Below are 121896 nucleotides of genomic sequence, written 5' to 3'. Positions count from 1 at the left end.
GCTGGGATTACAGGCGTGAGCCACCGCACCTGGCCAATTTTTTGTATTTTTCAGTAGAGATGGGGTTTCACCATATTACCCAGACTGGTCTCGAACTCCTGACGTTGTGATCCACTCGCTTCAGCCCCCCAAAGTGCTGGGATTACAGGCGTGAGCCACCGCGCCTAGCCAGTTTTTGGTTTTTTAGTAGATATGGGGATTTCACCATGTTGGCCAGGCCTATTTTGAAGTCCTGACCACAGGTGACACACCAGCCTCCTCATTCCAGAGTGCTGGGATTACAGGCGTGAACCACCGCGCCCTGTCCATTTTCTTAATCTTACTCCAAAAAGAGTTCAGCTTCCCTTCCTATGTCCTCTCTTCTCACCCTCCAGCCTATAGCTAACTGGCCGGCTCCTGAGCTCCATCTGTGCCTTCCATGGGATTCTTTTGCTGCAGCGGTCACTACTGAGGTTTCTTGCTTGCCTTCCCCAGCCTTGGTCTTAGGCTTCTCCAATTCTTTGAGCTCAGAGCTAGGGACGGGTAAGTCGGTCCTTAACAGTCTAAGGCCAGTGGTCATTCTTGTATGCTTCACGGCCTCATCTTGCGACTTAATTGTTTTCTCGTCTCTTCTCTTTTTCTGTCCACTGAGCCCGATGCCCCGGAAATCAGAATCTTCAACTCTGAAAGGGCGGGAGGGGTGCAGCAAGCGACATAGCAAGTGGAGGGTCAGCGAGGAAGCGGAATCCGGCGGCCTCCGGGAGCGGCCGGCAGAGGGCGCGCCGGGACCGGGAGAGGCGACTGCAGCTGCTGTGGGCCGCTGGCCCCGAAGGGGACGCGGAGGACGCCAGCCCTTGGGAAGCGCACTCGGGGCTGGCCCAGCAGCGCCTGGGGGCACGTGTGCTGCTCCGGGGCGCGCTGCCCTGGCTAAAAATACATCGCGCATCCGCGTCCTCCCTGGTGGGGGAGGCGGCCCTAGGGAGGAGATACTGCTGGAGCCTCGTTTTTCTGGGATTACAGGCGTGAGCCACCGCGCCCGGCCCATTTTCTTAATCTTCCCAGGCTCCCGAGAAACCTGGTACAAGCCTCTCACTGCCCCTCAGTCCTCTCATCTGTGGAATGGGGGCTGTTCATGTATTCGATAAATATTGAACGTGTACGTTGTACCAGGCACTGCTGCAGGCGTCCGGCTTAACTACAAGGCTCTTACTGCTGTGGAGTTTACAGCCCACCGTGTGCAGGGAAATAAAATAAGCAAATGGTCAGGATCGTGTCATATTTTCAAAAATGCCATCAGAAAAAGAAGGAATGGTGCGATCGCGAAGAGTCGTATGTAAGCTGCTACTTGAAGAGAGCCACCCTGGGACACGAAGGCGTGTTCTCGGCAGAGGAAACTGCATGTGCAAAAGGCCTCGAGTCCGCTGGAGCTTGACGCCTGACCGGAGACCACAGCCCCCGGCAGGCAGATGTGAGAGACCCCAAAGCCAGTCTAGGGCGGTAGACATCAGAGCTGCAGCAGTCGGCATGGGCCACATAGGTAGACACATTGATCAAAACTCAGGAAGTCTGGGCACAGTGACTCACGCCTGTCATCCCAACACTTTGGGAGGCTGAGGCGGGTGGGTCACCGGTCAGGAATTCGAGACCAGCTTGACCAATATGGTGAAACCCCATCTCTACTAAAAATACAAAAATTAGACGGGCTGTGGTGGCGCATGCCTGTCATTCCAGGTACTCAGGAGGCTGAGGAGGGAGAATCGCTTGAATCCGGGAGGCGGAGGCTGCAGTGAGCCCAGATCACGCACTGCGCTCCAGCCTGGGCGACAGAGGGAGACTTTGTGTCAAAACAAACAAACAAACACACCCAACTCAGCGAAGTGTTGCACATTGTGCTACTTGTAAACTTTGTTTCCAATACAGACATAGGTAGAGGCAGGCCAGGAGCCACTTTGAGGTGGCTCAAGGCAGGAGAATCGCTTGAATCCGGGGGACGGAGGTTGTAGAGAGCTGAGATCGCGCCACTGCACTCTAGTCTGGGCGACAGAGCGAGACCCTGTCTCAAAAAAAAAAAAAGAAAGAAAGAAAGAAAGAAAAGAGTGGGGGGTCCTGGCTTATGGGAGCAAGTGTGAGCCGGGAAATCCATTCTGCTGCGCTTTCCAGCCTATCCGGCGGCGGACCCCGCAGCCCCAGGGTGTGCAGGGCCGTCTTGTGGGGAGAGGGTGCCAAGGGCAGCGGTGGCCGGAAGGCGTCTGCACCTGGCAGCATACGGGCAAGGTCGGTCTCGAGGGTGGAGGCGAGCAGTGCTACTCACTGCCAGAACCGAGGCTGCAGACTCCCGCCCCTCGCTCAGGTTGTCACGGGCAACCTTGGCGCCGCGGCCACGGCCCCGCCCTTCGCGCAGAGGCCAGGTGGCAGTTGGGGCGCGACCGGCCCGTTTGATTTCCCGCGGCCGGTGGAAAGGGGCGGAGGGGGGAGGGGAAAGGGGCCGCCGGCCAATGGGTCGGGCCGGGGGTGGTCACGTGGCGGCCAGGGGGCGGGGCCCAGGTGTACTTACTGGGCAGCCGGCGGGGGCCGGGGCCGCGGTGCGAAGTCCGGGAGGCGGGGTCGGCGTGCGGGCTGGGGGCTGCTGGGCTGGGATTGGCCCGTGGTCGGGAGGCGGGGTCTGCGCGAGCGGCGGCAGCGGGCTGCGATTGGCCTCGGCTCTGTGCCCGCTGCCGGCGTGCGGGCGAGGCTCGGGGCGCGAGGACCGAGCAGGGCGGCGGGTTCGCGAGCCGGGGGGAGGGGCCGGGGCGGTGGCGGCGGCGGCGGCGGAGGAGGCGGTGGCGGCGGGGGCCGGTACTGGACCCGGCGGGATGAGCGAGGTGGAGGCGGCAGCGGTGGCTACAGCGGTCCCCGCGGCGACGGTGCCCGCGACGGCGGCAGGGGTGGTAGCGGTGGTGGTACCGGTGCCCGCAGGGGAGCCGCAGAAAGCAGGCGGCGGGGCGGGCGGCGGGGGCGGAGCCGCCTCGGGCCCCGCTGCTGGGACCCCCTTGGCGCCGGGCCCCCGCACCCCTGGCAACCCGGCGACGGCGGCCTCGGGAACCCCCGCCCCCCCGGCCCGGAGTCAGGCGGACAAGCCGGTGCTGGGTGAGGGGGGGGCGCGCACAGGGAGGCTCTGAGGGGTCGGCGGGCTGGGGGAGGGGCAGTGTGGAGCCCGGCAGGATCCGGAAAACCAAAGGCGGCCTGGCCCGGAGGCCCAGAGCGCTAACTGGGCTGGGAGCTGCGCACCAAACAAAGTGGATTCCCCTGGTGGGAAATCCTGCCGTGCCTTCCTGGGCGGGAGGGCGGGGCCGGCAGGTTCAGCTAAGGTCTTGGGGTGGAGAATAAAGCCCCAGGGTCCGGCCACGCCCCCGGGCGGGACACAGTGCCTAGTTGACTGGGTTAGAACTAGGCAAACCTCTGAGCCCGGCAAGCAGGTGCACTGGGGACCCTTGCATTGGGAGGGCTAGAAAAACCCTCAGTTATGACCTGGGGGCGGCACTTTGCAGACCAGGTGAGTACCCAGTTCTAGGTGAAGGGTCTGGATTTGTAGGATGTGGGGAACATGCCTTAGAGTTGGAAGGCTTTTTGAAAGCCTGAATCCCCTGTGTGGGTGATTTCATTTGATGGAATAGGGTAAGAATACCTTGAAGCTACTAGTGAAACCTGATTGGCTTGAAGGCAAGCTTAATAGGTTATAAGGCAGTAGGCTAGATTTTTTTTTTTTTTTTGGAGTGTCTCAAAACTGAGTTCAACTCCATCTCTTCCCCCCGTCTCACTGTCCCCACTGCATCTCTGCCTGGCAGCAATCCGAGTCCTGGGCACTGTCAAATGGTTCAACGTCCGGAATGGTTACGGATTCATCAACAGGTATCCAAGGAACCCAGGGCGGGGGTGGAATGGGTGTCTTCCGAACTGGCCTGTGGGACTGGACACCCGCCCAACCTCATCTCGACCCCTGCGGAGGCACGTGGTTGCAATGTCCAGCTGATGCTGGTTGAAAGCCTTTAACCGCAGCACAAATGTGTGCTTAGTGACAAGAGGAAGGCTCCTCCACATCTTCAAGGGCAGCGGAGGATTAATGATTCAGGAACTTGGCAAACCTGGCTCTGACCCTGCCAGCTTCTCATCTCACCTTCTGGAATTGCTTCATTACTTTTACTCTGACATGCCTTTGGGGCAGAATGTATTATAGGGTTCTCTGTGCCTCAGGGCCCCCGGCGGGAATCCTCACTGATTTGCTGTTATGGCAGCACTCACAACTCAACTCCCTTAAAGAGCTCTGGCTCATTCGAGCCCCCCACCTGTTGGGACTGAGGCTGACAGTGGGGGGCAGGAGGAAGGAGCCAGAGGCTGCTGCTTTCCTTCAGTAGGCAGCCCCACCCCTCAGCACTGGGAGAGGCTGTGGCGGTGGATTCTGAGCAGAGCCGGGTCTCCGCCAGTGGGCCCTTCCCCAGCCCAGGCATCCTGCCCGGCCTGGCCCTCCTGGGAGGCCCTAGTTCACTCTTAGCATGCTGACCTTTGTGCAGATCCATGTGCTTTAAAGCTAAAACGTTTGTTCTGGGGAATGGTCTCTGTCTGATTCTGGAAATGGCAGACTGGGTGGGGGGCAGAGCACCTCCAGGAAAACTTTTCCTTTCTCCCCTCCCCCCACCCACTGGGGTTCTTGTGATAGAGAATGGGTGAATGTTTTCTTGTCTCTCACCCTTGCACCCACGCTTGTTGAGAGTGGGCCTGACCCTGGGATTCACGTCCAGGCTGAGGATGAGAATAAAGTTTGGTGGCTGTTTGGAGCAAGTTCCTGACACGTTGTTCCCTTCTCAAACTTGTTCTGCACCTCTGGCCCCCTCTGCACTTTCTGCCTCCTTGACTATAGAAGGAAGAAGACTGGAATTTTCCAAGCCTGATGGGGGTTGGGGGAGGGGTGTTGGCCAGGGACAGTTGCACCCAGCGCTGGCAGGTTGTAAGGCTAGCCTGGGGTGGAAGGTGGAGCCCAGGCAAGGGCAGAGCCATCTCAGGTCCCTCAAGGTGCCTTTGCCTCCCCAGCCTGCCCTTTCCTTGTGAAGTCCAGGTTTGGCACTGAGGTTTTAAGTATACCTCTCTCTACACCAGCTTCTGGAGGTCCTGCTGGCTCTCCCTCCTACTCCCTGGGCCCTGTCTACCCCTAACTGTGGAATGCTGGAGAGGACGGGCCTACTGAGCTTAGACTGGGCAGCTAGGGGGGCCTCAGTGAGGAGCTGAGGGCTTTGTTAAAGTCCCCTCCTTAACGACCCATCCTGTTCTGCAGGAATGACACCAAGGAAGATGTCTTTGTTCACCAGGTAAGAGCTAGGTTGGCTTTCTGAGGGGAAGAACCGGCCCTCTTTGAAGGCCTTTGCCGTAATCCTTAGCAGTGCGCTCCACCATGTTTCTCCGGCTCTTCTTCACAACGGCCCGTCTGCCAGGGAATAGCTCCCCCCCATCTGCCTCGGGTGCCTGTGTCAACCACCATTAGCCGCACTTGTGTTGGGTTACTAAACGCCTGTCAGAATTGAGCATGTCGCCCCTGGGCATGGCACGCTTACTACCTCCTGGGACCTGTTAACACTCCAGGAAGCACTGAGGCAATTTTCAGAGGGAGAAGGTACTTGGGTGCAGTGGTTCTCAAAGCGTGGCCTCTGCACCAGCGGCAGCAGCATCACCTGACATCCAAATTCTCAGGCCCCAGCCCAGACCTGGTGAATCAGAGCTGGGGCTGGGGCTCCGCAATCGGTTTAACGAGCTCTCCAGGTGATTCTGATGCACGCTACAGCTTGAGAACCACTGCTTGGTGGAAAGAGCTCTCATTGGGACTGAGGTAAGAAGCACAGTGCATTTTACCCACTTTGCAACTGAAGACTGTCCCTGCCTTTTGCTTTGGAGTTCATATTTCTTGCCTCCCTTTTTGAAATCCCGAGGGGTAAAGCGGGGGCGGGGGAGGGGGAAGAGTGTGTCCTGGGGATGGTGGTAACTGCACAGTCATTGCTGAGGCCCTGAGTTCAGGACTTTTCCCCTGCTAAACTTTGACCACCTCCTTGCTCCACCCTCCAGCTCTAGACCCCAAGTCAAATGTTGAATGAAATTGGGTGGTGGCCCCAGCAGGGGTGGCAGAGACTCCTATCTTGCTGTCTCACTTTTCACATGGCCTTTTCCCCAATCAGACAGCTATTAAAAGAAACAACCCCAGGAAGTTTCTGCGCAGCGTTGGAGATGGGGAGACTGTGGAATTTGATGTCGTGGAAGGAGAGAAGGTTTGGGGACTGCTATGGGGTGTAGAGTTGACTAGGCGTATGGGAGGGTGGCCTGGAGGTCATCGCAGGCTAAGACTGTCCTGGGGCCAGCTCTGACCCATTCTGCAGGAATGGGACTGTGTTCTCTCACCCTGATGTCCTCTTCCTTAACGCTCAGGCTAAGGGATGTCCTAAATATGTCCCTGTTACCGGTTGGCAGTGTCTGGGTTTCTTCTCTGTGGTTCACCAAGCACTTCGACGTCCGTTCTCCACGTGGGGCCCTGTTCTAGACTTTCCAAGTCCGCCTCTGTAGTAAAAAGGTGGATGCTGGCTGCCAGGCCTTTCTCCACCCAGTCGTATACTCAGGAGGGTGCAGTAGCAATTATTTCAAAAGGACACGTTGCTCCTTCCCAGATGGGTGCAGATGCACTCCACTGCCACTCCAGGGTGGGTAGAAAGAAGTTAGAGGAGCTAAAGGAAAGCTGGAGAGGGGTCTTCCCCTGGAAGAAGGGGAAGCAAGTTGGGAAATGCACGTTGGCTGTTGGAGCGGATTCTGACTATTCCCTCACCACCTTCCCAGGGCGCAGAAGCTGCTAATGTAACTGGGCCCGGGGGGGTGCCCGTGAAGGGCAGCCGTTATGCCCCCAACCGACGTAGGTTCCGCCGATTCATCCCCCGGCCTCCCTCAGTTGTCCCACCACCCATGGTGGCAGAGATCCCCTCCGGGGGGACAGGACCTGGCAGCGAAGGGGAGCGGGCTGAAGACTCTGGGCAGCGGCCCAGACGACGGCGCCCCCCACCCTTCTTCTACCGACGGCGGTTTGTGCGAGGCCCCCGGCCCCCCAACCAGCAGCAGCCTATAGAGGTGAGGGGAAGCTGGAATATGGGAGCCACTTCCCCAAGTTCAGGAGAAGAGTGGGAATTAGGATAGAGACCATGGGTCCCCAAAGGAGGAGGAACTGAGGGTTGGGCAGAGCTATGGATAACCTGACTCCGGAGCAGCTGCTGTCCCCACAGCTCACCGGGGCCTTTGCATGTTCCCAGAGCACTGACGGGGTAGAACCCAAAGAGACAGCCCCATTGGAGGGGCACCAACAGCAGGGAGATGAGCGGGTCCCCCCGCCCAGATTCCGGCCCAGGTACCGAAGGTAAGACTCCCCTGCTAGGGCTTGGTCTTCCCCTTCCAGTGTTGGCTCCTTGGGGAAAGGGACAGGAGGATGGAAGGGCGAAGCTCTAGGCAGAGCCTGGGCTTCTGGTGAGAGGTGCCTTGCGGGGAGGCGGTGCTCATGGGCTGGAAGCCTGGCTCCTGGAGGTGGGGTGGGGCAGCTGGGTGAGCCCTGGGGAGGCAGTGGTCTGTCCAGGGTGTTCCCTGGTCCCCTCAGAGCCCTGCTCCTTTCCCTAGGCCTTTCCGCCCCAGGCCACCCCAGCAGCCTACCACAGAAGGTGGGGACGGTGAGACCAAACCCAGCCAAGGTCCCACTGATGGTTCCCGGCCTGAGCCCCAGCGCCCACGAAACCGCCCCTACTTCCAGCGGAGACGGCAGCAGGCCCCTGGCCCCCGGCAGCCCGCAGCCCCTGAGGTGAGGACTTCAGATGTGGGATGAAAGAGAAGGCTGAGACCAGCTCCACCCCACCCCCTCCTTTTTTCTTTTTCTTTCCTACTCCATCCCTTGGTTCCTTCCCTCGCCTGCCCTGGCCCTCCCACCACCCTCTTCCATGCAGCCTGCTGGGTCCACCCCTGGCAGGTGTCCCCTCCCACCAGGAAGCCCCAGCAGAGGCAATCAAGCCCATGTCATGCCCCCACCCCCTCCACCCGCCCCCAGTGCTTCCTGGAGCCATCGCACCAGCTTGTGGATGTGAACTGAGGGGTGTGATTGAGGGTATTAATGGGAAGGGAAAAAGTGAAAGAGGGTTGAAGTTCGGGGCTCTGAAGAACAAGTCTCAGCCCGGCGCGATAGCTGACGCCTGTAATCCCAGCACTTTGGGAGGCAGAGACAGGCGATCACTGGAGGTCGGAAGTTCGAAACCAGCCTGACCAACATGGAGAAACCCCGGCTCTACTAAAGATACAAAAATTAGCCCGGCATGGTAGCGCGTGCCTGTAATCCCAGCTACTTGGGAGGCTGAGGCAGGAGAATCGCTTGAACCGGGAGGGGGAGGTTGCAGTGAGCCAAGCTCGCGCCACTGCACTCCATCCAACCTGGAGTGAGACTCTGTCTCAAAAAAAAAAAAAAAAAAAGAACAAGTCTCAATTGGCCACCGCTGTTCTTTAGACCTCAGCCCCTGTCAACAGTGGGGACCCCAGCACCACCATCCTGGAGTGATTCCAACTCAAAGGACACCCAGAGCTGCCATCTGGTGAGTGGCTGGTGCAGTTGGGCAGGTGGCCAGGAAGGCGGAGGACTGGGTGGCAATAAGTCGCTGTTGTTCACAATCTGTCCATTTCCTTTTCTCTCTCAGGTATCTGCCAGTTTTTCCAACTGACCTGTACCCTACCCAGTACCCTGCTCCCCCTTTCCCATAATTCATGGCATCAAAACACCAACTTTTCACCTTTTCCTTGAGACTCAGGAGGGCCAAAGCAACAGCCTTTTTCTTTTTCTTTTTTCTTCCCTCCCTTTATCAAGGGTTGAAGGAAGGGAGCCATCCTTACTGTTCAGAGATACCAACTCCCTCCTGTAACTCAGGCTGAGAAGGGACCAGCCAGCTCTTACCGCCTCCTGGTTATTTTTCTTCCCGCCTCACCCCCCAAGTTTATTTTTGTTTTCCCCCGGCCCCCTACCTCTGAAGCCATTTTATGACCTGTCATTTGCCACCTGAGCCTCCAGTAAAAACAAAAACAGGCTTTCCTGTGGTCTTGGTCTCTGTCTCTTCTGTTTTGGAGAATCGCTAGTAACTCACTGTTGAAGGTGGGGAGGAGGGGATGTGGGGCCGTGGGCAGGGCCTGGCATCCTTGCTCCCGTGTCTCCAGCTGTGCCCCTAGTGAAGAGTGCCCTCATCAGGGGGATTCACTGCCCCTGTGACATGGGCTGACACCTCCTCGCAGAGTGAGTATTCTGCAGATGCCAAGAGCAGTGCCCGGCACTGGCAGCTACAATTTATTGAGCATTTACTATTAATAAAGCAATGAGTAGAAATGTGAGTAGGGGCATGAGCAATGGCATCCAGAAGATTCTGAGGCCTTGAGCTGAGGCAGGATAGAGGGAGGAAGAGGGGTGAAGAGTTATGGTCCCTGTCTCAGCCCGTCCTCAAGTGCCTCCACGACAGGATGCTTGTCTTCAGCAGTCACTTTATAGAAGTATCTATATATATACATTTAGTACAACCGACCTTTGGTTTCTTCTCTCAACCCCCTTTTCAAACGTATATAAAAATATCCAAAGGCTCCTCCCAGCCCAGTGTTTCCAGGCAGCTTTTCAAATCCCCTCTTTGCCTTAGTTGGTCAAAAGCCTGTTGGTGCAGCACCCTTCCAGGAAGGGAGAGGAGGAAAGCTAGCTAGGGCTCCTTCTTGGCAGCCTTGGGGAACAATCGGGGCAGAGCCCCAAGCCTAGAGGCGGGAGCCCGCTGTCCTTCCGTCCTGCCACACATGGGCACACACTCCTGTTCCCTCTCGCCCTGGAAGGCTGAGCCTGCAGTGAGGGAGGCGAGTCCTTTTCCCCGGAGGGGTCAAGAGAGAACCCCCTTCGCCCAGAGTCTGTGTGGGAAGAAGTCAGTGAAAGTCCCAGGTTATGGGAGGAGTCCAAGGTGGTGGGAAACTGGATTTCTTGTCCCCCGTCCTGCTCTCTGCTCTGGTTTGTCCCACTGAGAAAGTCTAGACCTGTCCTCCCTCCAATCCCCCTTCTCTAGCAGGGAAGAAGGGATTCTGGAGCTGAGCCTGCGGGGGTGGGGAGGAAAGGGGAAGGGGGAAAGAAGAGGGAGGGGAGAGTGGCCCACCCTGATGGCCACGGCCTAACCACAACACATAAGTAATCCAAAAGAGTCACACGAGGGGAATGAGGGGGTGCTCAGACCACCCTTCCCCCAGCTTCCCAATTCTCCCAGGCTGCAGGGCTGCTTTTCCACCGGGAAGTAATAGGGAAGAGAGGGTTGAAGTGCTGCAGAGGAAAGGAAGGGGCCTCTGGGGTGGGTGGAGAGAGCTGGCTCTCCCCACCCTGCCTGGCCCCTCAGTCGTTCTCATCTGGCCCTAAGTACTCAAGTTCTGTGCTGGGTTTCACCTCCTGCTCTAAAAGAGAGGGTGTCCGGTGGAAGGCAGCTGAGATCTGGTCAAACGTCCGGCCTCGAGTTTCAGGTACTCTTAAGAAGGTGAAGATGAAGAAGCCCAGCAGGAGGACCGCAAATAGAAGGAAGACGTAGGGCCCCATAGCCTCCTGGGACAGGTGGAGAAAGAGGTGTTGACAGAGTGAGGTGGGGAGGGAAGGGGTGGTTTCAGGCAACCAGGAGCTAAAGGCCTTCATAGGGAGCTGGGGAGACGACAGACAGCAGCTGCCTCCTCCAGGGACAAGGAAAATGATCAGGAATAAGAATTTACACGGAAAAGAGGATTCTCTGAACCCCAAACACTCTTTTAGTTTTCGCCCCCTTCACCATCCTCAGTTACTGCACTCAGAGGAGAGTCCCAGCTGTTTGTAGCATTCATGCAAAGCATATCATTTTATTCTTGGACTAAGGTAAGTTATGTCACTGGTGCGTTTCGGACATCTCAGTTGCTATCCAGTCTGGGTCAGCTCCCTTCCTTGCTTTATTCTGTGTAGCAGGTGGTCCACCAAAGTGACCCAAAGACCCATGGTCTGTGGCTGGAGGAGTCCCTGACTGGGAAGCAGGTGGGCTAGCTGTGTGATGCCCACCTCTGGCCTACAGTGTGGGAGGCTGGGGTGGGAGGACCTACCGCAACATACTGGAAACCCATGCCAATGATGAAGTTGCTCGTCCAGTTGGAGAAACCAGCCACAGCCATGGCTGCCGGGCGGGGTCCCTGGCTGAAGAGCTCGGCCACGATGAACCAAGGAATCGGGCCAGGACCAATCTCAAAAAATGCCACAAAGCCAAAGATGGCCACAATGGAGACGTAGCTCATGGCTGGAACTCGCTCCTAGGAGCCAGAGAGGGAGGGTGGAGAATCCAGTTGAGGCCTTTCTGGATCCTCCCTTGCCCTCAACCCAGAGAAGTGAAATCTATCCCCCTCCCCAGCAGCTTGGGGGGGCTGCCGTCCCGGGTTAGAGCAGGCCCTTGAGCCTTTCTGAGCACTGGCGTTCTGCTGGCTATCCCAAGTGTGTTCAAGGCAGAGGAAATGTTACGGCCTCTCAGTTCTTATGACTGTCAGCTCTCCCTGGGCTCTAAAGCTGGGTCTTTAGGAATGATGGTTCCTGAGGCTTGACAGGGGCTCTCCCTCCTGGCTGCCAGAGTTGTGCCACAGCTGCCTCCCAGTGCAGCCTAAATCCCTCAGGAGCAGACCACAGTCCCAGCAGATTCTGGAGCCAGTCACCCACAGTCCTGGTCCAGAGCTGGTGCCAGGATTGAAAGTGTGTGTGTTAAGAAGGGGACCTGGCTGGTCACAGAGACTCTCAGGACCATTCCCGTGGGCTGGGCTGCTAGCCCCTCCTAGCCTCCAGGCCTTACCAGCAGGAGCAGAGCCACAGTCATCAGGATGGCACAGCCACACATGCCCGCCAGGCCCAGAAGATGGAGCGTCCGGCGCCCTGCCCGCTCCACCAGCAACACCTGTGGGGAGAGTCAGAGCTTGACCGGAGCCTTTCAGGCACGGGACGTAGGAGGGGCTGCATGGGTGAGGGCAACCAAGAGCAGGACCTCCGGGACACCCAGGGATGTGAAGCCAGTGACTCGGGCCATTCCAGAGGTGAGCAGTTACCGAGACCAAGGTGAAGACTGTGTTGACCACACCCGCTCCTATGGTGGCATAGGCAGGCTGGCCTACCCCTGCTGTCTCGAAGATGCTGGTCGAATAATAGAAAACCTAGAGGTGGGGGAGGAGAAGAAGTGATGGCAGGGATGTCATCTACTCCAGCCACGACAGGCTGAGTGTTGGTGGAGGGGGTTTGCTCCCAACTCCTGTCTCCCCTCCCTGGGCTGTGCCCTGCCTGGAGGCTGCTCCACACATACAGCATTGATGCCAGAGAGCTGCTGGCTCAGCTGCAGCACGACCGCAATGATCAGGGGCTGCCGGTGGGTATGACTGCCCAGGAGCTGGAGCAGGGACAATGGCCGCTCACGCTCCAGCTTCCGCTTCTCATCCTTCAGCTCAGCCAGCACTCCAGAAACATCAGCCCAGCCCGTCAGGCGCTTCAGACCTGGAGGAGGGAGGGTCAGGCCTGAAGGGACCTGAGAGGAAGCCAGGTGCTAGCAAGACAAAGTGGAGGCATGGGCCTGGGTCAGGCTGCAGCAGGAGAGCTTACTCTTTCTGGCAGGTCCCTCGAGATTCCGGATGATATAGAGGTAGCGGGGGCTCTCGGGACAGAAGGGGAGCAGGACCAGCTGCAGGAGGGCAGGTAGCACTGTGAGGCCCAAGAGCAGTGGCCACAGGCTGGCAGTGCCCAGCAGGGACTCCAACCCCAGCACCTGTGGGAGAAGGTTGGGAAAGAAGGCAGGTCACTCAGCCCTCCCGCCTTACCTCAGAAGCACACCGTATTCTCCACAGCTCCACCCCAACCACTGCCCAGGCGCCCATGAGGCCCGTCCCGGTTACCTGGGCGATCAGAATGCCAGTGACGATGGCCAGTTGGTTGAGCGTCCCCAGGGCACCCCGCAGGTGAGTGGGAGCAATCTCCCCTACGTACATGGGCACCAGTCCTGATGTCAGCCCTAGGCGAGGGAAGAAGAGAGGGCTGAGGGCAGGTGTCCACTCCCATCTGAAAGCCCAGGTGTGGTGAAAGACAGCAGGGCGCTAGGCAGGGCTGTGGTGCCCGTGAGTACCTGAGTAGGCACCAATGAGGAACCGTCCAAGGATGAGCATTTCATAGGAGGCAGCAGCATTGGCCAGGCCCATGAGGCTGCCCCCCAGCACCGCCAGGACATTGTTGACCAGCATGGCCCTTTTCCTGGCAGGCAGACAGAGTGAGGCTGTGAGGGTGAGGGCACCCAGCGGTGGCTCCCTTCCGGTTTCCCCCACCCCTGCCCTCCAGCTCCGAACCTTCCAAGCCACTGAGAGATGATACCAATGAGGAAGGAGGAAATCATGCCGCCCACGGAAAAGATGGCCACAGAGAGGGCCCAAAGGGTGGTGAGCGTGCCTGGCGGGATGGAGCTGGGTCCCTCAGGCCCCTGCCTCCCCAGCCACGTCTCATTGTAGCTCTGTTCAATCACCTGGGAGACAGCAGAGGACAGATTTACTGCAGACCCTCACCTTTCCACCACCCCTGAGACACCTGTCCTCCTCGTTTGGGTACCCCCACCCTGCCAGCAGCAGGCCCTCACCTTCTGAGGGGCATTGATGACTCCAATGTTGTAGCCAAACTGCAGGGAGCCAAGCACAGCAGAGAACACAGCAAGGACCAGGGTCCCAGTCACTCGCTGTTGCGGGGGTTCCCCATCCTGGACAGGCAGACACAAAGACACAGCATGTCACATGGAACCATGATTTTTTTTCCTTCGCTAGCAGCCCGGGCCCAGCTGGAGCCTGAAGATACTGGGCTCCATCCAACATGTTGGGTGAGGGAAACTGGGCCATATTAGGAATTGCACAAAGATCTCAATGTAAACAGGAGCTCAACTTCAACCTGGGCATAAAGGAGAAACTGGATGTTTGAGTCCATAAGGCAGAGAAATGTTTGAGAATTTGTCTCAAAATTCTTCTGTGACCTTGGGACAGGCTTGGCCTTAAGAGCTCAGATTTGTGTGACCTTGGCCAAGTCACTTCCCTGCCCGGAACCTGAGTGTCCTCTGTGAGATGTGGGTGATGTTTCCTGCCTTGCCTACCTATCTGTGAGAGTGTTGTGAAAATCAACATCACATGTTAACAGTATCCGTGACAGTGCTGGTTTCATAAATTGACAAGTGCATTATTTGCATTATTATCATCAGCCACTGTCCTCTTCCCTCCCCTCTGGGGGTTCTGTCAGCCAGCTCCAGGAGGACCCCAACAGGACCAAGAAGTGCTGCTCCAGAAAGGACATCCCGGTCATCTAGGGGTGGCCTTCTCTATCTGTGTCGCAGCCTGCCCTCCCCCTGTAAACTACGTGCAGGGAGGGCCGTCCAGGAGTTCTGCCTGGGAGAGCCATGCCCAGGGGAGGAGGGCAGGAAGGTGGTGTGAGGGGCGGTGGCAGTGGTGGCCGCTCGCTGGCGGCACAGACTGTCTCCAAGCGGAAACCTGAGCTGGGGGAGGGGGGGCTGACAGTCCCCTCTGCCCCTCCACCAACCGTGGGGCCAAGGGAAAGTTCAGCGTCTTGGAGGGCGGCCAGGAGTGGGGGTGGGGGCCCACGGAGAGCCTCCAGTCCTCGAAACACTGCCCGCGAGCGGAGACGGACGGACAGCTCCCGGAGGGCAAGACCCGCCTGGATCTGCTTTCCCGAGTCGGAACGAGGGCAGAGTGTCCCCAATTCCGGAGCGCCGCGCCGCCTATTAGGCAAGGGGGTGAACCCTGGCTCGCAGAATCCACTTGCTGCCTGTGCCCCGAAAGGCCCTCCAGACCCACTCTGCCTCTTGGTAGGATTGGAATCTCACAGTCACGGGTTGTCCAGGCCGGGTATAAATAGCCAGCCCCCCACCTTCACCCCCTGCGCCTGCGCATGAACCACCCCCAGCTGACCCCAACCGCGACCCCCAGCCCAAGAAAAGCGCTACCCCTGCCCCCCGCCCCGCCCCTCATGATGAATCCTACTTCAGAGCCTATCTGTTGGAAGCCCGACGGCATCTCGTCTTAGAAGAGCTGGACGCGTAGGGGCGGCGAAGATGAAAGAACAGATCCGGGAGTCTCTGGCCCCGGCCTGGCGCGCAGAAGCTGCGGGGGCCGTGGGGGTCCCGGAGTGACGAGCGCGGGCGGGCCCAATGGGACCCACAGCCACAAGCCAAGGTGTCAGAGAGCAGTGGGGCTCCCGCGGATCTGACCGAGCCGGGCTGGGAAAAAAGACGCGAGGAGCCCCCTCCACCTCGCTTCTGCCCCCGCGGGCCACGCCCTTCACAGCACCCATTGGCCAGGAGCCCGCACACCCCAGAAGGCCACGCCCCCTCCGCCTGGGGTTTAAAGTTTGGCTGGAGTTGGTGGGGCCGGCCAGTAAGGCCACGCCCCTCCGCGTGGCTGGAGAGTCACGCCTCTCGGGTTCCCGCCAACATCCGACTGAGAAGTTTTGAGAAGAGTCCCCGGAACAAAAGGCCCCGCCCACCCACGTGTTAGGACTCCGCCCACCAGCTAGGATGCCGGGCTGCAGAAGCTTCTTAAACTCTGCGGGTCTGGACTGTGGGGTCGGAGAGGAGAGGACAGGCCAGGTGTACTTGCCCCGGGGAAACTCCAGCGGCCTGAGACGGCTCGCGAGCCGGCTTGCGGGTTGAGAGAGGAGCAATGCCCCAAAGTAACCCGGGGCGGCTATTTTTAGCTCCCACATTGGGAGCCTCCAAATGTCAGGTCCCGGGCGTCCCAGCCTGTCCCAGGCGGGGGCGGAGAGACAGGGAGATGGAGCCTTAAAGGGTCCGCGACATGCTTCCCACGCGAGTGTGGCCCTGGGGGCCAGAAAATTCCGTTCCCAGAGCGGGTCTGGTGGTCGGGCTGCTTGGTCCTGTCTTTCAGTGCCTCCCTGCCCCGGGCGCTGCCTATCCCGTCCTTCCCCTACACACATTCCCCAGGTTGGTTCCTGGAGCCGTTCCGAGGGACAAATGGTCACACCGACCACACCACCAGCCCTAAGGTCTCTGAGCCTCTGAGGTCTCTGAGCATATGCTGGCCGCGTGGACGACACGCTCTCTGGAGGCTGCTCCGGGTTTGGATCCTCGGCCAAATTCTGCCAGGCAGGAAGTGCGCGACCTAGGGTCGGCGCGTGGGGAGAGATAACCGAGATACCCAGAGCGTGGAGTGTCTGGCTCAGAAAACCGGCTTCGGAAGCGCAGGGCTGTGGTGCCACCTGGAGGGCGAGCGAGGAGCCGTAGTGGATTGCACTTGGAATCTCAACCCACTCTCTCTTGCCTTTCCGTCACCCTAAGGCTTCAGGGACATGTAACCCAGGCCCTTCTCTGGAGCTGCAAATCCAGGTGTTCGTTACCGCCTGGATGTGGCAGCTCTAGTGATCAGCATGTCCAAACCTGTTCCTCCTCCTAACTTCCTTATTTCAATGAACTACCCGCCCAGTCACCCCTATGGTAGAAGTCATGCGCGATTCCTCCTGTCCTGCGCCGCTCTGCCCGTTTATCCAGTTAGTTTCCAACGTTGCTGCTTTGACCTCCAAAATTCTCTCATATTCATCCGATATTCCCTGTGGCGGCTGCCACTTCAGTCCAGATCACCATCACCCTCACTGGTCTTCCTGCTCTTCTTTCCTTTATGACGAGGGCAGAGAACAATTTTCTTTTTTTTTTTTTGAGACGGAGTCTCGCTCTGTCGCCGGATCTCAGCTCACTGCAAGCTCCGCCTCCCGGGTTTACGCCATTCTCCTGCCTCAGCCTCCTGCGTAGCTGGGACTACAGGCGCCCGCCACCTCGCCCGGCTAGTTTTTTGTATTTTTTTAGTAGAGACGGGGTTTCACCGTGTTCGCCAGGATGGTCTCGATCTCCTGACCTCGTGATCCGCCCGTCTCGGCCTCCCAAAGTGCTGGGATTACAGGCTTGAGCCACCGCGCCCGGCCTGAGAACAATTTTCAAAGGTCCAATCTCATCTCTCATGCAAGAAGTCACTGTCTCTATTGCCCCAACTGTCAAGTTCAAATCCCTTTTCAGAGTGAACTCCTGTCTCTCTTCTCCGATCTCTGGCTTGACCTATCTCTCCTGCCTCTCCTTCTATCTCCTTGGCCTCCTGTTCTGGGCAATGCCTAAGTCCTTATTGTACCCAGAACACGCTGTGCCGTTACACCCCTTCTTGATCCCTTTGCTGCACTAATCCCCTGCAAAATATGGAATGCCGGCTGGGCGCGGTGGCTCACACCTGTAATCCCAGCACTTTGGGAGGCGGAGGAAGGCGGATCACCTGAGGTCAGGAGTTTGAAACCAGCCCGGCCAACATGGAGAAACCCCATCTCTGCTAAAGATACAAAAATTAGCCAGGCGTGGTTATGCACACCTGTAATCCCAGCTACTCGGGAGGCTGAGGCAGGAGAATGGCTTGAACCCGGGAGGTGGAGGTTGCAGTGAGCCGAGATCGTGCCCCTGCACTCCAGCCTGGCGACAGAGTGAGACTCCGTCTCAAGAAAAAAAAAAACAAAAAAAATCCGGAATGCCAAAGGACTCCTCTTCTTCCTTCAGAGAAAGCTTCCCCACCCAGCTCCTGCTCCACAGGTTCACTTCATTTCCGGCTTCTGGGGACCTTGATCCCTGAGTTCCAGCACAGAAGACTGAACAAATGACACAGTTCTTATCACACTGTCTTCATTGATCTATTTCTCATTTTTATTTTTGTTTTTGTTTGTTTTGAGACGGAGTTTCGCTCTTGTTACCCAGGCTGGAGTGCAATCAAGCGACCCTTGGCTCACTGCAACCTCCGCCTCCTTGGTTCAAGCCATTCTCCTGCCTCAGCCTCCGGAATAGCTGAGATTATAGGCATGCGCCACTAGGCCTGGCTAATTTTGTATTTTTAGTAGAGATGGGGGATTTCACCATGTTGGTCAGGCTTGTTTCCAACTCCCGACCTCAGGTGATCCACTTGCCTCGGGCTCCCAAAGTGCTGGGATTACTGGCGTGAGCTACCACGCCCAGCAATTTTATTGGTTTTGAGTTGAGGTCTCTGTTGCTCAGGCTCGAGTGAGAGGCACAGTCATGGATCACTGCAGCCTACACTTCCTGGGCTCAAGCAGCCCTCTCACCTCAGCCTCCCAGGTAGCTGAGACTACAGGCTTGAGTCACCACACCCAAATGCTTATTTTTTTTTTTAATTATCTATTTCCATATCCATTTCTCATTTTTCCTCCTTCAAAAGTCAATTATTCCAGGCTGGGTGTGGTGACTCACACCTGTAATCCCACTGTTATCCTAGCAGATTAGGAGGCTGAGACAGGAGGATCACTTGAGTGAGACCGTCTCACAAGAAAAAAAAAAAAAGTAGATTATTGCAATGCATTAAATGTTCATTTGTTTTTCTTTGTGCTCTTACAAAATATACATCATTTTGTGTGCAAAGCTTTTTTTTCCTTCTTTTTATGAGACACAGTCTCACTCTGTCACCCAGGCTGGAGTGCAGTGGGGTGATCTCCATTCACTGCAGCCTCTGCTTCGCAGGTTCAAGTGATTCTCCTGCCTCAGCCTCCCGAGTAGCTGGGATTACAGGCTCGCACCACTGTGCCTGGCTAATTTTTGTATTTTAAGTAGAGATGGGGTTTCACCATGTTGGCCAGGCTGGTCTTCAACACCTGACCTCAAGTGATCTGCCCACCTCAGCCTCCCAAAGTGCTGGGATTACAGGTGTGAGTCATCACGCCCAGCCCAAACATTTTAAATTTCTGTAAATAGCATCTTGTTATATATTTCACTCTGATCTTATTTTCAGTAACCATGATGTTTTTAAAATCCACTTGTGTTGTATGATGATCAAAGCTATGGCTGCACGATACTTTACAGCATGAGTTGCATCACACTTTACCTGCTCACAGTCCCACTGAGGAGCACCCATTGGGCCTCCAGTTCTCAACCACAACAAATAATATGGCACTGGCTGGGTGCGGTGGCTCATGCCTGTAATCCCAGCACTTTGGGAGGCTGAGGCTGGCAGATCACCTGAGGTCAGGGGTTCAAGATCAGCCTGGCCAACATAGTGAAACCCTGCCTCTACTAAAAATACAAAAATCAGCCAGGCGTCACCAGGCGCGGTGACAGGTGCCTGTAATTCCAGCTACTAGGGAGGCTAAGGCAAGGGAACCATCTGAACCCGGGTGGTGGAGGTTGCAGTGAGACGAGATCATGCCACTGCACTCCAGTCTGGGTGACAGAGCGAGGATCCCTCTCAAACAAACAAACAAAAAATGAGATCAGGCTGGGCACAGTGGCTCATGCCTGTAATCCCAGCACTTTGGGAGGCTAAGGTGGGCTGATCACCTGAGGTCAGGAGTTTGAGACTAGCTGACCAACATGGAGAAACCCTGTCTCTACTAAAAATACAAATTTAGCCTGGCGTGGTGGTGCACGCCTGTAATCCCAGCTACTCAGGAGGCTGAGGCAAGAGAATCACTTGAACCAGGGAGGCAGAAGTTGCAGTGAGCCGAGATCGCACCATTGCACTCCAGCCTGGGCAACAAGAGCGAAACTTCGTCTCAAAAAAAAAAAAAAAAAAAAAAGAGAGAGAGAGAGATCAGTTACTTGTCAGATTTAGGCATTGCAAATACCTTCTCCTTTTCTATTATCTCTATATTAATTTTTCCTTTGTGAACTTCATGAAATAGATTTATTTTTTTTTCTTTTTTTCAGATGGAATCTGGCTCTGTCACCCAGGCTGGAGTGCAGTGGCGCAATCTTGTCTCACCGCAACCTCTGCCCACTGGGTTCAAGTGATTTTCTTGCCTTAGCCTCCTGAGTAGCTGGGATTACAGGTGTGAGCTAGCACATGCAGCTAATTTTTGTATTTTTAGTAGAGACGGTGTTTCGCCATGTTGGTGAGGTGGGTCTGGAGCTCCTGACCTCAGGTGACCCACCCACCTCGGCCTCCTAGAGTGCTAGGATTATAGGTGTGAGCCATCGCTCCTGGCCAGAATAGAAATTCTTAATTTAAGTGTAATGAAAATGACCATTTTTTTCTCCTTATGGTTTGTGATTGCTGATCATTTGTATATATTCTTTCCCAACTCTGCACCACAGATGTATTCTTTTACATTTTCTTCCAGTAACTTTACAGTTTTACTTTTCACATTTAGGTGTCTTCTTGATTCTTCTGGAATTCATCCTTGTTTTAGGTGTTAGGGATCCAATTTATTTTTCTCTTTAGTGAACCACTTTTATCATATATGAAATTCTGATGTATGATGTAAGGGTCTGTCTCTGAATTTGTATTCTGTTCCATTGATGTATTTGTCTGTTCTTGCACAAGTTGATTTTTATGATACTTTGTAGCAAGTTTAAATTTCCGGGAAAGGCAAGAGATTTCTTGTTACTCTTTCTTTCTTTCTTTTTTTTGAGACAGAGTTTTCTCTTGTTGCCCAGGCTGGATTGCAATAGCCTGATCTCGACTCACTGCAACCTCTGTCTCCTGGGTTCAAGGTGTTCCTCTGCCTCAGCCTCCTGAGTAGCTGGGGTTACAGGTGCCCACCACCATGCCTGGCTAATTGTTTTGTATTTTTAGTAGAGACCGGGTTTCACCATCTTGGCCAGGCTGGTCTTGAACTCCTGTCCTCAAGTGATCCACCCGCCTCAGCCTCCCAAAGTGCTGGATTACAAGTGTGAGCCACCGTGCCCGGCTGTTACTCTTTCTTTTCACTATAGACTTAATATTTGTTGTTTTTTATTGCTCTATACAAATTTGGGGATACACTTAACAAGATCCTTTAAAAAAAAACTTGCTTACATAAATTTAATGTTTTTTTTCTAAAAAAAAAACTAAAACAACAGTTGGATTTTTTTTTTTTTTTTTTTTTTTTTTTGAGATGGAGTTTCGCTCTTTTTGCCCAGGCTGGAGTGCAATGGCGCCATCTCGGCTCACTGCAACCTCCGTCTCCTGAGTTCGAGCGATTCTCCTGCCTCAGCCTCCCAAGTAGCTGGGATTACAGGCGCCTGCCACCACACCAGGCTAATTTTGTGCATTTTTAGTAGAGATAGGGTTTCACCATGTTGGCCAGGATGGTCTCGATCTCTTGACCTCATGATCTGCCCGCCTCGGCCTCCCAAAGTGCTGGGATTCCAGGCATAAGCCACTGCGCCCAGCCTATCTTTTCTTTTTTGAGATGGAATGTCGATCTTGTCACCCAGGCTGGAGTGCAATGGCACGATCTCAGCTCACTGCAACATCTGCCTCCTGGGTTCAAGATATTCTCCTGCCTTGGCCTCCCAAGTAGCTGGGATTATGGCATAAGCCACCACTATGGGCTAATTTTTGTATTTTTAGTAAAGATGGAGTTTCACCATGTTGGTCAGGCTGGTCTTGAACTCCTGACCTCAGGTGATCCACCTGCTTCGGCCTCCCAAAGTGCTGGAATTACCGGCATGAGCCACCACACCTGGCTGCCAGTTGGGTTTTTATTGGTAGCATTTAATTATAAGTTATTCTAAGGACAGTCGATATCTTTATAATATTAAGTCATCCCATTCGAAAGCATGGACTATTGATTTATATATTCAGGCTGTCATCTATGTATTTTATGAGAACTAAAAAACATTTTTCCACTAAAGTTTTAGGAATTCTTGGTTAGTTCCTAGATGCCTTATAATTTTGTCACTGATGCAAATTGAATGTTATTTATTTATTTATTTATTTATTTATTTATTTATTTTTGAGACATAGTCTCACCCTGTTGCCCAGGTTGGAGTGCGATGGTGAGATCTTGGCTCACTGCAACCTCCACCTCCCTGGTTCAAGCAATTCTCCTGCCTCACCTTCCCGAGTATCTGGGACTACAGGCGTGTGCCACTACGCCTGGCTAATTTTTTGTATTTTTAGCAGAAACGGGCTTTCGCCATGTTGGACGGACAGGCTGGTCTCCAACTCCTGACCTTGTGATCCACCCGCCTCGGCCTCCCAAAGTGCTGGGATTACAAGTGTGAGCCACCGGGCCTGGCCATTGAATGTTATTTATTTTTATTTTTATTTTTATTTTTTTTGAGACAGAGTCTCGCTGTGTCTCCCAGGCTGGAGTGCAGTGGCGCCATCTCGGCTCACTGCAAGCTCCGCCTCCCGGGTTTACGCCATTCTCCTGCCTCAGCCTCCCAAGTAGCTGGGACTACAGGCGCCTGCCACCACGCCCGGCTAGTTTTTTGTATTTTTAGTAGAGACGGGGTTTCACCATGTTAGCCAGGATAGTCTCGATCTCCTGACCTCGTGATCCACCCGCCTCGGCCTCCCAAAGTGCTGGGATTACAGGCTTGAGCCACCGCGCCTGGCCAAATGTTATTTTTATTATTCTTTTTCTTTCTTCTTTTTTTTTTTTTGAAACAGAGTGCCACTCTGTTGTCCTGGCTGGAGTAGAGTGGTGCAATCACAGCTCACTGCAGTCTTGACCTCCTGGGCTCAAGAAATCCTCCCACTTCAGCCTCCCAAGTACCTGGGACTACAGTTGTGCACATACCACCACGCCCAGCAAATTTTTGTATTTTTTTTTTTTTGTAGAGATAGGGTTTCCCTGTGTTGCCCAGGCCGGCCTAAAACTCTTGGGCTCAAGTATCCACCCACCTTGGCCTCCCAGAGTGCTGAGATTACAGGCATGAGCCACTGTGCCTGGCCTTGTTTTTTCTTTTTTTTTTTCTTAACATTTTCTGGTTGGTTATTTCTGGTGCAGTAAAATACTGGTGGTTTTTTTGTTTATTTGTTTTATAGGTTAATTTTGTACACAACAACCTTTATGAATACCCTTGTTGGTTCTACAGTCTTTCTGTTGATTTTATTGTATTTATTTATTTTAAGACGGAGTTTCAATCATTACGCAGGCTAGGGTGCAATGGCGCTATCTCAGCTCACTGCAACCTCTGCCTCTGGGGTTCAAGCAATTCTCCTGTCTCAATCTCCTGAGTAACTGGGATTACAGGCATGCACCACCATTCCTGGCTAATTTTGTATTTTTAGTAGAGGTGGGGTTTCTTCAAGTTGGTTAGGCTGGTCTCGAACTCCAGACATCAGGTGATCCACCTGCCTTAGCCTCCCAAAGTGCTGGGATTACAGGCGTGAGCTACTGCGACTGGTGATTTTATTGGTTTTTCTAAGTAGATGATTATACTACCTGCAAATAATCAGGGTTTTTGTTTTGTTTTGTTTTGTTGTTTTTTTGAGACGGAGTCTTGCTCTGTTGCCCAGGCTGGAGTGCAGTGGCGTGATCTTGGCTCACTGTGACCTCTATCTTCCAGGTTCAAGTGATTCTTCTGCCTCAGCCTCGCAAGCAGCTGGGATTACAGGTGTGAGCTACCACCTGCAGCTAATTTTTGTATTTTTAGTAGAGATGGGTTCACCACGTTGGCCAGGCTGGTCTCGAACTCCTCACCTGTTGATCCACCCACCTCGGCCTCCCAAAGTGCTGGGATTAGCCATGAGCTACTGCGTCCGGCAAATAATCAGTTTTATGTTTTCCTTTCCTATCTTTGCACTACTTGTTTCTTTTATTTTCTTGTAGTACTGCTCAAGACCTCCAGGATTTTGTAAAATAAGGGTGGTAACAGTGGACATCTTTGTTTTTTTCCTCAATAATAAAAGAGATCAGTCTAACATTATTCCTTAAGTATAAGAATTTCCTACCTAAACTTTGTGTGCTAAGGGTTTTTATGATAAGCAGATATTGAACCTCATCAAATCCCCTTTAAAATTCTCATTTGAAATAGCCATATGATTTTTTTTCTTTTTTTCTTTTTTCTGCTTTTTTGGTTTTTTTTTTTTTGAGATGAAGTCTCACTCTGTCACCCAGGCTGGAGTGCAGTGGCGTGATCTCGGCTCACTGCAAGCTCCGTCTCCTGGGTTCAAGTGTTTCTCCTGCCTCAGCCTCCCAAGTAGCTGGGACTACAGGTGTGTGCCACCACCCCTGGCTAATTTTTTGTATTTTTAGTAGAGATGGGGTTTCGCCATGTTAGCCAGGATGGTCTCAATCTCCTGACCTCGTGATTCACCCACCTTGGCCTCCCAAAGTGCTGGGATTACAGGCAAGAGCCACTGTGTCCTGCTGATTTTTTTCCTTTAGTCTATTATTTGATAAACTACAATGATGGATTTTGTAATTTTTTTGTTTTGTTTTTTTTAGACAAAATCTTGCTGTGTCACCCAGGCTGGGGTGCAGTGGCACCATCTCGCCTCACTGCAACCTCTGCCTCTCAGGTTCAAGCGATTCTCCCGTCTCAGCCTCCTGAATAGCTGGGACTACAGGTGTGTGTCACCACGCCTGGCTAATTTTTTTTTTTTTTTTTTTTTTTTTGAGACGGAGTCTCGCTATGTCGCCCAGGGTGGAGTGCAGTGGCCGGATCTCAGCTCACTGCAAGCTCCGCCTCCCGGGTTTTTACGCCATTCTCCTGCCTCAGCCTCCCGAGTAGCCGGGACTACAGGCGCCCACCACCTCGCCCGGCTAGTTTTTTTTTTGTATTTTTTAGTAGAGACGGGGTTTCACCGTGTTAGCCAGGATGGTCTCGAACTCCTGACCTCGTGATCCGCCCGTCTCGGCCTCCCAAAGTGCTGGGATTACAGGCTTGAGCCACCGCGCCCGGCTGCTAATTTTTTTTTTTGTGAGACAGAGTCTCGCTCTTTCGCCCAGGGTGGAGTGCAGTGGTGCTATCTCGGCTCACTGCAAGCTCTGCCTCCCAGGTTCATGCCATTCTCCTGCCTCAGCCTCCCGAGTAGCTGGGACTACAGGCGCCCGCCACCACACCTAGCTAATTTTTTGTATTTTTAGTAGAGACAGGGTTTCATCGTGTTAGCCAGGATGGTCTCGATCTCCTGACCTCGTGATCCACCTGCCTTGGCCTCCCAAAGTGCTGGGATTACAGGCGTGAGCCACCGTGCCCGGCTGAATTATTTGATATTTTTAGTAGAGGCGGGGTTTCACCATGTTGGTCAGGCTGGTTTTGACCTCCTGGCCTCATGTGTTCTGCCCATCTCAGCCTCCCAAAGTGCTGGGATTGCAGGTGTGAGCCACTGCTCCCAGCCTAGTTAAGTAATATTTTATTAAAGACTTTTGGGTCTATATTCATAGATTAAACGGGCCTAAAATTCATTTCTTATATTATTCCTAACTGATTTCAGGGGCAAGATTACCCTAGCCTCATAAATGAGTTGGTCACTTTTTCACTTCTTTCCCAAATCTGTATCTCAAATATTTACTCCAGAATGAACCGTAGTGGAACACTTAGCCCAGCCTCTTGTTTCCCAAGTAGGCAAAAACATTATCACTCCTATTCGATAGATGAGATGGTCAAAGCCCAAGGATGAAGTCCTGAAGGAAGCAGAATTAGAACCTGGAATATTCCATCTGCCTTAAATCTAATCAGTGACCAATTACTTTATAAATAATGCTGCAAGTTTCCAAAGTTAATTTATGTATCAGTTTTCAGAACTCAGAACATTTTCCTGTAGAAACAAACAAGTTGGTTGGGTTTTCATACGAGGTTGTTTAACTCATAATGTCATCATCTACCATCCCATACTGTTGTGTATATCCCCTAATATCACCCAATCTTCCAACCAGACTTGACTTTTCAAACTTTTCCATTGTTACCTCTGGACTCAATGTCTGTCATCATCCTTGTAAGTCCATCCTCTTCTCTGAACCTCCCTTTCCTAGACCTTACTGGAACCTGGCGTCTGGAGGGCACACTTCCCTGGCAACCCTCTTTACAGAGACTTGTTCATTGGTCTTTGCATATTGCAGAGTCAAGTATGAGTATTGCTCCCTAGTGCTGCGTCTAGACCCTTTTTTTTTGTTTGATTTTTGAGATGGAGTCTCGCTCTGTCACCCCGGCTGGAGTACAGTAGTGCAATCTTGGCTCACTGCAACCTCCGCCTCCCGGGTTCAAATGATTCTCCTGCCTCAGCCTCCTGAGTAGCTGGGATTACAAACGTGCACGACTATGCCCAGCTAATTTTTGTATTTTTAGTAGAGACGGGGTTTCACCATGTTGATCAGGCTGGTCTCGAACTCCTGACCTCGTGATCTGCCTGCCTCGGCCTCCCAAAGTGCTGGGATTATAGGCGTGAGCCACTGCGCCCGGCCTTAGACCCTTATTCTTTCTTCATCTTTCAAAATCCTCTGCTCTTTGAAATTAATGTCTCAAACTATATGATCTGCTGCCTCTACTTGTTGCGAGGGTCTTCAAACCTGGTTGTTCCGCCACATTCACTGATAATGTTAGCACCTGTGGCTCATCCTCTTCCTCTTTTCACCTATTTTCCTCACATCATCGTTGATAACTTCAGAATCCATCAGGGCAATCCATCGTGGCCTCTCCGCTCCTCAGTCTCTTCTCCAGTGATCTTCCTCTTCAGCCCATCCTCAGACCTCTACCCTAGGCTTTGTTATCTCTAAAAACAAACTCTCCCAATTTTTTTTTTTTTTGAGATGGAGTCTCACTCTGTTGCCCAGGCTGGAGTGCAATGGCACCATCTCGGCTCACTGCAACCTCTGCCTCCTGGGTTCAAGCGAATCTCCTGCCTCAACCTCCTGAGTAGCTGGGATTACAGGTGTGCACCACCATGCCCGGCTAATTTTTGTGTTTTTAGTAGAGACAGGGTTTCACCATGTTGGCCAGTTTGGTCACGAACCCTGGAACTCAAGTGATCCGCCAACCTTGGCCTTCTAAAGTGCTGGGAATTTCTCTCTTGTTGCTCAGGTTAGAGTGCGGTGGCATGATCTCGGCTCACTGCAACCTCTGCCTCTGGGGTTCAAGCGATTCTCAGTCGCCCGAGTAGCGGAGATTATAGGCACCCACCACCATGCCTGGCTAATTTTTTTATTTTTAGCAGAGATAGGTTTCACCATGTTGCCCAGGCTGGTCTCGAATTCCTGACCTCAAGCTATCTGTCGGCCTTGGCCTCCCAAAATGCTGGGATTACGGACATGAGCTGCCATGCCTAGCAACAATTTTTTTCTTTTGTTTTGAGACAGAGTCTTGCTGTGTTGCCCAGGCAGGAGTGCAGTGGTGTGATCTCAGTTCACTGCAATTTCTGCTTCCTGGATTCAAGCAGTTCTCATGGCTCAACCTCCCAAGAAGCTGGGATTACGCCTGGCTTTTTTTTTGAGACCGAGTCTTGCTCTGTCACCCAAGCTGGAGTGCAGTAGCATGATCTCGGCTCTCTGCAGGCCTCCGACACCTGGCCAATTTTTGTATTTTTAGTAGAGATGGGGTTTTGCCATGTTAACAAGTCAGGCTGGTCTCAAGCCTCAAGCAATCTGCTTGGCCTCAAGTGATCTGCTTGCTTCGGCCTCCCAAAGTGCTAAGATTATAGGCATGAGCCACTGTGCCTGGCCTTCTTCCAATTTTTTAGATTCAAGCCAGGAATGTTTCATAATCATTTCTGGCCTTCTAGTTCATTTACTCACATATTCTCACTTCTTTTTTTTTTTTTTTTTTGCTTTTTAAAAAATTTTATTTATTTATTTATTGAGACAGAGTTTCACTCTGTTGCCCAGTGGCGCAATCTCTGCTCACTGCAAGCTCCGCCTCCCGGGTTCATGCCATTCTCCTGCCTCAGCCTCCCGAGTAGCTGGGACTACAGGAACCTGCCACCATGCCCGGCTAATTTTCTTTGTATTTTTAGTAGAGACAGGGTTTCACCATGTTAGCCAGGATGGTCTTGATCTCCTGACCTCGTGATCTGTCCGCCTCAACCTCTCAAAGTGCTGGGATTACAGGCATGAGCCACCACGCCCAGCCCTTTCTCTCTCTCTCTCTATTTTTTCTTTCTTTTTTTTTTTTTTTTTGAGACGCAGTCTTGCTCTGTCGCCCGGGCTGGAGTGCAGTGGCGCCATCTTGGCTCACTGCAAGCTCTGTCTCCCGGGTTCATGCCATTCTCCTGCCTCAGCCTCCTGAGTAGCTGGGATTACAGGTGCCCACCACCATGCCCAGCTAATTTTTTTGTATTTTTAGTATAGATGGGGTTTCACCGTGTTAGCCAGGATGGTCTTGATCTCCTGACCTTGTGATCTGCCCGCCTCGGCCTCTCAAAGTGCTGGATTACAGGCTTGAGCCACCGCACCCGGCCCTTTCTTTTCTGTTTTTGAGACAGGGTCTCCCTCTGTTGCCCAGGCTGGAGTGCAGTGGTATGATCATGGCTCACAGTAGCCTCGACCTCCTAGACTTAAGTGATCCTCCCACTGCAGCCTCTCAAGTGAGTAGCTAGGACTACAGGTGCCAGCCACCATGCCTGGGTAACTTTTTGCTATTGTATTTTTTTGGTAGAGATGAGTTTTGCCATGTTGCCCAGGCTGGTCTCCAACTCCTGAGCTCATGTGATCCACCTACCTCAGCCTCCCTAAGTGTTGGGATTACAGACATGAGCCACCATGTCCAGCCTCATGTATCCTCACTTCCTTCACCTCAGGGGACCTCTAAACCATTGACCCTACCAGTTTTTCACTATCCATCAACTCTTTTGTGTTTGCTCTCCCTCTTACCCAATTTATATATATAATCTAACACAATCACTCTCATGAAAATATTATAAAACTCCTTCTTCCTCTTTTTAGTAACACCCAACTCTAGTTAATTTCAACTATTCATCTACTTGGATCCTTTTTTTTTACTTTTTTTTTTTTTGACGGAGTTTCAGTCTTGTTGCCCAGGCTGGAGTGCAATGGTGAGACCTCGGCTCACTGTAACCTCTGCCTCCCAGCTTCAAGCGATTCTCCTGCTTCAGCCTCCCAAGTAGCTGGGATTGCAGGAATGCGTCAACACGCCCGGTTAATTTTGTATTCCTAGTAGAGACAGGGTTTCTCCATGTTGGTCAGGCTGGTCTCAAATTCCTGACCTCAGGTGATCCGCCCGCCTCAGCCTCCCAAAGTGCTGGGATTACAGGCGTGAACCACCGCGTCTGGTCCCTACTTGGATCCTGTTATCCAACTACTTACTTCAAGGCCATTAGAGGAAAAAAATCCACAATGATGCTCACCAGTCACACTTTACTGGGACCCATTTTGCTCCTCTCCTCCCTGGGACATTTGGCAATATCTGGAGACATTTTTGTCACACTTAGGTGCAGGGGAGGGTGTATCTAATTGGTAGAAGTCAGAGATGCTCCTAAATATCCTATAATATGCAGGACAACAAAAAATTAGCCCAAAATGGCAATAGAGATAGCAGGGAGAAAAAATGTTGACAGTGTCAAAGTTGAGAAATTCTGCTTTAAATTAATTAGTATGAGTCTCAAAGGGGCAATCCATACAAGGCCTTTGCACTTGCTGTTCCTTCTGCCTATAATATGGTTCCCTCGTGGCTTACTATTATTATTTTCTGTTTTTTTGAGATGGAGTTTTGCTCTTGTCACCCAGGTTGGAGTGCAATGGCACGATCTCGGCTCACTGCAACCTCTGCCTCCCAGGTTCAAGCGATTCTCCTGCCTCAGCCTCCTGAGTAGCTGGGATTACAGGCACACACCATCATGCCTGGCTAATTTTTAACAATATTTTTAGTAGAGATGGGTTTTCACCATGTTGGCCAGGCTGGTCTTGAACTCCTGACCTCAGGTGAACCACCTGCCTCAGCCTCCCAAAGTGCCGGGATTACAGGCATGAGCCATTGCGCCCAGCCGCTGGCTTATTATTTAACAGTCATTTCCTCAAAAAGTTCTCCCTGACCTCATCCTAGAGTAGATTGAACCTCATCACATTACACTGCTTTATTGCCTTCAAAACATGCACTGTTTTGTTTATGTCTTTATTGTCTGCTTCTTCCTTCTAGAAAATAAGTTGCATGAGTTCAGTATCCTTATCTGTTTTGTTTCCTGCTGTATTGCCAGGGTCAACTATAGTGACTGATCCTTTTTTTTTTTTTTTTCCAGACGAAGTCTTGCTCTTGTCCCCCAGGCTAGAGTGCAATGGCGCAATCTTGGCTCATTGCAACATCTGCCTCCCGGGTTCAAGCAATTCTCCTGCTTTAGCCTCTCGAGTAGCTAGGATTACAGGCACCCACCAGCATGCCTGGCTAAATTTTGTATTTTAAGTAGAGACGGGGTTTCACCATGTTGGCCAGGCTGGTCTTGAACTCCTGACCTCCCAAAGTGCTGGGATTACAGGCATGAGCCACTGCACCTGGCTTTTTTTTTTTTTTTAATCGAGACAGAGTCTTGCTGTTGTCCAGGCTGGAGTGCAATGGCGCGATCTCGGCTCACTGCAACCTTGCAACCTCCACCTCCTGGGTTCAAGCAATTATCTTGCCTCAGTCTCCAGAGTAGCTGGGACTACAGGCACGTGTCGCCACGACCAGCTAATTTTTTGTATCTTTAGTGAGACGGGGTTTCACCATGTTGGCCAGGCTGTTCTCGCACTCCTGACCTCATGATCTGCCTGCCTCAGCCTCCCAAAGTGCTGGGATTACAGGTGTGAGCCACCTTGCCTGGCCCCCACCCCTTTTTTTTGAGATGGAGTCTCACTCTGTTGCCCAGGCTGGAGTGCAGTGATGTGATCTCAGCTCACTGCAACCTGTGCCTCCCAGATTCAAGTGATTCTCCTGCTTCAGCCTCCTGAGTAGCTGCGATTACAGGCCCCTGCCACCAGCTAATTTTTTGTATTTCTAGTAGATAGGGTTTCACAATGTTGGCTAGGCTGGTCTCTAACTCCTGACCTCGTGATCTTCCTGCCTCTGCCTCCCAAAGCGCTGGGATTACAGGCATGAGCCACCATGCCTGGCCACACCTTTTTTTTTTTTTGAGATAGAATCTCCCTCTGTTGCCCAGGCTGGGGTGCAGTGGCATGATCATAGCTCACTGCAGCCTCGAACTTATAGGCTTAAGCGATCTTCTCACCTCAGCTTCCTGGGTAGCTGGGACTACAGACATAACCACTGTGCCTGGCCATGTTTGGCACATTATAGACACTTAGGAAATATTTGTTGAGGGTTGGGTGCGGTAGCTCACGCCTGTAGTCCCAGCTATTTTCCCTCCTAGAATTTTGGGAGGCCAAGGTGGGCGGATGACCTGAGGTCAGGAGTCCGAGAACAGCCTGGCCAACATGGTGAAACCCCATCTCTACTAAAAATATTTTAAAAATTAGCTGGACATGGTGGCGCATGCCTGTAATCCCAGCTACTTGGGAAGCTGAGGCACAAGAATTGCTTGAACCTGAGAGGCAGAGGTTGTGATGAGCCAAGATCGCCACTGCGTTCCAGCCTGGGTGACAGAGCAAGACTGTCTCAAAAAAAAAAAAAAAAAAAAGAGAAAGAAAGAAAAAAAAGAAAAAAGAGGCCGGGCGCGGTGGCTCACGCCTGTAATCCCAGCACTTTGGGAGGCCGAGGCGGGTGGGTCACGAGGTCAGGAGATCGAGACCATCCTGGCTAACACGGTGAAACCCCGTCTCTACTAAAAATACAAAAAATCAGCCGGGCGTGGTGGCGGGCGCCTGTAGTCCCAGCTGCTCGGGAGGCTGAGGCAGGAGAATGGCGTGAACCCGGGAGGCGGAGCTTGCAGTGAGCCGAGATCGTGCCACCGCACTCCAACCTGGGCGACAAAGTGAGACTCCGTCTCAGAAAAAAAAAAAAGAAAGAAAAAAGAAAATATTTGTTGAACAGTGAATGAAAATATTATTTATTTGCAATTTATTCATTCATCAAATATTTACTGGTGATAAAACCCAGACAAATCTCTACCCTCTTGGACCATACAGTACAGTGGGGTTGGGGTTATTGATACTGAATAAATAAGCACATAAAGTAAATATAGTATTTTCCAACTGCGAAAAGAGCTTTGGCCGGGCGCGGTGGCTCACGCCTGTAATCCCAGCACTTTGGGAGGCCGAGGCGGGCGGATCACGAGGTCAGGAGATCGAGACCATCCTGGCTAACACGGTGAAACCCCATCTCTACTAAAAATGCAAAAAATTAGCCGGGCGAGGCGGCGGGTGCCTGTAGTCCCAGCTACTCGGGAGGCTGAGGCAGGAGAATGGCGTGAACCCGGGAGGCGGAGCTTGCAGTGAGCCGAGATAGCGCCATTGCACTCCAGCCTGGGCGACTAAGCGAGACTCTGTCTCAAAAAAAAAAAGAAAAGAGCTTTGAAAGCAAAGTACTGGCAGCTGTGAGAGTACTATGCAGATGATCTGACTCCGTTTGGGGTGGGGTGGTCAGGCCAGGCTTTCTAAAAGAAGTGATATTTGAGGGATAGCTGAAGGATGAGTTGGTTAGCTGGATAGAGGAAGGTGGGTGGGAGTGGATGGAGAAGAGCTTCCAGACCCAGAGAACAGACTGTACAAAGGCAATTCAGTCGGCAGGAACAGAGAGAAGTGTGGTTGAGGCCGTCAGGTCAGCCATGGTGTGGCACTTACTGGCGAGAACACGAGTGTCAGTGAAAGATTTTAAACAGGAAATGACAAAGCTCTGAGTGGGTAAGAAGCGGTCACTCCAGAGAATAGAGTTTAAAAGGATCAGTGTGGAAGCAGGGAGATTAGTTTGGAGGCAGTTGCCGTGTCCAGCCTTGGGCTGGTGTAGGGTGGCGGCAGTGAGTTTGGAGAGAAGCCGCGTATAGTGATGACAAACATTTTCCTTAGAGCTCAAAGGAAAATGTTCAAGAAAATCTCAGCTGGTCTGAAGGTAGTGAATTATTTCAATTGATTGTTCACAATCAGTTACAGATGGAACTTCTTTTTCTACTCTCATCCCCTTCTCACTACTGCACCTGACTAGTCTTTTAAAATTAAAAAAAAAAAAAAGGCTGGGTGTGGTGGCTCACACATGTAATCCCAGCACTTTGGGAGACTGAGATGGGCAGATCACGAGGTCAGGAGATCAAGACCATCCTGGCTAACATGGTGAAACCCCGTCTCCACTAAAAAAATACAAAAAAATTAGCCGGGTGTGGTGGCGGTTGCCTGTAATCCCAGCTACTCAGCAGGCTGAGGCAGGAGAATGGCGTGAACTCAGGAGGCGGAGCTTGCAGTGAGCCAAGATGGAGCCATTGCACTCCAGCCTGGGGGACAGAGTAAGACTCCATCTCAAAAAAAAAAAAAAGGAAAGTCGGTTGCAGTAGCTCATGCCTGTAGTCCCAGCACTCTGGAGGCTGAGGCAGACAGATCACTTGAGGTCAGGAATTTGAGACCAGCCTGGCCAACATGGTGAAACCTCGTCTCTACTAAAAATACAAAAAATTAGCTGGGCGTGGTGATGCGCGCGTGTAATCCCAGCTACTCGGGAGGGTGAGGCAGGAGAATTGCTTGAATCCCAGAGGCAGAGGTTGCAGTGAACCAAGATCACGCCACTGCACTCCAGCTTGGGTGACAGAGCAAGACCCTGTTTCAAAAAACAAACAATGCCAGAACAATGATGACACACGACTGTAACTGCAGCTATTTGTTGGCGGGGGCCGGGGGGAACATTCTTTGAGCCCAGGAGTTCAAGGCTGCAGTGAGCTGTAATTGCACCACTGCACTCTAGCCTGGGCGACTGAGTGAGACCCTGTCTCTAGGGTACATGAATCCAGAAAAGTCCATTAATCCAAAAATACAACAATAAAAATGAATAACAAAGAGTTCATGGCTGGGAGTGGTGGCTCACGCCTGTAATTCCAGCACTTTGGGAGGTCGAGGTGGGTTGGGATCACCTGATGTCAGGAATTCGAGATTGGCCTGGCCAACATGGTGAAACCCCGTCTCTACTAAAAATACAAAAACTGGCTGGGCACGGTGGCTCACGCCTGTAATCCCAACATTTTGGGAGGTCGAGGCAGGTGGATCACGAGATCAGGAGATCGAGACCATCCTGGCTAACACAGTGAAACCCCGTCTCTACTAAAAACACAAAAAATTAGCCGGGCATGCTGGCAGGTGCCTGTAGTCCCAGCTACTCGGGAGGCTGAGGCAGGAGAATGGCGTGAACCTGGGAGGCGGAGATTGCAGTGAGCCAAGTTCTCGCCACTGCACTCCAGTGTGGGAGACAGCGAGACTCCGTGTCAAAAAAAAAAAAAAAAAATTAGCCGGGCGTGGTGGTGAGCACCTGTACCCCCAGCTACTTGGGAGGCTGAGGCAGGAGAATCACTTGAACCCAAGAGGTGGAGGTTGCAGTGAGACGAGATCACGCCATTGCACTCCTGCCTGGGTGACAAGAGCAAAACTCTGTCTCAAAAAAAAAAAAAAAAAAAAAGAGTTCATGAAAGTCTTCATTTTATACAAAAGCAGGTCAATTAGCTTAGCGTAAGGGAGCCTTTAATATGTTTAGCGAATAAATGAAGGAAGGAGAGAAATGTTTGAGAGGGCAAAAAAAGATAAAAAAACGTGAGAGAGTTGAGGTAAAAAAACGGAGAGAGGAAAATGAAATGAGACAGAGCCAGAATAAACAGGGTATGTGAGAATCTGAGAAGTATGAGGAGGTTGGAGGGTAGTAGGAAGATTGGGAGGAAACTGGGCAGGGTGGGTGGGGAAAGTGCAGTGTGCACCTAAGAAGGGGAAAGAAAGAGTAATTGCTGATGCTGGGTTCCAAGGAGACTGGAGACAAGGCGCAAAGGTAAACGAAAAGACAAGGAGTGGGCTGGGTGCGGTGGCTCACGCCTGTAATCCTGCACTTTAGGAGGCGGGGGTGGGGGGATTGCTTGAGTTCAGGTGTTCGAGAGCAGCCTGAGCAACACGGTGAAACCCCTTCTCCACCAAAAATACAAAAACTTTAGCTGGGCGTGGTGGTGTGCACCTGCGGTCCCAGCTACTGGGGACGCTGAGGCGAGGTGATCGCTTGAGCCCGGGAGGCGAGGCTGCAGTGAGCTGAGATTTGCACCTCTGCACTCCAGCCTGGGTAACACAGACCCCTCCCCTCTCAAACAAACAAACAAACAAAAAAGACAAGGAGTAAAATAGGGAGCTCCAAAGCAGGAAAGGCAGGAAGGGGAGATGACCAAAGATGAAGGAGGAAGGAGCAAAAGGCTGGAAGGGGTGCCAGGAGGAAGGAGGGAGCAACGCTTTGGGGAGACAGAGCAAAACTGCAGGGTGAGGGACCATGGACGACCACCTTAGAGAGCCAGATTATAGGGAGGACGGAACAGTGAGGGCGTGAGGGTGTGCACAGCAATAGGCAGTGCTCGGGAGGGAAAGAGAAACGGGCGAGTGTGGGGGAGGGATGGGAAAGGTGGAGGATAGGTCTGAAAAGACTCTAAGGGAGGGGAACGATGGGTGTGGCCAAGACTCTGACCCAGCCCTCACCCCGCTCCCCACCCTCGGCCGGCTTTCGGTCCCAGTGGTTTCTTCCTCCAGTTAGGATCCTTGATGCCGGAGGGGCTAGTGGTAGGTGGGGAGGTTGAGTGCAAAGGGTTCAGGCTGTAAGTCATGTCGGGTTGGAATGGGGGCACAGGCAGGTGGGGCTGTTGGGGAGCCACGCTCAGAAGCCGGGTGTCTGTAGCAGAGCCAGAGAACCGGGACCGTGAAGCGGGTGCTGAAGGGGGCGACTCTCAGGGATCGGGCCAGGGTCCCCGAAGGTGGGATCGACTAGGGTAGGAGACAGAAAAAAAAGGAGAGCAGCGGGTGGGGGCGAAAGCAGGGCCGGGGAGAGAGCACTTTGGACAGAACCCGGCGGGGAAAGGGCGGCGCCGAGGCTGGTCAGGGGCGCCCCGCAGCGTCCCAGGCGCACCTGTTGGGAAGAAGGGAAGGGGCATCCCGGTGTTCGAGGGAAATCCAGTCCGGAGGGGCTGATTCGGAGCTTGGGACTCCCGGGGAGCCACCGCCTCCTCCCCAGCGGCGGTCAAAACCGGGCAAGCGAAGGGGCGTGACCCTGGTGCTCAGGTTTCTTCCTCCTCACCTGGGCAAGGAGGGGTGGGGGCCACGACTTCCGGTTCAGGTGAGTGTCCCTTCGATGACGTCAGGTCACCCTCGGCCGCCCCTCCGGTCCCGCCTTCCCCTCCCGCGCTCCCGGGGCCCGCGGGCCGCGCCCCCGACGCCCTACATATACTCAGGTGCGCCCCACCTGTCCGCCCGCACCTGCTGGCTCACCTCCGAGCCACCTCTGTTGCGCACCGCAGCCTCGGACTAACAGCCCAGGATACTTTGGGACTTGCCGGCGCCCAGAACCGCGCCCAGACGGCCCCTCCACCTTTTGTTTGGCTAGGGTCGCCGAGAGCGCCGGAGGGAACCGCCTGGCCTTCGGGGACCGCTTTTGTCTGGAATCACCCTCCCGGCGTATCCTATTCCCTCTGCTGCGAGGCCTTCGCTTCACTGGAGGGGTCGATTTGTGTGTACTTCGGTGACAAGATTTGCATTCACCTGACCCAAACTCTTTTTGTCTCTTCGGGTGACCGGAAAACTCTACCTCAAGTTTTCTTTCGTGGGGCTGCCCCCCAAGTGTCGTTTGTTTTACTGTAGGGTCTCCCGCCCGGCGCCCCCAGTGTTTTCTGAGGGCGGAAATGGCCAATTCGGGCCTGCAGTTGCTGGGCTTCTCCATGGCCCTGCTGGGCTGGGTGGGTCTGGTGGCCTGCACCGCCATCCCGCAGTGGCAGATGAGCTCCTATGCGGGCGACAACATCATCACGGCCCAGGCCATGTACAAGGGGCTGTGGATGGACTGCGTCACGCAGAGCACGGGGATGATGAGCTGCAAAATGTACGACTCGGTGCTCGCCCTGCCCGGTAAGGCCGCGGGACCGACGGGGCGGACGCGCCCCGGACCGAGGTGGCGGGGTGGCGCGCGTGGGAGAGCCGAAGCCCCACGCTGGGCGCCCTGGGTTGCCGGGGAGCTGCAGGACGAGGAAGTGGTCGGGTGGGGGCGGCGAGGCTGGGCGGGGGCGGGCCGGGGTTCTGGCGGCTGCACGTCGGCGCGCACCTCGGTCGCCCACGGTCCTCTTCCGCCCCCCAACCCAGCCTAGTCCCTGGCTCCGAGCAGCGGTTCTTAGGACGGAGCCGTCCCCTCCCCAATCCCTGGGCAGGCCACGGACTCCGTCATCTCCCGCACTTTTCTCAGACAGAAACGACCCCGGGTCGCGGGGCACCGGGCGCGCCGAGGGCCGAAGGGCGGTGCGGCTGGTCACAGTGGGCCGCCGCCTGCGGCCTCTAATCTTATCGGCCGATTAGCCGAAGCCACAAACCCGGTGGCCTCGATAGCGGGCTCAGAGCAGGGCCGCCGGCTGGCATGTGCGCCGCGCGGGGCTCGGGCCACCGTCTCGGCTTCCTTTCGTTGCCCCTTTCACCCTTCCCCCTATACAGGGCAGTTTCACCGAAACCCCGGCGCCCCGGGCGGATCCTTGAGCGGAGAGGGCGGGGCGGGAGCAGGAAGGCCGCGCTGTTGGGATGGGCGGGGACCTGCCCGTTTGGCCCAGGCCTCGGACACCTGGGCGCCCCTGGCCCGCGGCAAAACACGGCGCCGGACAGACGGGGTCCAGGGGTTAGTGGGCGCGGTCGGCTGCACGAAGGCTGGAGCCACCTGCATTTCCAGCAATGACGGCGCCCTTTCCCCTCGCCCGCAGCGGCTATGCAGGCCACTCGAGCCCTAATGGTGGTCTCCCTGGTGCTGGGCTTCCTGGCCATGTTTGTGGCCACGATGGGCATGAAGTGCACACGCTGTGGGGGAGACGACAAAGTGAAGAAGGCCCGTATAGCCATGGGTGGAGGCATAATTTTCATCGTGGCAGGTGAGCCCCAGGGTTCTCCCATCTGGGAGGAGCGAGGCTGGGCAAGGTGCCCGTTTGGGGTCCCACTATACCGAAACCCTCATTCTCTCTCCAGGTCTTGCCGCCTTGATAGCTTGCTCCTGGTATGGCCATCAGATTGTCACAGACTTTTATAACCCCTTGATCCCTACCAACATTAAGTAAGTCTGGGAACCCTGCCTCCTAAGGGGACAGGTCTGGGGTCCCGGGATAGGGAGGAGGGCAGAGGCAGGTCAGGGTTTCTAACCACCCCTTTCTCTTCACAGGTATGAGTTTGGTCCTGCCATCTTTATTGGCTGGGCAGGGTCTGCCCTAGTCATCCTGGGAGGTGCACTGCTCTCCTGTTCCTGTCCTAGGAATGAGAGCAAGGCTGGGTACCATGCACCCCGCTCTTACCCTAAGTCCAACTCTTCCAAGGAGTATGTGTGACCTGGAATCTCCTGGCTCCAGCCTGACAGGCTGTGGGCGTGTCTAGATGCCTGAAAGGGCCTGGGGCTGAGCTCAGCCTGTGGGCAGGGTGCCGGACAAAGGCCTCCTGGTCACTCTGTCCCTGCACTCCATGTATAGTCCTCTTGGGTGGGGGGTGGGGGGTGGGGGGTGTTGGTGGGAGAGACAAAAAGAGGGAGTGTGTGCTTTTTGTACAGTAATAAAAAGTAAGTTTTGGGAAGCAGGCTTTTTTCCCTTCAGGGCCTCTGCTTTCCTCCCGTCTGGATCCTCGCAGGGAGCTTGGAACCTTACTGCACCTACTTCAGTTCAGAACACTTAGCGCCCCAGTGGCCTGCACACCATTCCTGGCCCCCAGACTCCATTGACAATAGACTAAAAGATGCAGGTGCTTGTATCTTGACATCCATTCCCAACCCCCTTATTTAAATAGCTACCAAAGTATTTCTTTTTTAATAAAAAAATAAAGATTTTATTAGGTACAGGGATGTTCTACTCTCACATTATCCCATGTCTTCATCCTACCTTCTGTCCTGATGAGACGCTGCTTCCTGCCTCACAGAGCAGGGATCCATAGACAAGGGGAACCAAGGTGGGGTAGGGACAGGGTAAGGCTAACACAAACAAGAGAAAGATGGTTCTGGGCCCAAAGTCTTCCTGTGCCCCCTCCAATTACAATCTAATCAAATCTGACCAGTCAAATATCTAGGTCGTCATCTGGGTCTTCTTGGTCCAGGTCATCATAAGCATCTGGCTCATAGAAGATGTGGCTGGTAGCCTGGCCTGGCCTAGGCCGCAGGAGAGCCTGCTGTCTGAGAAGGGAAGATTTGGTGCTGGTGAGGGTAGCTGACAGGTTGGGTCTGGATACTTTCTTCCAGGTGACTGTGACTCTCATTCAGGCAACCTGTTAGGCCTCCATGTCATTTTCTTGGTCCAAGTCCCTTTCTCTCACCTCCATGTTAGAGCTGAAGCACCATTTGGTACTGGAATAGATACCCTTGTACAGCTCTCCTAATAAAACCGTAAGTTCCTAGCAGCTTGGGGGCAAGGATCTTGTAGTCTTGCTTCATCCACCCACACACTGGGCACAGAACAGCAGGCATGCACTAAGCCCTTGTTAACCAGCCTTTGCCACGCCCATATAGCCTTCTGTCCTCCTAGCACCACTGCCTAGGGATAGGGCCACCTCCCAAGGGTCTGGTCTGGCTCAGCCCAGGCCCAGGGTGCTCTGGGGACAACTGGAGCTGTGACCCAAGGGTCTAAGGGAGAGAAAAGAGACATAAAGGCCCTCGGCCATTGTAGGGGGAATGGGTGGATCAAGAACTTGGACTTGTCTCTGGAGGTGGACTTCAGCCCCTATAAAGTCAGGTTAATCAATAACCTGCTGTTGCCCCACCTCTCCGTGGCCCAGATGCTGGGCTCTACTCAGGGATCCACGTACCCAGGTCCCAACCTTACTTTTCAGAGCTGAACTGGAAGGGCAGGATCAGGCTATCTCTGGCTTCTCTCTCTTTCTTGGACAGGTGAAGGTTAAAGGTCAAATGAGTTGTGGGATCCACCTGTAGGTACAAAGGATGCTGCCACTCTGCTCCATCCCTAGAATCCCTGACCCCACCCCCAACCTCTGCAGCTTTTATGCTCTCCCCTTTGACCAGACCCTAAACTACATTTCCTTGTTCTGGCCCTGGCATTCTTAGATACCGGGGGTATATGAGGATCGGAGCAGGGCTGGGACTCTACAGAGGGTCCCTCTTGGAGATCCAGGCTGAAGTCTGGAAGTATGGAGAACCACTGAGTCTGGAGAGAAAAAAGAAAAGAGTTTTTTTCATCTTACTGAAGAAACTAGAGAGACTCTAGGACCTCACATCCTCAGCCCCCAATCACCTATTTCACTGCTTTCAGCCCCTGCCCTCAACTTTTAATTTTTTTTTGAGACAGGGTCTGGCTTTGTTGCCCAGGCTGGAGTACAGTGGCGTGATCTTGGCTCACTGCAACCTCCACCTCCCAGGTTCAAGTGATTCTCCTGCCTCAGCCTCTCGAGTAGCTGGGATTACAGGCGCGTACTACCACGCCCAGCTAACTTTTGAATTTTTAGTAGAGATGGGGTTTCTCTGTGTTGGCCAGGCTGGTCTCGAACCACTAATCTCAGGTGATCTGCCCACCTCGGCCTCCCAAAATGTGGGGATTACAGGTGTAAGCCACTGTGCCCAGCCTCTATTTTATTTTCAAAAGTGAAAGCAAGTTTATTAAGGAAGTAAAGGAATAAAAGGATGGCTACTCCTTAGGCAGAGCAGCCCCACTTACTCTTTTTTTGAGACAGAGTCTCACTCTGTTGCCTAGGCTGGAGTGCAGTGGCATGTTCCTGGCTCACCTCCACCTCCGCCTCCCAGGTTCAAGTGATTCTCCCGCCTCAGCCTCCCGAGTAGCTGGGACTACAGGCACCCACCACTATGCCCAGCTAATTTTTGTATTTTTAGTAGAGACGGGGTTTCATCATGTTGGCCAGGTTGGTCTTGAACTCCTGACCTCAGGTGATCTGCCCACCTCTGCTTCCCAAAGTGCTGGGATTACAGGTGTGAGCCACCTTGCCCAGCCCCACTTACATTTTTTTTTTTTTTTTTTTTTTGAGGAGTCTCACTCTGTTGCCCAGGCTGGAGTGCAGCGGCATGATCTTGGCTCACTGCAGCCTCTGCCTCCCGGGTTCAAGCGATTCTCTTGCCTTAGCCTCCAGAGTAGCTGGGACTACAGGTGTGCGCACCATGCCCGGCTAATTTTTGTATTTTTAGTATAGATGGGATTTCACCATGTTGGCCAGATTGGTCTCAAACTCCTGACCTCACGCAATCTGCCTACCTTGGCCCCCCAAAGTGCTGGGATTACGGGCGTGAGCCACCTTGCCTGGGCCCCACTTACACTTTATAATCTTGGTAAGTGACTTAAATTTAAACCTCCCTGGGCCGCGTGCCGTGGCTCACACCTGTAATCCCAGCACTTTGGGAGACCAAGGCCAGAGGATGGCTTGACCCCAGTAATTCAAGACCAGCCTGGGCAACAGGGTGAGATCCCACCTATATAAAAAACTAACAAGCTGGCTGGCTGTGGTGCTACGTGCCTGTGTTCCCAGCTCCAGCTACACCAGAGGCTGAGGCAGGAGGATCACTTGAGCATGGGAGGTCAAAGCTGCCGTGAGCTATGATTGCACTACAGCACACCAGCCCGGGCCACAGAGTGAGACCTTGTCCAAAAAAAAAAAAGAAACAAGGAAAAAAAACCCCTCCCTGTACTGGCTTTCCCACCTGAAGAACTGTGATAATAAAATAATCTACCTTACACCATAGCTGAGAAGATTAAATGAGGTAAGTGATGGAAAACACAGAGAGATACCCAATCAGCTTTTTTTTAAAAAAGGTCTCCCTGAGGGCCGGGCACACTCACTCACATCTGTAATCCTAGCACTTTGGAGGCTGAGGTGGGAGGATCACTTGAGCCCAGGAGTTTGAGACCACCCTGACCAACACAGTGAAACCCCATCTCTAAAAAAAGTTTGTTTTTAAAGTCTCCTTGAAATATCAGCATTTTCATTGTTCTTCCCATCGTGCCACTCCTTTCTCTGCCCCCAATTTCCAGTCCTTCCCTGTTGGTTCTTCTGACCTGGTCAGTTGGGCGCTGTCGGGGCCTCCGACACAGGATGTGGGCCGAGGCCTGGCCCTTTGTACCGCCCAGGGTCACCTCAGTCTGCGCAAGGCTGCTGAGAGCTCCCACAGGGCCTGGTCCGTGAAGCTCTTCATGTAGCAAGCCCAGCACACTCACTTTTCCCACCGGGGAGCTGTCACCTAGAGACGGACAAGACATGTAGGATAGTAGGGAGCATTCAGGTTGGTGGCCTGGGAGCAAACAGTGAAGAGAAAAGGAGAGAGCCCCACAATTCCATCACAGTGCTGCCAAAATCCTGACTTCCCTTGGCCAATCTCACTACTGTGCTCTGAGCCTCCTCCAGCCCACACCTTAATCTCCTCTATCATCCCCGTGTAAAGCTGATCAAGGCACCGCTCTAACTTCTATCCTTCAGCAGCTCCTCCGCCTTCAGGATGGAATGAACACTTCTAGCAGGTGGTGTCCACTTACTTTCTAGCCTCATCTCTTACACACGGAAGTACTTGTAGTTTCTGGAACTTCCCAAGATCTCAGTCAGTGCCTTTAGAGAGTGTCAGGCACTATGCTAAACGCTTTAACACAATGTTTGAATCCTTACAAAGGTCAGCATTTTTAGGTTAAACCGTATGAAATCACTGACATTTAACAATTTTTTTCTTTTTTTTTTGAGACGGAGTCTTGCTGTCACCCAGGCTAGAGTGCAGTGGCACAATCTTGGCTCACTGCAACCTCTGCCACCCGGGTTCAGCAATTCTGCCTCAGTCTCCCGAGTAGCTGGACTACAGGCGTGTGCCACCACGCCTGGCGAAGTTTTGCATTTTTAGTAGAGATGGGGTTTCAGCATCTTGGCCAGGCTTGTCTTGAACTCTTGACCTCATGATCCACCTGTCTCGGCCTCCCAAAGTGCTGGGATTACAGGCGTGAGCCACCACGCCTGGACTGTTTTTAGTTTTTATTTTTTGAGATGAAGTATTTCTCTGTCACCCAGGCTGAAGTACAGTGGTGTGATCTCAGGTCACTGCAACCTCTGCCTCCTGGGTTCAAGTGATTCTCCTGCCTCAGCCTCCCGAGTAGCTGGGATTACAAAAGTGCGCCACCACACCCAGCTAATTTTTTGTATTTTTAGTAGAGACAGGGTTTTACCATGTTGGCCAGGCTGGTCTCCAACTCCTGACCTCAGCTGATCCACCTACCTTGGCCTCCCAAAGTGCTGGGATTACAGGTGTGAGCCACCGTGCCCAGCCAATATTTAACAATTTTTGATCTAAGAAATGGCAATATAGTGGTTTATCCTAATACTTCCCTTGTACCTTCCCCCATATACAGCGGAAAGTGAAGCAAGTGAAAGTCAAGCACCTTAATACAAAGCTGAGCGTCTGATTCCTAAGTCCATTCGAGTACCCACAGTGCACTTCAGGGCTAGTCCCAGTGCCCCTGCCCGGCCAAATCTGCCTGGCTGACCGCTTGCTCTTCAAAAGTGCCTTTATTTTTTGACACGGACTCTCGCTGTATCACCCAGGCTGGAGTGCAGTGGCGCGATCTCGGCTCACTGAAAGTTCCGCCTCCCAGGTTCATGCCATTCTCCTGCCTCAGCCTCCCAAGTAGCTGGGACTACAGTCGCCCGCCACCAGGCCCAGCTAATTTTTTTTGTATTTTTAGTAGAGATGGGGTTGCACCGTGTTAGCCAGGATGGTCTTGATCTCCTGACCTTGTGATCTGCCCACCTCGGCCTCCCAAAGTGCTGGGATTACAGGTGTGAGCCACCGCGCCCAGCCGAGAGGGCCCTTCTTTAAGGTACCCTGTGCATGTCCTATATCATCATGGCCTTTATCAGACCATCTTGTAACTGCCTGTTTACTTATCTCCATCTTTTATGGGACTTCGAGCTCCTGGAAGGCAAGGACCCAGCTACAGTCAGTCTGTATTTTGCCATTATCTAGAATTGTACCTGACATATTATATGTATTTACTATTGATTTGTTAAATAAATGAATGAGTGAAACAAATGAGTAAAAAAATAACTTGGAGGAAAAAAAGCAAATGGTAGATGGCATTAAGGGGAAGTAAAAAAAAAAAAAACCAGACAAAAAGTTCAAAAAAATGAAAAAAGGTCTGACTGGAGAACCCAGATGTTTCTTCTAGGGTAGAAAGGAAAAGGGGCGCACACCTTGGCAGAGGGAGATATATGAGGGGAAATAATGAAGGAGGGGTCTCACCAGGACAGGAGTCCTGATGGCTCACAGCATGCAGGGCCTGGCAGAGTGTGGTGCAGGGAAGGTGAAGCAGCAGCCAGCTGAGTGAATCGAGAGCAATGGTGACAGGACCAGGATCTGTCCTCTTGCATATGGCTCTCAAGGCTCCCAGCGGCCCCCCAGGAAGGGCCTCCTCAGTTTTTGACCAGTTGAGAGGGTCTCTGAAGAAGTCATGGTAAACCAGCCTGCAAAGGGAAAACATGACACAATATAATATTGCTCCTTCCCCCCAGAGGATCACAAAGTTCATCCTCTGATCTTTTTGGCTCTGTTTTCTCAATTTTCATGAATATCCTAAATATTAGTGAAAGAATATTACTGAGAGATAGCAATGATTGAGAGCACAGACTTTGGTGTCTGACAGCCTGACCTCCAAGCTTGGCTTTGCGACTTGTTGCCCAAGGTCAGCTAAATGATAAATGATCTCTAAGACTCAGTTGCTTCATTGGTGAAATGAGATGCCAACCTCTAAGCACTCAGCACAGTGCTTGACACATAGTGTATGCCTCATAAATGTTAGTTATCACCATTATCACATATTTCCTGAGTGTGGCACCTAAAGTTTATCACTCTGGATAAAAAATGAGAAAGCAGAGGACATGAGACTTGGTTCCTGCCTGTAGAACAGCTTAAAGAAAGTAAAAAATTAAGTCATGGAGTACCAACTACAGAAAAAAATAACAGCTCAGGAAAGGTAGACCAGCAAAGGTAGCAGAACTTTTTTTTTTTTTCCCCAGATATCTCTTTTTTATCTTCTGGTTCTCTTGTGGAATGCCCTCTTTTTTTTTTTTTTGAGACAGAGTTTCGCTCTTGTTGCCTGGGCTGGAATGCAATGGCACGATCTCTGCTCACCACAACCTCTGCCTCCTGGGTTCAAGCGATTCTCCTGCCTCAGCCTCCCGAGTAGCTGGAATTACAGGCATGTGCCACCATGCCCAGTTAATTTTATGTATTTTTAGTAGAGATGGGGTTTCTCCACGTTGGTCAGGCTGGTCTCGAACTCCCGACCTCAGGTGATCCACCCGCCTCAGCCTCCCAAAGTGCTGGGATTAAAGGCGTGAACCACCACACCTGGCCATGGAATGCCATCTTAACATACACCACCACCTCTATCACAACAATGGCTGATGTAAAATTAGAGGCTCAACAGATAAGATGTAAACTACTATCACCATTCACTGAGTTGCCCAGACTAGGAAGTAGAAAGCATCCTACTAATGGTTCTTAATGTCTCCTGATCAGGCATGTGGCTGGGTTTAGGGACTTCCTTATTTCAATACTTTCTTCTCCCCCACATTAGTCAATAAATCCTGGAAATGCTACCCACTAAACTCCTTTACATGTGTTCTAAACTTTCCATCTCTACTGCCCAGGTCTCTATCACTTTCTACCATTATTCCCTAAAATTCATTAGGCCAGGAACAGGTCTGTCTCATTCACTGCCAGCTCCAGTATCTTGCACAGCACCGGGTTTATAGTTGGTGCTCGGTACATATGCACCTTAATAGCGAACCTGGATTAATGGATTACTGCAATACCCTTCCCACATGTTCTCCCTATCTCCAGGCTATTTCTCTCTCAACTTCTATGAGCTTTGCTTTGGATTCCCCAAATACTCATCACTCCTCATTACTCCTCTTACTAAGTCTTGCCTCCTGAAAGACCCATATCCAATTCTTCAATGAATATTTAAGGAACTGCTACTATATACCAGGTTCTGCGCTTGTTATAAATAAATGTCCTTAGCAATAGACGTCTCCAATTTAATCAAATCTTTTCCAACTGGTACTTACCGATTGTTGATATCAGAGTCAAAACCTTCACGAAACTCTTCCTCGCTCACTTCACAGCCCAGGATATGCACTTGCTCCCCACTAAGGCAGAGATGAGGCGGGACTGTCAAAGAGTGGGCACAGGTTCCCTATCCAGGGTAGGCTGAGGAGACACCGTGGGATACTCACCACAGTGCAGATTTCTTGACAAGCGCCTTCAAGAGACTGCGCCCCTCCCACTCCACGGAATCTGCACAGCGAGGGACGGATCGAGTGTGAGGGCGCTAGGATTACCACCCTCGCGAACCCGTCGCGATCTCCACACCTAGCCTGTGACCCATGGCCCTTCCTCTCCACTTCCGTCCCCTCAGCCAGACCCGAACCCCACTGTGCCGCTGGCTCTCACCCCGAAGCAGCACCAGGCCGCCCAAGGATAACAGCGAGTCCAACATCCCCAACTCGCGTCCGGTCCCTGCTCTGGCGCCCTCTGATAGCGTCACGACCCACTGTCCCGCCCCCTCGGGGTGAAACGGGCGGGGCACTCGAGCGTCCTCCCACCATTAAGACCTAACATAGTCTGGAATGAGAGGTGATTATGTTCACTATTCCCAGGGGGGCGCTCACGAGGAGGGCGCCCCTCCCCGAGCCCTGGCGCACAGTCGTACGGACAACGACCCCTTCTACATCTTCACTGTGACCGGGACGGGAAGAGCAGTTGGGGCAGTTGTCAGTGGGAGGGGGAAGAGGACCCATAAACCCCCCGCGAGGGTCCTAACTGCGGGGACAAGTGACGGCCTCCGCCCCGCCCACGCAGTTTGAGGCGGGGCCTGCTTCGCCTCAGGCCCCGCCCCGCGGCCACCTTCTGCGCGTGCGCAATACTGCAGCCTCGTTCGGAGTGCTTCTGACTTTCCTTATACCTACCCCCATAGACCGCGCAGGGGGAACTTAGTCCCGGTGAAGCGAATACACGTCACCACCGGAAGCAGTGTCAAAGGGGAAGAGAGGGGGAAAGACAGGAGGAGGGAGTCCTTTGGGCGGTAAAATGGCGTCTGTCAGAGTGGGAAACCCAGCTGCAGAGGCTGCAGCCCCGCTCCCCAGCGGCTAAAGGACCCCCGAGCTTGGGGAGGGGGAGGCCGCTCCGGCCCAGTGCTCCGCGCCCTTCGGCTCCCCCTCCCCCTCCTTCCCTGCTCCTTCGCTCTGCAGGGCCGTTCTCCGCTGCCGCGGCCCTTTGCGCGCCACTGCCCCCGCCCTCCCCGTTCCTGCGGGCAGCCCCCTAGCGCGCCTGCGCAGCGGGCCACTCTCCGCTTTCCCCCTTCCCCTCCCCCTCCCTTTTCCCTTCCTCCCTTTTCCCTAGCCCCCTCCCCCACTGCCCCCTCCCCCAATTATCCTTCCCCTTCCCTCCTGGTCTCGGAGGACCCCATCCTAGCCCGACCTGTCTCGGCCCGCAACCTCCCCGAAGCCGTCGGTGCCACTCCCAGCCCATGTGGGCCCCCGCGGGCTGCCCACGCCTGTCCCCCAGCTCCCCGTTCCGCTGGGCTTTCCCCTCGCCAGGGGTGGCTTTCTGAGCCGCCCGCTCCGTGCCCCTCTCTGCAGCCTCTCCTGCCACTCGGGGCCCCCGTTCCCCCTCCCGGCGGCGGGGGGCTGCCCCCGGGGGGCTGGCGGAGCTGGGCCGCGGGGGCCCCGGGGCCGGCGGTGCCGGGGTCATCGGGATGATGCGGACGCAGTGTCTGCTGGGGCTGCGCACGTTCGTGGCCTTCGCCGCCAAGCTCTGGAGCTTCTTCATTTACCTTTTGCGGAGGCAGATCCGCACGGTGAGCCAGGGTGGGCGCTGGCGGTGTTGGGGACGTCTGTCCGTGGTGGTCAGGGGTTTTCGGAGTGTCGGGCCTCTGTTTGGGCCTAGGAAGGGAGTCCTGACTGGGGCTTTTCTCGCCAGAGAATTGGGCACCCTATGCGGGGCTTGGGCTGGGGAGGACGGAGACCCTTGTAATAGAACCTAGCCCTTGGGGGTTTTGATGGGGCTAGATGGGTCAGGATTTGGTAACTCTTGGGGGCTAAGGTGGTGGGTGGGGCTCTCTTTTAAGAAAGCTGGAGTTGTTGCTAAAGAAACCGAGAGGCGGGGAACACCTGTTTGATGACAGCCAGATCTGTTGATGTGGGCTTGTGAAAGACCCTATTTGGAACCTCGGTGTTTGGTCCCATAACAAGGGACAGACAGACTTGTGTGTCAAGGGTGGAGGTGGGTGGGAGGGCTTGTTACAAACAAGGACTGGAACTTGGCCCTGGGTGTGAAGGAGAAACCCCTGAGGTTCCCATTAAGGGAACTCTTCCAAAAAGACTGAAAATGTATTTCATAGTGTGAGTGTAGGTATCTGGATTTCTAGAGGACTAAAGCAGATACTTTTATGATGGTCCTCTTTAATTGTGGGAGGAAGTTCAAGGTGGGTGCTGTGCCCACCATTAAAGTTTGGGTGTCCCTGTCAGAGGACAGCGCTGGTCAGTTGTAAGGCTTGAATCTGAGGACATGTTTGCTTGTCCAGGAGAGCCTAGCATTCTGAGGGATACTGTCTGGATGGACCCAAGCATCTCTGGGTCCCCTCCTCCTTAGCTTTTCTCCAAGGTCAGAGCTCCTTCAGCTAACAGCACTTTTAAATGAATGTGCTCTTGTGGTCTCACCACCACCAGGGAGAATCCTCGGAAGGAGTCTGGGGAGAATTTAGTAAGCAGAGACAAAGGTTCTGGGTCTGTACTCTGGTCTGTATCCCTTAGCATACCTCAATACAGTTTGAAAGAATAAACCCAGGTTGGGGTGACCTGGGGTCCAGGGAATTTCCAGAAAGCCCTCAGTGGTAGTGGTGGTTGACTTAACTGATTTGGGAGAATGGGTCTGATCTTGGATTCATTCTCTACTTTACCAGTCTGCTTCCACTTCCTGATTCAGGGCGCGAACAGTACAGGATGGTTGTGGCTCTAGGTTGTGGCCCAGAGACGAGCTAGGAGCCAAGAAAAATTTAGAGTCAGAGATGCTGGGATATATGTGGGGCTCTCTCCTGAGATTTTCTTTTCTTTTCTGAGACAGTCTTGCTCTGTCGCCCAGGCTGGAGTGCAGTGGCGCGATCTCGGCTCACTGCAACCTCCACCTCCTGGGTTCAAGCGATTCTCCTGCTTCAGCCTCTTGAATAGCTGGAATTACAGGCACCCACCACCACACCTGGCTAATTCTTGTAATTTTAGTAGAGATGGGTTTTCACCATGTTGGCCAGGCTGGTCTCAAACTCCTGACCTCAAGTGATCTGCCCGCCTTAGCTTCCCAAAGTGCTGGGATTGAGCCACTGCGCCTGGCCTCTTGGGGTTTTCTTTATGGGTTGACTGCCATCTTCTCTGACGTTCTCGCTCTAACACATCAGTTTTCTGGGTATGGGGAGTGGTGCTTCAGCTCATCCACAGGTTACTTCCAAAATTGCTCTCCTTTGGGCAGCACTGACCCCACAGTCTTTTGTCCTCCCTTCCCTTCCAATCTGGTTTCTTTCCCCACCCCCTTTCTGGCAGATGCTTGGAGCATTCCCTACATGCCCAGCATATGCAACCCGAGATAGCAAGGCTGGACACCGGAGCTGTTTCGGACCTCATCATGGCCCAGGGAGAAAAGAAGGGCAGATCTTGACTAGCAGGACAGAGCCCTTTGGGTTTACAAGGGAGATCCTGGTTCTGGTGTGGCTTGGGGCCTAGGTATGCACTGAAGAGGCTTTGTGCCTTTGAAGAAAAGTGTGGAGGAGGGAATTGCCAGGCTTTGCATAGGGAGATGTGCGTATTAGGAAATAGGAACCTCTAGAGAACGCTTGGAGAAGCAGAGCTGGAAGGATGAGGTGGTGACGTCCTTGTCCCTTATTCACCTCTCACTTACGGCCCTGACTTCACTCTGGCCTTCTCCAAACCCTGCCAGTCAGCCTGGCAGGGGCTTTCCAGTGTTCTTTGCCTCGCCCTGGGTACCAGGATAAGGGGACTGTTCAGAGGGCTGAGGTTCTCTGAACTTGTGACTTGGCTACAAGAGACAGAAGTGGACAGGTGGCTGGTTAAAATAGGCCTGGTGGCTTCTAGCCAGAGGAACTTAGCTGACCTGACAACCTCTGGATTCCCTTATTCTATATTCCCATTAAGGACCCAGGAATCTCCTCCTGACTCCTACTCCCTGTGCACTAGGGAATCTGAGGCTCTCAGTTCCCAATGTGAGATGATGGTAGTTGCTACAAATAATTCTTGGGGTGAAGGTTGCATTGTGGGGGTCATTTCTTTGTTCAGTGTAGCAGGATAGTATCATGGTTAAGAGGGCAGGTTCGGCCGGGCCGGGGGTTCACGCCTGTAATCCCAACACTTTGGGAGGCCGAGGCAGGTGGATCATGAGGTCAGGAGTTTGAGACCAGCCTGGCCAATATGGTGAAACCCCATCTCTACTAAAAATACAAAAATTAGCCGGGTGTGGTACACGCACCTGTAGTCTCAGCTGCTTACGAGGCTGAGGCAGAATTGCTTGAACTTGGGAGGTGGAGGTTGCAGTGAGCCGAGATCATGCCACTGCACTCCAGCCTGGGCAACAGAGCGAGACTTAAAAAAAAAAAAAAAAAAAGAGAAAGAAAAAAGAGGGCAGGTTCTTGGATTGAACTACATTGGTATAATCCTGGCTCTATCACTTCATTGATTCTACTATTTTTTTTTTTTTTTTTTTTTTTGAGATGGAGTCTCTCTCTCAACAGGCTGGATGGAGTACAGTGGCTTGATCTCGGCTCACTACAACCTCTGCCTCCCGGGTTCAAGCCATTCTCCTGCCTCAGCCTCCTGAGTAGCTGGAGCTACAGGCACGCACCACCACGTCGAGCTAATTTTTGTATTTTTAGCAGAGACGGGGTTTCACCATGTTGGCCAGGATGGTCTCCAGCTCTTGACCTTGTGATCCGCCCGCCTTGGTCTCCCAAAGTGCTGGGGTTACAGGCATGAGCCACCATGCCCGGCTGATTCTACTAATATTAACTGACCACTTTTGCTATAGTGTTCTGGGAACTGGGAATACAGCCATGATCTAGACAAAATCATATTCTCATGGAGTTTTCATTTTAATTAGGGAGAGAAACAAGATAATTCCTAGCTGTGTGGCCTCAGTTTCAACCTTAAAACAGGAATAACAGTAGTATTAGGGTTGTTTTGAGGATTACATGAAAAAGGCCAGGCGTGGTGGCTCATTCCTGTAATCCTAGCACTTTGGGAGCCCAAGGCAGGAGGATCACAAGATCAGGAGGATCACAAGGCAGGAGGATCACAAGACCAGCCAGGCCAATATGGTGAAACCTCATCTCTACTAGAAATACAAAAATGAGCCAGGCATGGTGGCGGGCACCTGTAGTCCCAGCTACTAGGGAGGCTGAGGCAGGAGAATTGCTTGAACCCGGGTGACGGAGGTTGCAGTGAGCCGAGATCGCGCCACTGCACTCCAGCCTGGGCAACAGAGCGAGACTCCATCTCAAAAAAAAAAAAAAAAATCAATCCTAAATTACATACACAGTACCTGTGGTAAATGTTCAGTATGTGCTCCTTGTTACTGTTACTGGGGAAGACTTCCTTATAAAGGATTTCAATACTCTTTTGTGCTATTTGTAGGTAATTCAGTACCAAACTGTTCGATATGATATCCTCCCCTTATCTCCTGTGTCCCGGAATCGGCTAGGTAAGTATGTGGTGGGAAGCCTCCTTTAGGGTGAAGTAGGGGCCAGCTTTGGGCCAGAGGTTGGTCAATATTATTCTTCCCCACTGTGGTTCAGCCCAGGTGAAGAGGAAGATCCTGGTGCTGGATCTGGATGAGACACTTATTCACTCCCACCATGATGGGGTCCTGAGGCCCACAGTCCGGCCTGGTACGCCTCCTGACTTCATCCTCAAGGTGTGTGGTGGTGGGGAGTGATGAAATGGTTCCATCTGTTCCTCTGCCCAGACCTGGACTCCCTTTCCCAGTCCCAGAGCATCTGTCTCCATCCACTGGTACCAGTGTCAGCCTGGAGGAGGGAAGCAGGTGGGTGGGGCATTTTCTAGGCCTGGGTTGTGGTGGTCATGACTTCCCCCAGCCCATCTGTTCTTCTACAGGTGGTAATAGACAAACATCCTGTCCGGTTTTTTGTACATAAGAGGCCCCATGTGGATTTCTTCCTGGAAGTGGTGAGTTTTGGAGAGCTAAAGGGAGCTCTGTAATGAAGGGGTGGTTTTAGGGCTCTGGGGATTCGGAGGATTTGGAGGAAGGGCTGAGGAGAAATGGGTAAGAGCAGTTTTTGAGAGGCGAGGATGTAGAATGGTGGGGAAGTGGCTTTCAGTACTTGGGGTTCATCTGTTGTGCTGATGTAATTCTTTTCTGCCAGCATCTTTCTCTTTTGCTTGCATTTCTGAATCTTAAGAGTGTAGGATGCCTAACACTGAGTTTGGAGGTTTGGGCTGGGGGTTCAGAATTTCATGTCCTCCGAGACATTTGATGTTGATGGAAGGCCTGAAGGACTATGCTGTTGCCCTTCTGAAAGATAACTATGTCTAAAGGAATCATCACCTTGTATGGCATCGCCCTCTCCCCCAATCTATTTCAGGTGAGCCAGTGGTACGAGCTGGTGGTGTTTACAGCAAGCATGGAGATCTATGGCTCTGCTGTGGCAGATAAACTGGACAACAGCAGAAGCATTCTTAAGAGGAGATACTACAGACAGGTAAGCTAGAATCCCAGTCTAAGAGTGTGACTTGGGAGGGAGGCCACCAGGGAGGGATCTGGGTTTGAGGAAAGAATCCTGGAGAGAGGCCTACTACATAATCCCCTGCCTTCCAGCACTGCACTTTGGAGTTGGGCAGCTACATCAAGGACCTCTCTGTGGTCCACAGTGACCTCTCCAGCATTGTGATCCTGGATAACTCCCCAGGGGCTTACAGGAGCCATCCAGGTACGGGGGAAGGTGGTAAGGCTGGCAGGACCAGAACATGGTTCTGAGAAGGTATTTTTCCAGGAGACCTGGGCTTTGGTCCTTGAGAGCTTGGATTGCCTAGATCATCCCTAGTTTGCGAAAAGTCCAAATGCAAGTTACTTTTCTGTTTCAAGTGAGATACCATATATGTCCATTTCATAAGTCAGATTTCTTATATCATTTTTTTCTTTTTTAAAATTTATTTTTGGCCAGGCACCGTGGCTCATGCCCGTAATCCCAGCACTTTGGGAAGCCAAGGCAGGTGGATCACCAGGTCAGAAGTTCAAGACCAGTGTGACAAACATGGTGAAACCCCGTCTCTACTAAAAATAGAAAAAACTAGCCAGGCGTGGTGGCATGTGCCTATAATCCCAGCTACTCGGGAGGCTGAGGCAGGAGAATTGCTTGCACCCGGGAGGCGGAGGTTGCAGTGAGCTGAGATCGCACCATTGCACTCCAGCCTGGGTGACAGAGCGAGACTCCATCTCAAAAAAAAAAATTAAATAAATTTTTTTATTTTTGAGATAGGGTCTCACTGTGTTGGCCAGGCTGCAGTGCAGCGTCATGATCATAGCTCACTGCAGCCTCAATCTCCCAGGCTCAAGTGATCCTTTTGCCTCAGTTTCTGCAGTAGTTGGAACTATAGGCGTGCACCACCATGCCCAGCTTTATTTATTTATTTATTTATGAGATGGAGTCTCACACTGTCGCCTGGGCTGGAATGCAGTGGCGTGATCTCGGCTTACTGCAACCTCCGACTCCCAGGTTCAAGCGATTCTCCTGCCTCAGCCTCCCACGTAGCTGGGACTACAGGCACCTGCCACCACGCACAGCTAATTTTTTGTATTTTTAGTAGCAACGGAGTTTCACCATGTTGGCCAGGCTGGTCTTGAACTCCTGACCTTGTGATTCGCCCGCCTTGGCCTCCCAAAGTGCTGAGATTACAGGCCTAAGCCACCGCCCCTGGCCAATTTTTTGATTTTTAGTAGAGAAGGGATCTCATTGTGTTGCCCAGGCTGGACTCAAACTCCTGAGCTCAAGTGATCCTCCCACCTCGGCCTCTCAAAGTGTTGGTTTAACAGCTGTGAGCCACTGCGCCTGGCCAAGTGTGTTTCAAGTGAGGCACAATGGCAGTTAGTTTGACTAGAAGCATCAATAAGTATGAGACCTGGTGATTAAAACTTAATATTGGAGCATAAATCAGGAAAGTTTTACTTAGGTTGTTGACTTCCAGTAGTGGGAAGTATATGTTTTTAATAATAATTCCTCCTTCCCTCCAAGAAGGTAAAAACACCCAGTCTCTTGAATTCTGTTTCTCCTCATCTGCATTTTCACCCACCCTAGACAATGCCATCCCCATCAAATCGTGGTTCAGTGACCCCAGCGACACAGCCCTTCTCAACCTGCTCCCGATGCTGGATGCCCTCAGGTAAGGGAAGTGGGCTCTGGACACTTGGATATCTGAAGAAAGGAGGAGGTGGGGGATCCTCAGAGGGAATAAAAAACGTTTGTCCTGTTTTAATTCTCTTCCCTTAAGAATTTAACATTTGGAACCAGGTGGTCTTACTTAAAAGCTCATCACTTTAGCGGGTAGGCTGTGGGCAAATTGAACCTATGTAATCATGAATATGGTGATAATTTAGGTCCCACATCTCCAGTGATGCCGCCTTACATGAGTGTTGTGAGGGTATCAACTATAAGGTACTCTACCAATGCAAGTTATTGTCACCCCAGGTTCACCGCTGATGTTCGTTCCGTGCTGAGCCGAAACCTTCACCAACATCGGCTCTGGTGACAGCTGCTCCCCCTCCACCTGAGTTGGGGTGGGGGGGAAAGGGAGGACGAGCCCTTGGGATGCCGTCTGATGCCCTGTCCAATGTGAGGACTGCCTGGGCAGGGTCTGCCCCTCTCACCCCTCTCTGCCCTGGGAGCCCTACACTCCACTTGGAGTCTGGATGGACACATGGGCCGGGGGCTCTGAAGCAGCCTCACTCTTAACTTCGTGTTCACACTCCTTGGAAACCCCAGACTGGGATACAGGCGGAAGCCTAGGAGACCGAATCAGTGTGTGTGAAGAGGCAGGACTGGCCAGAGTGACAGACATACGGTGATCCAGGAGGCTCAAAGAGAAGCCAAGTCAGCTTTGTTGTGATTGGATTTTTTTTTAAAACTCTTGTACAAAACTGATCTAATTCTTCACTCCTGCTCCAAGGGCTGGGCTGTGGGTGGGATACTGGGATTTTGGGCCACTGGATTTTCCCTAAATTTGTCCCCCCTTTCCTCTCCTTCTATTTTTCTCTCCTTAGACTCCCTCAGACCTGTAACCAGCTTTGTGTCTTTTTTTCCTTTCTTCTCTTTTAAACCATGCATTATAACTTTGAAACCAAAACGGCCCTAGGTCCTTCTCTGGGGTTTTGGGAAGTGAAGGGAGGGAACTTTGTTTACATGCACCCTGTCCCCCGAGCAGAGAGGGAAGAGACTGCTGTTGGACTCAAGGGGCAGGGGGAAAGGTGGTGTTGAGTATGGGGATACAATAATGAATGTGGCCACCAGATGCTTTGGCGGGAAGGGCCGAGGATGTGCGCGCTGGTGGGGAGTGGAAAGATACCTTCGGAGCAGCAGGCTAGAAAGCAAGTAAGGAGAAACCTGGACGGCCAAAGGGCGTAGAGCTGGAGAAACGTCGGGCTTCGTCCGGGGTACTGACGTGGACAGGCTAAGCGGGCGCTGGCCCCAGGCGGCTGGCGCCCCGACCTCCGCAGTCCGGGGAGGCGTAGGTCCCCACTCGCCGCCGTCGCCCAGCCGGCCCCGCCTCCCCGGCGCCCTCCCAAGCCGGCCCTACTTCGCGCACCCGCCACGTGACGCTCCGCCCTCTTTGAGATCACATGATTTCACTCAAACCGTGCGGTGTTCCTCCGCGCTGGCGTAGTCCCTACCCCTCCAACCTCCTCTCCAGTCCCTATTGGTCTACTCATTCTTGGCACTTAAGCGTTCTGTACATCTCTCCAAACATCTGTTTTCTTTTTGACCTCTTACTTCTGGAGTTCATCTCCGCCACTTGGGTACTACTTTGTTTTGGTGTCAACGGCCGCCTTCAGCGTAGCAATACGGTTCGTGAATAGCTAACCTTGTAATTGTCTCTGCTGTTCCTCTACGTTGTTTCCGAAAGGAACTTGGAGAAGCAAGTCCCGTATGATGATTACCATATCTTACTCCTCTTCAGCCCCAGCTTCGTTGAGGGGAAGGTTGGGGAACAGATTTAGTTATTTTCCATGACCAAAAGCCAACCGTCTTTGCTACGTCGCCTGCGTAGCCCACAAATTGATTCCAAAGCGATTACGCTAATGGCGTGAGGGGGCCGGTCAGTGGGTGGTGCTACGCTAGCAGCGTTAGCACCGCTGAGGTAGTGGCGTATCTTAGTGGGGGGGCCGTCCCCGATAGTCGGGGGCGGGGTTGGTGAATAGGGAAGTGGCGCAAATTCGTGGATCGCTCCGCTGAATCCGCCCGCGCGTCGCCGCCGTCGCCGCCGCCCCCCGTCCCGGCCCCCCCGGGTTCCCTCAGCCCAGCCCGGTCCAGCCCGGTTCCCGGGAGGATGAAGTTCGTGTACAAAGAAGAGCATCCGTTCGAGAAGCGCCGCTCTGAGGGCGAGAAAATCCGAAAGAAATACCCGGACCGGGTGCCGGTGAGGACAGAAGCCAGGGCCGAGGGCGCGGGACGCTTACGCTGACGCCACAGCCTGGCCTTGGATCTGGGACGGGCAGCGCAGGGATCAGGCTGCTGGCTGTGTTGGGGTTGGGAGCGAGCCTGAAACTGCTGTCCTTGGGACCGAAGATGAAAGGAGTGGGGTAGTGGTGGACGTGGGGTTGAGAGGGATGTGGACAGGAGAGAGAAACCTTAGCATTTGTGTGAGTGGAGGCCTTAGAGAGTTTGACAGCCTGAGCCTCAAATGGCCATACCCCCAACTAGCTAAGGTTGCGAGATTGAATCACTAGTGGACCCAGACAAGTCATCTCCGTCTGATTAAGATAGTTGTTTATGGTGACGCCCTATTCGGTGGATGGATCCTGGATATTTAAATGAGCTCCAGTCAGTGAGGTCAGGATCTCTGGGACTCAGTGCTGCACCGCGTGTACAAAGACAAAGAGATGAGTCTGGGGTAGATTTAGGTACTAGGAATATTGTTACTTGAGTTCCTGACAGGTGCAGCTTTGGCGCTGCATTCCTTCTGTCTGCTAATTTTCGTCTCTTTATCAGGTGATAGTAGAAAAGGCTCCCAAAGCTCGGATAGGAGACCTGGACAAAAAGAAATACCTGGTGCCTTCTGATCTCACAGGTGGGAACCTGACCCAAGGCTCAGGCTTGCTTCCCGTGGGTGGGAGTGCAGTCTCTGCGGGAGAAGGCTCCACCTAGCAGCTGTTCTTTTGAGGGCATTTTTGACCTCTGTGACTTTCTTGCACCTTGTATCTTTTGCAGTTGGTCAGTTCTACTTCTTGATCCGGAAGCGAATTCATCTCCGAGCTGAGGATGCCTTGTTTTTCTTTGTCAACAATGTCATTCCACCCACCAGTGCCACAATGGGTCAGCTCTACCAGGTATGGTGACCGGGAAGTGGTGGAGGCTTTGGAGAGGAATCTTGGAAGAGCGTGAGGGGAAGAAAGTGTTGTTACATCAGTATTTTGGACTAGCTTCCTCGCTTGCCTTAACATTTCATAATAGCCGTGGTTTGGGGGTTGGGACAGAACAGTAGGAGTAGAGAGAAGGAAAGAGAACAGTGAACTAGAGAAACTGTTCGGGACTCTTCCCAGTCTTCCTCCCCATTCCAAAGCAGCAGAAAACAGTTTGAGGCCTTTTTTGCCCAGGACTGCAGAGATTATATTGCTCGTGTGCTAGGCCTTGGAGTCAGTGAAGGAGTCGGGCACTGGTTTCTGGTTCTAGAAGAAAGTGTCTGGGTCGTGGTTGGTTTAAGGAACTGGAGCCCAGTTGCTGAACAGTTTTCTGCCTTCATCCCAGGAACACCATGAAGAAGACTTCTTTCTCTACATTGCCTACAGTGACGAGAGTGTCTACGGTCTGTGAAGCTGCTGTCCCTGAGCTGGAGGGGGGTCTCATTCTACAAAGAGAGAGGTGGCCCCCTTTTCTTGACCTCCTCCTCCTTCAAGCTCAAACACCACCTCCCTTATTCAGGACGGGCACTTCTTAATGTTTGAAGTTTTCTCTCCAGCCTCTCTTCGGAGGGGTAATGGTGGAGTTGGCATCTTGTACCTCTCCTTTCTCCTTTCTTCCCCTTTCTCTGCCCGCCTTTCCCATCCTGCTTTAGACTTCTTGATTGTCAGTCTCTTCACATCCAGTGATTGTTTTGGTTTCTGTTCCCTTTCTGACTGCCCAAGGGGCTCAGAACCCCAGCAATCCCTTCCTTTCACTACCTTCTTTTTTGGGGGTAGTTGGAAGGGACTGAAATTGTGGGGGGAAAGGTAGGAGGCACATCAATAAAGAGGAAACCACCAAGCTGAACTGAATTTTGCCTTGTGTTGCTCCCCTCGTCCCGCTGATTTTTAGTCTTTCCAAGGTGTCAGTGGGTTTCAGTGGTGGGGAAAGGAGTATTGGGTACAAGCTGGAGGAATAGAAGTATATTTTGGTTTATTCTGTCCATGTTGGGCTTTTCCCTGTCTGCAAAAAGAGGGTGCTTTTTTGTGATGGAATGGAATACTGAGGATCATTTAATGAAACTTTAGTTTTATGACATGTATGTGAAACTGAATGTTAAAAATGCTCAGGTAAAACTTTTGTTTTTTTTTTACTGTGGGTTCCTGTGGAGAAAGTTCCAAAGTACCTGCTTTAGGTGAACATCCACATTTGCTAGAACATTCTAATTAAGGAAGATATTTTCATGTGTGTAAGCTAGTAAAACGGCTGTTCTCAGTTGCATGTCACTTGGCTAGACTTTTGCCGGTGTGTGGGATTCAGCAGAGTGGAATCAGGGAGGGAGAAGACTGGGAGGGGGAGCCATTATCGCCAGGAATACTTCATCTCCCAGCAATCATTTCTCCGGCAGGCCGGAAGTGGGGCGGTCCCTCGGGGGAGAAAGAAGCTGCAGAACGAGGCAGTATGGTGGCCGAGAGTTCTAATCCCTTCTTCCTCTTCTTTCTTGGTCCCGCCCAGCCTACATCTCCCAGGGGCCTGCGCGCGCACTTCCGCTCTCTCCTCTGGCTCCCGGTCTCCCCGCCACTCCCCGGGGGAGGGGAGCGGCTTGGGGCGCCTGCGCCAGCCTGTGGCTTTCTGGGAATCAAAGTTCCGGAGGCTCATGCGGTCCCTTTTCCGCTGTCCCCGGACGGACTACAAAACCCTTGGTGCACTGCGCCTCGGCGCCGGCGGAGGGAGGAGGGAGAGAAGAGGAGGGAGGGAGGAGAGAGGAGGAGGAGGAGGAGGAGGAGGGAGCAGGCGGCCGGCGGCGCGGGGGGAGGGGGCCCGGTCCGGGAGTGCGGGAGGCAGTGGTAGAGGGAGGTGGCGGCAGCGGCTAGCGGACTCGAGTCTCAACCGGGCTAAGGCGGACACTTCTGTGGAGCGAAGCAGTGGGAGCATCGAGCACTAGAGGCGGCACCGGGATCCCCGGCTCCGGGGAGGGGGGCGCCGGACCGGGAGGAGGGGAGGGGGCGATGCTGGAAGCCATGGCGGAACCCAGTCCCGAAGGTGAGCTTTCGACCGGCGCGGAGCGCTGAGCCGGCGGGGGGGCGGACGAGGAATCAATTGGCAAACTTGGAGGTCGAGCCCCGAAGCCCAGCGGGGGAGTTCGGGGAGGGGGTCGGGAGGCTGGCCCTGGAGGTGGGAGAGCGACGAGTTGAGAGACCTTGGAGAAAGAGGAGTGGGAGACTGGGCTGGGGTAGTTGGAGATCAGACGGTGTGGGGGTGCGGGGGATAGGAGCTTGAAATCCGGAGCCTCGGGGGTTAGGGCCCGAAAGGGCCACCGGCAGATTGGGGCCCTGGAACTGGAAGGTTGGGGAAATCCAGTGGCCGGGAGTTGCTCAGGAGGGAGGACGTAGAAGAGGCTGAGTGAGGGGCCCGGTAGTTCGCCGAGGTGGGGTAGTTTGTGGCGGTGGTACGGGAGCTCCGAATAGTTGCCGCCGGAGAATGCCCGGTGATTGTCGGAGGGGTGGGCAGGTAGTTGTGGGGAGAAGAGGGGGTCTGGGTATTGTCTACGGCAGACGGACCTGTACCGGGGGGTAGTTGTGGAGAGAGCGAGCCAGGAAGCGAGGCGAGCTGGGTAGTTGTAGGGGGTGGTGGGGCGGGGTGGGGGGGTTAAGACCGGCGACTTGCGGGGGGGTTAGGGTTGGTCCGCGAGGGTTAGAGCCTGGGAGTTGCTGAGGGTGAGGGGGGCATCGGTGGCAGCAACGGTGGCTGCTGTGGAGAGAGAGTGGCTGGTTGGGGGGAAGGGGCTGGAGTTGAGGGGTCCATAGCCTAGTGACTGGGTGGTGAGTACGGGGGCGGAGGGGGGGCGGCGGCGGCCGGAGAGGGCTCGGAACAGGGCCGGGGGGCCCGGCGGGGAGCCCGGGGAGCTCGAAACGAGGAGGGGCCAAAGCCCCGGATGGGGGCGGAGGGACGGCGAAATTGTGGGGAGCGCGGTATGGGGGGGGCAGGTGGGGCCGCGTCCGGGTTAGAGCTCCCGGGTCTGTCCCGGCCGTGAAGTAGCGTTGGATGCGTGTGCCTGTGTGTGTTTGGGGTGGGGGTGAGGGGCGCGCCGGGCCGCGTGCTCGAGTAGAAGGGGCCGGAGGGCGGGGAGCGGTTCGGCGTGGTCATCCTGGACCCTGGGGGCCGGCGGGCGGCGTGTGCGGTCTCGGAGGGCCTGAGGCGGTGGAGCGCGGTCGGGTAGGAACTCGGGGCTCTGGACGCATGTGAAGGACGGGGGCGGCGGGCGGCGGGCGGCGGCCCGGACGCGGACCCGGGAGCGGTAAGGTGGGGTGGGGCGCTGAGGGATCCGAGTAGACTGGAGTCGAGAGAGACCGTGAGTTGGGGGGGGCGGGGCGCCGGGCCTCCGGTTGGGGGAAGGGGAGCGCTATAGCGAGGCCTCAGAGGGCGCCGCGCCCAGGCTCCGCCCCTCGCGGGGCGGAAGGGGGAGCAGGGGCGGATCCAACACAGCTGGGGGCCTGCTGGCCTGGCAGAGGGACCTGGGAGAGCCGGGGGTTCACTTAGGAACAACAGGGTTTAGAGGAGGAATTTTACACAGACTGTTTCGTAGTGTCTTGACTCAGCTTTTATTGCTTTTCCAGATCCACCTCCGACCCTGAAGCCAGAGACTCAGGTGAGATTTCCTTGATCTTTGCAGCCTAGTAGCCCTGCCTGACAACGCCCCCGCCCCCCTTTTCTAGACGCCTCACTTAGGGACTGTGTCTCTGAGAATGCCCTTCTTAAACTGTGTGGCTTTCCATGTGATCCATGTCTCCTTCCTTTCAGCCACCAGAGAAACGGCGGAGAACAATTGAGGATTTCAACAAATTCTGCAGTTTTGTTTTGGCATATGCTGGTTACATCCCTCCTAGCAAAGAGGTAGGGGCAAGAGAATTACTGACTTGAGGCTCGTGTCGTGGGACTAGAGAGTGGCTGTTGTTCACATAGAACTGTACTGCTTTATAGGAGGAAGCCCCTAGAAATATGTAAGACTAGAGGGAAGTTGGAGATTCTTAGGACTGTGGTAGGAAAGCTGGTATGCAGGGAGTGGATGGCAGGGCTAGCTAGCTTGAACAGCAGTGAAAAGCAAGGGGGATCTGGAGTTGCTGGTCGAGATTTTGGCAGTCTTGAGGTGCTGTGAATAGAAGGTGTTTATGGATAAATTTTAGGGAGATGAAAATGGTAACAAATGAGGCTACACAGAAAAAGAGCTAAGGACATAAGGCTCTGGTCTGGGGGACACCGTGTTCCACAGGCCCTGGGCGGGGCAGCGGTGAGGTATCAAGACTCGAAGGTGGAGGTAACACGGAGTGGTCAGGAGGACATGCTGATGGGAATTGGGGTGGGGAGAAGTTTTGGGAGTACAGTGGGATTTAGTGGTTGAGGTAGAGGACATTTTGGGGTAAATCTAGTCACTCCTTTTCAAGCTGGGTTTGTGGAGGGGCTGAGATGACACTGGGGTTCTGCTGACCCTGGACTCTTTCCCCTTTTAAGGAAAGTGACTGGCCCGCCTCTGGCTCCAGCTCTCCATTGCGAGGAGAGAGTGCGGCCGACAGTGATGGCTGGGACTCGGCCCCCTCAGATCTTCGAACCATCCAGACTTTTGTTAAGAAAGCAAAGTCATCCAAGAGAAGGGCAGCCCAAGCAGGTCCCACCCAGCCAGGACCCCCAAGGTCCACTTTCTCTCGTCTGCAGGCCCCCGACAGTGCTACCTTGCTTGAGAAGATGAAGCTCAAGGACTCTCTCTTTGATCTCGATGGGCCCAAGGTGGCATCTCCTTTGTCCCCCACATCCCTGACACATACCTCCCGGCCCCCTGCTGCTCTTACCCCCGTGCCCCTTTCCCAGGGGGACCTCTCCCATCCTCCTCGAAAGAAGGACCGAAAGAACCGAAAGTTGGGGCCAGGAGCTGGGGCTGGCTTTGGGGTGCTTCGGAGGCCTCGGCCAACTCCTGGGGATGGGGAAAAGAGATCTCGAATCAAGAAGAGCAAGAAGCGGAAGTTAAAAAAGGCAGAACGGGGGGATAGACTCCCACCTCCTGGGCCTCCCCAGGCACCCCCCAGTGATACAGACTCTGAAGAGGAGGAGGAAGAAGAGGAAGAGGAAGAAGAGGAAGAGATGGCAACAGTGGTAGGGGGAGAAGCCCCAGCCCCTGTGCTCCCAACACCCCCCGAGGCTCCTAGGCCCCCTGCCACAGTGCACCCTGAAGGAGTCCCTCCTACTGACAGTGAAAGCAAGGAGGTGGGCAGCACTGAAACAAGCCAAGATGGAGATGCCAGCTCCAGTGAAGGCGAGATGCGGGTCATGGATGAGGACATCATGGTAGAATCAGGTGAGAGGTTTGGGCTGGGGCGAGGGGTTTGAGGGTGTTGTGGATCCAACAACTGCTCAGGCAGAATACCAAACAAACCTTTTTTCCCCAGGTGATGACTCATGGGATCTGATCACGTGTTACTGTCGAAAGCCCTTTGCAGGGCGGCCCATGATTGAGTGCAGCCTGTGTGGGACGTGGATCCACCTCTCCTGTGCTAAGATTAAGAAGACCAACGTCCCTGACTTCTTTTATTGCCAGAAATGCAAGGAACTGAGGCCAGAGGCCCGGCGGTTAGGGGGGCCTCCCAAATCTGGAGAGCCCTGACGGCACCAACTTTAGCCTGGAACTTCCAAATGATAACATGATTTGGGAACTGAGCCTCAGGGTCCTCAGCCTACCCCCTGGAGCTTGGATACTGTCCGCACTTCAAGGCAGGAATTCCCAAGGGAGACTTGTTTGAAAATGAGTGTCTCACTTTCCTACCCTATCCGTCCTCCCCACTCTGAACTTGAAATTGAACCCATTACGGTTGCGGGTGGGAGGCTGTCTGTGTCTCTAGACACATAATCTCTGTCTCTTGGACCTGCCACCATCACTTTCTGGGTCAGGATTGGAATTGGGATGGAATGGGACAGTTGTCTATAAAACTCTAGTGTAAATATTAGCACTCCCCTCCCTCATCTTTTCTTCTATTTCACTCCCCATTTATTTTCTTCTACACCGGTTGTATTTTTAATTTTGGACTTCCCCTACTGGGCATGGCAGCTCAAAGGTGGAGTACTAGAGCCTGGCCAAGCAAGGAAGGAAAGCAGAAAGGTGACGATTCTCACTCACCTCTTTTTAATAATATTGGCCGCTGTTTGTACAGACAGCCTGCGTGTTGTGAATAAAGCAGAGTGGGCTCTTTTGTGTTTATAGCCCTCACTGTCCTGCTTGGGAGGGAGGCTTTGGTGGCTGAAGACTAGCTGGACGTGGTGCTGAAAGCCACCTCTCACAGTCCAGTCTGAAGATGGCACAGCACTGGGCCTCTCCCACCCCAAGATACTTGAGTAAGCCACCTCAGAGCTTTCATTGTATTTGGCCCTCCCCACTCGAGTCTAGGAACCCCCACAATCCCCACCTTCACTCCCTGCACGCACACTCCTGAGGGTCAGAGTTGCTTCGCGCTCCCGCCGGTGTGGGGTAAAGCCGGGTGGGAGCCGACTGTCCGCTTCCTGAGGGCACAGGCCAGCTTATCCTGGGTGCTCGGAGGACCTCGGCTGGGGTACACCTTTGGGGGCTGGGAGACCGTTGCCGAAGGCAGCGATCACGTGGCGGGGGCACTAGGAGGAGTCACGCGGTCACGTGACTGGGAGGGGTCACGTGACGGGGGCGGCTGAAGAGCGCGGGGTGGGCGGGCTTAGGTCACGTGACATGAGGAGAGGTGGGCGGGGACCTGGAGGACGCTCGCGTTGTCGGTGGCGGTGGCGCGCGGCGGCCGCTGAGACCGCGGCTTTGAGTCGCACCTCGCGGCCCGCCCCCCGCCGCCACCCTTGCCGACCCCTGCTTTTTTCCCTTTGCTTCTCTCCAGTACTGGGTCCGTCCTGTCCGCGCTCGCTCGTCGGTTTGCGGGTGTGCGCAGGCGCGGCAGGGGCCATTAGCCCCTTGGGTGGGCGGTGGAGCCCGGGAGCGCGCGGGCGAGACCATGGCGGGCAGCAGCGCTGGGGGCGGTGGGGTTGGGGAGACGAAGGTGATTTACCACCTGGATGAGGAAGAGACTCCATACCTGGTGAAGATCCCTGTCCCCGCCGAGCGCATCACCCTCGGCGATTTCAAGAGCGTCCTGCAGCGGCCCGCGGGCGCCAAGTACTTTTTCAAGTCTATGGATCAGGATTTCGGGTGAGCGCAAGGCCTAGATAGGACCGACGGGGGCTTTGCTAGAGTGGATTGGGCGACGTGGAGGGGCACACATCTACTTCGGGCCACACTAGGATTTTCTGGCCTGTGGTGGAGCAGATTGTACCATGCTGAGGTAGGTTGACTCTCCCAGGATGGACAAGGTTATGCTTGGATAGATTGAGGCACACGGGCAGACTAGGATATCCTAAACCAGATTAGAGACGATTAGGCTCTACTGGAATAGGTGGGGGCATACTGGTTTATTTTGGAGTGTTTTAGACTGTACTGAGTAAATTCATTTATCGTCTGGTCGTTTAGTACGTTCTCAGGAGTCCTGTAACGCCTGTAATCTCAGCACTTTGGGAGGCCGAGGCGGGCGGATCACGAAGTCAGGAAATCGAGACTATCCTGGCTAACACGGTGAAACCCCATCTGTACTAACTAAAAATACAAAAAAATTAGCCGGGCGTGGTGGCGGGCGCCTGTAGTCCCAGCTACTTGGGAGGCTGAAGCAGGGAGAATCGCTTGAACCTGGGAGGCGGAGGTTGCAGTGAGCCGAGATCGCGCCACTGCACTCCAGCCTGGACGACAGTGCAAGACTCCATCTCCAAAAAAAAAAAAACACCAAAAAACAAAACAAAACAAACTTGGGCCATTATGGACTCTACTGGGCTGTATTGGTTAATCCTGGTTTATCTTGGGGCAAGACATGGTTTTATTGGAGCACTCAGTATGGGGGCAGACAAGGCTGTTGGTGCCCATGCTAGTACAGGTAGCTGTATTGGGGTATTCTAGTCTATATTGGTGCAGACAGCTAGCTGCGTGTGGGGACATTGTAGGCTGTGCTAGAATAGATTGGGCTATCCTAGGGTAATTTGGACATTCAGGGCTATCTTGGACTAGATTGGCATGTAAATAATGCAGAGAAAGCCCTTTTGTGTTTATGGTCTTTGGGGCTGAGCCCTCTCTGGGTCCTCAACCTCTGCTTTTTTTTTTTTTTTTTTTTTTAAAGACAGAGTCTGCTCTGTCGCCCAGGCTGGAGTGCAGTGGCTGATTCTCGGTTCACTGCAAGCTCCGCCTCCCGGGTTCACGCCATTCTCCTGCCTCAGCCTCCCCACTAGCTGGGACTACAGGCACCCACCACCACACCTGGCTAATTTTTTGTATTTTTTTAGTAGAGACGGAGTTTCACCGTGTTAGCCAGGATGGTCTCGATCTACTGACCTCATGATCGGACCGCCTCGGCCTCCCAAAGTGATGGGATTACAGGCGTGAGCCACTGCGCCCAGCCCAACCTCTGCTTTTTTGAAGGCAGGCTGGATTAAGTTGAGATAGCATGGGTTTTAGAAGAACTGAACAAACTGGACTCTAGCTAGAAAGATTGTTTGACATGGGAAGGGTGATACTATCTTGGGAGTTATCTTGGCTTTAAGTCAAGGTTCTTCTAGTTGTCAGCAGTGCAATCTTGGACAATTAATTTAAATTTTGTGTCTTGATCTCGTCTGTGACATGGAGAAAATCACAGAATGAAATGGTTAGTTCAGGTGTGTGGTACATGGTAAATTCATGGTGAATGGTAATTGTCATTAGTATTGAGGCTGACTACTCTATAAAGGTTATGGTGATACACAGTAATTTGTCTTAAGAGTGGACTGAGCTATGCTGAGATTGTGTTATGTTGGGAAGAATCCTACATGATGCTGACACAGATTGGTAGTGACTGGGCTGTGTTGTCACATTGACAGCAAATGGATTAAGTTGATATATATCCTGGCTCTTATGACCATATTAGGCTAACGGGTTAATTAGACAAGGTGTCCTAATTTGGCGGCAAGGGTGTGTGTGGAAAGAGAGAGAGAAACAACCAGGGCAGAGAGTCTGATGCTTTATATGTTTATTCATTTAGTTGACAGTATTTGTTAATGCCTAAGTGTCAGTGTGTGGTGTGTGGCCAGGACATGGTGTTGATCAGAGTAAGTGTTCATGGTTTGATGTCGTGGTCAAGAAGAAGGGGCAAGTCCAGTCCACCACAGGGAACCCATTGGAGAGATGACCCCAAGGCTGGGCTTTGGGATCTGTCAGGCTGAGCAGATTGCTTCGTGCCGAATTTTGTGCCAGATGAGGCACAGGGGAATGGGAGCGCCAGCTTGCTCTCTCCTTGGGAGCTTTCAGTCTAATGAGGAGCTTCCATTGTTTGTTTGATCTAATGGTGGGTGGTTTTGTTTTTTGTTGTTTTTTGTTTGTTTGAGGTGGAATCTCACTCTGTTGCCCAGGCTGGAGTGCAGTGGCGCAATCTCGGCTCACTGCAACCTCCGCCTCCTGAGTTCAAGCGATTCTCCTACTTCGGCTTCCGGAGTAGTTGGGATTATAGTGTGCACCACCGTGCCGGGCTCATTTTTGTATTTTTAGGAGAGACAAGGTTTCATCATGTTGGCCAGCTCCTGGCCTCAGGTAATCCACCCACTTTGGCCTCTCAAAGTGCTGGGATTACAGGTGTGAGCCACTATGCCTGGCCTCTAATGGGTGTTTTTACTCAAGAAAGGACAGTCTTCTGGAAATGAATTAGTGAAAACTAAAGGCAAGTATAAAAGTAGAGACTTGGTTGAGGACCGAAGCCTTTTTTTGGAAGGTTTTTTTGTTTTTTTTTTTTTTTTTTTGAGACAGATTCTTGCTCAGCCGCCCAGGCTGGAGTGCAGTGGCACAGTCTTGGCTCACTGCAACCACTGTCTCCTGGATTCAAGCAACTCTCCCGTCTCAGTCTCCTGAGTAGCTGGGATTATAGGCACCCACCATCATGCCTGGCTAATGTTTATATTTTAGTAGAGACGAGGTTTCACCATGTTGGCCAGGCTGGTCTTGAACTCCTGACCTCAGGTGATCCGCCCACCTCAGCCTCCCAAAGTTTTAGCATTACAGGCATGAGCCACCGTGCCCGGCCTTTTTGGAAGGTTTGTAAGGAACAGGGATGGGCTTGAGAGGAGGCTACCAGCCAGTCTCATTAGATAGGTATCTTAGGCAGCTGCATCAGCATAGGGGATTGCCTTTGAAATTGTACTGAGAGGTTTGAATCAGACTCAGTCAAGTCTTTGGAGCAGCACTACGCCCCTGAGGGTGCGTTAGGGAGAGGAGAAATAAGGAAAGGGGATTGAGTTTGGAGATTTCTTAGGTGTCAGAGTGAGTTCTTTCAATGTAAGAGAAGACCTGAACAGGGCGGGAGAAAGTCAGCATCCTGGAGCCGGGTGAAGATTGGGAGGAACTTTGATGGGGGTGGGGGTGGGGGTGGTTGGTCCAGCTCACTGACCTCCACCTTGTCTCTTGGCAGAGTGGTGAAGGAAGAAATTTCAGATGACAACGCCCGCCTCCCCTGCTTCAACGGAAGGGTGGTATCCTGGGTAAGAGGTGCAGACGCCGAGGGCTGGGTCCCCTCTGCATTTCCAAGCTTCCCCAGGCCTCAGTCCGTTTCTGTAGCCCTCTCCCAGGCCAGGTATTAGCAGCCCTGGCTCTTTACCTCCTATCTGTTTGGAGAGCCAGTGAGAGGCCCTCAGCCTTCTCCTTCTGGAGTCTCTAATACTTGCTAGGTTATTTTGCTCTTCTCCAGCTCTCTGAGACCCTTTTTCGTTCTTTCACTTACTGCAACCTGTCACACCCCGACTCCCAGCTGAGCGCCACTGTTTATTGTTTGCACCCTTCTAGCTGGTGTCCTCAGATAATCCCCAACCCGAGATGGCTCCTCCAGCCCACGAGCCTCGGGCAGAACTGGCGCCTCCAGCCCCACCTTTACCCCCTTTGCCACCCGAGAGGACCAGCGGCATTGGGGACTCAAGGCCTCCATCCTTTCAGTGAGTCCTTCTGATTCTTGACTTCGAGGGAGGGAGGTGAGGGGGGAACCCAGGCCTTTTGGTAGGGTACGCCTGGGATCCGGAACCCTGTTCTCCTGATGTGGATTGGAAACCATCTCTGCCTGTCCAGCCCTAATGTGTCCAGCAGCCATGAGAATCTGGAGCCTGAGACAGAAACCGAGTCAGTAGTGTCACTGAGGCGGGAGCGGCCTCGCAGGAGAGACAGCAGTGAGCATGGCGGTGAGGGGCAGGCCTGGGGGCTGGGAAGGGCTGGGCCAGACCCCAGCCTTGGTGGGGTGAGCAGGGGGAAGTTTGGTTCCTGAGCTTCCTGTCCATATGCAGCTGGGGGCCACAGGACTGGTGGCCCCTCAAGGCTGGAGCGCCACCTGGCGGGATATGAGAGCTCCTCTACCCTCATGACCAGTGAGCTGGAGAGTACCAGCCTGGGGGACTCCGACGAGGAGGACACCATGAGCAGGTGTGGCTCCGCACAGCTCTCCCCAGCGCGCCCAGCCCCCTTTCTTCTCCTCCAGTCAATCCTCTGGTTCTTTCTCTTGGCCCCATGACCACTTTGGCCTACGTTTGCTCTCCTTCCAACCTCCTGGCAGGTTCAGCAGCTCCACGGAGCAGAGCAGTGCCTCCCGCCTCCTTAAGCGCCACCGACGGCGGAGGAAGCAGCGGCCACCCCGCCTGGAGAGGGTGAGGGGTTCCCACGGGAAGGCTGGTGCTGGGAGAAGGTGGGGCATAGGCTTTGGTTTGGGTGGTGCCTGGACACTGGCAGCACCCCAGGGTTGACCCTGGGTCATTGAAGGGCACTCTAGCTCCTTCTTTTCCCACCACAGACATCGTCCTTCAGCAGCGTCACAGATTCCACCATGTCTCTCAATATCATCACAGTCACGCTAAACATGGGTATGGGGAGAGCCTGTGGCTAGGGCGTGGGGAGGGCCTGGTCTCTAGGGTTCCAAGGGTCCTGCGGCTGGGGCTCCTCTCCTCACATGGCCTCTCTCTCTAGGGTTCTGGGGGTCCTGCCGCGGGGGCCTCCTCTCCTCACATGGCCTCTCTCCACAGAGAAGTACAACTTCCTGGGTATCTCCATTGTGGGCCAAAGCAATGAGCGGGGAGACGGAGGCATCTACATTGGCTCCATCATGAAGGGTGGGGCTGTGGCGGCCGACGGACGCATTGAGCCAGGGGACATGCTTTTGCAGGTGTGCTGGGGTGTGGCCACCGAGCTGCCCTGCACGGGAGCCCTCAGCCTCTCCCACCATGCCTCTGACCCACTTCCCCTGCTTCCAGGTGAATGACATGAACTTTGAGAACATGAGCAATGATGACGCCGTGCGGGTGCTGAGGGACATTGTGCACAAGCCTGGGTAAGTTGCCAAGCAGGTTGCAGGTCCTCAGTTCTCTTTTTTTCTCTTTTATGTTTTGTTTTGCAATTTTAATAAGTAGTAAGGCGTGGTGGCTCATGCCTGTAATCCCAGAACTTTGGGAGTCCGAGATGGGTGGATCACCAGAGGTCAGGAGTTCGAGACCAGCCTGACCAACATGGTGAAACCCTGTCTCTACTAAAAATACAAAAATTAAGTGGGTGTGGTGGCGCACGCCTGTAGTCCCAGCTAGTGAGGAGGCTGAGACAGGAGAATCACTTGAACCCCAGGGGGCGGAGGTTGCAGTGAACCGAGATCACACCGCTGCACTCCAACCTGGGCGACAGAGCGAGACTCCCATCTCAAAAAAAAAAAAAAAGTGCTGAGACATAACATTCAAAGTACGTGAAACAAATGTGTGACGTATCAATACTAGAGTGAATATCCATGTCACTGCCACTTAGACCATCAAATAGGAGATTGCTGATATTCTAGAACTTCCTCCCCAGATGTCCCTTCCTGCTCCCAAATGCCTCCCTCCCCCAGGGGTGGTCACTCTCCTGACTTCTTTGGCTATCACCATAACAGAGGAGAGCTTTGCCTCACTCGATAGTTACCATTCTTGCATGTATCCTTGAACAGCACGGTTTCATTTTACCTGTTTTTGGTCTTTCTGTGAATGGAATTGTACAGCGTGTACTCTCTTGTCTCATTTGGCAGTATGTTTTTAAGAGTTTTCCATGTTGATGAGTCATCCGCATTGTGGTGCCTTCCACCCTCACCTTCTCCAGCCCAGCCGCGATGTGCTTGCTTCTCCTTCTCTTTGTGTCTCTTAATCCATCCTTGCTTCAGGCCCCCACTCTCCTGAGGCCTCCTCTTCCCCTGCGCCCTTGACTGGACTTCTCTTCCCCGTAGCCCCATTGTGCTGACTGTGGCCAAGTGCTGGGATCCCTCTCCTCAGGCCTATTTCACTCTCCCGAGAAGTGAGTGACACTCAGGGAGGGGGCCTGAAGTTGGGGGTGGGGGCTGGCCAGGAGGCTGGGGCTGGACCTCTGGTCATGGGGAGTGGGTGGGAGGAGGGTCCAGGCAGAGGTGGAACAGGAGGCTGAGTCAGGGAGGGACTGGGCTGGCTTTTGGGGACTGAGAATGGGTCATTTTGGTGCCATCTTTGTCCCAGATGAGCCCATCCAGCCAATTGACCCTGCTGCCTGGGTGTCCCACTCTGCGGCTCTGACTGGCACCTTCCCAGCCTATCCGGGCTCCTCCTCCATGAGCACCATTACATCTGGATCCTCTTTGCCTGATGGTGAGCCACCAGCCCACCGCATCCCACCCTCCCAGCAGAAGGCTGTCCTGCAGTGGTCTGACCCATTGCCTTTGTGGGAGTGATCCCTGACTCTCATTCCCTGTGGTCTCCTCTGCCAGGCTGTGAGGGCCGGGGTCTCTCCATCCATACGGACATGGCATCGGTGACCAAGGCCATGGCAGCTCCAGAGTCTGGACTGGAAGTCCGGGACCGCATGTGGCTCAAGATCACCATCCCTAATGCCTTTCTGGGTACGGCTGGGTCCTGGGCAGGTGGCTGGAGAAAGGGAGGAGGAGGCAGCCAAAGCCGGGAGTGGCACAGGCAGAGGCGAGAGCAGGAGTTGGAAGGAGAACCTGAGGCCTTTTTCCACTGTGGATGCTCCCAGGCTCGGATGTGGTTGACTGGCTCTACCATCACGTGGAGGGCTTTCCTGAGCGGCGGGAGGCCCGCAAGTATGCCAGTGGGCTGCTCAAAGCGGGCCTGATCCGACACACCGTCAACAAGATCACCTTCTCTGAACAGTGCTATTACGTCTTCGGAGACCTCAGTGGTGGCTGTGAGAGCTGTGAGTCCCTCTGCCCCAACTCTGGGAGTGTGGCTTTGCCTGCCTTGTTCTGCCTCTCCAACCCTAGACCTAGCCCAGAAACTGCAGCCAGGGCCACGATGGATGGTCGAGCAGCGTGTGTCCCGCACTAGGTCCTGCATTGGCCGAGGATCGTGGCTGGCATCCATCCATGCGCTGCTGGACAAGCCACGCGCCAGGTGCAGGACTGTGTCCACCGGGGGAAGGTGCACATCCTCCTGAGTCCCACAAAGACATGGGCTAGTGGTGGCCCTGGCTGTGCCCCTGCCCTCATGGCAGAAGTAGATGGGAGTTTCCTGTCAAGAGTCCCCTGTGAACCCCTGTTTTGAGCCCCATCGTGGGTGGGTCTGGGCTCTCCATTCCGTGTCTTGGGGCCTTAGCCTCTTGAAGCAGTGATTTCTTCCTCACTTCCCTTGTTTTCCAGACCTAGTCAACCTGTCTCTCAATGACAACGATGGCTCCAGTGGGGCTTCGGACCAGGACACCCTGGCTCCTCTGCCTGGGGCCACCCCCTGGCCCTTGCTGCCCACTTTCTCCTACCAATACCCGGCCCCACACCCCTACAGCCCGCAGCCCCCACCGTACCATGAACTTTCATCTTATACCTTTGGTGGGGGCAGTGCCAGCAGCCAGCACAGTGAGGGTAAGTCATCCCCACATACCTGTACGGCCAGGGTCTGAGGGTGGATCAGAGGGCAGCCAGGGAGGAGCCTGGGTGAGGACTTAGTTGCCCCTCCCCTCCCTCCACAGGCAGCCGGAGCAGTGGGTCGACCCGGAGTGATGGGGGGGCAGGGCGCACAGGGAGGCCCGAGGAGCGGGCCCCCGAGTCCAAGTCCGGCAGTGGCAGTGAGTCCGAGCCCTCCAGCCGAGGGGGCAGCCTTCGGCGGGGTGGGGAACCAAGTGGGACTGGCGATGGGGGCCCTCCTCCATCCAGAGGCTCAGCTGGGGGTGCCCCTAATCTCCGAGCCCACTCGGGGCTCCATCCTTATGGACCACCCCCTGGCATGGCCCTCCCCTACAACCCCATGATGGTGGTCATGATGCCCCCACCCCCACCTCCAGTCCCTCCAGCAGTGCAGCCTCCGGGGGCCCCTCCAGTCAGAGACCTGGGCTCTGTGCCGCCAGAACTGACAGCCAGCCGCCAAAGCTTCCACATGGCCATGGGCAATCCCAGCGAGTTCTTTGTGGATGTTATGTAGCCCACTGTGGGGCCAGGCTTGGCCTGGCGCTCCTGGTGTGTGACTGGCTGTCCTGGCCATCATGTGCTTGCTCTTACAGTGCCTGGGCTCAGCCTAGCAGCTGCTGCCATACAGGAGATTGTGGCCACTGTGACTCTCACCAGCAGTGCCTGGTTCCTCCCCCTTCCCTCGGGTAGACAAGGGACCTTTGATTATTTTTAGCTTTGTTTTTTTAATAAGTCTTTTTGGGGGTTAAAATAGAGTTTCTTACATTTTTGGGACTTTTTAAATAGGCATTTTCTCTTTTATATGAAAAATCCCGTCCGTTGGGCCCCTTCTAACCCCAGAATGTGACCTCCTCCTCCAGTTACCCATAGCCTTGCCCTGTGCAGGTTTGGGGGTGGTCAGTGGTACCCTGGGGTTAGGCACCCTAGACAGCAGCCTGAGGAAGCTGGGAGATTTGGGCCATGTAGCTGCCTTTGTTACTCTATTTATTTTAGTCACTTGTATAAAACACCAAATAAAGCAATAGAGGCAAACTCCCCACGCCTCTGGCTCCTTTCTTTGGGAGGGAGGCAGGCAGCAGAGGGAAAGAACGGACACACAGGAGCAAAGCATGACTGGTTAGAAATTTTTATTATTTTCGAGGCAGTAAGTGCTCTTGAGAGCAGGCACAGTCCTGGGAATACTAGGCCCCCTCCGGGACAAACCAGGGCCCTAAGGAGAGGGGCTTTGGCTTGAGGAAAGGCACATAACCGGGCCAGGCCCTGGCCAGGAGTATTCAGAAGCCAAGTGGGTTGCTGGTGACCACACCACCCCGCTCCACCAAGGCCTTGGAGATGCTTTTGAAGTTGCGGTAGAGCTCATGCTGCCGGGGGTCAGACTGCAGGGCGGCCATGCCCTCTCGGATCCGGGCTGCAGCCTGGGGAGAGGGAAGGAGGGTTGGGCCTGCACCTCTAGCCCTCACCTGAGCTTAGCAGCCCCGAGTCTCACCTCGATACACCAGGTGTCACAGAGCATTTTCTCATGCTGGGCCGTGTGGTGGCCCTCACTCAGGGATCTTGAAGCCCTGGCAGGAAGCAGGAGATGAAAATAAATCTGGGCCGGCTGGGATCCAGGCCCAGGCCCCCTGCGGCTCAGGCATTCCCCGCCTGCCTCCTCACCTCGAGAGAACCACCACCATGGCATAGAGGTCGATGGCCCCGTCTGCCAGCCGCTGCAGCAGAAACTGCTCATCTGCCGGGTAGGTGGGGTGGGGGTGGGGGCATTAGTCTCAAGGAGAGGAAAGGGAGGGGCGGAAGGGTGTAGAGCTCACTCACTGACAATCCCCTTCTTGTGTTTTATCAACTTGGCCTCCACCACAGTGGCAAACTGCTCCAGAGCCTGTACTGCCTGAAGAGATGGGGACAGTGCAGGGCTCAGAGGGGCTGTCGGCTACAGTCCCTGACGCAGGCTCTCCTGGACCCCTGGCCACTTACCAGCTCACCGCTGCGACTCAACTCCGGGTGGACAATTCCACTGAGACTCAGGCCGCTGCCCAGCCCTGCCCGCCTGAGAGGAAGAGGGAGAATGACTGGTTAGTTGTCATACACTGCCCTGCCCTCCCCTGGCCCTGACCCTAAGCCTACCGCCTTAGCTGTTTGCCTGCCTCTCCCAGCAGGAGGCCAGCATTCCCAAAGGGATTCTTTAGAGCACTGCCAAGCCCAGAGAGCTCCTTTCCTTTGTCCTATGGGGAAGAGGGTCCAGCAGTCAGGACTCACTGTCCTCCCCACCTCTACCCCCACCCAATTCTCCCTCTTACCATACAGCCCTGCAGAGCCACAAACAGCCGAAGGATGTCATTTGTCCCCTCAAAGATTCGGAAGATGCGAAGATCTCGGAGCACACGCTCTACTCCAGGTTCCTAGCACAGGGCCACACAAATTATATGCCCCTGCTGAGATGTGCCTACCCACCCCTGGCCCAAACGAGGCTCAGAAGACCGTCCTGTACCTTCATGAAGCCCATACCCCCCATGATTTGGATGCATTCATCTGTCACCTTCCAGGCTGCCTCCTAGGGACAAAGAACAGATGAGACTGGTTGTGGGAGCTGAGCTCCCAAACTGGACTCCCTCCCAGCATGCCTGGGACCTCACCGAGCCGAAGATTTTGCTGATGGCGGCCTCTATCTGGAAGTCCGTTGATCCCTGGTCCATGTTAGCACTCACCATGTAAGCCATGGACTGAGGTTGCATGGTTGGGACATGGGAAGGAAAATTGCAAAGGGCTTTGTCAGACTTGGCTTCATCACTCAGATCTCCAAGATTAGGGATGACCTAGCTTGTTAGGTCAGGCAAATAGTTGTTCTGGGTCAGTTCATCAGGCGCTTCCAGGTATTTGTTTTTTTTTTTTTTTTCCCGTAGTCTCGCTCTGTTGCCCAGGCTGGGGTGGTGCAGTGGCACAATCTCAGCTCTGCAAGCTCCACCTCTCGGGTTCGCGCCATTCTCCTGCCTCAGCCTCCCGAGTAGCTGGGACTACAGGCGCCTGCCACTACGCCCGGCTAATTTTTTGTATTTTTAGTAGAGACGGAGTTTCACTGTGTTAGCCAGGATGGTCTCGATCTCCTGACCTCGTGATCCGCCCGCCTCAGCCTCCCACAGTGCTGGGATTACAGGCGTGAGCCATCGCGCCCGGGCAGTATTTGTTTTCTTAAAAGGGGTGGACGTAAGGGATGGGGTAGAATTAACTTCTGGTACTGCTGGCAGGCACCTGAGCAGAACATCATTGCTCTTTTCCTTCGGCAGAAGCTGAGCTGACTATGCCTCCCCGCATCCCCTAGGGCATTGGTGTAAAGCTGGAGACCCACTGCCCCAGGTGCTGCTGGGGGTTGTAGTCTGACCCAACTGGGAAGAAAGCCCCAGGGCTTCAGGGAGAGGAGCTTGGGAGGCCCTCACCTCAGTTACATACTGCAGCATAACCATCCGGGCCAGCTTCTCCTGGATCAGCCCAAAGTTGTGAATTTTCTCCCCAAACTGGATACGATTAGTGGCATAATCTACCTGGAAGAGGGTCCATGTATTCCACTTTGGTTCAGTGTGGTTCTGCAGTCTCCCTAGACAGGGGCTGGGCTTGCGCCACAGGGATGGGCTTTGCATACAACCAGAGTTCAGTCTACGCTGGATGGAGACCTAAGCTAACAAGTCTGGGGCTGCTGGTAGGGGAGGGGTTTCTGGTGTAGGGAGTGCCTGCAAGTGATCAGGGACACATGGCAAGGGGGACAGTGAGACTACTGTTTGGGTTACCTGGGGACTTGGGCAGGGTACTCACCGCCTTAGTAATGATGCCTCTCATGGTACCTGCCAGGGCCGCAGCCATGCCAAACCTTCCATTGTTGAGGATGTGCATGGCGACCTTGAAGCCACTCCCAACCTCACCCAGCACATTCTCCGATGGCACCCGTACTCCATCAAAAAACACCTCTGCTGTGTTTGAAGCCTTGATGCCCATCTTCTTCTCAGGGGGCCCACTGTGTCAGGGCAATGTGGAAAAGCAGAGGTGTGTTCAACAGGTTGTCAGTGGGGAAAAACTGCTTCTTCGCTCTTTATGCACTAGGGAGGAATTACAACTCCTAGACTATTAGAGGCTACAGCCAACACTTACCCCCGGCCCTGAAGGCTAAGGAGGCCTGGCTATGTCTTATTTTGTGTTGGACTTGGTTGCTGGAGCCAAAACTTTAGCTCAGTTGCATACATATTAGTCCCAAAGGCCACATTCAGTTCACCTGCTTTGGCTTTTGCACACATCCCCGGGTGACTTGCAACAGCCATCTGCCCAGGAACCCAGTCCTGCCCCTCAGTCCTAAGCTCTCCCAACCCAAATTCACTCACTGGGTAACACCCCCGAAGCCCCTCTCCACCACAAAGGCTGTGATCTTCTCCTTCACCGCCCCCGTGGCTGGATCTGTAACTGGTGTCTTGGCAAAGACTGTGAAGATGTCTGCCAGGCCCCCATTACTGTGGAAGAATGAGGGACATTCAGGGCATGGAGGACGGGGAGCAGCGGGGCCTGGAATTGGGTGGAGGATAAGGGGAGAAATGGGAGGCAGATTGCCTGATCCAAAGCTTGCTTCCATTGAGGGTATAGTATTTTCCGCAGGGGCTGGGCACAGCAGAGGTTCGGATGGAGGCTGCATCTGACCCGCTTGAGGGCTCGGTTAGACAGAAAGCGGCCAAAGTCTCCCCTGTTGGGGAGAGAGCTCCTTTACCCCAAGTTCTGACGAGCTTCAAAGTCCCCTCGGCCCACTTCCCCATCCCTCCAGCAGGCAGTTCCCCTTTAACACCTGGGAGTATCCAGTTTTCTTTTGCATGTCCCAACCAGCACACCGTGATGCCTCCCCAGAATCTTCCCCCGACTGAAATGCCCAGCCATCTGATAATCTGAGTGCCAACTGGCCTAATCTGTGCCAGGCTCAGTATACCCCCCCAATCCTTGGGTCTCCTAGGGTTGCCTCACCAGATGCCAGTTTGGGGAGGTATTTTTCTTTCTGGGCCTTCGTTCCAAAGAGTAGGATGCCTTTGAAACCGATGCTCTGATGGGCCCCCAGGGTAATGCCCACGGCAAGGTCATGCATGCCCACGATCTCCACCAAACGGGCGTACTGGAGGGGAAGCAGGGATCTGGGGCTGTCACTGGCTGCAGAGGGACCTGACCTTAACAGAGAGTGTGGGCAACAGGGCAGTTCCTGACCGAGGGCAGTGCCTGACCTGGGCCATCCCCAGTGTGTGGAAAGGAAGTGGGGCGTGCAAAGGGCACAGAAGAGAATGTTGGTCTGTCTGAGGTCTAGGTAGGAGGACGACTTGCTACTAGTCTATTGTTAGGCAATCCCCAACTTAGAGATTTGTAAGGACTTGGGAACCAGGGGGAGGCCCATGGTTCAGCCCTAGGGGACTGCATGTAAATTGTGTTATGTTTGGAGAGTTAACGTCCATCCCACAGGCACCCAGGGCAGATGCTTAGAAGAGACCTTGACCCTAGAGATGGTAAAGGAGCTGAGTCTGCCAAGCTGGAGTATGAGATACTGGGATGTGGCGATGGGGTGCCCTCACCTGGGTGTTGCAAAGGCCCACACCACCCAGCTCACTGGGCACTTGCAGACCGAAGGCCCCCAGCTCCTTGAGGCCCTGCAAAGTGGTCTCCTCCACCATCTCCAGAGTGTCATTCTTGGCAGGATCGTTCACTTCCTGGGGAAGGCACAGGATCCCACATCCAGGCTCCTTTTGAGCTTAACATCTCCATCCACCCCACCAGGGACCAAGCCCCGAGTCATTCCTTACCTCGAAGAAACGGGACACGGGCTCCACCAGCTCTTTAAGAAACTCTGTCTGCTCTTGGTTGAGCACTGGGGTGGGGGACAGGCTGGTCAAGCCAGGCTGGCAGGGGAAACCACCCTGGCCCCACCCAGCTCTGATTACCCCTTCCCTTACCGGACGGGTATGGGAACACCTGATCTGTGGTGAGCTGGCCTTTGAACATCGCCACAGCAAAGGACTTAGATTCCTGGGCAGAGAGAGGCGAGTTTCAGGACTCTAGTTGGGGTGAGTGTCTCTGGCTAAGGCCCACCTGGCCTTGGGGGTACCTACCGCTTTGGCCGGTTTTTCCTTGTTCAGAGCGTCAGAGAGGTGGGAATCTGACTTGTCCAGAGCCAGCTGGGAAAAGAGATGGTTAGCAAGTCCAGGGAAGGGACTTCCGCTGTGCCAAGGGGAGCACAGGCGAGACCACGCTGGGAGGCGGCGCGAAGCGGTGACCTTTCCCCTAGTTTCGCCCTAGGGCACCCTGGATTGCCCTTTCCCCTACTTTCGGCGACAGAGCTGTGGGCAGGTGCCTGGCACCAAGAGGGAGACCCCTGCCGACGGCGGGAGGCGGGCGCCTAAGCGGACCGCTGCTCCCACACCCCCTTGCCAAGGCTGCCGCGACTTACCTGAGCGGCACCTCCGGCATAGGGCCGCCGGGCAGGGCCGGGCCGGGGCTGCCCCAGGAGCGCCGTGGGTCGCGAGCTGTGGGGAGTGGGGGGTTCAGTCCTGGCCCAGTGCCCAGGGCCGCTGCCCCCCGTTCCTCTTGTCCATACACAGACCTTCCGCCCCCGAGCCTCAGCAGCTGCCGCCCCAAGCTCGGGGCTATCCGAGCTGCCTGCATCTCCGAGTCTCTCCGGGCGTCGCTGGACGGAGCGCTGACCCAGCTCTGGCGTCCTGTACGCCCAAGTCCTGGACCTCCTAGCCCTGACTCATCGTCCAGAGTGCACCGGGCGGCGGCGGTTGCGGGCCCCGGGGCATGCTGGGAGCTGTAGTTCCCTGGAGCCCGGCCCTGCGTTCCGCTGACCTAGGGGGATCTCCAAGCGTCTCTCGTCTCCCCCAAACTCCTTAATCCCGCCCGTCCGAACTAGAGTCTAGTCCTCCGACGGGGTGATGGGATAGGATGGGATAGAAGAGGAAGGGGCTTAAGTCACTGCAGCCAGAGGGATGGAGGTGGACTGAAGGGAGGGCTTCTCCGGTGGGGTTAGAAGAGAGAAGTAGGGAAAGAGAAGTGTAAGGTAGATGGCAGAAATAGAGGCACCGAAAAACAGACTCTAAGGTTCCTGATGAAATCTGTCTCGGCCAACACAAAAGGGAGGGCACGGTGGGCGGGGGGTGGGGGCACCCAAGCTAGGGTGTGAGTGCCCTAAGTGTATTCTTCTGAGACGTAAACCATTTCACTAACTCTTGAAGCAGCTACAGTTTCCCAGTGGGAAGGCCCCGCCAGGTTCGTTGCGCTTCCCTTAATAAAGCCTCTGAGATCTTCCTGAACATTCCCTTCTGTCTCTGCCCTCTGTTACTTCCAGAGACCATGTGCCCAGGCAGATGGAATCCTCCCGGGCCTGAGAGGAACTGCAGGAATTCTCCTGCCTCTTACCTGTGAAACCCCAACTTCTCTAGCCCTAGGTCAGGAAGTTCCAAACAATTTCTACCCCTCTCTCTGCAATTCTCATTGGGGTGAGAGGAGGCCCTGGAGGAGAGAGAGCTGGGGTCAGCTTCTTTTTGAGCTGCTGGAGCCCTCTGTGAGGAGGCCCTCTTTGCTGGCTTCTTAGGAGAGTGTGGCTAGGTTCTGCCTGCCTATGGGGAGACGGGCCAGGGTGTGTGCAGCAAGATGGTGGCGGCGCTGGTGCCTTGGAACCTGGGGGAATGGGACAGCTGGTCGGTTCAGAGATGGCCTACTTTACTCACAGCTGGAATTTAGTGGGGAGAAGCAGCTCAACTCCAATCCTGGAGGATTAGGGAGATTAAAGTGAGAGAAGAGAGAGATGTCCCAGAGACCAAGAGGTGAAAAACAGGGGTCCTTGTGGAGGGGAGGTCTGGGATTGAAGTGGGGGGCTGGGGCTCAGGGATCCTTCTCCCTGAATCTTTCCATAGGGCTTGGGGTGAAGGGCACAGGCTGGGGAGATGAAGTGACAGTGTGTTCGTCTTCCTGTGTTGGCCTCTTCCCTGTCCCAATTCTCCTTGCATCGCACTAGCTCCCAGGTCAGCCCTCTGGCTCCTGGCACCCCCGCTGCTGCGGTGGGCACCCCCCCTCCTCACAGTGCTGCATAGCGACCTCTTCCAGGCCTTGCTGGGTGAGTAGCCCGTTTTCTGAGGGACCTGGGCCTCCAAGGGCTGTCCGTTACTGAACTTCGGGGGCTGTTGTGGAGCCTGGAAATCATTTGGTCCAAGCTGGAGCCCCAAGCAGGGTCATGCCTATGGTGTCCTCCATGAGTGTGGACCAGCCTTGGCTGAAAGGGCTCCTCCCTTGCCAGCCGGACAGCAGCGGTGATGACAGGGGTGATGTGTCTGGAGAGGCCTGGAATGGGGAGGTAACTCAGTTCTGTTCTGTGGCAGACATCCTGGACTATTATGAGGCTTCCCTCTCAGAGAGTCAGGTAAGGAGGTGGGGGCGAGCGCCTTACTTCCTGAGGGGCAGGCAGGGCTGGAGGGGTGAGGCAAATATTGCTAATATTATATGGAAACTTGGGGGCCCTGCAGACGAAAGACTGAGTCGGTGGCCCAGGGACTTGGGGCACCGAGAATGCACTCTCTGTGGTCCTGTACCCCCTCTCCCTTTCTTCCTCCTTTTCTTTGGCTGCCTCAATTTCAGGCACTAAAGAGTCTAAGGCTTTTTAGGTTTCCCCCTGAGAAACCTGAGGCAGAACTAGGCCCCCAGGGATTGCCTCCTGCAGCCCCTCCCTCATACCCGACCCCCTACCGCCTGTCGTGGCCTCCCTCCCGTATTCAAATAACCATGGGTGCTCCCAGCCCAACTATAGGTGCTTCCTTCTCTAAGAAATGAAATCCAGCCTCATCGTCTTTGCTGTCATCGCTGGTGGCTGGCCAGGTCTCCATGTTTGCCTCAGGGCCTCTGCTTCTGCTTCTATCTCCTTTCCCATTATCCGGGTTCCTGCCAGCACGGAAGGAGTTAACTCTGCCAAGGCACCCCCCCATTCTGGCTCCTAGCTCCCTCCCTCCCTCCCCCTGCTTCCTCTCTCCTCCTCTCTCCCCTTCCCTCTTCGGCTCCACGGCTCCCTCGGCCGCTGCCGTTTCCAACCCCCCCACCCCACTCCCCCGCCACGGCCCCTAGCCCCTGGCCGTTTGGCAAGATCCCCCCCTACCCCGGGGCTCCCCGAAATCCAGTTCCCCTCCCCCACCCCAGCTCATGCCCCAGCCCCCGAACTCCGGGGCTGCCAGCCCCCGGTGCCCCCGCCCCTCCTGAGAATCGGGGTGTGCTCCCCAAGCCCCCTCCCCTCCATTGGGGAGCCCCTTTTAGGGCCCCCTTCCCTCCCCTCCCACGCTCCCCTCCCCTTCCCTTCTCCAACCCCCTCCTTCCCCTCTCACCCCTCCCCCCATCCTGGCCCCCCCTGCAAAAGTGGGGTGCGGAGGGGGGAGGGGTGAGAACCCACGGAGGGGAGGAACGAAACTCCGATGAAGTCAGAGCCCCTTACCCGCCGCCGCGGCCAGGCCCCCCAACATGGACTGTCTCTGTATAGTGACAACCAAGGTAAGCATGATGGGGGGGCTATAAACTGGGGGGAGGGCATGAGTTTGTGGGGAGGGGTTAGTAGGCCTTATCTGGGACTGGCGTCCCTGGAGTGGCAGTATCAGAAGTAAGATGTATTTGGGGGTCTTAATTTAGTTTTGGGGTTCACATCTGAGAAAATGCTGGATTTGGCCACAGGTGCCCCCTGGAGTGATCCCTTTGTACCTGTAGGGAAATGGAAAATTTAGGATATTCCATGGTGTGGGGGGCCTGGCGGGTTTCGGGGTTCACCAGCGCTGTTTGAGGGAGACTTATTTAAGGAGAAGCCTGGCTCACAAGGAAGTCCTGCTGGTGTATGTGGGAAGGTGGGCTATGCTGGGGGGGTTCCTCTTTCCTCCCCAGGGAAAAGCTGGCTTCCAAGGGCCTTGTCCAGTTTTGGGGGGCTCCTGGCATGGGGGTAAAGGTTATTGGTTGTGAGTGCCTGACTGGTCTGGGGTGTTAGCTGGCAGGGAAGGGGTGGGCCTTCAGACTCTGGAACAAGCATCTCGTGGCTGCATTTAGGGATGCACTCTCAATTTGAGGGAACTGTTAATTTAGGGTTCAGTCATATAGAATGGAGGTAGTTAGAAGTTGTCAGAGGGCTGGGGCCCTGGCATGGGATTACCTGAGGGAATGGACCAGGTGAGGCAAGGATGTGGGGGTATTCCCATAGGAGGCAGAAGATTGCAGCAGCCGAGCTTGCCAGCCTCTGAGGAGGAGGATGAGAGGCTTAGGGAGAGAGGGGATTTGAGGAGGGGGACCGGGTGGGTGGTGCACAATTTGGGGGTGGCCCAAAGGCAGGGGCCCAATGTCCCCATCTCCTCCCACACTGTATCTAGCCCTGGTCAAGAAAGAGGGAGAAGAGCAGATGGGGGGACTGTTCCAGATACCCCTGACGCTTGGGATCAAGATGGGGGAGGACACCAGGATTTAAGGGTCCCTGAGGACTTATGACCGAGGGTACTGAGGTTACCGGGGTGAAAAGGTGTAGGAGGAGGGCAGGGCTGGCAGCGGTGGGGATCTGTGCAAGAGTGTCCCTCTGGTTGGAGCCTGGCAAAGGCAGGAGATCCTGGATGGAGCACAGGCGAGCTCCTGGTGGGATGCGGATACCTAGGCTCTGCTTGGAGACTCTGGGACTGGAGAGCTGGATGCCTGGTGTGTGGAGGGAGGCTTGGGCGGGTGGCAGGCAGCTGGGGGCTGGGGGGTGGGACAGGAAGTGGGGGCCGGGGGAGGCGGGGTCCGGGTGAGTCACAGGCTGGGGAGGGGGTTATATTTAGTGGGAACTGCAGCTTTTCATGGGAGGGAGCTGAGGACACACATGTTCCCTGCCACAAACTCACACATGTGTGTACACATGCATTGTGCACGTGTGAGGATGGTTGGAAGAGATTGGGGGCTGAGGACCTTTAGATTTGGAGCCCCCACACTCTCTCCACCAGGGCGACTTGCTTGTCCCTCATTCTGTGGGCTTCGGGCTTTTTCCCAGGCTGCCTCTTCCCCACATCCCTGTAGTTTCGGTGGATTTTTATGCCTCAGTTTCTCTGGCCTGGTTTCCTCTGTTCCTGCTGTCTCCTGCCCTTAGGCCTGCCACTTGGCCTTAGGCTCCGTGGCTGTGGTCCCCTGTATCCAGGTGTAAATAGAAAGCCCGCTGGAATGTGTGGGCTCTGCTTCCAACACGTGAACACACAAATGGGAGCGAGGGTGAGGGGCTTGCCTGCACTGGCAGCTATTCTGGGTGGGTGGGTGGCCTTATTCCTTACCCACTCCAGACTCCTACTTCTTCCATGGAGCCCAGGGTTGAGCATCCCTGAAGGAAGGAGGCTTACAGAGCAGATCATGCATTTGGGGTTTACAGAGGCGTGGAGACCCAGGCTTGCCACATTCGTTGGCTGGAAAACTTGTCAGCCTCGGGATGACAGGGACTCCAACTCCCATAAGGCCCCGAGGCACAAGATCCCTCAATGTTAGAGGGTTGCTGCCCATGGCGATGTTGGGAGTTGTGGTTCATCTCTATCCAGGGCAGCCAGCGGAGGATAGCCCAAGAGGAGCCTGCAGGGGGCACATGGCTCCTGCTTCCCCAAATGCTGGATGGGGTAGGGAGTGCTCAGGCTTTGCGGTCGTTGAGCTCCCCAGCTCTGCCTGAGTCTTCCATCTTTCATTGCCTATATTTAGACTCCTGCCGCAGTAATTTAAGGAACATTTATTGAAAGCCTACTACGTGCTAGGCCCTGTGTTGTATGCAAACTCCACTCTACAGCGATCACTTTGCCTTTCTTGGTGCCTTTATCTCTGCCAGCATCTCTCGTCTCTGAGCATCTCTTTCTCCCACTCCGCCCCCGTCCCTCCCCCTTTCCCCGCGCTGCTGCCGCCGTTGCCATGGTAACCGGCGACGACTGAAGCTGCGTGGCGGGCTGGAGGGCCGGGCGAGGGTGGCGGAGGGCGGAGCAGAACAAGTGGGGGTGGGGATACAGTGGGGGAAAGACTGAGGCTATTTGCCAGAGCCCCAGGAGCGAAGCGGTTAAACCCTCCGGGTGGTCCTTATTGGGCAAAGCCGAGATGCCGGGGGCGGGGCAGTGTGGCCGACGGCCTCATTCATTGGCCGGCAGGGGCGTGGCGGAGGGACAGTGTGGGCGAGGCAGGGGGACCGAATGGGCGGGAAGTGGACGGAGGCGTGGCCTCCCGGGCAGGTGGGCGGAGTCTGGCTTACTCCTATCGAGGGAGGCAGTAACCCTCGGAAAGAGGAGGAACCTTGGGGCTGGGTTACCTGACCGAAATGAGGGCGGGGCTGACCCGGGATGGGCGTGGCGTGGTCCCCCGTGCGTAAAGGAGACAGGGTTTAAGAAGCTATTGTCCAAGTAACTTCAGGGCGCGGGGGTCTTTGGAAAGGAGAATCCGGGGGTTGGGAAGTCTGACGTCTCAATTTTCCTAAGATGGAGGTCTGTTCAGATTTCATCAGAGCACCCCTCCTACCTCAGCTCTGTGTTCCCAGGAGACGGTTGCTAGGCGACAGCAAAGTCCTTGATTGCTGCGTTGCCAGGCAACAGAGAAACGGAAAATGGAGGGAAAAGGGAAATGGGGGATGGGGAAGGGTCTTTATGGGCCATAGCGCCCACTGGTGGATAAGCAGGGCCTGTAAGTTTTCTATTCTCTAAGGAATTTTGAGTCCAGCCCCTTCTGCACTGACTCCTTGGATCCTCTGGTGATCCAAGCCTTCCTACCAGATATGAAACTAGGACATTGGGGGTCATCTTGGGGGCGCATGTAACAGATGCCGATCAACGGGGTCAATCTCGCTTGGGTGAGATTCTAGGGAAGTCGTCATTTCTACCATGTGTGAGCATTTTATAGAAGTCAGCCGATTTGAGGAGACCCCTCACTGGGTTTTAAGAGCTGGAAAGGTGGGCCTTCAATGGGAGAACCGGGCGTTCAATTGGAAGAGAGGCTTTCAGGTTAAGTTGTTTGGGAGAAAATGGAAATCTCTGAAGAGAACTGAAGGAGGAGGTTGGGAGTGTTCTGGACGACTTGTGGGTAATTGCAAATTGCCGGCCATATCTTTGGTGTGTATTTTTTGAGGCCTGAGTGTGGAGAAGATATATTTGGGAGCAATCTACCGACAAAGTTGGAATTCAGAATCGTGGAGATGTTCTGGGTAGCCAGAAAAGGGTGTAATCTATGAACCTCAGGGTTAAAGAAAAGGAGAGAAAAGGCCGGGTGCGGTGGCTCACACCAGCATTTTGGGAGCCCGAGGCGGGTGGATCATGTGAGGTCAGGAGTTCGAAACCAGCCTGGCCAACATGGCGAAACCCCGTCTCTACTAAAAATACAAAAAATTAGCCGGGTGTAGTGGCGGGCGCCTGTAATCCCAGCTACCCGGGAGGTTGAGGTAGTAGAATCACTCGAACCCGGGAGCCAGATGTTGCTGTAAGCCGAGATCACACCATTGCACTCCAGGCTGAGCGACAGAGCAAGAATCTGTCTCAAGAAAAGAAAGAAAGAAAAAAAAAAAAAAAGAAAAGGAAAAGGAAAATACTTTTAATTAATTAATTAATTAATTTTTGAGACCGAGTCTCACTCTGTCGCCCAGGCTAGAGTGCAGTGGCGCGATCTCGGCTCACTGCAATCTCTGCTGCCCAGGTTCAAGCGATTCTCCTGCCTCAGCCTGCCGAGTAGCTGGGATTACGTGCACCTGCCACTGCGCCCGACTAATTTTTGTAGTTTTAGTAGAGATGGGGTTTCACCATCCTGGCCAGGCTGGTCTTGAACTCCTGACTTCGTGATCCACCTGCCTTGGCCTCCCAAAGTGCTGGGATTGCAAGGATGAGCCACTGCGCCGGGCCAAATTTTTTTTTTTTTTTTAAGAGGTGGGATCTCACTGTGTTGCCCAAGGTGGTGTTGAGCGCCTGGCCTCCAGCGATCCTCCCGCCTAAATTTCTTTTTATAAGGATTTTGGAAAAAAATGATGAGATTGCAATTGAATTTGGAGGGTCTGCTTTAAAGTAGATTAAATATTTCCTGAAATTGGGTTCTGGTGTGGAATTGGAGACTGGCACATTAGGAAGTCATGAGTATCTTACTAGATTCGGGGGTTTGGACAGGGGATCCCAAACAAATTGGAGGACTTGTTATTTGGATATTTATATTAGAGCAAGAGTAATATTTGCACTAACTGCAAGGTACCTGTTAGTGGATTGGGGGATAGATGTGATATGGAAAGGGATGATTTAGCATATACTAATTTGGGGGCACAACAAGGATCTGTGGTTCTTTAAACTTTTGAAGAATCATGGGCTGCCTATCAGGTGGGGCTGGACTGTAGGGGAGAACTATGCTGGTTAGAATAGGAGATGCCTTGGAATCTGAGGAGATTGGGGGGTTTGGTGGGAGAAGCAGTGTAGATCCCTTGGGGGTTCTTGTGAGAGAAGTGCTGTTTGCTTCCCTGGACTCTGGGAGTAATGTCCAGTGAGGTTTCAGAATGGTTAGGGGTCTCGCGATGTTGGGGTTGGGGCATTAGATGGGATGGAATAAGGAGTCCCCGAGAACTAGAGAGATAAACTGGCAAATTTAAGTCTGTCTCTATTTGTAGAGGGGTCAGAATAGAAGTACAGTGGAAAGTGAAGTCCACAGAGAAACAGCATGAACCAGGGGAGTTGGTGGCTAAAAGGGTCTCCCCTCACCCCTCTCTCTCCCAACGTGACGCTCTCCCTTACTGCGCAGGCGCCGTTCCCCCCCCTCCGGCCGCAGCCTCCTGTCGCCGCGGCCGCCGCAGCCCCCGCCCCTCTGCCCCTCCCCCTCCCCCAACCCCGGGACCCTTGATATTCCACCCACCCCCTTCCCTCAGTCCCCCTCCCCTTCTCCATGTCGGCTCGGAACAGATTCGCCTCCATGTGTCTCTGCGTGGTACGTGCCGCGATATGGGCTCCGGCCCCGCTCCCCTCTTCCCGGACCCCCGCAAATATCAGGGTGCAAGCTTCAAGCGCTGTCGCTCTTCCTTCTGCTTGGTGCGGGGTCTCTGGGTTGCAACTTCTTGCGGACAGGCGCTGTGGGTCGTCCCTCTTACCATTCACTTTGACTCACACCCCTATGTTTTGGGGGTGCAAGCCTCCGTTCCAGGTCATTCTGTGCAACTGGGGCTCCGGTGAGGAGGGGGCCAAAGGGGAAGGAACAACAGCGACTCCGTCCGTGTCCCCCATTCTCCAGGCGTTTTACTTGTCTTAAGCCCTAATATATTGGGGGTGCAGACATGTCCCAGTAGCATCTGAGTTGTCGTGGGTTAGGGCCCTGAGTCCCAGTAGGATAAAGGGTGGGGGGGTCCTCCTTTCCCATCCTGCTTTAATTGCCCTGTAATCCAGGACTGAGAGGTGCTGATCCGCCACCTCCCCAGCCCCCAGTATGCAGTTTCAGAATTACTCTCCCCCACCCCGACCCCTCCAGACGTTTCCCCACCCCCCACACGTACGTCGAAAATTTCCAGAGACTGAACCTAGTCCCTAACCTCTTCCAGCCACATTCTGGAAACCCTGGTACCCATTTCTTGTTCCCCATTTTCCCCATGTTGCCTCCCAATCCTGAGGAGCCTCTTCCTCAGTGCCAGACACCACCCTCCCTCCATGGGGGTGGGGCAGGGAGAGATACTGGGGGCTCGCTGAGATATAAATTTACCTTCATTTCCTCCCTAGAATAAATGATGAAATGGCCCTCCTCATGTTTCCATTTTCTTCGGGTGCACGCTGACATTTCCTCCTCAGATTCAGGAATTTTCTGAGGTGGAGTGAAGATAGAGGTGCACTGGACTCAAACCCTCCCCCAGACTCCAAAACTTGGGGCTTTGGTCCTAATTTACCTTGCAGGGAATCGGAGGCCTTGTGAAGAAAGAGTGGATAGCAGAGAGTGGCTTCCACCCCTTCCTCCAGGTCTCCTCAATTCTGGGGCTTGCCCCTCAGCTTGTGCACTGCCCAGGTAGAAGACCACCTTCTCAGGATGTGGAATGAACATTCTCTGTCGGTTCATAGAACTCCTTTATTCAAGACAGCTCAGCCTTTGAGCAGGGCTATTTTGTGTGTTCTATTTTCCTTCTCTACTTTTTGTGCCCATCGTATTGAAATCTGGAGTTCAGGATTCCCTCTCCAAGTCTGTGGCCCAGAGAATAGACTCAATCTTGCTGAGCCCCTGTTTTCCTTCTTTAAGACTCTTTAAATGTATCAGGGTGCTTCTTGATTCACGTTGTCTCTGTCTTCTGGGTTTGAGAGTTTTCGTGCTGACAGGACCACTTCCCTTCTCCCATTCTTTTATTGTACCCTTACTCTACAGCCAGAGTTGTGTTACAGTCTCAGCCTTGATTCATCATCCTTAACATTTTCAGAATCATACTCTAGGATTGGCCATTGACCTTGATAAGCTTCCTCCCGTTTGATCTCGCAGCTGCTGCCCTCTAAGTATTAGGGCACTCTCAGCCTCTCAGAAACTTTTGGGAGGGAAATTCTGCTCTCTCTGTCTCTCTCTCTTTTTTGTTTTGGAGATGGAGTCTCGCTCTGTCGCCAGGCTGGAGTGCAGTGGCATAATCTCGGCTCACTGCAACCTCCGCTTCCCAGGTTCAAGCGATTCTTCTGCCTCAGCCTCCCATGTAGCTGGGATTACAGCCATGCGCCACCACGCCCAGCTAATTTTTGTATTTTTAGTAGAAATGGGGTTTCACCATGTTGGCCAGGCTGGTCTCTGACCTCAGGTGATCTGCCCACCTCGGCATCCCAAAGTGTTGGGATTACAGGCATCAGCCTCTGCTCCTGGCCTCTCTGTCTTTTTGAGACACGGTCTTACTCTGTTGCCCAGGCTGGAGTGCAGTGGTGTGATCGTAGCTCACTGCAGCCTCCACCTCTTGGGCTCAAGCAATTCTCCCACCTCAGGTTCCTTAGTAGTTGGGACTACAGGCGTGCACCACCATGCCTGGCTCATTTTTGTATTTTTTGTAGACGGGGTTTCACCGTGTTGCCCAGGCTGGTCTCCAACTCCTGGGCTCAAGCAGTCTGCCCGCCTCAGCCTCCCAAAGTGCTGGGATTACCGTGCCTTCTCTTTTTACCCATGTGTGCTGGGCGGTGCATTCTGTCTTCTTCAGTCCTTGAGGGAACCCTGCATATGATACCTTCCCCTTCCTGAACCTGAAGCTTGGAGGGTCTGTCTCTGTGGAGGCCCGTTCCAGAGGAGAGGAGCAGGAGAGGGCAGAGGCGGATGTGGAATGGCCCAGGCAGGATCGCTGTCTTCTTCTGCTGTCTCCATCTGCCCTTTTCCTCCTTCTCTGGCCCCCAGTTAATCTCATTTTACTGTTGTCCCTATTAAGCTAGCACAGGAGGCCCTTGGGATGGCAGCTGATTAACTGGGCACGGAGTCAGGGGCCATGTTGGACCTTTCACCCCAAAAGACCAGAGGGAGACGAGGAATTCACTCTGAGGCTCCGCATGCTACCCTCCTCCCCAACCAGGGAGGCTGGCACCCATTCTTGCCCCTGTCCTGAGCCCTGCTGTCTCTCTTCTTCCCCTTCCCTCCCCAGCCCATGCCCTTCTAGCATATCCGGATTAGCTGGCTGGGCTGTGGGCTGTTGTAGGGGTAGGGCCAGACTCCCGGGGCCCCTCTGTTGACTGCTTGGAAACCAGCAAGGGCAGTGAACTGGACAGGCTTAGCCTTGTCCTATCTCGGGGGCTGATGCCAAGTACCTTCTGGTGGAAGGGGCTGACTTCAGTCTTTGCCTAAGGAGTGCAAGGTAAAGGACAGCCAATCACCTGTGGGGTAGAGGCTGCAATGGGGATACTGAGGCCATGGAGGTGGGGTGCGGGGAGGATGCCATGCAGAGTAGGAGCAGCCAGAGGGATAGGGGAGGGGAGGCTAGAACAAGAGTGAGTTTGAGATGGTGAGAGAAGCAAGAAAGTTGGGGACTGGATGCAGAGAATGGAGGTGTGAGTGTCGGGGGCTAGAGCTCTGAGAAGCTGGAGGGACCCGAAGATGAAGGTGGCAGGGAAAGGGGTGAAGACACAGATGCCAGAGGGGCTATGCCCGCCAGAAGGCTGGTGTCCCAGGATGTGAGGAGTAGGAGTTGGGGGGTAGGATTAGGACCTGGGATTGATTGGGACCTGGAATTGATGAGAGGTGCTGAGGCCCTGGCGGGAGAGGGGGCTGTCGGGAGAGTGGAGAGAGGGGAGCCAATGGGCTAGAGGAGAGGGAGGGGGAGGAGCTGGTCAGGCCCCAGGGCCTTCCGCACTGCACTGGCTGGGGGAAGAGGAGGCGGCCAGGGCGGCCAGCCTGGAGCCTGAGGCACTGGGCCGGCCCCAGTGACAACTCCGTCCCCATCCCCAGAAATACCGCTACCAAGATGAAGACACGCCCCCTCTGGAGCACAGCCCGGCCCACCTCCCCAACCAGGTAAACGCCCCCGAGCTGGTGCACGTGGCGGAGAGGAACTTGTCCCACCTCGAGGCTGGCCACGGGGTCGTGGGCCACGCCCACCTCTCCCCCTTCAAGGTAGGAGACCCTGGTGGCCCCCTCCCCAGTGCGGCCCTCGGAGCCTCGGAGCTGCAGCAATCCCCAAGGGCCGGTAGGGTGAGAGAGAGCCGTGGTGGGGTGGGGGGGATGCTGGAACTGGGGGTGGGGGTTTGGGACGTGGGCTCCTGGGGCCTGGGGGAGGGGGCGTTTGGGGGGCTGGAAACACCTTGGTCCCACAGAGGAGAAACAGGCCAGGCCAATGGGAGTGGATGTCCAGCCTAAGGCAAGAATGTGTGTGTGCGCGCGTGCCTGTGCCTGTGTGCGTGTGCGTGCGTGCGTGTGCTGTATGCGTGTGTGTGCCTGCGCATGTGTGCACGCGTGCGTGCCTGTGCGTGTGTGCGTGTGCTGTATGCGTGTGTGTGCGTGTGCTGTATGCGTGTGTGTGCCTGCGCATGTGTGCACGCGTGCGTGCCTGTGCGTGTGTGCGTGTGCCTGTGTGCGTGTGCTGTATGCGTGTGTGTGCGTGTGCTGTATGTGTGTGTGTTGAGGTGTGTGCATCCCCCAGGAAGCCCCCCACGACTGAGACCTCCTCATTCCTTCACACCCCCAACCTCCGTTTCCATTTTCTGTGTCCAGAGCTCTGTTCCAAGCGCCTGCTGCCCTCATTTGCTCTTGTCCCTTCCCCGCCTCCTCCCCCTACCTCCGCCTCTGGGCCTGGTTCTCCCTGTCCCCGAGTCTCCAGCCCTTTCCATCTGTCTGGCCTGAGACTTCACATGGTGGGGCCTTGCTGCCTCGTCCCCTGCCCCAGCCTTTGCTCCACTCCTGAGCGCTCTCCCCGCTCTGCAGCCTTTCCTCCCTGCTGGCTGACTGGCTGGCTCTTGATGCTGTCTCTCTCTTCCTCCCACGCATTCTCCTCTCCCTCTCCCTGATCCCCAGCTCAGGCCGCTGCGGCCTCATCAGTCCTTTCCCTCATCAGTCCTCTCCCTCCATCAGCCAGCTCCCCTTTCCCATGTTCCCTCTTGCCTATTCATCTTCACCTTCTCTCTTTTCCTCCTCCCATCTCTCATCCTCTTGGGTTCTCACCTCTGCATATCTTCTTTCTGTCCCCCTCTGCCCCCTCCATCATCCCCCACCACCTGTTTCCCTTTCTCCTCTCTGCTCACAGCGTCCTCCTCTCTCCAGCCCCCGGAGGCCTGGTTTCTGGGAACTTCCATCCTCCAGGCCACTTTCCATCTTCCCCTTCCTCCGTCTCCTCTTCTGGGGACACAGGATGGGGAGGACTGGAGAGCACCAGGCAAGCTGTGAGATTGAGAGGACACCGTGGGGTCAGGGTGGGGATTCTAGGATGTTGTGGGATGCTCTGGGAAGGGGGAGGTTGCTGACATTTCACCAAGAAGATGCATGGGGAGGAGGTCTCTGAGCCTAGGGAGCGGGCAAGCAGGTTCTGGAGTGAGAACTGGCAAGATAGGAGTTGGGGAACAGGAAGGTAAGAGGTCCTGGGTCAGGGGCCAGATAGGGATAAGACTGTGAAATCAGGGTGATGAATGGAGCTGACAGAGCAAGGAAAGGAAGGCCCTGGAGACAGGGATGGTACAGAGTGTTTGTGTGAATTCTGTGGATGCTAGGAGTGAGGGAAAGAAGACTAGAGATGCTTTTTGTAAGGCAGGGCCATTAAATCCCTGAGCAGGGGGAAGAGGAGGTAGGGAGCCTGAGGGGTGGTAGTTAGTACAGAGCTACTGTGGATCAAAGCTTAGGAGCAGAAGAGGGTGGAGGGAGAGAGTGTTGGAGGCCATAAGCATGGGGTGGAGGTCTCAAGACAAGGCCTCACCTGGGGAACAAGAGAAGCCCCAATTTTCAGAAGAGAGGGGGAGTTGATTGAGAAGTGTAAGATTGTTACTTGAGAATAATCTTGAGGGTATGAAGGCAGGGTAAGGGAGAATGGTGATACACTCTCTGGGGAATCAGAAATTGAGATGGAGTAGCTGGGTGCGGTGGCATGTGCCTGTAGCTACACAGGAGGCTGAGGTGGGAGGACTGCTTGAGCCCAGGAGTTCAAGGCAGCAGTGAGCTATGATCACACCACTGCGCTCCAGCCTGGGTGACGCAGCGAGACTCTGTCTCGGGAAAAAAAGAAAAAAAGAAATTGCGATGGAGGATGAGGCCACGACATTGGTAAGGGATGGGGCTGGAGGGTGTGATAGGGCCAGGGAAGCGGATGGAGAATGGAGGCTGGAGGCTAGGGTTGGAAGATGGATGTTGAAGGGCGAGACAGGGATGGAGATGGAGCGTGTGGGATGCGGGCAGAGACAGGGATGGGAAGCAAATGAATGTCGTAGTGGATGAAGGTGGGTGTGCTGGGAAGGAGGTTCCAGGATAGGGATGGGATGGGGATTGAGGATAGGCTATGGGATGGAGGATGAACACGTGGATGAGATTTTGGCAGTCAGTGGCTGTTGGTTGGACAACAGCATTTGCTGAGATGTGAAGGGTTGGAGGGTGGTGTTAATCGATTTATGGGTGTGAAACCTGTGATACAGCTTGAAAATGGTTGGTAGTTTGTAGGCTTGGGAAATAGCACTAGGAGAGGGGAGGGACCCCTTTGGACGGGGAGAGCGGGAAGGAGACTGGGGAATCCTTGGGCTTGGGCTACTGCAAATACATGTTTCTTTAAGGAGGAAGTAGGTTGGGGACCCCGGAAGGAGGCTCTTGGCGGCCTCCCCCCATTGCCATAGAGACGTGGCTTCGGTTGCCCTGGCAATTGGGGAAGCCCCTAGGACCAGCCTAAAGCTGGCCCCGCCTGGGAGTCTAGAGACCAGGCGATTGACGTCAGGGACCTGGGCACGCCCCACTTTAACCCCTTCCCGAATGAAGTTGGGGGAGGGAATAGATGAGCGGGATAGGACCCGGATGTCTTTCACCACTCCCCCTTCCTGACGTCCTTTGCACTGCGTAGGGTGAGGGGCGTAGGGGAGCGAGGAAGGCAGGTTATTCAGAATGCGCTGCGCCCACAAACCTCTTCAGGCCGGCCTCCTCTCGGCCTGGCTAACGCTGGGCGGGGCCCAGGGCAGAAGAGGCGGGGCTAGCGGAAACCTTCTGCGCTCAGGAGTTTGGTCGGCCTCAGGCCACGCCCCACCCCCCTGTTGTCCTGACGACGGGGCCTCCTGGAGGTGGGTCTCCCCGGGTCTTGGCTGGTCCTAGATACCGTTGCTAGGCAACACGGTCCCTAGAGGAAGGGGTGGATTGGACGTCTGGTTGGTGAGACCAAGGGAGGGGTCTGCAGCTGGGGGAACCCCGGATTCCCGGGGTGCAGGGTTTAGGGCAAATGTGTGTGAAGGTGAGGGACAAGTCTAGGGGAGGATTATGATAATATCCGGGTAGTTATGGGGGGATTGGGGGGGGATGGGGCAGGAAGTGGGTACCAGGACCCGGTGGACATGATCCCTGGGTTGTCCATGTGTAGCACATAAGGCATGTAACACCCTGTGGTGTTACATCCGGTGAGAAGCTCCCTTCCCCCAAGCCTACCCCCCTCTCCCCACTCTTTGCCATCTGCTGCTCCCCTCTCCGTCTGGCTGTCTCCCTTCCCGCTTCTCCTACACCTCCTTCCACATGCAGGGGGCCCCGGGCTGGGCAGAGTTAGATCCATGTGCTTGTGCATCTGTGCGTGTGTGTGTGCGTGCGCATGTGCACGCGTGTGCGTGTGTGTGTGATGTGGAGTGAGACTGGGCCCTTGAGCAGCTCTCAGCGTGGCAGAGTGGGCTTGGCTAAGAGGCTGAAAGGGTAGCCACGCTGATGGGACCCTCCGTTACGGGCTCCCTCTCGAGTCAAGGCTCAGGTGGCTTTTTGTCTCTTGTTTCCCCAAACAGGCCAATTCTCCCCCTGTGATTGTCAACACAGATACCCTAGAAGCCCCAGGATATGTGAGTTGTTTAGATTTTGGGGCTAGGGCCATTGCAGAAGGAAGGAGGGAGTAAGGGAGGGAAGCAGATGACGGGCAGGTTGTGAGGCAGGAATGTCTGTCTCACTGCTTTTGTGTTTCTGTCCCGTGCTGGAGTTGCAGGTGAACGGGACCGAGGGGGAGATGGAATACGAGGAAATCACATTGGAAAGGGTGAGCAGGCTCCTCCATTGGCAGTCCCCTTGGCCCCCCATCTGTACCTTTCTTTCTGCCCATGTGGTCTGCGTGGCCAGCCCCTCACCCTATCCCTTCCTGCTCTGGCTGCTCCAAGACATTTCCCACCCCACTTGCCTTGCCAGACTTGGGCAGTGAGGGGAGCTGACCCTCTTCCCCTCCTTCGCCCAGGGTAACTCAGGTCTGGGCTTCAGCATCGCAGGTGGCACTGACAACCCACACATCGGTGACGACCCGTCCATTTTCATCACCAAGATCATTCCTGGTGGGGCTGCGGCCCAGGATGGCCGCCTCAGGTGAGGAGAGGATACAGGGGTTAGGATGCTTGGTCCCTGGAGAGGGAGGGCCAGGGCAGCAGGAAGCTCTTGGCTCAGGCCCACCTTGCTGCTCCCAGGGTCAACGACAGCATCCTGTTTGTAAATGAAGTGGACGTGCGCGAGGTGACCCACTCGGCAGCGGTGGAGGCCCTCAAAGAGGCAGGCTCCATCGTTCGCCTCTATGTCATGCGCCGGAAGCCCCCAGCTGAGAAGGTCATGGAGATCAAGCTCATCAAGGGGCCTAAAGGTAGTAACTCATTTTGTTCCCCCATCCCAACTGTCCTGTGCCCCCAAGCCTGCTTCCTGGGCACCTGGGCACCCACCTCTGGCCTCCCCTCCATCCAGGTCTTGGCTTCAGCATCGCAGGGGGCGTAGGGAACCAGCACATCCCAGGAGATAATAGCATCTATGTAACAAAGATCATCGAAGGGGGTGCTGCCCACAAGGATGGGAGGTTGCAGATTGGAGACAAGATCCTGGCGGTGAGGACCCCATCTAGTCCATTTTCTAGCCCAAATCTGGGTCTCACCTACTAGCCCTGGCAGGCGCAAGTTCATCACTTCATCCCAGTCCATCTGTCTTGGGCCATTTGTGGCTTTGTCTGAGCTTTGCTTTCCTTGACTCCAGGTCAACAGTGTGGGGCTAGAGGATGTCATGCATGAAGATGCTGTGGCAGCCCTGAAGAACACGTATGATGTTGTCTACCTAAAGGTGGCCAAGCCCAGCAATGCCTACCTGAGTGACAGCTATGCTCCCCCAGACATCACAACCTGTGAGAGCCCTTCAAACGCCAAAGCTCCCCATGACCCATCCCGTTTAACCCATGACATGCAGTCCCATGACATCCCTGTAGCTGTCCCTCTTCAGATATTCCCAATGAAATAGCCACAACCGAGACGGGCGGATCACGAGGTCAGGAGATCGAGACCATCCTGGCTAACACGGTGAAACCCCGTCTCTACTAAAAAATACAAAAAACTAGCCGGGCGAGGTGGCGGGCACCTATAGTCCCAGTTACTCGGGAGGCTGAGGCAGGAGAATGGCGTAAACCCGGGAGGCGGAGCTTGCAGTGAGCTGAGATCCGGCCACTGCACTCCAGCCCGGGCGACAGAGCCAGACTCCGTCTCAAAAAAAAAAAAAAAAAAAAAAAAAAAAAAAAAAAGAAATAGCCACAACCTCTGATCCTTGCTGTTGTCAGAGAAGAGATGGAAAATCAATTACCATAAAAGAACTAGAAAAGATCGTCAATGATCTCTCCCATGGAAGGCACAAAACCTGTTTGGTTTTATGGCTAATTTTATGAAATTCTCAAGGAATAGATAATTCTTCTGCTCTTCCAGAGTATAGGAAAGATAAAAGATTTCACATTTCATTTTATAAGGTCAGTTCAAATGGTCACAAGGATAACGTAAAATAAGGAGAGTATAGACCTGTTTTGCTTCTGAATAGAGATACAAGACTTTATAATAATATAGTAGCAAACCAAACATGGCAGCATGTTAAGGAAATAACATAGGATTTGTTTCAGAAAACTAAAGATGGCTCAACATTAGGAAATCTCTCAGTATGATTCATATATTAAAATGTTAAGGGAGGCCAAGTGTGGTGGTTCATGCTTGTAATCCCAGCACTTGGGAGGCCAAGGTAGGAGGATTTGAGACCAGCTAGGGTTTTGAGACCAGCCTAGGCAACATAGCGAGATCCTGTCTCTACAAAAAATAAAAAAAATTAGCACACACCTATACTCCTTGCTACTTGGGAGGCTGAGGCTGGAGGATCACTTGAGCCGAGAAGTTGGAAGCTACAGTGAGCCAATGATTGTGCCACTGCCCACCAGACTGGTGACAGAGCGAGAGGAGACAACGATACGATCATCTCAAATAGACGTGAGAAAGGCATTTGGTGAAATTCACCATCTCTTTTGGATGAAAGCTTTTAGTAAACTAGGAACAGAGGAATTTTCCTTAGGATGGTGAAGACTAGTTATCAGGAACCGGTAATGAACATTTTATAATGATACAATTTTAGCAGTGTGTCCATTAACTTATTTTTAAATTTAATTTTAATTTTTATTTTGTTTTTGAAATGGAGTTTTGCTCTTGTTGCCCAGGCTGGAGTGCAGTGGTGCGATCTCGGCTCACTGCGACCTCTGCCTCCTAGGTTCAAGTGTTTCCGCTGCCCCAGCCTACCGAGTAGCTGGGATTACAGGCACCCGCCATCATGCCCGGCTAATTTTTTTTTTTTTTTTTTTTTTGAGACAGAGTTTCGCTTTTGTTGCCCAGGCTAGAGTGCAATGGTGCGATCTTGGCTCACTGCAACCTCCGTCTCCCAGGTTCAAGCGATTCTCCTGCCTCAGCCTCCCGAGTAGCTGGGATTACAGGCATGTGCCACCACCCCAGCTAATTTTGTGTGTGTGTATGTATATATGTATGGTTTTTTTTTTTTTTTTTTCAGACAGAGTCTTGCTCTGTCACCCAGGCTGGAGTGCAGTGGCGCAATCTTGGCTCACTGCAAGCTCTGCCTCCTGGGTTCATGCCATTCTCCTGCCACAGCCTCCCAAGTAGCTGGGACTACAGGTGCCCGGCACCACGCCTGGCTAATTTTTTGTATTTTTAGTAGAGACGGGGCTTCACCATGTTAGCCAGGGTGGTTTTGATCTCCTGACCTCGTGGCCCACCAGCCTTGGCCTCCCAAAGTGCTGGGATTACAGGCGTGAGCCACCGTGCCCGGTGGGCCAAACTAATTTTTGTATTTTTAGTGGAGACGGGGTTTCACCATGTTGGCCAGACTGGTCTCCAATGCCTGACCTCAGGTGATGTGCCCTCCTCGGCCTCCCAAAGTGCTGAGATTACAGGCGTGAGCCACCGTGCCCAGCCTCCGTGAACTTACGAAGAAGGCAAGGATGCCTCTTCCCACTGCTGTTATCCTTCATTGCTATAGAGCAGGGTTTCTCAGTGTTACTCCTGGCATTTTTGGACCCAATAACTATTCATTGTGGGGGGTTGTTCTGTGCCTTGTGGGATATTAAGCAGCATTCCTGGCCTCTGTCTATCATATGACAGTGGTACTCCTCCGCCTCAGTCATAACAATAAAAAATGTTGTGACAGAATTGCCCCAGCGAAATTATGGTAGTTCAGAATTGCTACTTTAGAGATTTCAGACAGTGTAACAAGACAAGAAGAATAGTTACATTTGGAAGGGAAAAAAAAAAGTTATCTTTATTTGTAAATTATACTACTGTGCATCTAGATCAAAATGTAAGTGAATTAACTGAATACCTATGGGAAGTTAAAATGTGGCTATTTGTTGGCTGGGCGTGGTGGCTCAGTCCTGTAATCCCAGCACTTTGGGAGGCTGAGGCGGGTGGATCACCTGAGGTCGGGAGTTTGAGAACAGCCTGGCCAACATGGAGAAACCCTGTCTCTATTAAAACTACAAAAAAAATTAGCTGGGTGTGGTGGCGGGCGCCTGTAATACCAGCTAATCCTGAGGCTGAGACAGGAGAATCACCTGACCCTGGGAGGCAGAGGTTGTGGTGAGCCAAGATCGTGCAACCGCAGTCCAGCCTGGGTGACAGAGTGAGACTCCATCTCAAAAAGAAAAGAAAAAAAAAAAGACCAGGTGTGGTGTCTCACGCCTGTAATCCCAGCACTTTGGGAGGCCAAGGCTGGTGGGTCACGAGGTCAGGAGTTCAAGACCAGCCTGGCCAACATGGTGAAACCCCGTCTCTACTAAAAATACAAAAATTAGCCGGGTGTGGTGCACATGCCTGTAATCCCAGCTACTCGGGAGACTGAGGCAGAGAATTGCTTGAACCCGGGAGGTGGAGTTTGCTGTGAGCTGAGATGGCACCACTGCACTCTAGCCTGGGCAACAGAGTGAGACTACATCTCAAAAAAAAAAAAACAAAACAGGCCAGGCGCGGTGGCTCACGTCTGTAATCTCAGCACTTTGGGAGGCCGAGACGGGTGGATCGCCTGAGGTCGGGAGTTCGAGACCAGCCTGACCAACATGGAGAAGCCCTGTCTCTACTAAAAATACAAAATTAGCCAGGCATGGTGGCGCATGCCTGTAATCCCAGCTACTCAGGAGGCTGAGGCAGGATAATTGCTTGAACCTGGGAGCCGGAGGTTACGGTGAGCTGAGATCGTGCCATTGCACTCCAGCCTAGGCAACAAGAGCAAAACTCTGTCTCAAAAAAAAAAAAAAAAAAAAAGGAATGTGGCTATTTGTGAGATAAATAACAGGAATTAGTAACTTCCCAGCAATAAGAAGATGTAGTGAATAAAAAGTCCCCTTTTGCCATAGAAAAAAATTCTATAAAATTATTAGAAATAGAAACTTGACAAGAAATGTAAGATTTGTATGAAGAAAATGACAAGACTTTACTGAAAGACATAAAACAGGACTGGAAGGGGTGAAGAGTCACACTGTTGTTTCTGGATGGAAAAACTTAATATGCTAAAGATCTCAACCGGCTCCAAATTAATCTCTACATTCCCTTCAATCCTAATCAGAATTTTAATGTTGTTTCCCTGCTGGGAACTTGGAAGGTTGATACTAAAATTCGACTGGAAAAATTTGTGTGGGGGAATAGCTAAAACATTTTGGAAAAGAATAATGAGGTGTGGCAGCCCGTACAAAATATGAAATAATACTGTAAAACCATATTAAAATCACATGGTACTGTTCCTAAATACCATAACCTACCAAAAGGAACCTGGGAGCGTCGGAAGAAGGGTCAATTTAAAATCTTTGGCAATAAATGTATAAGATGAGCTGCTAACTTCTTTCATACTAGAGAGCAAGGAAGGTATCCAAGACTAATAGGTTCTCAGCAAAGACACAGGATCCAAATCGAAGAGGCTTCTACTGGCCAGTGAAAACTCATTAAATATATTAAAACCTTTAAGGTAATAATAATACTTAAAAATATTTTGGCCGGGCGTGGTGGCTCACGCCTGTAATCTCAACACTTTGGGAAGTCGAGGTGGGCGGATCACCTGAGGTCAGGAGTTCGAGACCAGCCTGCCCAACATGGCAAAACCCCATCTCTACTAAAAACACAAAAAATTACCCGGGCGTGGTGGCGGGCACCTGTAATCCCAGCTGCTCGGGAAGTTGAGGCAGAAGAATCGCTTGAACCTGGGAGGCAGAGGTTGCAGTGAGCCGAGATTGCACCACTGCACTCCAGCCTGGGCAACAGGAGTGAAACTGCGTCCCAAAAAAAAAAATTTTTTTTTGGAGGATGCTAGGCAATCTCATTCATTCTGAAATTGGTGAATAAAGGGAGAGAGGCATGCAGAGAGAGGCATGCATTTATCCTCCCTTTAGTGTGCAGACTACCTCAGAGAGTAACCAATAGGTTGACACAGGGCTGGTTTTTTTTTGTCGTCGTTGGAGGCAGGTCTTGCTTTGTCACCCAGCAGGCTGGAGTGCAGTGGTATGATCTTGGCTCACTGCAACTTCCGCCTCCTGGGCTCAAGCGATCCTCCCACCTCAGCCTCCCGAGTAGCTGGGATTACAGGCGAGTGCCATCATGCTCAGGTAACGTTTAACTTTGGTCTTTTGTAGAGATAGGGTTTCACCATGTTATCCAAGCTGGAGGAATTTTTTTTTTTTTTTTTTTTTTTGAGACGGAGTCTCGCTCTGCCACCCAGGCTGGAGTGCAATGGCCGGATCTCAGCTCACTGCAAGCTCCGCCTCCCGGGTTCACGCCATTCTCCTGCCTCAGCCTCCCAAGTAGCTGGGACTACAGGCACCCGCCACCATACCCGGCTAGTTTTTTGTATTTTTTAGTAGAGACGGGGTTTCACCGTGTTAGCCAGGATGGTCTCGATCTCCTGACCTCGTGATCCGCCCGTCTTGGCCTCCCAAAGTGCTGGGATTACAGGCTTGAGCCACCGCGCCCGGCTTTTTTTTTTTTTTTGAGAGAGAGTCTCGTTCTGTCACCCAGGCTGGAGTGCAGTGGCACAATCTTGGCTCATTACAACCTCCGCCTCCTGAGTTCAAGCAATTCTCCTGCCTCGGCCTCCCGAGTACCTGGGATTATAGACATGAGCCACCACGCCCAGCCGATTTTTGTACTTTTAGTAGAGACGGGATTTCACCATGTTAGCCAGGTTACTCCTAACCTCAAGTAATCTGCCTGCCTTGGCCTCCACAGTGCTGGGATTACAGGCGTGAGCCACTGTGCCTGGCTAAGATTTTTCTTTTTTAAAGAAGAATTCCCACTAATAAATGTTCCCCACTCCAAAGAAAGAAAGAAGTAGAACATCATCGTTTTGCAGTCCCTGATACATATCAGAACCAGGCGGTGATTGACAATGTGGCTAAAACTCACCTGAAAGGCTGATGGGGCGCCATATAATGGATGGACAGGGCTGACGACCCTGAACCTACCATTAATCTTACGTGACAGAAAGACAACCAGACATTGTATCCTGTGGTGATGCCGTAGGAAGAACATAGCGCTACCTATGAAGTATACAGGACTTACTAAAAAAACCTCTGAATTGAACTTGAAACTGATCAAGCCTCCAGCATGAACTGCCAGTTTACAGGAGATACAGGGGCAGAGGCATAGGCTAAACAAACCACAGGAGGGTAAGCAGTAATTTCCCTGTTAGAATTTCCCTCGTAGGGCCAGGTGCGGTGGCTCACGCCTGTAATCCCAGCACTTTGGGAGGCATAGGCGGGCGGATCACGAGGTTGGGAGATAAAGACCATCCTGACTAACACGGTGAAACCCCGTCTCTACTAAAAATACAAAAAAATTAACCGGGCGAGGTGGCGGGTGCCTGTAGTCCCAGCTACTCTGGAGACTGAGGCAGGAGAATGGCGTGAACCCAGGAGGTGGAGCTTGCAGTGAGCCAAGATCGCGCCACTGCACTCCAGCCTGGGTGACAGAGCGAGACTCCGCCTCAAAAAAAAAAAAAAAAAAAAAAAGAATTTCCCTCCTAGGCTGGTCAAGGTGGCTCACGCCTATAATCCCAGCACTTTGGGAGGCATAGGCGGGTGGATCATTTGATGTCAGAAGTTCAAGACCAACCTGGCCAACATGGTGAAACACCATCTCTACTAAAAATACAAAAATTAGCTGGGCGTGGTGGTGCGTGCCTGTAATTCCAGCTACTCGGGAGGCTGAGGCAGGAGAATCGTTCGAACCTGGGAGGCAGAGGCTTCTGTGAGCTGAGATCACGGCACTGCACTCCAGCCTGAGACTCCTTCTCAAAAAAAAAAAAAAGAATTTCCCTCATAGAATGTGGGAAATTCTTTTAGAGAAATGACCTAGTTTTTCTTAACAAATGGATGGCAAAGAGTTGGGGGGAAAAAGAGGGAGAAGAATTTTATGGATTAAGAGATTTGAGTGACACAGGAACCAAAAGAAAACTCCCAAAGCGTAATATTAATGTTCCCTTTGACTTCCCCATCCCTGGCATACTGAGGACATATAATGTTTAAATTCTTTATCCCTTAGGACAACCAGCCTGTGATGTCACCTCTAAATTCCTGACCCCTGACGTCACTGTGATCCGATATCCCCTTACCACCCCACCCCGGCGTCTCTGAGAGAACAACTTCCCTTCCACCTGACTTTGGCTCTCCTGGCACCTGGGGAGAAGGTTGGGTGGCGGATGCTGTTTCCCTCCAGGCACTTTCATCTCTGCCCTGTGTCTTCCTCAGCTTATTCTCAGCACCTGGACAACGAGATCAGTCACAGCAGCTACCTGGGCACCGATTACCCCACAGCCATGACCCCCACTTCCCCTCGGCGCTACTCCCCAGTGGCCAAGGACCTGCTCGGGGAGGAAGACATTCCCCGAGAACCGAGGCGAATTGTGATCCACCGGGGCTCCACGGGCCTGGGCTTCAACATCGTGGGTGGCGAGGACGGTGAAGGCATCTTCATCTCCTTTATCCTGGCCGGGGGCCCTGCAGACCTCAGTGGGGAGCTGCGGAAGGGGGACCAGATCCTGTCGGTGAGGGAAGGCCTGCCCCTACCTGCACCACCCCCTCCCCTCAGGGCAGAGCGCAGAGCTCTTGGGGAGGGGCCTGGGTGGGCTGCAGCCGAGTCCTCTTGCGGGACCACTCCCTGCTCCACCTGGACCCAGAAGTGCTGGCTTCTGTCTCTGGTGACACAGCCTGTCCTCCTCTCTCTAGGTCAACGGTGTTGACCTCCGAAATGCCAGCCACGAGCAGGCCGCCATTGCCCTGAAGAATGCAGGTCAGACGGTCACGATCATCGCTCAGTATAAACCAGAAGGTACCAGGCCAGAAGTTCCTGTCTTGTGAGCTAAAATGGCCCTTAGAACTCTGCCTCCTCAGCTGATGGCTTCAGTAGGGGAGGACAGGGGTGGCAGTAGGATGGGGACAGAGCTCAGGAACCTCCCTGTCCTTCCTCAGAGTACAGCCGATTCGAGGCCAAGATCCACGACCTCCGGGAACAGCTCATGAACAGCAGCCTGGGCTCAGGGACTGCCTCCCTGCGGAGCAACCCCAAAAGGGGTTTCTACATCAGGTCAGAGGCTCCCTGGGCTGGGCTCCTCCGCCCCTCTGCGTTCCTGGGCACTCTGTGCCTGGCCCAGGCCTCAGCCGCTCCTCCTCTCTACCCTGCCTGCTCTGACTCCCCACCCCAGGCCTGAGGCGCAGCAGGGGTTCATGGGCTTCACTGCACAGGTTAACGTTTGAAATACTCCCTGTCGATGGGAAAATAGCCTCTACCCCAAGTATCCCAGTTGCCTTCTAGCCCCTGGTCATCCCAGCACTTCCTCGGGACTCCCAGGCCACCGCACAATTTGGCTTCTCAAAGGTTAATGCTTGGTGGAGCATGGTCCTCTAGGGTATTTGGAGTGTTGCCCTAGCCTTTACATCCCTGTGGGCAGTTCCGGAGAGGTGGGCTGCAGCTCCGTGGTGCCTGCCCCCGTCTCTCCAGTGGCATTTTCTCCCCTCTTAGGGTTCGTCTCCATGGACTCTTTTTGTGGCTTAGGTTTCCGCCAAAGCACATCTCCGTCCCGCCCCCGCGGGTCACCCCCTACTTCTCTCCCCGTCTGGCCCTGTGGCTTGCATGGCCTCGTCTGCCACTCCGCTCTGCAGATGTCTCTCGGAGCTGTTGGCCCTGGCTGACCTCTTTCTGGAGGTCAAGACCTGCACTTTTGGCCATCTGCTTTCTGGCCATCTCCACTGGGATGTCCCACAGGCATCCCACACTCAACGTGTCCCACACTGAGCTCACCATCCTGCTGTGGAACTGTGTTCTGTCCTGCTGTGCCAGCAGTTTCCCTCTTGCTGAATGGCATCACCGGCCACCCGGATGCTGGCTCCCACCTGAGCCCTTGCTCTGCCCTTCCTCCCTCCTTGGGGCCAGTTGGTCCCCAATGTTGTTCTGACTCCCAGTGACCACAGGGGTTATGTGGTGGCTCCCAGGGGGAGCATCATGTGGTTGTCACACTCCCAGGGGGCCCAGGGTCTCCTCCCTCCTCTCCAGGCCCATTGCTTTCCTGCGCATCTTCATTCCTTCTCTGGTTCTGACCCCAGGGGTTGTGACTTACTGATGGAGATTTGATACTGGTAAGGGTAATCATTAGTTGGAAACACGGGACCTTTCTTTTTCTTATGAATTTGGGCAGATTGAAGGTTACCCTGTGACTTTTTTTTTTGAGATGCGAGTCTCGCTCTGTCACCCAGGCTGGAGTGCAGTGGGCGTGCTCTCCGCTCACTGCAAGCTCCGCCTTCCGGGTTCACGCCATTCTCCTGCCTCAGCCTCCCGAGTAGCTGGGACTACAGGTGCCTGCCACCTCGCCTGGCTAATTTTTGTGTGTGTGTGTGTATTTTTAGTAGAGACGGGGTTTCACCGTGTTAGCCAGGATGGTCTCAATCTCCTGCCCTCGTGATCCACCCGCCTTGGCCTCCCAAAGTGCTGGGATTACAGGCGTGAGCCACCACGCCTGGCTGTACCCCTGTGACTTTATGACGTGCATGTGTACTGCAAACTGCTTTCTTGAGAGGATTGAGTTCGAGCCCTCCCTCTGGAAACTGGACTCAGTGTGGACTGAATGATGGCTAACAGTTGTGGTGATTATGAGTGATAGTCAGCGTTTGGTCCCCACACGGTTTTGGGTTCCTCGGTATCCATTGCACTCATGGGAGGGCCATCTGCAGACCTCTGTCACTGAAGGGTGACTGGGGCATCCTTCCTGGAGTCTTCAGCTGGGCTCTGACCAATAGCCACTTGCCCTCCAGGGCCCTGTTTGATTACGACAAGACCAAGGACTGCGGCTTCCTGAGCCAGGCCCTGAGCTTCCGCTTTGGGGACGTGCTGCATGTCATCGATGCTAGTGATGAGGAGTGGTGGCAGGCACGGCGGGTCCACTCTGACAGTGAGACCGACGACATTGGGTTCATCCCCAGCAAACGGCGGTGAGGCTTCTGGGCTCTATAGCCTTCTTGCCACAGGCACTGAAGTTTCCAAGGTCCCCCAGGGTGGGCAGCCAACAGGGGATGCGTTTGCCCTCTGAACTCCTAGCAGTTTGTCTGCTGGGCCCTCCTGGGGACCCTGGCTCCCATGAGCCTTTGGGAAGGACAGCTCCTCATTGAGGAGCACAGTGCCCAGGGCTGTCAGCTGGCCTGGAGCGTGGGGGCAGCAGGGTTCCTCACTGGGCATTCCCCTACCCGCCTATCTCTCCATGTATCCCACAGGGTTGAGCGACGAGAGTGGTCAAGGTTAAAGGCCAAGGTAGGTGGAGGAGGGCGTGAGCCTGGGTGGAAGCGTGAGGGCTCATGGAGCTGAGCTTGTAACTAACCCCGTGGCCTGCTTTTTCTTCCTAGGACTGGGGCTCCAGCTCTGGATCACAGGGTAGGTAGGGTCAGTTTGGGAAGATGTGGGTGAGAGAAGCACTGAGCTGCTTTTGATATCCTCAAGGGGGAGACAGGGCTCCAGGTCCCCTGTTTCAGAGCCCCTTGCAGATGCCCCACCTCCCACCAGGTCGAGAAGACTCGGTTCTGAGCTACGAGACAGTGACGCAGATGGAAGGTGAGCCCTGGCCCCTGCCTTGGCCCCAGCGCCTGCTGCTCCCCCAACCCTGTGCTCGGCCTAAGCCAGGCTTTCTCCGCAGTGCACTATGCTCGCCCCATCATCATCCTTGGGCCCACCAAGGACCGCGCCAACGATGATCTTCTCTCCGAGTTCCCCGACAAGTTTGGATCCTGTGTTCCCCGTGAGTGCTGGGGCCTTGGATGGAGGAGAAGGTGGAGGTGGGGGTGGGATGGAGGAGGCCCATCCCTGGGGCCATAGGTAGAGCCTTTGGGGGATTGGTGTGTAGGGGGATACAGGGTGTCTGCAAGAAGGGGTGCTTCTCAACCACACTCTCATTTCACAGTACCCATGCCCAGGCCAGAAACTTGGAGGCCCTGGAGGGTGCTAGGGGAAGCGGTTCTGGCCCTCCGCAGTCTTGGTCTCCCTGGAAGCTCCCTTTCACCAAAGGACCAGCTGGGCACTGTGGGGATTTGATTGAAGTAGGCAGGATTTAAGCTAGAGGGATGGTGGTTAGATCTTTGGGGGGTGGGGTGACTTCCTGGCAGATACGACACGGCCCAAGCGGGAGTATGAGATAGATGGCCGGGATTACCACTTTGTGTCGTCTCGGGAGAAAATGGAGAAGGACATTCAGGCGCACAAGTTCATTGAGGCCGGCCAGTACAACAGCCACCTCTATGGGACCAGCGTTCAGTCCGTGCGAGAGGTGGCAGAGCAGGTAGGACCTGGCGGGCACCTGGTCCTCTTCCTTCTCCCCTCTCCCCACCCCATTGCCTCCCTCCAGCTCTCTCTAACTCTCTCTCTCTCTGTCTCTTTCCCTGCTGGGTCTCGACTCCGCTCCTCCACCTCCTTCTCCTCTTGGGCAACTCTGACCGCCTGCTCTCTGCCCCTGCTCTCTCTCCCGCCTCCCTCGCTTCCTGACCCCAAATTTCCCATCACCATCTGGCCTCTTTCTCTCCCCACTCCCTCCTCCTTGCCCCATTTCTCCTCTCTTCCCATGGCCTTGTCTTTGGTGGCTTGGCCTTCCCCACTGGGTCCCTCCCGTTTTCCTGACTCCCCTCTGGTCCTCTCCCCTGCCTCACCCTTTCCTGGGGCCCCGCTCCCTTCTCCCACTCCTCTGCTAACTCCTTTCCTTTCCCCACTGCTCCCCACCCTGCCCTCCCTCCCTCCACGGTTCCTTTCTCCATCTGCCTCCCTCCCTCCCATCTGTCTCCTTGTTCCTTCCATCTGTCTGTCCTCTGTCCGTCCTCCCCTCCCTCCTCCCTCTATCCTACTTCCTTTCTCCTTTTTCTTGGCTTTCCTTCCGGCCTGTGTCACCTCTGCCTTACACACCCCGCCCCACTCGCTGCTGCCCCGGCTCTGCCACCATCTCTTGGGTCCCTGTCTGCCTGGTGCTCCTCCCTTCCTCCATTCTGTCCCGTCCCTGCCCTCTCCCCGTGCTCTCCATCTTCCCTTTCCTTTCTCTGTCTTTTACTCTGTCCCTGCCCTCTTCCTGCCTGACTCTCTGCCCCCGTGTTTCTTGACATCCATGTCACTCCCCTTCGGCCAACCTCCCATTCCCCACCTCTCCCCGTCCCATGTCCCTCCGGCACTGCTGTCTGTCCTTTCCCGCCACCTGCTGGCCCCCCTCCGCCCACCCTGCCTGCCCCCAGGGGAAGCACTGCATCCTCGATGTCTCGGCCAATGCCGTGCGGCGGCTGCAGGCGGCCCACCTGCACCCCATCGCCATCTTCATTCGCCCCCGCTCCCTGGAGAATGTGCTGTGAGTATAGTCCTGGGGGCCTCCCCTCTGCTCCCCCAACACATGTGGCCCTGGGCCTCACTAGGCCTCTGCAGTCAACTCTCCCTTCAGAACGCTGGACAGCGGTTTCAGCAACCCCAGAGGGGGATTCCTGAAACCCAGCAGAACCTGGAATCCAGGAGACCTGGAACCCAGAGGATGCGGGGAATCGGGCCTTTCCCCTCCTCTCCTGCCTTGGGCTAGACGGGACTACATCTCCCAGCAGCCCCTGGGGTATACCAGCTGGGACGAGTCAGGGCCTCCGGGGCTGTTGGGAGTTGGAGTCCGAATCCCATCTCTGGGGCTGAAGGCTGGAAGGATGAAGCTCTGGAAATGTCCCTGGAGTAGCCACACCTGGCTGGGGCGGTTGCGGGTGGGGGTCTCATCTGTGGCCCCAGAGGATACTGGGAATTGTATTTTTTTTTTTTTTTTTTTTTGCTATGTGCTCCAAATAGAAGAATACTAGTTGTAACTTAACATTCCTAGATAGAGGAGGTAAAAGGTAGGGTCAGGTGGGCCCAGTCTCAGGCCTGCTCTCCCTCCCTCTTCACAGAGAGATTAACAAGCGGATCACAGAGGAGCAAGCCCGCAAAGCCTTCGACAGAGCCACCAAGCTGGAGCAGGAGTTCACAGAGTGCTTCTCAGGTGAGGCCACAGCAAGGCTGTCGCCAGCACGTAGGGTGCCTTTGCTCGGATTAGAAAGAGCTCCCCCGCCACTCCCAGTGGATGGTTTAGAAAGAGGTGCCCCTGTGGGCATGGCATGGGGGCTTACGCCTGTAATCCCAGCACTTTGGGAGGCCAAGGCAGGTGGATCACCTGAGGTCAGGAGTTCAAGACCAGCCTGGCCAACATGATGAAACCCTGTCTCTAGTAAGAATACTAAAGTTAGCAGGGCGTGGTTTCGGACACCTGTAATCCAAGCTACTCAGGAGGCTGAGGCAGGAGAATTGCTTGAACCTGGAGGCAGAGGTTGCAGTGAACCGAGATCGCACCACTGCACTCCGGCCTAGGCACTAAGAGTGAAACTCAGTCTCAAAAAAAAAAAAAAAAAAAAAAAAAAGAGGTGCCCCTTTGGGCGGATACAGCCTCATGGCTCATGGCTTGGAGAATTAGAAAGAGGTGCCCCTTCCTCTGGGCTGGTGCCACTCCCTTGGCCAGGTGTCCTCTGGCCCTTCCTTGGCCTTACTACCTGCTCCACCCCACTCCCAGCCATCGTGGAGGGTGACAGCTTTGAGGAGATCTACCACAAGGTGAAGCGTGTCATCGAGGACCTCTCAGGCCCCTACATCTGGGTTCCAGCCCGAGAGAGACTCTGATTCCTGCCCTGGCTTGGCCTGGACTCGCCCTGCCTCCATCACCTGGGCCCTTGGTCTGGACTGAATTGCCCAAGCCCTTGGCTCCCCCCGGCCTCCCTCCCATCCCTTCTTATTTATTTCCTTTCTAACTGGATCCAGCCTATTGGAGGGGGGACACTCCTCTGCATGTATCCCCGTACCCCAGAACTGGGCTCCTGAATGCCAGGAACCTGGGGTCTGGGTGGGGAGCTGGGCTCCTGGTTCCGAGCCCTTGCTCCTTAGGATCCCCGCCCCCGCCCGCCCCCAATGCACACACAGACCCACCGGGGGCCACCTGCCCTCCCCCATCTTCTCCCACACACATTCCAGAAGTCAGGGCCCCCTCGAGGAGCACCCGCTGCAGGGATGCAGGGCCACAGGCCTCCGCTCTCTCCTGAGGCAGGGTCTGGGGTCACCCCTGCCCTCATCGCAATTCCCCATGTCCCTTGATTTCTCATTTATTTTTTCCACTTTTTTTCTTCTCAAAGGTGGTTTTTTGGGGGGAGAAGCAGGGGACTCCACCGTGGGCCCCTGCCTTCCACACGCCCCCACCTTTTTTCTTTGCCGGTTTGCATGAGTGGAAGGTCTAAATGTGGCTTTTTTTTTTTTTTTTTTTTTTCCTGGGAATTTTTTTTGGGGAAAAGGGAGGGATGGGTCTAGGGAGTGGGAAATGCGGGAGGGAGGGTGGGGGGCAGGGGTCGGGGGTCGGGTGTCCGGGAGCCAGGGAAGACTGGAAATGCTGCCGCCTTCTGCAATTTATTTATTTTTTCTTTTGAGAGAGTGAAAGGAAGAGACAGATACTTGAAACTCGGTGTGTGGCCTGGTTATTTGGGACCTGGGTGTGGAGGGAGACGGGAGGCTGGAACTTGTCTGGGGCCCTGCAAACTTAGTCCAGCTCTGATCCCCGCTGGGCTGTCTCAGCCCTGTTGGGTAGCATAACAGTCCCTAAAGGAAAATAGAGAGGAAACTTCATTCATTCATGTTCATGGAGTTGTGGACAGAGCTAGTCTCTGGAAATGATTTTTTTTTTTTTTTTTGAGACAGAGTCTTACTCTGTCGCCCAGGCTGGAGTGCCATCGTGCGATCTTGGTTCACTGCAACCTCCGCCCCCTGGGTTCAAGCGGTTCTCCTGCCTCAGCTTCTCGAGTCGCTGGGATTACAGGCGCCTGCCACCACGCCTGGCTAATTTTTGTATTTTTATTTTTAGTGGAGACGGGGTTTTGCCATGTTGGCCAGGCTGGTCTCAAACTCCTGACCTCAGGTGATCCACCCGGCTCAGCCTCCCACAGTGTTAAGAGTACAGGCATGAGTCACCGCGCCCGGCCTTTATGCCTTATCTCTATGGGAAAAATCTGAGGCAGCTTTTTAAATAATGAGGGTAGGAAAATAAGAATCTAAATGCCAAAGATGAAAACTGGAGAAATGTATACGAGCCATGAGGGTAAATGTGATCTCTGAGCTTCCTGACAGCCATGGCAAAAAAGGAAATGATCAATTACCTAGTTCTTTATTATAAGGGAGAAAGAATTTTAGTTCTTTTAGGGAGTCATATTTTCCTGGCCCTAAGTCCTAACTGAAGCTTCTCAGATCCTGCTATGTAGAATGGTGACTCTCAGCCTTCTGCCTTCTTCATGTGTTTGGTAAGCTCTCAGCAGGAAGGCCTCAGCTGTGGCACAGATGAACCTTGGGGGGCACCTGCTGGGGTACTATTCCTTTCTCTCTCTGATTTTCAGGGGCTCCAGTGGGTAAGGCTGAGGCAGAGGGCCCTAAGTTGTGGTGGTTAAATCCCAAACAGTGCAAAAGGGCATTTTTTGTAGCCACTCCGGACTAAAGTTGAGAGTTGCATGCAATAGACCAGCCCAGGGGTAGTGATTGTGTGGATGGCGTGGCTGTCCAAGCCTAAACTGGTCCAAGAATAGAGGCAGAGATCGCTGAAGGGGTGTCACTTCAACCAATAGCCATGGATTGCCCTGCAGAATTTTCCATGCAGGACCAAGTCCAACAGGATCCTGGGGATGGGGACCAGGGGTCGGCATTTCTGGAAAGCTCCCAGGTGATTTTGATGTCTCACTGGGTGGAGAAGCACTGCTTCAAAGGATGCTTTTCTTTCCTTTTTTTTTTTGAGATGGAGTTTCTCTCTTGTTGCCCAAGCTGGAGTGCAATGGCACGATCTCGGCTCACTGCAATCTCCAACTCCTGGGTTCAAGTGATTCTCCTGCCTCAGCCTCCCAAGTAGCTGGGATTACAGGCGCACGCCACCACGCACAGCTATATTTTTTTGTTTTTTGTTTTGTATTTTTAGTAGAAACGGGGTTTCACCGTGTTAGCTAAGCTGGTCTCAAACTCTTGACCTCAGGTGATCCGCCTGCCTTGGCCTCCCAGAGTGCTGGTATTACAAGCGTGAGCCACCGTGCCTGTCCCTGGATGTTTTTCAAATAATCCTTCTCTTAGCTTGGTTCTATGTAATAGCAGATGGCTTGAGGCTGTGATAATGTTCTCTATCATGAGCAGAAGGGAGAAATCTAGGAGCTGAGGAAGGTATGTGTAGGTAATGCATCTGCGTGTTAAACTAGAAGGGGCAGAATCACATAGTTGACCTGGAAGGGGTAGAATCACATAATTTTGCACGTATTATTATTATTATTAGAGACAGAGTTTTGCTCTTGTTGCCCAGGCTGGAGTGTAGTGGCACCATCTCGGCTCACTGCAACCTCTGCCTTCCGGATTCAAGCAATTCTCCTGCCTGAGCCTCCCCAGTAGCTGGGATTACAGGTGCATGCCACCACATCTGGCTAATTTTTTGTTTGTTTGTTTGTTTTGAGACGGAGTCTCGCTCGGTCCCCCAGGCTGGAGTGCAGTGGCGCAATCTCGGCTCACTACAAGCTCCGCCTCCCAGGTTCACGCCATTCTTCTGCCTCAGCCTCCCAAGTAGCTGGGACTACAGGTGCCCCCCACCATGCCCGGCTAATTTTTTGTATTTTTAGTAGAGACGGGGTTTCACCATGTTAGCCAGGATGGCCTCGATCTCCTGACCTCGTGATCCGCCCGCCTTGGCCTCCCAAAGTACTGGGATTACAGGCGTGAGCCACCGCGCCTGGCCTAATTTTTTGTATTTAGTAGAGACGGGTTTCACCATATTGGTCAGGTTGGTCTTGAACTCCTGACCTCAGGTGATCCACCTGCCTTGGCCTCCCAAAGTGCTGGGATTATAGGCGTGAGCCACCGCACCTGGCCTGCATGCATTATTTTGTAAATTAAAATTAATACAAGTACCTGACAACAATTCAGATAAATATAGAAATACATATTGTTTTAAAAAAAGTTCCCTCCCTGTTTCCCTCCACGCATTATTCTTCAGGGGAAGCACGGTTGCAGCTGGGGCTGTATTCTTCCAAGGCCATGGGAGCTCTTCCCTGGCCGCTTGAGAAGGCAATGTAATATAGTGCACTGGAGCCCCAGGCTCCCAAACAACGTCAGTTCAAATCTTGGCTCCTCTACTCCCCACACTTTTTATTTCTTTCAGTAAATACTTACTTGGATGTTCCTTGGAACTAGGCAGTGTTCTAGATGCTGGGAAGGCAACATCCCTGTCCTTAGGGAACTTTGGGTCCATCCAGTGGAGATGACAGACTATATAGGGAGTAAGTGAACACAGAGTGTTTAGACAATGATGGGTGCTATTATGCAAAGAGAGTGATGGCCCTTGCTGGTTTAGACCGGGCAGTCAGGGAGGCCCCTTGCAGCAGCATTTGGGTTGAGGCCTGAAGGACAACAAAGACTGGGGTGGTGAGAGTGTGCCAAGTAGAGAGAGGAACAGTCTGGAAGGAATCAATTTGAAAGGTTGAAGGGTAGAAGGAGACCATTGAAGTGGAGGACAGAGAGAAACAGAAGGTGTGTCAGAGAAGTCAGAGAGGCCTGGCACACAGGACTTTCCGTGGATTTATTCAGAGTGGCATAGAAGCTGCTGGAGGGCTGTGAAGGGAACACGGGTTTGTCCCTGAGTAGGTTACTCTGGGTGTGGAGGGGAATATACAGCAGGGGGCAATGGAGAGCCAGCTAGGCTGTTGCTGGGGTTAGGATGAGGGATGATGGTGGAGTCACTGTCACTTTGGGGAGAGCTTAACCTCTCTAAGCCTCAGTATACCTAGCTGTAAAATGGAAATAACTACCTACCTTGCTGGATACCTGTGAGGAATTAATGGTAAAGTACATGTAAAGCCCTCAGCACAGTGCCTGACGCATAGTAGAAAATGGTAGCAATTATTGTCATTGGCCTCTTGGTCTATTTTCAGATATGGATAAACCCAAAAGTTAAAGCCTGGAATCATTTGGAGTTTTTACAAGTTTTACCCTCAAAAAGTAGGAAAGAGGCAGGCCAGGCATGGTGGCTCACGCCTGTAATCACAGCACTGTGGGAGGCTGAGGTGGGCGGATCACAAGGTCAGGAGTTCAAGACCAGCCTGGCCAACATGGTGAAACCCCGTCTCTACTTTAAAAAAAAAAAGCTGGGTGTGGTGGCAGGCGCCTGTAGTCCCAGCTACTCCAGAGGCTGAGGCAGGAAAATCGCTTGAACCCGGGAGGCGGAGTTTGCAGTGAGCCCAGATCGTGCCATTGCACTCCAGCTTGGGCGACAGGGTGAGACTCTGTCTCTAAAAGAAAGTAGGAAAGAGGTGTAGAGAGGGTTCTGGGTCAGAGAATCCTGGCTGTCCCAAGGTTGAAAAGGTGGGTGTGCCTGGGGTGGACAGAGTGGTGTTGAGGACAGAGACCCTGCTGGAGACGCGGAGCTTGGGCACCCATTTCTGCAGGCCAGCTTCTTGTCAACTGCAGAGACGGGATATTGAAGCTCTTGGGGTGGGTTGTGTCAGCTCAGATTTAAACTTGTGTGCAGAGGCCCGTCTGCTCCTCTCAGCACTGGTGATCCCGCACTTCCCTTGCCCCAGTGCACAGCCCTCCAGCCCGAAAGGTTGGAGGACAGCCTTCCTTTTCCTCACCCTCCCCTGCTTCATCTCAACCCAATTGCTGCTCAGCCTTTTCTAGATATGGGGCCATCGGCTGCCCTCTCTGGGAAGTTCGTGAAGAGCCCCTGCTCTGCCCCTCCTGCCTGTTTGTTCAGGTGCCTCTTCTTTAGCTCTGCGGATGTTAGACTCCCTGCAGGCCTGGGAGGAGGTCTAGCTTCAGCCCTTGGGTGCACGGGCCCATCCCAACCATGAGGCTGGAAAGTGCTCTGAGAGTGTTGGCAGTGACTGAGGGAGCTCAGAACCCTCCTTCTCCATAGCAGGGGAAGGGACTGTCTCAACTCAGACAACCCCCGGGCCACCAGCTCTGTCCCAGCGAAGTTGCTAACCACCCTCCGGGGTGTGGGGAGAGACATCCTCTGCCATTCTGATCCCAATCTTCCCCCTTTTCTCCTCCTCCCACACTGGAAGAGGCCTTGGAGGTCTAATGCAACTCATGGCTGTGTTGCTGAGAATGAAACTGAAATCAGCTAGCACGTGCTGAGTACCTGGTGTGTGCCGGCACTGCGCTAGGTGCTTTTCACTCATTATCCCGTTTAACCTTGATGAGCAGTCTGAGCCGGGCATGAACCCATTTTCCAGATGAGGGCAAGGTGGAGCAGGTCCGGCTGATGGAGGGCCTCAGGCTGGTTTTGCAGCACGAGCATCCTTCCTGGAGCCTCAGGCCTTCAGCAAGCTTCCTGTTCAGCAGCCAGAAGCCCTCTTGCTTCCAGCCCTTCTCCTCTGTTCACCAGCTGCTCAGGCCTCCCCCAACCTGAAAATACTCCACTCTTCCTGATTTACCCTCATGGGAAGTTCATTTCATTATCTCTCCCTAGCAATATGTATATATATTTTTTTGGCTGGGCGCGGTGGCTCACACCTCTTATCCCGGCACTTTGAGAGGCCAAGGCGGGCGGATCACAAGGTCAGGATATCGAGACCATCCAGGCTAATGTGGTGAAACCCCATGTCTACTAAAAATACAAAATAAATAAATAAATAAATAAATCAGCCAGGTGTGGTGGCGGGCGCCTGTAGTCCCAGCTATTTGGGAGGTTGAGGCAGGAGAATGGCGTGAATCCGGGTGGCAAAGGTTACAGTAAGCTGAGATCGTGCTAACCTAACTCTTACTCTCTCATTCTCTCTCTCTCTCTCTATATATATATATATATTTTTTTTTTTTTTTTTTGAGATGGAGTCTCGCTCTGTCACCCAGACTGGAGTGCAGTGGTGTGATCTTGGCTCACTGCAACCTCCGCCTACCGGGTTCAAGCAATTCTCCTGCCTCAACCTCCAGAGCAGCTGGGGCGCCTGTAGGCGCCCGCTGCCACGCCCGGCTAATTGTTTTGTATTTTAGTAGAGACTTGGTTTTACTGTGTTGCCCAGGCTGGTCTCCAACTCCTGAGCTCAGGCAATCCGCCCACCTCGGCCTCCTAAAGTGCTAGGATTACAGGCGTGAGCCACGGCACTCGGCCTCCCGAGCAATATTTAACTTGGTACTCATAGTCCCCAGAGCTGGCCCTGAAGCTTGGATGACTGGCAGTCCTGGGTGCTTCCTCCTGCTTCTCCCACTGGCAGGGACTGTGCTCTGCTGCTTTCTTTCCACCATGCCCTGTCACGGGGCGGGGTCACCACGGGGCACTTTGGCACACCTGGACCTCGCCCACTCTGCTTTCAGAGGCTCCTGCTCACAAGTCTCTTCAGACTCCAGACCCATCTACAGTAGCCTCTGGACCCTGGGCAGCTGTGCCACTGTCCCCCGCCTCCCTGGTCCCCTCCTGAGTGCACATTCAGTAGCTACCAGGTCTACGTCATTCCTCTACTGAAGTTCTGCTCATCTGGCCCTCCCCGTCTGGCCTCTAGCCTCACATTTTCTCACTGAGACCAACGCAGCAGCCTCCTGATCATCTCCCTGCCTCTGGGCAAACCACCTCTGAGCCATCACCCGCCCCAAGGCCAGGCTGTTGTTAAGCTCACAGATCTGACCTCACCACTGCCCTGACTGCAACTCTTTATGGGCCTTCCTTTGTTATCAGCAATACAAAATTAATACATGAGACTTTCTCCACAAGGAAAATCCAAGGTCCATATCCTTTAAAATTCTTCAATATTTGAAAACATTATTAATTTTTATTAAAGAAAAATATTTATTTATTTATTTATTTATTTATTTATTTATTTATTTATTTATTCTGAGACGGAGTCTCGCTCTGTCACCAGGCTGGAGTGCAGTGGCGCGATCTTGGCTCATTGCAACCTCCGCCTCCCAGGTTCAAGCCATTCTCCTGCCTCAGCCTCTCGAGTAGCTGGGACTACAGGCATGTAGAGAAAGGGTCTTGGTCTGTTACCCAGGCTGGAGTGAAGTGGCATGATCTTGGTTCACTGCAACCTCTGCCTCCCAGGTTCAAGCGATCCTCTCACCTCAGCCTCCAGAGTAGCTGGGACCACAGGCATGCGCCACCACACCTGGATAATTTTTTGTATTTTTGGGTAGAGACAGGGTTTTGCCATGTTATCTAGGTTTGTCTTGAACTCTTGAGCCCAAGCCATCTGCTTGCCTCAGTTTCACAGAGTGCTGGGATTACAGGCATGAGCCACGGTGCCTGGCCAAAAAATAAATTTATTTATTTATTTATTTATTTATTTATTTATTTATTGAGACAGAGTCTCGCTCTGTCGCCCAGGCTGGAGTGCAGTGGCCGGATCTCAGCTCACTGCAAGCTCCGCCTCCCGGGTTTACGCCATTCTCCTGCCTCAGCCTCCCGAGTGGCTGGGATTACAGGCACCCGCCACCTCGCCCGGCTAGTTTTTTTTTTGTATTTTTTAGTAGAGACGGGGTTTCATCGTGTTAGCCAGGATGGTCTCGATCTCCTGACCTCGTGATCCGCCTGTCTCGGCCTCCCAAAGTGCTGAGATTACAGGCTTGAGGCACCGCGCCCGGCTATTTATTTATTTTTTGAGATGGAGTCTCGCTCTGTCGCCCAGGCTGGAGTGCAGTGGCGCAATCTTGGCTCACTCCAGGCTCCACCTCCCGGGTTCGCGCCATTCTCCTGCCTCAGCCTCCCAAGTAGCTGGGACTACAGGTGCCCGCCACCACGCCTGGTTAATTTTTTTTTTTTTTGTACTTTTAGTAGACACAGGGTTTCACCACGTTAGCCAGTATGTTCTCGATCTCCTGACCTCATGATCCGCCCACCTCGACCTCCCAAAGTGCTGGGATAACAGGTGTGTTTTCCTGTCACCCAGCCAAAAAATTTATTTTCAAGAAAGGCATTCACATTTATTAACATACACAGGGATAAACCACAGAGTGGTTACCCTTACCAAGGTATATAATTTTTTTTTTTTTTCTCCCAAGACGGAGTTTCGCTGTGTCGCCCAGGCTGGAGTGCAGTAGCTCGATCTCGGCTCACTGCAACCTCCACCTCCTGGGTTCAAGTGATTCTCCTGCCTCAGCCTCCCGAATAGCTGGGATTACAGGCGCCCGCCACCATACCTGGCATATATGTGTGTGTGTGTATGTGTATGTATATATATATATATATATATATATTTTTTTTTTTTTTTTGTATTCTTAGTGGAGACGGGGTTTCACTATCTTGGACAGGCTGGTCTTAAACTCCTGATCTCACGATCCACCCACCTCGGCCTCCCAAAGTGCTGGGATTACAGGTGTGAGCCACCGCACCTGGACTATAATCTTTAATTAAATTAAATTAATTTATTTACTTATTTTGAGACAGGATCTCACTCTATCATCCAGGCTGGAGTGCTGTGGTACCATCATAGCTCACTGTGGCCTCAACTCTTGGGCTCAAGTGATCCTCCTACCTCAGCCTCCCAAGTAGCTGAAACTACAGGCACGATGGGGTCTTGCTATGTTGCCCCGTGTGCCTCAAACTCCTGGCCTCAAGCAGTCCTCCTGCCTTGACTTCCCAAAGTGTTGGGATGACAGACGTGAGCCACCAGAGTCGGCCTAACATATTCTTAAAGGAATAAATGTAAAGGATGCGTGAATTCTCAGAGGGCATCGATCTACTGCCATTGTGGCATAGTTTTGTTTTTAGCTACTTTTTCGTTTTCAGTATTATCTCTGGTATTTTGCAGAGGGCCTGGAAGTTAGTGGCCTGGTACATGGTATTATTTGTTTCCCTTCCATCTCTGACTTCCGTTCTAAAGTTACTTGCTTTGCCAAGTGTGGTGGCACGAACTTGTAATCCTAGGTACTCAGGAGGCTGGGGAGGGAGGATTACTTGAGGCCAGGAGTTTGAGATCAGTCTGGGCAACACAGTGAGACCCTCATCTCTAATAATAATAATAATAGAATAAATGTTATTGGCTTTGGAGGGTGTTTTTTAGCACTGATCCAAGCCCTGCCCCCTAATCAATGAGTTTGGGGAATGAGGGTTATAGAGTAGAAATCAGATTTGAAAGTCTCTTACTCTAGTATAATGTGCAAACAGAAAAATGCACATATCATAAGTGCACAGCTTTCTGCAGTTTTGCAAGCGGAACACCACCATGGTGTAACCAGCATCCAGACCCAGGAGCTGAACTTTTCCATCATCCCCAAGCGCCTCTTGTGCTCTCGGCTAGTCACTATTTCTGCGAGGGAGGCATGGTGGCGGGCACCTGTAGTCCCAGCCACTTGGGAGGAGGAGGCAGGAGAATGGTGCGAACCCGGGAGGTGGAGCCTGGAGTGAGCCAAGATTGCGCCATTGCACTCCAGCCTGGGTGACAGAGCGAGACTCCATCTCAAAAAAAAAAAAAAGAATTTTTTTTTTTTTTGAGATGCAGTGTCTCTCTCTGCGCCCACACTGGAGTGCAGTGGCACGATCTCGGCTCACTGCAACCTCTGTCTCCCAGGTTCAAGCATTTCTCCCACTTCAGCCTCCCATGTACCTGGGACCACAGGTGCCTGCCACCATACCTGGCTAATTTTTGTATTTTTAGTAGAGACAGGATTTTGCCATGTTGGCCAGGCTGGTCTCGAACTCCTGACCCTCAGTTAATCCGCCTGGCTCGGTCTCCCAAAGTGCTGGGATTACAGGCATGAGTCACCGCACCCAACCAGGTGACCACTATTCCGACCGAAATAATGTAGGTTCATTTGCCTGAATAAGCCAGATTGTAAGTGATTATATTAGAGGATGTTTAATTAACAGCCCAACAGTCAACAAAATCATTGGCCATTGTCCCAGCACATGTAAATGACACGGTGGTTGTCAGGACACAGACAAAGGAGGGCACACACAGAGCTGTCACATTTTATGCAAGGGATGTGTTCCTGAATATCTCACATCATTGAAAATTCTCAAAATTCAAGCCTTGTTTTCTCACTGAAATAACTGTAAAGTAGGATTTGGATGACTTCACATTTGGACCTAAAGTGAGACTTATTACCTTTTTTTTTTTGAGACAAAGTCTTGCTCTTGTCACCCAGGCTGGAGTGCAATGGCGCGATCTCAGCTCACTGCAACCTCCGCCTCCCGCGTTCAAGCGATTCTCCTGCCTCAGCCTCCCGAGTAGCTGGGATTACAGGCCTGCACCTGGCTAATTTTTATATTTTTAGTAGAGATGCAGTTTCACCATGTTGGCCAGGCTGGTCTCAAACTCCTGACCTCAGGTGATCCGCCCACCTTGGCCTCCCACAGTGCTGGGATTACAGGCATGAGCCACTGTAGCCAGCTTAAATTTATTATCTTTTTTTTTTTTTTTTTGAGATGGAGTCTTGCTGTCACCAGACTGGAATGCAGTGGCACGATCTTGGCTCACTGCAACCTCTGCCTCCTCGGTTCAAGCGATTCTCCTGCCTCAGCTTCCTGAGTAGCTGGGATTACAGACATGCACCACCATGCCCCGCTAATTTTTGTATTTTTGGTAGAGACGGGGCTTCATCATGTTGGCCAGGCTGGTCTTGAACCTCTGACCTCAGGTGATCCACCCGCCTTGGCCTCCCACAGTGCTGGGATTACAAGCGTGAGCCACTGCGCCCAGCCAAGATTATCTTTAATACTGTCTGATTTCCAAGTGAGCATAATTCAAATTCACATGGCTCTCTCTGAAGCTCCGTGGGGCTGTAAGGGACCATGGTTTAGCATCTCTGGGACACTGGAGCCCAGCTGTGTCAACCGGATGGGATCCTGGCTCTGGGTGTGGTTTTGGGGCCTGAACGCAGTGCCTGAAGTCAGGCTGCTCAGGTTCTAGTGTACCCTTTGCTGCGTCCTTGCAGCATGACCCTGGGCAAGCTCTTACCTTATAGGGCCTTAGCTTTCTCATCTGTGAAATGTGATGTGCTCTGGGGATAATGAGAGAAGTTCATGAACGCGGTGACCTGAGGCACAGAGTAACAGCGAATGGAGGTTTGCTGGCACCAGTCCCAGCGGAGGCTCGCCTGCCTCTCCCGGAACCAAACCGGCCCTCATGCTGCTTGGAAGACTTTACTCCCCAGGAGAGGGAAGCAAGTCAGGCCAGAGCTGGGAAGCCTGGGGCTCGGCCCCGCAGGGAACTGGGGCCTGCAGCTCATGTGCCAGGGTCACAGGCCTGGATTGGGCAAGAGCAGAGAACCGGTTCCTCTGATCCTGTTCGGGGATATTTGGAGACACCAATAGTTCTGGGGAATTTAGAGGCAGGAAGCGAAACGGGGAGGGAGGGGGGATATGGCAAATCCCACCCCAGTGCCTCCTGGCCTGGCACCCCTCCCAAACGGTGCACAGAAGAGTAAGGTGACTGGCCTGTGTGGTGGCAACATGATTTTCCTCCCTGGGCAGGAGAGCAGAGGCAACCCATCCCCCACTCCCGCCCCCACACTCCCCTAAGTCCCAATCCATTTCCACCCCTGTTTACTGTCCAAAGTCCCGGGCACTGGAGATGCCACGTTTGGCGTGCTTGGACACACAGACACGCAGACACAGAGACACCGGGGCCCAGGGCCCTCCTATGGACCCTGCCCGCTCCCACTCCATCGTCCACGGCTGTCCACCCACCCCCATTCTCCAAGCTTCAGCCCCCCTCCTTAGTCCGGCATCTGCACAGCACTGAAGAACCTGGGAGTCAGACCCTGAGACCCCGAGCAAGTAAAACGGGTCGAGAGGCGGCGGGAGGCTGGCTGGGGGTGCAGGGCTGTGGAGGAAAGCCAGGCTGTGTGGGGGGTGCTGGTGGGAAACATCAGAGGACAGATTCTGGATGTCAGGCCTGGGGGTGGACGGAGGAAAGAAGAAGGGTCTCGGCCGGGCGCGGCGGCCTACGCCTGTAATCCCAGCACATTGGGAGGCTGAGGAGGGCGGATTGCCTGAGCTC

General features: G+C 53.8%; 11 protein-coding genes and 1 non-coding gene across 93 annotated transcripts in view; 9 read left to right on the top strand and 3 right to left on the bottom strand.

Annotated features, from left to right (window-relative positions):
• The first annotated feature begins 1983 nt into the window (after positions 1–1983).
• YBX2 (Y-box binding protein 2) lies at positions 1984–9090 on the top strand. 2 transcript variants are annotated; one of them, XM_015118449.3, is made up of 9 exons: positions 2634–3105; positions 3804–3867; positions 5285–5318; positions 6177–6266; positions 6826–7110; positions 7290–7393; positions 7648–7825; positions 8519–8603; positions 8706–9090. In XM_015118449.3, exons 1-8 carry the CDS (start codon positions 2832–2834, stop codon positions 8567–8569), a joined length of 1080 nt encoding a protein of 359 aa, XP_014973935.1. In that variant the 5' UTR covers positions 2634–2831; the 3' UTR covers positions 8570–8603; positions 8706–9090. The 2 variants fall into 2 exon arrangements, 1 of the variants encoding a protein (XP_014973935.1); XR_013406034.1 differs by lacking the exons at positions 7290–7393; positions 7648–7825; positions 8519–8603; positions 8706–9090 and having other exon boundaries at positions 1984–3105; positions 6826–6839.
• Positions 9091–9308: 218 nt separating this feature from the next.
• Positions 9309–35946, bottom strand: SLC2A4 (solute carrier family 2 member 4). Of its 4 annotated transcripts, none has more exons than XR_013406033.1 (11): positions 15076–15533; positions 13674–13790; positions 13390–13562; positions 13173–13297; positions 12946–13061; positions 12656–12818; positions 12363–12550; positions 12051–12216; positions 11862–11963; positions 11131–11334; positions 9309–10612 (listed from the first exon to the last, which is right to left on the bottom strand). XR_013406033.1 is itself a non-coding variant. In XM_077970152.1 (11 exons), the coding sequence occupies exons 3-11, from the start codon at positions 13434–13436 to the stop codon at positions 10409–10411; spliced, it is 1254 nt and encodes a 417-aa protein (XP_077826278.1). In that variant the 5' UTR covers positions 13437–13562; positions 13674–13790; positions 35742–35946; the 3' UTR covers positions 9309–10408. The 4 variants fall into 4 exon arrangements, 3 of the variants coding, with proteins under 3 accessions (XP_077826278.1, XP_001107391.3, XP_077826277.1); XM_077970152.1 differs by lacking the exon at positions 15076–15533 and adding an exon at positions 35742–35946 and having other exon boundaries at positions 12112–12216; XM_001107391.5 differs by having other exon boundaries at positions 12112–12216.
• On the top strand, positions 35282–38419 carry CLDN7 (claudin 7). Of its 3 annotated transcripts, none has more exons than XM_001107265.5 (5): positions 35282–35398; positions 36216–36733; positions 37567–37731; positions 37826–37910; positions 38016–38419. In XM_001107265.5, the coding sequence occupies exons 2-5, from the start codon at positions 36511–36513 to the stop codon at positions 38176–38178; spliced, it is 636 nt and encodes a 211-aa protein (XP_001107265.1). In that variant the 5' UTR covers positions 35282–35398; positions 36216–36510; the 3' UTR covers positions 38179–38419. The 3 variants fall into 3 exon arrangements, with proteins under 3 accessions (XP_001107265.1, XP_077826302.1, XP_077826303.1); XM_077970176.1 differs by lacking the exon at positions 35282–35398 and adding an exon at positions 35472–35948; XM_077970177.1 differs by lacking the exons at positions 35282–35398; positions 37826–37910 and having other exon boundaries at positions 36081–36733.
• Positions 38420–38637: 218 nt separating this feature from the next.
• Positions 38638–46363, bottom strand: ELP5 (elongator acetyltransferase complex subunit 5). Of its 3 annotated transcripts, none has more exons than XM_077970162.1 (8): positions 46278–46363; positions 46061–46121; positions 45893–45973; positions 44064–44284; positions 41845–42026; positions 39895–39990; positions 39652–39770; positions 38638–39005 (listed from the first exon to the last, which is right to left on the bottom strand). In XM_077970162.1, the coding sequence occupies exons 1-8, from the start codon at positions 46321–46323 to the stop codon at positions 38891–38893; spliced, it is 921 nt and encodes a 306-aa protein (XP_077826288.1). In that variant the 5' UTR covers positions 46324–46363; the 3' UTR covers positions 38638–38890. The 3 variants fall into 3 exon arrangements, with proteins under 3 accessions (XP_077826288.1, XP_014973925.1, XP_028691789.1); XM_015118439.3 differs by having other exon boundaries at positions 39652–39752; XM_028835956.2 differs by lacking the exon at positions 45893–45973 and having other exon boundaries at positions 39652–39752.
• A 533-nt stretch (positions 46364–46896) lies between these two features.
• Positions 46897–55240, top strand: CTDNEP1 (CTD nuclear envelope phosphatase 1). Of its 2 annotated transcripts, XM_015118441.3 has the most exons (8): positions 46897–47682; positions 51518–51584; positions 51679–51797; positions 51998–52069; positions 52486–52602; positions 52719–52830; positions 54196–54280; positions 54586–55240. In XM_015118441.3, exons 1-8 carry the CDS (start codon positions 47581–47583, stop codon positions 54644–54646), a joined length of 735 nt encoding a protein of 244 aa, XP_014973927.1. In that variant the 5' UTR covers positions 46897–47580; the 3' UTR covers positions 54647–55240. The 2 variants fall into 2 exon arrangements, with proteins under 2 accessions (XP_014973927.1, XP_014973929.1); XM_015118443.3 differs by lacking the exon at positions 52719–52830.
• A 1150-nt stretch (positions 55241–56390) lies between these two features.
• On the top strand, positions 56391–58353 carry GABARAP (GABA type A receptor-associated protein). The gene is made up of 4 exons (NM_001261029.1): positions 56391–56530; positions 57103–57181; positions 57322–57440; positions 57859–58353. The coding sequence occupies exons 1-4, from the start codon at positions 56441–56443 to the stop codon at positions 57922–57924; spliced, it is 354 nt and encodes a 117-aa protein (NP_001247958.1). The 5' UTR covers positions 56391–56440; the 3' UTR covers positions 57925–58353.
• Positions 58354–59041: 688 nt separating this feature from the next.
• PHF23 (PHD finger protein 23) lies at positions 59042–63739 on the top strand. Of its 3 annotated transcripts, none has more exons than XM_001106748.5 (5): positions 59042–59535; positions 61110–61141; positions 61294–61386; positions 62002–62839; positions 62931–63736. In XM_001106748.5, the coding sequence occupies exons 1-5, from the start codon at positions 59502–59504 to the stop codon at positions 63143–63145; spliced, it is 1212 nt and encodes a 403-aa protein (XP_001106748.1). In that variant the 5' UTR covers positions 59042–59501; the 3' UTR covers positions 63146–63736.
• A 481-nt stretch (positions 63740–64220) lies between these two features.
• On the top strand, positions 64221–73521 carry DVL2 (dishevelled segment polarity protein 2). Of its 11 annotated transcripts, none has more exons than XM_077969380.1 (16): positions 64272–64699; positions 68022–68091; positions 68393–68538; positions 68669–68766; positions 68881–69016; positions 69147–69237; positions 69381–69450; positions 69610–69749; positions 69838–69914; positions 70827–70894; positions 71089–71217; positions 71337–71468; positions 71603–71782; positions 71914–71979; positions 72225–72443; positions 72551–73520. In XM_077969380.1, exons 1-16 carry the CDS (start codon positions 64506–64508, stop codon positions 72997–72999), a joined length of 2265 nt encoding a protein of 754 aa, XP_077825506.1. In that variant the 5' UTR covers positions 64272–64505; the 3' UTR covers positions 73000–73520.
• Positions 73522–73595: 74 nt separating this feature from the next.
• ACADVL (acyl-CoA dehydrogenase very long chain) lies at positions 73596–82009 on the bottom strand. 4 transcript variants are annotated; one of them, XM_077970133.1, is made up of 21 exons: positions 81961–82009; positions 81320–81419; positions 78937–79012; positions 78599–78664; positions 78443–78515; positions 78293–78357; positions 78065–78199; positions 77472–77616; positions 77070–77199; positions 76847–76972; positions 76287–76485; positions 75914–76018; positions 75116–75202; positions 74971–75033; positions 74780–74881; positions 74607–74704; positions 74457–74529; positions 74298–74370; positions 74142–74214; positions 73972–74047; positions 73596–73900 (listed from the first exon to the last, which is right to left on the bottom strand). In XM_077970133.1, the coding sequence occupies exons 1-21, from the start codon at positions 81986–81988 to the stop codon at positions 73760–73762; spliced, it is 2034 nt and encodes a 677-aa protein (XP_077826259.1). In that variant the 5' UTR covers positions 81989–82009; the 3' UTR covers positions 73596–73759. The 4 variants fall into 4 exon arrangements, with proteins under 4 accessions (XP_077826259.1, XP_014973924.2, XP_077826261.1 ...); XM_015118438.3 differs by lacking the exons at positions 81320–81419; positions 81961–82009 and adding an exon at positions 79090–79201; XM_077970135.1 differs by lacking the exons at positions 78599–78664; positions 81320–81419; positions 81961–82009 and adding an exon at positions 79090–79201.
• Positions 75772–75854, top strand: MIR324 (microRNA mir-324). Its single transcript, NR_032472.1, has one exon. It is a non-coding gene; the product is annotated as a microRNA mir-324 (primary transcript).
• Positions 79230–110407, top strand: DLG4 (discs large MAGUK scaffold protein 4). Of its 51 annotated transcripts, none has more exons than XM_015118427.3 (22): positions 79230–80311; positions 80503–80601; positions 80864–80904; positions 90876–90941; positions 94868–94921; positions 95062–95112; positions 95305–95429; positions 95528–95697; positions 95796–95932; positions 96078–96222; positions 103138–103433; positions 103615–103717; positions 103858–103972; positions 105694–105870; positions 106150–106186; positions 106279–106306; positions 106436–106483; positions 106566–106667; positions 107032–107204; positions 108139–108248; positions 108820–108911; positions 109476–110407. In XM_015118427.3, the coding sequence occupies exons 1-22, from the start codon at positions 80293–80295 to the stop codon at positions 109580–109582; spliced, it is 2295 nt and encodes a 764-aa protein (XP_014973913.1). In that variant the 5' UTR covers positions 79230–80292; the 3' UTR covers positions 109583–110407. The 51 variants fall into 51 exon arrangements, 47 of the variants coding, with proteins under 47 accessions (XP_014973913.1, XP_077825486.1, XP_077825458.1 ...); XM_077969332.1 differs by having other exon boundaries at positions 79329–80311; positions 95056–95112; XM_077969365.1 differs by having other exon boundaries at positions 80108–80311; positions 80402–80601; positions 95056–95112.
• Positions 110408–121436: 11029 nt separating this feature from the next.
• The window catches only part of ASGR1 (asialoglycoprotein receptor 1), a 6937-nt gene continuing 6477 nt past the window's right edge, over positions 121437–121896 (top strand). For 2 of the 8 annotated variants that reach the window (XM_077970164.1, XM_077970165.1), the window contains exon 1: positions 121442–121669. The gene's annotated coding sequence lies outside the window, so the exon portion shown is untranslated. Of the gene's footprint in view, positions 121674–121896 lie in introns of all 8 variants that reach the window. The other 6 variants (XM_077970169.1, XM_077970166.1, XM_001117991.5 and 3 more) reach the window with 5 other exon arrangements.

The sequence above is a fragment of the Macaca mulatta genome, chromosome 16, assembly GCF_049350105.2.
Source record: "Macaca mulatta isolate MMU2019108-1 chromosome 16, T2T-MMU8v2.0, whole genome shotgun sequence".
NCBI lineage: Eukaryota > Metazoa > Chordata > Mammalia > Primates > Cercopithecidae > Macaca > Macaca mulatta.
The sequence above is the reverse complement of the archived record's forward strand: the minus strand, read 5'-3'. Positions and strand labels throughout refer to the sequence as shown.

Bases quoted from the DNA above. Each gene is read 5' to 3' on its own strand.
- ELP5 (XM_077970162.1), bottom strand. From the start codon at position 46,323: ATGTTGGACTCGCTGTTATCCTTGGGCGGCCTGGTGCTGCTTCGGG. The intron at 45,974-46,060 runs GTGAGTATCCCA...TCTCTGCCTTAG, and splicing joins GTCAAGAAATCTGCACTGTG to TGGGGAGCAAGTGCATATCC. The intron at 44,285-45,892 runs GTAAGTACCAGT...TTCCCTTTGCAG, and splicing joins GACTCTGATATCAACAATCG to GCTGGTTTACCATGACTTCT.
- GABARAP (NM_001261029.1), top strand. From the start codon at position 56,441: ATGAAGTTCGTGTACAAAGAAGAGCATCCGTTCGAGAAGCGCCGCTCT. The intron at 57,182-57,321 runs GTGGGAACCTGA...TATCTTTTGCAG, and splicing joins GGTGCCTTCTGATCTCACAG to TTGGTCAGTTCTACTTCTTG. The intron at 57,441-57,858 runs GTATGGTGACCG...CCTTCATCCCAG, and splicing joins CAATGGGTCAGCTCTACCAG to GAACACCATGAAGAAGACTT.
- DLG4 (XM_077969354.1), top strand. From the start codon at position 92,011: ATGTTCCCTCTTGCCTATTCATCTTCACCTTCTCTCTTTTCCTCCTCC. The intron at 95,698-95,795 runs GTAGTAACTCAT...CCCTCCATCCAG, and splicing joins GCTCATCAAGGGGCCTAAAG to GTCTTGGCTTCAGCATCGCA. The intron at 106,668-107,031 runs GTGAGTGCTGGG...ACTTCCTGGCAG, and splicing joins GTTTGGATCCTGTGTTCCCC to ATACGACACGGCCCAAGCGG.
- DVL2 (XM_077969379.1), top strand. From the start codon at position 64,506: ATGGCGGGCAGCAGCGCTGGGGGCGGTGGGGTTGGGGAGACGAAGGTG. The intron at 69,451-69,609 runs GTATGGGGAGAG...CTCTCTCCACAG, and splicing joins CACAGTCACGCTAAACATGG to AGAAGTACAACTTCCTGGGT. The intron at 71,783-71,913 runs GTGAGTCCCTCT...GTCCCGCACTAG, and splicing joins CAGTGGTGGCTGTGAGAGCT to GTCCTGCATTGGCCGAGGAT.
- CLDN7 (XM_001107265.5), top strand. From the start codon at position 36,511: ATGGCCAATTCGGGCCTGCAGTTGCTGGGCTTCTCCATGGCCCTGCTG. The intron at 36,734-37,566 runs GTAAGGCCGCGG...CCTCGCCCGCAG, and splicing joins CTCGGTGCTCGCCCTGCCCG to CGGCTATGCAGGCCACTCGA. The intron at 37,732-37,825 runs GTGAGCCCCAGG...TTCTCTCTCCAG, and splicing joins CATAATTTTCATCGTGGCAG to GTCTTGCCGCCTTGATAGCT.
- YBX2 (XM_015118449.3), top strand. From the start codon at position 2,832: ATGAGCGAGGTGGAGGCGGCAGCGGTGGCTACAGCGGTCCCCGCGGCG. The intron at 3,106-3,803 runs GTGAGGGGGGGG...TCTGCCTGGCAG, and splicing joins GGCGGACAAGCCGGTGCTGG to CAATCCGAGTCCTGGGCACT. The intron at 7,826-8,518 runs GTGAGGACTTCA...GCTGTTCTTTAG, and splicing joins GGCAGCCCGCAGCCCCTGAG to ACCTCAGCCCCTGTCAACAG.
- CTDNEP1 (XM_015118441.3), top strand. From the start codon at position 47,581: ATGATGCGGACGCAGTGTCTGCTGGGGCTGCGCACGTTCGTGGCCTTC. The intron at 51,585-51,678 runs GTAAGTATGTGG...ACTGTGGTTCAG, and splicing joins TGTGTCCCGGAATCGGCTAG to CCCAGGTGAAGAGGAAGATC. The intron at 52,831-54,195 runs GTACGGGGGAAG...CACCCACCCTAG, and splicing joins GGCTTACAGGAGCCATCCAG to ACAATGCCATCCCCATCAAA.
- SLC2A4 (XM_001107391.5), bottom strand. From the start codon at position 15,108: ATGCCGTCGGGCTTCCAACAGATAGGCTCTGAA. The intron at 13,563-13,673 runs GTGAGGGCCTGC...GCTGTCTCCCAG, and splicing joins TCATCAATGCCCCTCAGAAG to GTGATTGAACAGAGCTACAA. The intron at 13,298-13,389 runs GTTCGGAGCTGG...TCTGCCTGCCAG, and splicing joins ATCTCTCAGTGGCTTGGAAG to GAAAAGGGCCATGCTGGTCA.
- ACADVL (XM_077970133.1), bottom strand. From the start codon at position 81,988: ATGTTGGGGGGCCTGGCCGCGGCGGCGG. The intron at 75,034-75,115 runs GTGAGGTCCCAG...CTTTGTCCCTAG, and splicing joins TCAGCAAAATCTTCGGCTCG to GAGGCAGCCTGGAAGGTGAC. The intron at 74,530-74,606 runs GTAGGCTTAGGG...TCTTCCTCTCAG, and splicing joins GCAGGCAAACAGCTAAGGCG to GCGGGCAGGGCTGGGCAGCG.
- PHF23 (XM_001106748.5), top strand. From the start codon at position 59,502: ATGCTGGAAGCCATGGCGGAACCCAGTCCCGAAG. The intron at 59,536-61,109 runs GTGAGCTTTCGA...TTGCTTTTCCAG, and splicing joins GGCGGAACCCAGTCCCGAAG to ATCCACCTCCGACCCTGAAG. The intron at 62,840-62,930 runs GTGAGAGGTTTG...TTTTTTCCCCAG, and splicing joins GGACATCATGGTAGAATCAG to GTGATGACTCATGGGATCTG.